The sequence below is a fragment of the Somniosus microcephalus genome, unplaced genomic scaffold (genome assembly GCF_052327205.1).
Source record: "Somniosus microcephalus isolate GS21.2 unplaced genomic scaffold, FLI_Smic_1.0 unresolved_chr3, whole genome shotgun sequence".
Lineage (NCBI taxonomy): Eukaryota > Metazoa > Chordata > Chondrichthyes > Squaliformes > Somniosidae > Somniosus > Somniosus microcephalus.
The window spans coordinates 73,163,940-73,307,417 of NW_028225181.1; the positions used below are offsets into that span (position 1 = coordinate 73,163,940).

The 143,478-nt window shown below is 48.7% G+C and overlaps 6 protein-coding genes and 2 pseudogenes across 8 annotated transcripts; 4 read left to right on the top strand and 4 right to left on the bottom strand.

Moving 5' to 3' along the window:
* Window positions 1-16,281: 16,281 nt before the first annotated feature.
* Window positions 16,282-20,570, bottom strand: LOC147092008 (uncharacterized). The gene is made up of 2 exons (XM_085976985.1): window positions 20,136-20,570; window positions 16,282-17,672 (listed from the first exon to the last, which is right to left on the bottom strand). The coding sequence occupies exons 1-2, from the start codon at window positions 20,141-20,143 to the stop codon at window positions 16,442-16,444; spliced, it is 1,239 nt and encodes a 412-aa protein (XP_085833111.1). The 5' UTR covers window positions 20,144-20,570; the 3' UTR covers window positions 16,282-16,441.
* Window positions 20,571-21,593: 1,023 nt separating this feature from the next.
* On the bottom strand, window positions 21,594-22,208 carry LOC147092009 (histone H2B 8-like; annotated as a pseudogene).
* A 74-nt stretch (window positions 22,209-22,282) lies between these two features.
* On the top strand, window positions 22,283-23,123 carry LOC147092010 (histone H2B-like). The gene has a single exon (XM_085976992.1). It carries the CDS (start codon window positions 22,298-22,300, stop codon window positions 22,670-22,672), a length of 375 nt encoding a protein of 124 aa, XP_085833118.1. The 5' UTR covers window positions 22,283-22,297; the 3' UTR covers window positions 22,673-23,123.
* A 473-nt stretch (window positions 23,124-23,596) lies between these two features.
* Window positions 23,597-24,712, top strand: LOC147092011 (histone H4-like; annotated as a pseudogene).
* A 3,372-nt stretch (window positions 24,713-28,084) lies between these two features.
* On the top strand, window positions 28,085-39,245 carry LOC147092012 (uncharacterized). The gene is made up of 3 exons (XM_085976986.1): window positions 28,085-28,275; window positions 28,534-28,699; window positions 37,614-39,245. Exon 3 carries the CDS (start codon window positions 37,722-37,724, stop codon window positions 38,949-38,951), a length of 1,230 nt encoding a protein of 409 aa, XP_085833112.1. The 5' UTR covers window positions 28,085-28,275; window positions 28,534-28,699; window positions 37,614-37,721; the 3' UTR covers window positions 38,952-39,245.
* Window positions 39,246-43,754: 4,509 nt separating this feature from the next.
* On the bottom strand, window positions 43,755-51,385 carry LOC147092013 (uncharacterized). Its single transcript, XM_085976660.1, has 2 exons — window positions 51,241-51,385; window positions 43,755-44,476 (listed from the first exon to the last, which is right to left on the bottom strand). The coding sequence occupies exons 1-2, from the start codon at window positions 51,383-51,385 to the stop codon at window positions 43,755-43,757; spliced, it is 867 nt and encodes a 288-aa protein (XP_085832786.1).
* A 3,777-nt stretch (window positions 51,386-55,162) lies between these two features.
* LOC147092014 (uncharacterized) lies at window positions 55,163-88,749 on the bottom strand. The gene is made up of 4 exons (XM_085976993.1): window positions 88,681-88,749; window positions 88,105-88,269; window positions 73,441-74,160; window positions 55,163-56,772 (listed from the first exon to the last, which is right to left on the bottom strand). The coding sequence occupies exons 3-4, from the start codon at window positions 74,154-74,156 to the stop codon at window positions 55,929-55,931; spliced, it is 1,560 nt and encodes a 519-aa protein (XP_085833119.1). The 5' UTR covers window positions 74,157-74,160; window positions 88,105-88,269; window positions 88,681-88,749; the 3' UTR covers window positions 55,163-55,928.
* A 546-nt stretch (window positions 88,750-89,295) lies between these two features.
* Window positions 89,296-102,580, top strand: LOC147092015 (uncharacterized). Of its 3 annotated transcripts, none has more exons than XM_085976982.1 (3): window positions 89,296-89,376; window positions 89,788-89,952; window positions 101,519-102,580. In XM_085976982.1, exon 3 carries the CDS (start codon window positions 101,627-101,629, stop codon window positions 102,314-102,316), a length of 690 nt encoding a protein of 229 aa, XP_085833108.1. In that variant the 5' UTR covers window positions 89,296-89,376; window positions 89,788-89,952; window positions 101,519-101,626; the 3' UTR covers window positions 102,317-102,580. The 3 variants fall into 3 exon arrangements, with proteins under 3 accessions (XP_085833108.1, XP_085833109.1, XP_085833110.1); XM_085976983.1 differs by lacking the exon at window positions 89,296-89,376 and adding an exon at window positions 89,387-89,529; XM_085976984.1 differs by lacking the exon at window positions 89,296-89,376 and adding an exon at window positions 89,544-89,710.
* Window positions 102,581-143,478: the final 40,898 nt, after the last annotated feature.

A 143,478-nucleotide genomic window follows, 5' to 3' on the forward strand; every position in this document is an offset into this window, starting at 1 on the left:
GGCAGGCAGTGACTAGTGGGGTACCACAGAGATCGGTCCTAGGACCCCAGCTATTCACAATATATATTAATGATCTAGACGAGGGGACTAGATGTAATATCTCCAAGTTTGCAGATGACACAAAGCTGGGTGGGCGTGTGTGCTGTGAGGAGGATGCTGAGAAACTCCAGTACAATGTGGACAGGTTGGGTGATTGGGCAGATGCATGGCAAATGCAGTATAATGTGGATAAATGCGAGGTTATCCACTTTGGTGGCAAAAACAGGAAGGCAGATTATTATCTGAACGGCAATAGATTGGGAGATAGGGAAGTTCAACGAGACCTGGGTGTCCTTGTGCACCAGTCGCTGAAGGTAAGCATGCAGGTGCAGCAGGCAGTTAAGAAGGCAAATGGTACGTTGGCCTTTGTAGCGAGAGGTTTCGAGAACAAGGATGTCTTGCTGCAGTTGTACAGGGCCTTGGTGAGACCACACCTTGAGTATTGTGTGCAGTTTTGGTCGCCTTATCTGGGGAAAGATGTTCTTGCCATGGAGGGAGTACAGCGAAGATTCACCAGACTGATACCTGGGATGGCAGGAATGACGTATGAGGAGAGATTGGGTCAATTGGGCTTAGACTCGCTGGAGTTTAGAAGAATGAGAGGGGATCTCATTGAAACTTATGAAATTCTAACAGGACTAGACAGACTAGATGCAGGAAGGATGTTCCCGATGGCTGGGGAGTCCAGAACCAGGGATCACAGTCTAATGATAAGGGGTAAGCTATTTAAGACAGAGATGAGGAGGAATTTCTTCACCCAGAGCGTGGTGAACCTGTGGAATTCTCTACCACAGAAGGCAGTGGAGGACATTTCAGTAAATATATTCAAGAAGGAGTTAAATATATTTCTTAAGGCTAAAGGGATCAAGGGATATGGGGAGAAGGCAGGGACAGGGTACTGAATTTGGATTGTTGCACTTCCCCTTCTCCCAATCTATTGCTGTTCAGATAATAATCTGCCTTCCTATTTTTGCCACCAAAGTGGATAACCTCGCATTTATCCACATTATACTGCATCTGACATGCTTCTGCCCAATCACCCAACCTGTCCAAATCATTAAAACATAGAAGATAGGAGCAGGAGTAGGCCATTCGGCCCCTCGAGCCTGCTCCACCATTCAATGAGATCATGGCTGATCATCCAAATTCAGTACCCTGTCCCTGCCTTCTCCCCATATCCCTTGATCCCTTTAGCCTTAAGAAATATATCCAACTCCTTCTTGAATATATTTAATGAACTGTCCTCCACCGCCCTCTGTGGCAGAGAATTCCACAGGTTCACAATAATTTGGGTGAGGAAATTCCTCCTCATTTCAGTCCTAAATGGCTTACCCCTTATCCTTAGACTATGACCCCTGGTTCTGGACTCCCCGGCCATCGGAAACATCCTTCCTGCATCTAGTCTGTCCAGGCCTGACAGAATTTTATAGGTTTCGATGAGATCCCCCCTCAATCTTTTAAACTCCAGTGAGTATAAGCCCAATCGACACAATCTCTCCTCATACGTCATTCCTGCCATCCCAGGTATCAGTCTGGTGAATCTTGGCTGCACTCCCTCCATGGCAAGAATGTCCTTCCTCAGATAAGACGACCAAAACTGCACACAATACTGAAGGTGCGGTCTCACCAAGGCCCTGTACAACTGCAGCAAGACATCCTTGTTACTGTACTTGAACCCTCCCGCTACGAATGCCAACCTACCATTTGCCTTCTTAACCACCTGCTGCACCTGCATGCTTACCTTCAGCGACTGTTGCACAAGAACACCCAGGTCTCTTTGCACTTCCCCTTCTCCCAATCTATTGCCATTCAAATAATAGTCTGCCTTCCTGTTTTTACCACCAAAGTGGATAACCTCATATTTACCCACATTATAGTGCATTTGCCATGTTTCTGCCCAATCACCCAATCTGTCCAAATTGTAATGGAGTTTCACGACATCCTCCTCACAGCACACCCTCCCACCCAGCTTTGTGTCGTCTGCAAATTTGGAGATATTACATCCAATTCCCTCATCCAGATCATTAATATATATTGTGAACAGCTGGGGTCCTAGGACCGATCCTTGCGGTACCCCACTAGTCACTGCCTGCCACTCAGAAAACAACACGTTTATTCCAACTCTTTGCTTTCTATCCGCCAACCAGTTTTCTATCCAAGTCAATACCTTGCCCCCAATCGCATGTGCCTTAATTTTGCATGCCAATCTCTTATGCGGGACCTTACTGGAGTTTCTCGGCATCCTCCTCACAGCACACTCGCCCACCCAGCTTTGTGTCGTCTGCAAACTTGGAGATATTACATCTAGTTCCCAAGAATGTAGGTAGGAATAGACTGGACAAGGGGAGAAAAAATAGAGTTGAGATAGGAAGAGATTAGTTCCGTGGGGCAAAAACAGGCTGAATCGATGGGTCTACTAGGGCAGCCCTGTTTGTGGATCTTGGGAAGGAGGTAGAAGTGGGCTGTGCGGGGTTGGGGGTCTATGAGGTTGACAGCCATGGAGGGAAGATCTCCAGAGGAGACGAGGTCAGTGACAGTCCTGGAAACAATGGCTTGATGTGGTAGTGCGGTCATGGTCCAGGGGGATGTAGGAGGAGGTGTCAGAGAGTTGGTGTTCAGCCTCCACACAGTAGAGGTTGGTTCGCCAAACAACAACAGCACCACCCTTGTCAGCAGGTTTAATGACAATGTTAGGGTTGGATCAGAGCGAACGGGATCCTGCGAGCTCAGAGGGAGGGAGGTTGGAGTGAGTGAGGGGACCAGAGAAATTGAGACACAATGTGGACACTCTGGTGTGTCAGCGGGTGGGATACACCAGGGAATCCCTTTCCACACACTGAGGTTGACTCTAATGATCGAGTATGTTCCAACTGACAACGGCTTAAGTCTCCTGAATTCATTACTGAATTTATTAGTGACTTATATTTATGGCCCCTTAAATATGATGAGATTCTGTTAAGCTGACCAGTATGTTGTTGTACTTTGTCTTTTTCTGATGAATGAAACATTACTGAGCCCCTGTACCCATGTTATGGGATGAAGTGCCAGACAAGTAAAGACACAATGTCTGGGTGTGAATCTAATAATAACCTCACGGACCGTATAGGTGTGATAACCAGACGGGCTTGTGGTTATAGTCTGGTCACAGATGGACTAAATTCCCTGAATTAGCAGGAGTTCAGGAGGCGGTCAACCGACGGGTCCAAACAATCCCATTTCCTGAGCAGTAACCAAGCTTGTGTATAAGAACAGGCCACTTAAGCCATTGTCAGTTGGAACAGACTCGAGAAGATCGCGCGTGAATCCACTGCACTTCTATTCTCCAGATTGAGGGAATTATCACCCGATCTGTGTTATGCAGCGCTCTTAATAAAGCCTGGAGAGACAATTTGTGTTCCTGTGACCTTGACTGTCTCGTATCTGAAACCCTGGGACTCCTGATCATTAGAGTCAACCTCAGTGTGTGGAAAGGGATTCCCTGGTGTATCCCACCCGCTGACACACCAGAGTGTCCACATTGTGACTGTGGTGGGTCGATTCCACTCATTTCCTGTAAACCTGTTTTTTAAAATCTGAGCCAGTGTGTTGTGAGCCAAAGAGCCTTGTGTCCAATGAGGGAAATAAAGGCCCACAGCCTCCCCTGGCCCCGGGCCCTGAACAAGGGACTGGAGAAACTCGCTGTCCTGTGGATCAGACAAACAGCCGGCGCTAGTCCTGCCCCTCGGGCTCCCTGATAGGTTGGCGGACCTGCCGCCAGCTCGCTCCCCCAGCCCCACCCCACTCGCTCCCTATTGGTCAGAAGCTCCCGTCAGTCAGGCCGCTGGTCCGGGTCACGTGTCCCTCACCGACTTTACAGAGAAAGCTCTGCGTGGTCACCGGGCGGAGCTGCAGGTCGGTGGGAGCGGGGTCGGGAGATTAATAATCTGCGGGTAGGCCGCACTGCAGGGTTTATAAAGTTGGAAAATGGTCTCAGGCCCGAATGAGATCCAGCGGCTGAATGTGTTCCACCGGACGGCAGCGGTGAGGCTTTTTCTCGGTGATAGGCCTGGCTTAGGCGCTGCCATCTTGGTGGAGGTAAGACAGACCGGTTCCTGCTGCAACAAGGTGCATGCGCAGCCATCTTTCTACAGGTACAAAGAGTGGGCGGGGTTTCAGGGTCCCAGTGACCAGGAGAGACAATCATTGACTCATTGATTTTATTCTCACTCTGCACACAGCAGGTGGAGAACTGAAGGTTTCAGGGTCCCCGTGACCAGGAGAGACAATCATTGACTCATTGATTTTATTCTCTGCACACAGCGGGTGGAGAACTGAACCCAACCAGAGTAGAGAGAGGGGGAAAATTGGGAGTGGAGATAATAAATGTTGGAGATGGTGCGATGGGTTTGGATTTCAGCACAGGGAGCAGGGAGAGTGTGTGAGACGGGGATTTACAGCTTTGGGGTTAAATGTGTTATTTTGGTCATATTTCTAGATTTGCCATTTTCTGCCCACAGGGCAATCACAGTGAACTGACCAACACCTCAGCTTGTCAGAATAGGGCAGGTGGAACCGAGCCAGAGGCAGCTCTGGGACTTCATCTTCTGAGCATTGGGTTGGGAAAGAAGAATTCCATTGTTTATTGGGCCCTGGCGAGCACTGACCTCCCTCCCACAATTTTAATATTTTGATGCATCTGTCTATTTATATACTAGGAATGTTTTAATTACTTTCACAGCAAAATGCATTTATTATTAAACTTCCACAGAAACAACTGTGGTAACAATTGAATAAAACTCAGAGAGTTGTCGGGATCTGGAACGCTCGACCTGAAAAGGTCATGAGCTGATTCCATCAATGATTTTAAAAGGGAGTGGGGCGGGTACTTGAGGATGAGGATCTTACAGGGTTACGGACAACAAGCAGGGATGTGGGACTAAGCACGAGTGCTCTTTCTAAGAGACAGCACAGGCACGATGGGCCGAATGGCCTCCTTCGTGCTGTACTTTTCAATGATTCTATGAAAGCTAACAGAACAAAACAAAGAAATGATCTTCCTTGGTTATTGATCATTTCACTAAATTTCAACAGAGTTCTCTATACACCAACAACAACTTTTTTAAAAATTCATTGATGGGATGTGGGCGTCGCTGGCTGGCTAGGCCTGCCTTTAGTGCCCATCCCTAATTGCCCTTGAGAAGATGGTGGTGAGCCGCCGCCTTGAACCACTGCAGTCCATATGGTGTAGGTACACCCACAATGCTGTTAGGAAGGGAGTTCCAGGATTTTGGCCCAGCAACAGTGAAGGAACGGCGATACTGGTCCAAGTCAGGATGGTGTGTGGCTTGGAGGGGAACTTGTAGGTGGTGATGTTCCCATGCGTCTGCTGCCCTTGTCCTTCTAAGTGGTAGAGGTTGCGGGTTTGGAAGGTGCTGTTGAAGGAGCTTTGGCGAGTTGCCGCAGTGCATCTTGTAGATGGTACACACTGCAGCCACGGTGCGCCGGTGGTGGAGGGAGTGAATGTTTAAGGTGGTGGATGGAGTGCCAATCAAGCGGGCTGCTTTATCCTGAACAGTGTCGAGCTTCTTGAGTGTTGTTGGAGCTGCACTCATCCAGGCAAGTGGAGAGTATTCCATCACACTCCTGACTTGTGCCTTGTAGATGGTGGAAAGGCTTTGGAGAGTCAGGAGGTGAGACACTCGCCGCAGAATTCCCAGCCTCTGGCCTGCTCTTGTAGCCACAGTATTTATATGGCTGGTCCAGTTCAGTTTCTGATCAATGGTAACCCCCAGGATGTAGATAGTGGGGGATTCAGTGATGGTAATGCCATTGAATGTCAAGGGGAGATGGTTAGAGTCTCGCTTGTTGGAGATGGTCATTGCCTGGTACTTGTGTGGTGCGAATGTTACTTGCCACTTGTCAGCCCAAGTCTGAATGTTGTCCAGGTCTTGCTGCATATGGACACGGACTGCGTCAGTATCTGATGAATCTCGAATGGTGCTGAACAGTGTGCAATCATCAGCGAACATCCCCACTTCTGACCTTATGATGGAGGGAAGGTCATTTATGAAACAGCTGAAGATGGTTGGGCCTAGGACACTGCCCTGAGGAACTCCTGCAATGATGTCATGTGATTGAGATGAATGACCTCCAACAACCACAGCCAACTTTTTTTGTGCTAGGTATGATTCCAACCAATGGAGAGTTTTCCCCTTGATTCCCATTGACTTCAGTTTTGCTAGGGCTCCTTGATGCCACACTCGATCAAATGCTGCCTTGATGTCAAGGGCAGTCACTCTCACCTCATGAGTTCAGCTCTTTTGTCCATGTTTGGACCAAGGCTGTAATGAGGTCAGGAGCTGAGTGGCCCTGGCGGAACCCAAACTGGGCGTCAGTTAGCAGGTTATTGCTGAGTAAGTGCCGCTTGATGGCACTGTCGACGACACCTTTATATAGAGCTTTTAAAACATCTCAAGGCACTTTACAGTAGGGTAATAAGACAACAATCGACACACATATTTTGTTTGTGGTCCAGTGCACTGACACAAAGTTCCTTCACAACTGTAACAATTTTATTGCTGTTGCTGTGAAGGCTGTGCTCGCTCTGCTCGTACAACTGGTCTCCAAAGGAGGCAAAACAGGACTAATGCTGCCGAGCTCAGCTCTTTTTGATCAGAAAAAATCAACTGTTTCGCCTTGCCAGGAAATGCACAACAGAGGCAGCAGTGCTCATTGGCTGCCCAGGAAAGTCCTATTTAGATTAAACTCCTTCACCCAGAGGATGCTGAGATTGTGGAACTTGCTGCCACAGGGAGTAGTTGAGGCGAAGAGCATGGATGTATTTAAGGGGAAGCTGGATAAACACATGGGAGAAAGGAATAGGAGGAGATGCTGATAGGGTGAGATGAAGAGAGATGGGAGGAGGCTCGTGTGGAGCATAAACACCACATGGACCAGTTGGGCCGATTGGCCTGTTTCTGTGCTGTACAATCTGTGTAATTCTATGTAATAAGAGAGGAGAGAATGTTCCATAGAAACTAGAATTATCTGTTCTGCACTTTAATCCTGAACTTACAGTGATGTCTTTTGTAAACAACTTTTACAGGGAATATCATCGCCTTTGAATGTGGAAGGAGAAATGTTTGCCTGTTCTGTCTGTGGGAAAAGATTTCAAAGATCGGTGTGACTGGAAAAGCACCGAGACACACACACCCGAGTGAGAGTGTTCCAGTGCACTGACTGTGGAAAGAGCTTTAACCAGTTACACAGTCTGAAAAAACATCACACCGTTCACAGCGGGGAGGAACCGTGCACGTGTTGTGTGTGTGGATGAGGCTTTAACCGATTGTCCAACCTGGAGAGACACAAGGACACCCACACCACGGAGAAACTGTGGGAATGTGGGGACTGTGGGAAGGGATTTAGCTCCCCGTCCCGGCTGGAAACTCATCGATGCTGTCACACCGGGGAGAGACTGTTCACCTGCTCCAAGTGTGGGAAGGGATTTAGTCAGTCATCCCACCTTCTGACACACCAGAGACTTCACACTGAGGAGAGACCATTCAGTTGCTCTCACTGTGGGAAGAGGTTCAGGCAGTCATCTCACCTCATTGAGCACCAGTGCATTCACACTGGGGAGAGACCGTTCACCTGCCCTGTGTGTGAGAAGGGATTCACTAATTCATCCACCCTGCTGATACACCAGCACATTCACACTGCAGAGAGGCCATTCACATGCCCCGTGTGTGAGAAGGGATTCACTAATTCCTCTGACCTTCTGAGACACCAGCGCATTCACACTGGGGAGAGGCCATTCACCTGCTCCGTGTGTGGGAAGGGATTCAATCAGTCATCCAAACTGCTGACACACCAACAAGCTCACACTGGGGCGAGGCCATTCACCTGCTCCGTGTGTGGGAAGAGATTCACTAATCATCCAACCTGCTGACACACCAGCGAGTTCACACCGGGGAGAGACCGTTCACCTGCTCAGTGTGTGAGAAGGGATTCAATCAGTCATCTAACCTGCTGAGACACCAGCAAGTTCACAAGTGACTGCAGAGGTTCGATTCTGCTGTTATTGCTGCTGTTAATCACATCCAGGACTGAACCATGTTCATTCTGACAGTTGGGGTTTGTTTCTGCTGATGTTAATAACCCCTATAACTGGGCTGGATTTTAATATTCTGGATATATAGCTGATTGAGTTGTCGGGGCTGCAGAGTCCCTTTAAGTACTGCTGTCTGATCTTTCCCCTTAATTTCTGATGAGTGTTCCTGAAATATTTTACAATAAAATTATGAACTTTTATTCAATCGTATATTAATCTTTGCTATAAAATCGACAATTCATTGTCTGAAAGATTCCATTATCATCTCCAATTAGGAAGTGCTGATTAATCCTCGCTGACAACTCTTACTCACTTGCACATTACACAAAGTGGCACCTCCAATATCCACCAGAAAGAAGGGGAATGGGAATTGGTGGAGAATCGAGAGTCCCCAAATGTTGCCCCTCCCGTCTGGTACAGCAATCCCCTCGGCACGGGAATGGAGGCAAGTCCAGTTATAGTGTGTGGTAAACCACTGTTATTGTTGTTCACCGTTGTTGTTGTTGTTGCACACTGTTGTATCTATGCATGCCTCAGCTGGCTCTGCCCCTGGCTCCACCCACATGCCCAGGTATAAAGGTGACTGCTCTGCAGCCCCCTGCCTTCTTGGAAACCAGTCAACCACGAGAGGCATGCTCTGTTCTTTGTTAATACATGCTCTGTTCTTTGTTAATAAAAGCCTTTTAGTTACTCTCCTAACTCTCCGTCTTTTATCAGTAATTGACAGCGCATCAATTTTATTAACAAAGACAAAATGTCGGCACCAAACGCTGAGCAGCAGGCGCTGCTGCATGCCCTCAGACCAACATGCCTGGACCTAGACCCTCAAGAGGCGGGTTCGTCTACCAAGTTCGCACAATGGCTGCGTTGCTTCAAAGCTTACCTGGAAGCCTCAGCCGTGACACTAGATGGAAACAAACTAAAAATCCTGGCCTCCAAGGTGGGCCACCAAGTCTACACGCTCATCCAGGACGCGACTACCTACGTGGCGGCTATCGATCTGCTAAAAGGACAATACACACGCCCGGTAAATACGGTTTATGCCAGACACCTCCTGAGATCCCCCAAACAGCAGTCCGGGGAATCGGTGGAGGCATTCCTACGGGCACTACAGATACTCGGCCGAGCCTGCGATTGTAAAGAGGTATCGGCCGCGACACACATGGAGGGACTTATCCGAGATGCTTTAGTTGCGGGCCTCAAGTCCGACTACTCCCGGCAGAGACTGTTGGAGAAGGGCGAAATCGACCTGAAGAAGGCAGTGTCCCTCGCGCTCTCGCTAGACGCGGCCCACCGGAATATGGACGCATTCTCCCCTAACCGCTCCACACTGTGGACGCCGCAACCTTGGGTCATGGGACCGCCACCCCCGGCACCAACTGCTGCAGCGATGTCCAAGGGCCCAAAATGTTACTTTAGTGGCCAGGCAAAACACCCCAGAGCACGCTGCCCGGCGAAAAACGCTACCTGCTCTGGCTGCGAGAAGGACACTACGTCAGCGCCTGCAAAGGTAAAACCGCTAACGCCAGCAGCGCCGCGTGTGAACCGTGGGGGCAGCCATCTTGTCCGCCATCTTGGACGCCTCCAACTCCAATCACGGATGACCCGGACTCAACCACCGCCTTGCCTGACAACCACAGTGACTCGCTCGACCATACGCTGGCCTCCGTGACGCTGGACCAATCTCTCCCTCACCAACTGTCCAGGTCCATGATGGACATTACGGTAAACGGCCACGCCACTACCTGCCTTTTCGACAGCGGGAGCACGGAGAGCTTTATCCACCCCAACATGGTGCACAGTTACTCTCTCCCGGTCCTGCCAACGTGCCATCAGATCTCCATGGCTTCCAAATCCCATTCAGCAGACGTCGGTGGCTACTGTGTAGTGACCCTTTCAGTAAGAGGCACAGAATACAAAAATTTTAAACTGCTTGTCCTGCCCCATCTCTGCGCTGCCGTTCTACTGGGGTTGGATTTTCAGTGCCACCTTAAAAGTGTCACATTAGCGTACGGCGGACCCCTCCCCCCACTCAGTCTGCAGCCAGCAGCTTTTAAATCGCCCGCCGCGCACCATTTGCAGCCTCTCCATGCTTAAAGTCTCCCTCCCACCTTGTTCGCTAACCTCACCCGCGACTGTAAGCCCATCGCTACCAAAAGCAGGCGGTACAGTGCCAGGGATAGGAGCTTCATTAAATCCGAAGTAGCAAGACTCCTGAAGGAAGGGATTATTGAGGGTAGCACTAGCCCATGGCGACCACAAGTGGTGGTAGTAAAGACTGGCGAAAAACAGCGCCTAGTTATTGACTGCAGCCAGACGATCAATCACTACACCCAGTTAGATGCATACCCACTCCCCTGCATATCTGACATGGTCAATCAGATAGCACAATACCGGGTGTTCTCGACGATTGATCTGAAGTCGGCATACCACCAGCTCCCCATCAGGGCTGAGGACCGCCAGTACACAGCTTTTGAAGCTGACGGTCATCTCTACCACTTCCTCCGAGTCCCCTTCGGTGTCACCAGCGGGGTTTCGGTCTTCCAAAGGGAGATGGACCGAATGGTTGACCAGAACGCGCTGCAGGCCACCTTCCCCTATCTAGACAACGTCACCATCTGCGGCCACGACCAGCAGGACCATGACGTTAACCTAGAGAAATTCCTCCGTACGGCCCAGCGGCTGAATCTAACATACAACAAGGACAAATGTATGTTTCGCACCACGCGCCTCGCCATTCTTGGCTGCGTAGTGGAGAACGGAGTCATCGGCCCCGACAGAATGCGCCCCCTTAAGGAGCTCCCCCTCCCCCACTGCCAAAAAGCACTGAAGAGATGCCTAGGGTTTTTCTCTTACTATGCTCAGTGGGTGCCCAACTATGCGGACAAAGCCAGACCCCTCATCAAGTCCACCTCCTTCCCCCTGACAGCAGAGGCATATGCAGCCTTCACTCTCATAAAAAGAGATATTGCGAAGGCCACAATGCACGCAGTGGATGAGTCCATCCCTTTCCAAGTGGAGAGCGACGCATCCGACTTCGCCCTAGCTGCAACTCTTAACCAGGCGGGGAGACCCGTGGCCTTTTTCTCAAGGACCCTCCAGGGCCCCGAGATTCAACACTTCTCTGTCGAAAAGGAGGCCCAGGCCATTGTGGAAGCGGTGCGACATTGGAGGCATTACCTGGCCGGAAAACGATTTACCCTGCTCACTGACCAGCGTTCAGTAGCTTTTATGTTTAATAATAAGCAGAGGGGCAAAATCAAGAACGACAAGATCTTGAGGTGGAGAATTGAACTCTCCACCTACAATTACGATATCTTGTACCGGCCCGGGAAACTCAATGAGCCCCCAGATGCCCTATCACGTGGTACATGCGCCAACGCGCAGGTTGATAGACTGCAGACCCTCCACAATGACCTCTGCCACCCGGGGGTCACCAGCTTCTTCCATTTCATCAAATCCCGTAACCTGCCCTACTCCATCGAGGAGGTCAGGACCATGACCAGGAACTGCCAAATCTGTGCCGAGTGCAAACCGCATTTTTATAGGCCAGAGCAAGCCTGATCAAGGCCACTCGCCCCTTAGCGTCGATTTTAAAGGGCCCCTCCCCTCCTCTGACCGAAACGTGTACTTCCTCAACATAATTGATGAGTACTCCCGTTTCCCATCCCTTGCCCAGACATGACCAGTACCACGGTCATTAAATGTCTGAATGACCTTTTCGCCTTGTTCGGCTTCCCTAGCTATATCCATAGCGACCGGGGCTCATCCTTTATGAGCGACGAACTCCGTCAGCACCTGCTCACGAGAGGTATTGCTACAAGCAGAACCACCAGCTACAACCCCCGGGGGAACGGCCAGGTGGAAAGAGAGAACGCGACGGTTTGGAAGGCCGTCCTCTTAAACTTAAAATCTAAGGGCCTTCCGACCTCTCGCTGGCAGGAGGTCCTCCCTGCAGCGCTCCACTCCATTCGGTCACTGCTTTGTACAGCCACCAATGCCACCCCCCATGAAAAAATGTTCACTTTCCCCAGGAAATCCACATCGGGGACCTCGCTACCGACATGGCTGACGTCTCCAGGACCCGTCCTACTGCGGAAGCACGTGAGGTCCCATAAAATGGACCCCCTGGTCGAGAGGGTGAGCCTCCTCCACGCCAACCCCCAGTATGCTTACGTGGCGTACCCGGACGGGCGGGAGGACACAGTCTCCATATGAGACCTCGCACCTTCGGGTGCCCCTGAAACACTACCATTGCCATCCACCACTACCCACAACCCAACCCCTGTAGACGGCATGCCGCAGCCCCAGGACCCATCCTTGACCACCCAACCACTCAATGAGACGCCAGATTCAACGTTGGATGCTGCACCATCACCGCCGCCACCACGATGATCAGGACGGCATACAAGGCCACCTGATAGACTTACTTACACGAACCTTTAGTACACTTCACCCCGCCGGACTCAATTTTAAACAAGGGGTGAATGTGGTAAACCACTGTTATTGTTGTTCACCGTTGTTGTTGTTGTTGCACACTGTAGTGTCTATGCATGCCTCAGCTGGCTCCGCCCCTGGCTCCACCCACATGCCCAGGTATAAAGGTGACTGCTCTGCAGCCCCCTGCCTTCTTGGAAACCAGTCAACCACGAGAGGCATGCTCTGTTCTTTGTTAATAAAAGCCTTTTAGTTACTCTCCTAACTCTCCGTCTTTTATGAGTAATTGATAGCGCATCATAGTGATGGGATGAGTTAAAGGTATTTACTCAGATGGGCGGAAGGTGGGAAGTGGTGTTCCACGGGGATTGGTGCTGGGACCACTGTTGTTCACCATTTACATGAATGATTTGGACTTGGTAATCAGAAGTACAATTTCAAAATTTGCTGATGACCCTAAATTGGGGATGTAGTTAATACCGAGGAAGACTGCGATAGCATCCTTGTAGAATTATTCAGTTGTGTTCAGTAAATAGCAGCATCTTTTAAATTGCTTTTACTGATCACATCACTATATAGTTATGTGAAAAACAGAAATCATTAAAAGCTCCTAATTTCAGAATTGTTAGATTCAAACTCAACTTCTTCCAAGTACAATCTAACATTTCAAACATTGTAATGGATGTAGGCGAGATATTAGGACTGCTGTCTAACACAATCCAAACACAGTGACACACAGACAGATGGGCAGGTGTAGCTTCACAGCGAATCCTTTCAAGCCTCACTAAAAAGTGGCAGACTGGCAATCCATTGTTCACTAATGGAGTTGTGATCTTTGTAAATTAAGAAATGGAAATGTGTCAAAGAGTTGATTAACAGAGTGGGGCATCACCTTCCTTTGATTTCTATTTCTGACACCAGGCAACAGGAAAAGGTCATTACAACACGACATAAACAGACTCTTCAGGTGCGAGACATCAGACTTCAGAACAACACATCTGCCAGCTCTGGCCACAAACCCCAGTACAGTCAACCTTTCAGCAGCTGCAGCCCTGATTAAATAACTAGTAGTTTAACATGTCTAGTAGAACTTTTGTATCAAAATAGAAGAAATGTATTTGACACACACACAATTAATAATTAAATCACAATGTGATTGTGAGGATCGATTATCGACTCTTGATGCCTTCCGTGTCCACCGGTCGAGGAAGGTATCAAGTGAACCAGTGGACACCGCCTGCTCCCTCTCCAGGGCCACCCGGGCAGGGACAAGACCATGGGAGAGAGGCAGGCAGCCAGAGTGACCCCGCCCCCCATGGGCCCCGCCCATCCTGGGCCTACAAATTGCTGTTTTCGCCAGGCCCAAGAGCAGGTCAGGAGAAGATCCTCCCACTTACCCACCCCCTCTCCGCACCGGGCGGCCTAAGATTAGGAGCATGGGGCTAAAGTGTAACCAAGAGTTGAGGAGCAGCCCCTTCAGGTAACTATCCAGGGGCTGCAACCTCTCACACTGAATATATACACGGCCCGTGGACTCCTCTAGGTCACAGAAACCACATCTGGCCTTGGAGTCCAGAAAGGAGCTTAAAAACTGTTGCACACGACAGCTCCCTGCAACAGTCTCCACCCCAGATCCCCAATGGTGCTGGGAAGGACTCCCGCATAGAGAGCCCTCCACTGGGGACCCTCGCCTCCGTCAGACAGCAAGATGACCCGCCAGTCTGATTGAGATTGGGCAATAAACAAAATTATTCAATAAATGACACAGAAACCCGAGTCCCCGGATCCTCAGCCCTGGTGTGAAGTACGCTGGCCACCAATTTTCCGTTACTAACGCGCACCTCAGGCCCCACCCAGTCTGGTTTAATTGCTAAATGTTTTCTAACTCTGTTCAGGCCTGTCATTCTACGGGAAACTTACAAGGCCTCATTTATTGATGTGTCCCACCTGAGCGGCTGTTAATGGCTTTAATAAACTGGCAGCAAGGTTTTTTTAAAAAGGTGGAAAGAGGTGAAAAACGCCACTAGTGATGCCTCAAAACTCACGGACAGAGAAATCCACTTCATCAGTGCCCCTGCCACAGGACTCAATATCCACCCCCTCCACCACTGGTGCACTGTGTCTGCAGTATGTACGGTCTACAAGATGACCACGGTCAGGTCGTGTGGAGTCAAGGGCCAGGCAGAATGGATGGAAAGATCACAACAAACTTCCCTTTACTCCAACCCACTGATTCCTGTTTTGTAGTCAGCTTTCCATCCATTCTGCAGCCTGACCTGGGTCATCGTGTCGATCTTACACACCGTTTATGGATAGCAAGCTGGTCACAAAACAGAAAACAGAGAGTAGGGGTTAAAAGTAGCTACTCAGACTGGCAAAAGGTGGGAAGTGGTGTTCCACAGGGATCGGTGCTGGGACCAGTTTTGTTCACCATTTACATAAACAATTTGGACTCGGGAATCAGAACAATTTCAAAATTTGTCGATGACACCAAATTGGGAGGTAGAGTTAATACTGAGGAAGACAAAATGCAAGAAGATATTAATAAATTTCTGAATGGGCGTGTAATTGGCAAATGAATTTCACTATAGATCAGCGTGAGGTGGTGTGTTAATGAATTTCACTGTAGATCAGTGTGAGGCGGTGTGTTTTGGTAGGAAGCAATAATGAGGCCACACACTACTTGGACAAGGGGGTGAAATTGGGTTGCTTTGTGCCTCCTGTGATATTCAGCGGGAGGTTAGCGGTGGCAGTAGATGGTAGCGCCCCGTGGCACTGCACCGCTGGCAATGACGTCATCGCTATGCTCAGCACCCCGGCTGCAACCTTGGGTTGCGATCCCTGACCTATAGCCGGACGATATGTCTGACAGGGTCAGGGGTCATTCCTGCAGCCGTGGCGACGCCACTTAAAGGGCAGGTGTTGGGCGGCAACTTTTTATTTTGGCCGACTGCCAGCACCTGCCCCCTTCCCCTCTCTTCTTTGGGGTGCCAGCCGCGATCGCTCAGCCCGGCGTTCCTCTTGATCCGACACCCTGCTCCCCGGTGGTCCAGCAGGGCCCCGGTGTGCGCAGTCCTAGGCTCCTCCCCGTTAATCAGGGAGGGAGGTCTGCTATGACGCGGTGCTATGTGCCGACGGGCATGGCGCTGTTACACGAAGTTCCAGGAAATTCACTGGTAGCTCCCCAAAAGGGAGGGGAGCGCTTCCAATAGCACCCCGCCTCCTGCTTGGGGCGCTACCACTGAATTTAATGCGCATGGGCGCTAACTTTTTCAGGGGGCTAAAATTAGCCCCGGTGACGTTAGCGACCCAAAGGGGGCGCCACCGAATTTCCCCCCAAGTGTCTAAATGGGCTGGAGGAGCAGAGGGATCCAGGGATACAGATACACAAATCACTAAAAAGTAGCAACACAGGTTAATAAGGCCATTAAAAAAAAAAAAGCACTGGGGTACATTCCTAAAGGAGCCTTCTGTTCCATGTCTAGGAGCTCTGAACCATGGCAGAGAGCGGCTGGGGCACGTTTCTCACATGCCTCGAGATTAACCCGCACGGCAACTTTGCCGTCAGTGAAGAGAGGCAAGAAAGTGTGGCCCTGAAGGACTGTGTCCAGGCTGGAGTTCTGTTCCCACTATACGCTCCTCCCCCAGATAGTCCTTTCTGAGCTCCAGCTAGGTGATGCTAAACACTCAGGTGGGAAAGAAAATCTACAATAATGTATTTAAAACAAAGCTGGTTTATTTGACATCTATCCAGAATATTAATAACTCCAGGAACTGGGCTGGAGTTTATCAGCAGAAACAATCCCCACCTGTCAGAATGAACATGGTTCAGTCCTGGATGTGATTAACAGCAGCAACAGAATCCACCCCCTGCAGTCACTTGTGAACTCGCTGGTGTGTCAGCAGGGTAGATGACTGAGTGAATCCCTTCCCACACACGGAGCAGGTGAACGGTCTCTCCCCAGTGTGAACTCGCTGGTGTCTCAGCAGGTGGGATGACTCAGTGAATCCCTTCCCACACTCAGAGCAGGTGAATGGCCTCTCCCCAGTGTGAACTCGCCGGTGTCTCAGCAGGGTGGATGAACGAGTGAATCCCTTCCCACACACGGAGCAGGTGAATGGCCTCTCCCCAGTGTGAGTGCGCTGGTGCACAGTGAGCTCAGTTGATCGACTGAACCCAGTCCCACAGTGAGAGCACCTGAACGGTCTCTCCCCAGTGTGAGTGCGCTGGTGCACAGTGAGCTCAAATGATCGACTAAACCCAGTCCCACAGTGAGAGCACCTGAATGGTCTCTCCCCAGTGTGAGTGCGCTGGTGTACAATGAGCTCAGATGATCGCCTGAACCCAGTCCCACATTGAGAGCACCTGAACGGTCTCTCCCCAGTGTGAGTGCGCTGGTGTATAGTGAGCTGAGATGACTGCTTAAACCCAGTCCCGCAGTGCGAGCACCTGAACGGTCTCTCCCCAGTGTGAACACGTTGATGGCGTTTCAGTTCCCCGGAACCTTTGAAGCACTTCCCACAATCCAGGCATTTAAAAGGTCTCTCCCCAGTGTGAACTCGCTGGTGTGTCACCAGGTTGGATGAATTAGTGAATCCCTTCCCACACTCGGAGCAGGTGAACGGCCTCTCCCCAGTGTGAACTCGCTGGTGTGTCAGCAGGTGGGATGACTGAGTGAATCCCTTCCCACACTCGGAGCAGGTGAACAGCCTCTCCCTAGTGTGAACTCGCTGATGTGTCTGAAGGTCAGATGACTGAGTGAATCCCTTCCCACAGTCAGAGCAGGTGAACGACCTCTCTCCAGTGTGAACTCGCTGATGTGTCTGAAGGTTGGGTGAATTAGTGAATCCTTTCCCACACTCAGAGCAGGTGAATGGCCTCTCCCCAGTGTGACTGTGCTTGTGCCTCGATAGGCCAGATGATTGGCTGAAGCCTCGTCCACACACAGAACACGTGTACGGTTTCTCCCCGCTGTGAACAGTGCTTCTTCCTTCCATATTCAAAGGCCGATGATATTCAGTTCCTGATGAATCGAATGACTCTGTCAGCTCTTGACGTGATGTGTGGTTTGAGTTTCCCGTCTGCAAATCCTCCCCTTCTAATACCCTGTAAAATGAATTTAAAACAGGGAGCGTGAGAGAGAACCCACTAAAGAGGCAGGTTGTGAAATTGAGCTCAATGAATCTGGTCATTTGCGGGGCCAGCACTAGAAAAAAGTGACCATGAAAGCTGCCATAAAATCCCACTGGTTCACTAATGTCCCTCAGTGAAGGGAATCTGCCACCTGGTCTGGGCCTCTGGCCTCTATGGGAGGAGAGAGAGAGAGAGAGGTGAGAGTGGGAGGGGGCGAAGGAGTCGGACTTTATACATCTGCAACTCGACCAGAACATTGACAGAACCTCCAAAACCCGCAACCTCCAGCACCTAGAAGGACAAAGGCAGAAGGTGCATGGGAGCACCATCACCTCCAAGTTCTCCAAGTCACACACCATCCTGACTTGGACATATATCGCTGTTGCTACATCATCACTGGGTGAAAATCCTGGAACTCCTTACACAACAGCATTGTGGGAGTACCTTCACCACACAGACTGCAGCGGATCAAGAAGGCGGCCCACCATCACCTTCTCAACGGGAAGATGGGGATTGGCAACATATTCTGGTCTTGCGAGCGACACCCACATCCCAAGAATGAATTAAAACAAATCTGTATATGTAAAATGGATTAAAAACCTCTACAGAAATATTGTTCCTAAAACAATACTCTTTTACATTGTAGGGACAGTGTCTGTTTAACAACCTAATCTCCACCAGAATCCACCTCCCTTGACAGTCTCACATTGGAAATTGTTGGGTCCTCCTGGGCTCACAAGTACTGGGGGTTAAACCCAGCAGCTTCTCCTCCATCTCCACTCCAGCTCAAACTGAAGCAACAAAAAGACCGACACAGGCGGCCAGGGGCCTACCTTCCGTCAGCCTGCAATAAAACTCTTCCCCACAGCTGCTGACTAATGGCGGCTGCAGCACCCACAATCCCCCGTCCCCCAGAAACCGCTCTATCCAACGCGCTGATTTCCCCGCTGAGAGTGCGTATGCTCCCCGGGCCATTCTGGGAGCCTGGCTCCTGTCATTTGTCCCGAGTCGGACTTGGTGGAACCGGCTGAAGAAACTGGGAAGCGGCGGCTCGGATGGGGGAGGCGCTGCACCATGGGTTTCCTGGTGCCGGAGCCCTGGCCGCACGTCTGCCAGGCCGCTCTGATTCTGATTGAGTTTTTTGAGGAGGTAACAGAGGGGGTTGATGAGGGCAATGCGGTTAACGTGGTGTACATGGATTTCCAAAAGGCGTTCGACAAAGAGCCACATACTAGGCTTACCAGCAAAGTTGATGCCCATGGAATAATAGGGACAGTGGCAGCATGGATACGAAATTGGCAAAGTGACAGGAAACAGAGAGTAGTGGTGAACGGTTGTTTTTCAGACTGGACGAAGGTATACAGTGGTGTTCCCCAGGGGTCGGTACTAGGACCACTGCTTTTCTTGATTAATATAATTATATATATATATATCTATCGTTCTATATCTATATATATAAATCAGTACATCTGTCTGTCTGTCATCGCCTGTGCGTCTGTCGGGCTATGCGCTCGAAAGTTACAGGGCGTACCTACGCGCGCGTTACCTCCAAAGAAAGCTTACGCTTCCGAGACGGTTTTAAGCGTATTTACGTTTCGGCTGGGCTAAAATCGCGCCCGCGGTATCCCAAAAACCTTCAACGTTCCGCTCATTAGCATCTCATTATCCGCTCATTAGCGACAGAGTGACCTTGAGGTCGACCAATCGTATGGCGGCTTGCTGCCGCGTGCGGCCGGGTCAATCGGTGCATGTGTGGGCGGGCCTTATCGTTCTGAACCGAGGTGAGTCGCCGCCATCTTGATTCCAAACTTTTCCTTTCTTTTTCCCGCTTTCTGCGTCTTAAAAAAAAACGTTGCTTTTGAAACACATATTGTTTTAAAAAAAAATGATTTAGAAAGTAATTAACTTATCTAATCTCATTAATTTTCCTACCTTTCCCCGTTTTTCCAGGTAGGCCTAGAAGCCTCGGCGTCTCCTCCGCACCCACGCCCGAGCTAGGCACCTCCCGGCCCCACTCGAAGGCTGGAGGGCCGAGCCTCAGCCCAGCGCCGCTAGGGTGCGCGCGCAGCAGGAGCTGAGACGCGGCATCTCTCTCTGGCTCGGCCGGGGGGCGGTGCTTGCTGAGCGTCACCCTGGCAACCGGCCCCACCCCCCCGGCCCTCTCGCACAGCCGCAATCGGCGGTTTTCACCTCGGGGGGGGGGGGGGGGCCGCGACCCTCGTGGGGGGGCACGCGCAGCAGGAGCAGCTGAGACGCGGCGTCTCTCTGGCTCGGCCGGGGGGCGGGGCTTGGTCAGCGTCACGGTTACCCTGGCAACCAGGCCCGCCGGCCGAGCCAGAGAGAGACGCCGCGTCTCAGCTCCTGCTGCGCGCGCAATCGCCCCCCCCCCCGCCCCCCTTTGCTTTAAATATCGGAGATTCTCTGATCAACACTCACCGCACCATCCGCCGCTCCTCAGTCCCGCCGCCATTTTATCTCCTTCCTCAAACCGGAGCCTCATCCGGGAACTGCGAGCAGCACCGAGCATGCGCACTGTGGCCACGCAGCCCGCGCTTAAAGTCCCTCACTGAGTCCGTTTAGTCTATTGGCTGCGACTCGTAGATTGACAGCTGCGCTCCTCAATCGCAGCCCGCAACGCCTCGGGGCCCCGCCCACTGTGTTAAAAGGCCGCCGCCAGCGCCGGGGTCACGTGGCTCCTGATCGGCTGTTCAACCGCCTCAGCGCGCGGGTGAGGTCATAGCCCCGCCCACCCGCGAGCCCTTGTTGCCCAAGGTGCCGGCCGACTGCTGTCCCTTCTCCCCGGGCGGGCGGCGGCTGTCCTTCCCCCGGGGCGGGGGCGGGGGTGAGGGTGAGTGTAAGGGCCGGACTCCTCTCTAACTCTGTTCTCCAACTGCTCCTCCCCGCTCCGGGCCGCGGCTTTTATAGCAGCCGCCGGCCCCGCCCAGCCCAGCCGCGCCTTCTGAATGGCTGAAAACCCGGCAAATCTCCGCCTCTGATTGGCGCGTTTTTCAATCCGCTCCAACCTCGGACACCAACGAAAAAGGCAGCTTATAGAATAAGAGCTCGTCTGTGAATCAGACTCGTTATTGTTAAACTGATGGCCCTCTGTGGGACTGAATATTAACCAGTTATTAAAATCATTGCATCTGTGGGACTGAATAATAATCATTATTGTTAAAATCATTGCATCTGTGGGATTGAATAATAATCGTTATTGTTTAAATTATTGCATCTGTGGATTTGAATAATAATCATTATTGTTTAAATTATTGCATCTGTGGGATTGAATAACAATCATTATTGTTAAAATTATTGCATCTGTGGGATTGAATAATAATCATTATTGTTTAAATTATTGCATCTGTGGGGTTGAATAATAATCGTTAAAATTATGGTATCTGGGACTGAATAATAATTAAAACTATGGCATTTGTGAGACTAAATAATAATCATTACTGCTAAAGATTGTCATCTGTGGGACTGAATAATCATTTTAATTAAAATTATAGCGTCTGTGGGACTGAATAATCATTAAAATGGCATCTGTGAGACTGAATAATTCATTATTAAATTGTGAATTATGGCAAATTGATCCTTTAAAATTACTGGTTCCTGAATTGACAGATTTAATTTCACTTTAGCTTTTCAGCGACCCGCTTATAAATGAGTGCTTTGTACAAAACAGGGCAGTGACAATGCATCATTTTGTTATATATTTGTTAAATTTCAATCTATTTTAAATTAACGATATACTGTATTACAAAAACACACCAGCAAAATCTGAACATACGACAAAAAAATGAAAGTGAGGGTTAAATAAAGAAAGGATGATAAAACATTTTTTAAAATAGTTTCATTCTTTATGCTGTCCATATTTCAAATGTCATTAGTCAAATGAAAATAAATAGTCCCTTCTGGATCTGGTGAGTGGCTCTGAAAAGAGCCTTTGGGTTGAGTTTTTAAGGTGGGAGGAACGAGAGGCTTTATTTGCAGCTGATGTATTTGGTGACTGCTTTCGTCCCCTCCGAGACGGCGTGCTTGGCCAGTTCCCCGGGCAGCAGGAGGCGGACGGCGGTCTGGATCTCCCGGGAGGAGATGGTCTGGCGTTTGGTGTAACGGATCAGGCGGGAGGCCTCGCAGGCGATGCACTCGAAGAGGTCGGTGACGAACGAGTTCATGACACTCATGGCCTTGGAGGAGATGCCGGTGTCGGGTCGGGGTGGACCTGCTTCAGCACCTTGTAGATGTAGATGCTGCAACTCTGCTTCCTGGTCTTCCTGCGCTTCTTGTCGCCTTTGGCCCGCTTCTTGGTGGCCGCTTTCTTCGGCCCCTTTTTCGGGGCGATGCCCCTGGACGCCGCTTCAGGCCTGGTGAATGGACGCGATGGTTTGTGATGGAGAAAGTCTTCCGGACGCGCTATTTAATAGCTAGCCGTATGCAAATGAGGAATCAGAGAGTGAAGGATTCCTATTGGTGAACCAGCCAATCACAATCATTGCCTTCACCCATCCCTCATTAGCATAGGGCTGTGGGGCAGTCCATTTATTCTGAGCGTGGAGCGGGATTTGCGTCATTTTGTGTTGAAATCGAGTTTGAGAATGGTTGAGGAAAAGAAAACAGTGGCCAAGAAGGGCGCCGAGAAAACCGTCACTAAACCGGCAGTGAAGGGCGGCAAGAAGCGCAGAAGGTCGAGGAAGGAGAGTTACTCCATCTACATCTACAAAGTGATGAAGCAGGTTCACCCCAACACCGGCATCTCCTCCAATGCCATGAGCATCATGAACTCGTTTGTGAACGATATTTTCGAGCGCATCGCGGGTGAGGCTTCCCGCCTGGCCCATTACAACAAGCGGCTCACCATCAGCTCCCGGGAGCTCCAGACCGCCGTGCGCCTGCTGCTGCCCGGGGAGCTGGCCAAGCACGCCGTGTCGGAAGGGACAAAGGCGGTGACCAAATACACCAGCTCCAAGTAAAACTCCACGCTGTCCTGAAAGAACAAACCCAAAACACAACGGCTCTTTGAAGAGCTACCCACAATCTCTCTGAAAGAGCTGCACAATCACATCTCCCTTTAGACTCAATTTACTGTAATTATTTACTGAACAAGTGTGTTTGAGAACTTTTGAAGTTCCAGCTGTAGATTTAGGTTTGAATTCTCAGATAAGCAGGTTCACTGACCCGATCGACCTTAGCGCCGCTGTTGAATTTCCTGTCCAGTAAACTACAAACACGGTCTGTGGTCTTTATTTCCCTTTGCACTCAGACTCTGCGTCTATTTCCAGCACCTGCCGAGGAATTAAAAGCTTGTTTCCGGGATGAGACTCGGATATGAGACGGGCCGAATGGCCGCCAATGTGCTGTAATGAATCTGTAATAGATTTGAAGTGCAGAGTGCCTCTTTTAAAGAATTTTAATTATATTGTCCGCCTGTTGCTTTTCTGGGAAGCGAGTGGTCAGGGTCTGGAATGAACTGACTGAGAGGGAGGTGGAGGCGGACTCAATCGTAGCGTTCAACAGAGAATTGGATAAGTACCTGTAGGGGAAAAATGCAGGGCTACGGAGAAAGGGCAGGTGTGTGGGATTAGCTGAAGTGTTCTTACAGAGAGCCGACATGGGCTCGATGGGCCGAATTGCCTCCTACTGTGCTGTAACGATTCTGCAATCGATTTGAAGGGCAGCATGCCCCATTTGTTGAATTTTAATTATATACAGCGTTTATTGTTTTTATAGAAATCCTTGATTATCAGGATTTCTCTGAATGTGTATTTAGCGTTTGTGAAGATTTTTACAGAGGATTGTAACGTCAATGTGGAGAGGTTGCTGGTAGCTCAGAGCCCTTTCTCTCTCACTCTGAATCTGTCTTCTACCTTCCTGCTCTCTCTGCTCCCTCTCTTTCAATCCCCTCACTTCCGCCTCACGTACAGTCTGCCTTTCTCAGCCAGGTCCGCTCAAGCTGCATAAGTAATGTTGTAAGGCGAGGGAATCTCATTCAGCGATGATTTCAGTGAAGAATCATCATGACTGGACGAGGTAAATGAGGCAAAGGACTGGGCAAAGGCGGAGCCAAGCGGCACCGTAAAGTGCTCCGTGACAACATCCAGGGCATCACCAAACCAGCCATCCGCCGCCTGGCTCGCCATGGCGGTGTCAAGCGGATCTTGGGGCTGATCTACGAGGAGACCCGCGGGGTGCTGAAGGTTTTCCTGGAGAATGTGATCAGGGATGCGGTCACCTACACTGAGTACGCCAAGCGCAAGACGGTCACTGCCATGGATGTGGTGTACGCTCTGAAACGGCAGGGCCGCACTCTCTATGGATTCGGCGGCTGAACAACTCGACCCTTTCAACCAAATACAACACAAAGGCTCTTTTAAGAGCCAACCAACACCTCACAGAGGGAGCAGTGACCTGGGAGCGGGGATAGATTGATGATTTACATTGTGATCGGTGAAGATCTATATTTAATTCCAAGATCAAATTTAGGTGTGGAGGTGTTTTAAATCAGCATACGCACGATGGGTCGAATGGCCTTCAGTTGTTGAATCGTAGACATTTACGGCAGTGAAGGAGGCTATTCGACCCTTCGTCTCTGCCGGCCATAGCCTTGTCGGTAGCGGCATTTCAGTACCTGTCAGTTTCTGCTCTGGGATTTATGTGGTTGTTGATTTTACTCTATATCTGTCACTTTCTGGGACCTGACTGAGAGTTACTGTGTATTTGTTAGGGTCTAGTATGTGAGTGTGTCTTTCTAGCTCTCTGTCTCTGCGATGTATAGTATAGCAGGAGGCCATTCGGCCCATCGTGTCTGTGTCGGCCATAAACAATCTATAAAGCCAAATCCCACTTTACAGCTCTTAGTCCGCAGCCTTGCAGTTTACGGCACTGCTTGGATATGACCATGAACTTTTTAAAAAGCGATGAGGGTTTCTGCCTCTACAACCCATTCAGGCAAATAGTTCCTGACCCCCACCACCCTCTGGGTGAAAATAAAATCTCAACTGACGATGTGTGAACCTGTTCAGGAACTCCCACTCCAGCCTGCGGGTCACACACTCGGTTTATCAGTAATTCGGATGATAATTAACATCATCTCCATGAGGCCCATTGAATGAATGATAAAAGTGATTTGTGAAACGATCACATTTTGGCTGATTTAAGTGTGCTAAAAAGAAGACTGATCTTGCGCTAAAATACAACCCTCGCCTCGGCCTCCCCCACACTTTTTAAACCCATGGGAAGGGCCCATGCGAGCACCGCTCCCCCAGCGGATGCCGTTTCCTCTGGGCTCGACTGATAAGAACTACAAACACGGTCGTGGTCGCTCTTTCCCTTTGCTCTCAGTCCCGTTCGTCTACAGCGCCTGCCGACGAATTAAAAGCTTGTTTAAGGGACGAGACACTGATTTCAATCATCTTGTACTCTTGTCAAGGCCTTTCCAATTTTTTAAATTCCATTTGGGAGTCAATCCGTTTATTAATTGAGATTTTCTGCAGTGTAACAACCCAGAATGGGAGTTCTTATAGAGACCAGAACGGGGTCAGTTTGAACACTCTCTCTCTCTCTTTTCACAGATGGACTCCCAGTTCTAGCTTCACTGCCGCAGCAGTGGAGTACATCTAAGTTGTTGTCCCGTCTGAGAAGGTGTGCTTGGGGCATTGCATATAATGGTCTGGGAATCGATGAATGGGCAGATGATTCTCCCTCTGCTCTTGGGATGACCTTACTGACTGCAGAGGACGTGCTGGTGGCAAACACACAATCTGATTGGATAGATGAAAAAGCCAATCAGAAAGATGCAGAATAATGAAAATTGACATAATTCCTAACCAGCCATTCACAATCATTGCCTTCACCAATCCGTCATTAGCATAGGGCTTTGGGGTTGCCTATATATTCCGAGCGCGGAGCGGCTTTGCATCACTTTGTGTTTGAAATCGAGTTTGAAAATGGTTGAGGAAAAGAAGATTCAATCTAATAACCCAAAGGCGCTTTTCAGAGCCACCCACACTTTCTAGGAAAGGGCTGGTTCCTGTTCTGTCCTATGGAGCACAGATAGCCCAGAATTAATTTAATATGTTAAATCTCTGCAATTAAGCAGGGAGTTTCCTGATCAGAAATGATCCTCAGCCATTTTTGGTTATAAACAAGACACTTTGTCGATCATGTAGAGATCTAGATCCACAAACACTGCAGGGAGATTGCAATAAGCAGAAAATCAGATCAGTTATTCAATATAGAGAGAGACTGGCTTCAGAGAAAAGCAAAACTAACAGAATCGTAACCTGAGAGCAGCCATCTTTGAACACGCTGTTGGGAGAGCCGAAAATAAACGAATGTTAAAAACCGAGAATGAGCGTTTGATGGGATCACCATTTCTTATCGGGGCAATAATTCCATAGGGAGAATTAAACACATTGATCCAGACATATTTTTCCCTGCTAATTAAAAAAAAATGTTTATTCATTGATGGGATGTGGGCGTCGCTGGCTGGCTAGGCCTGCATTTAGTGCCCATCCCTAATTGCCCTTGAGAAGATGGTGGTGAGCCGCCTTCTTGAACCGCTGCAGTCCATATGGTGTAGGTACACCCACAATGCTGTTAGGAAGGGAGTTCCAGGATTTTGGCCCAGCGACAGTGAAGGACCGGCGATGCAGGTCCAAGTCAGGATGGTGTGTGGCTTGGAGGGGAACTTGTAGGTGGTGATATTCCCATGCGTCTGCTGCCCTTGTCCTTCTAAGTGGTGGAGGTCGCGGGTTTGGAAGGTGCTGTTGAAGGAGCTTTGGCGCGTTGCTGCAGTGCATCTTGTAGATGGTACACACTGCAGCCACGGTGCGCCGGTGGTGGAAGGAGTGAATGTTGAAGGTGCTGGATGGAGTGCCAATCAAGCGGGCTGCTTTATCCTGAATGGTGTTGAGCTTCTTCAGTGTTGTTGGAGCTGCACTCATCCAGGCAAGTGGAGAGTATTCCATCACACTCCTGACTTGTGCCTTGTAGATGGTGGAAAGGCTTTGGGGAGTCAGGAGGTGAGACACTCGCTGCAGAATTCCCAGCCTCTGGCCTGCTCTTGTAGCCACAGTCTTTATATGGCTGGTCCAGTTCAGTTTCTGATCAATGGTAACCCCCAGGATGTTGATAGTGGGGGATTCAGTGATGGTAATGCCATTGAATGTCAAGGGGAGATGGTTAGAGTCTCGCTTGTTGGAGATGGTCATTGCCTGGCACTTGTGTGGTGCAAATGTTACTTGCCACTTGTCAGCCGAAGTCTGAATGTTGTCCAAGTCTTGCTGCATATGGACATGGACTGCATCAGTATCTGACGAGTCTCGAATGGTGCTGAACAGTGTGCAATCATCAGCAAACATCCCCATTTCTGACCTTATGATGGAGGGAAGGTCATTGATGAAACAGCTGAAGATGGTTGGGCCTAGGACACTGCCCTGAGGAACTCCTGCAGTGATGTCATGTGATTGAGATGAATTACGTCCAACAACCACAGCCAACTTCCTTTGTGCTAGGTATGATGCCAACCAATGGAGAGTTTTCCCCTTGATTCCCATTGACTTCAGTTTTGCTAGGGCTCCTTGATGCCACACTTGGTCAAATGCTGCCTTGATGTCAAGGGCAGTCACTCTCACCTCACCTCTTGAGTTCAACTCTTTTGTCCATGTTTGGACCAAGGCTGTAATGAGGTCAGGAGCTGAGTGGCCCTGGCGGAACCCAAACTGGGCATCAGTTAGCAGGTTATTGCTGAGTAAGTGCCGCTTGATAGCACTGTCGACGACACCTTCGATCACTTTGCTGATGATTGAGAGTAGACTGATGGGACGGTAATTGGCCGGGTCGGATTTGTCCTGCTTTTTGTGGACAGGACATACCTGGGCAGTTTTCCACATTGTCGGATAGATGCCAGTGTTGTAGCTGTACTGGAACAGCTTGGCTAGAGGCGCGGCTAGTTCGGGGTGTTGTCAGGTGTTTGCTGTATCGAGTATGCTCAACCCTTTCTTGAAATCAGGTGGAGTGAATGGAATTGGCTGGTGGAACAGGCTGGAGGGGCTGAATAGCCGCCTCCTGACAATATGCTCCGATGTAGTCCTCCCACCACTGGGAGCGATAGTGATGCGTTCGTGTGACATCGCTCTCCCGCGCATGCGCAGTGCCGCTCCTTGCACTACGGCGCAGGCGCAGTGCCGCTCCCGTTCTCCCTCCCGCGCAGGCGCAGTGCCGCTCCCGTTCTCTCTCCCGCACAGGCGCAGTGCCGCTCCCTCGCCCCCCGCGCAGGCGCAGTGCCGCTTCCTTTCTCTCACTCCGGCGCAGGCGCAGTGCCGCTCACTTTCTCTCTCCCGCGCAGGCGCAGTGCCGCTCCCCTGCCCTCCCGCGCAGGCGCAGTGCCGCTCCCCTGCTGATCATGGGTTTGCTGTGTGCTGGGCCGGGCGGTCAGTAACAGGGTGGTTGCCCGGGTTACAGGGTCCGCTCTGTGCCTGTGGGAATTCGGCTCCATTCAGCACCCGGCCCGACAGCGGCTGCTCAGCCCCGAGTTTAGATCACAGCGAGGGAAGGTCACAGGGTCACCGCTCCGGTTAGTAACTCCGCACAGAAAATGGCGCATTTCCGCCCAGAGCAGTGAAAATGGGGGAGTCTCAGGAGGCCGGAAATTTACAGTGAGGAAAATCTCCAAACTAAGCACACAGCCCTCGAACTGGGGATCTGAGGAAAGGGACAAAATCAAACAAATACTCGGCCTTGAAATTGAATTATTAGTAAGCAGATTAAAAGTCTACATTACATTATTTCACGCTTTCAATATTGTTCTTATTTTCTGCTTTGCCACAATTAGATCTCCCGGTGAATGATGGTGTGATTGAGGAAGGTGCTCAGCTCGAAGTAAACAGGGATTGTAGACTGAGGAACACCAGCAGGTGAACCAGCACAGGATTGTGAGCACCAACCAGAGAGAACCCTTCCGATTCAAAGAGCTTCCAGAGATCGACTGGGGGAAAAAGGTAAGAGAGGGTCTCATTGACTCAGGTACACACTGGTCCTGGGGATGGACTGGGGAGAAAGGTCAGAGAGAGTCCCATTGACTCAGATACACACTGGTCCTGGAGATGGACTGGGGAGAAAGGTCAGCGAGAGTCTCATTGACTCCGATACACACTGGTCCTGGAGATGGACTGGGGAGAAAGGTCAGAGAGAGTCTCATTGACTCCGATACACACTGGTCATAGAGTTATACAGCACAGAAAGAGGCCCTTCGGCCCATCGCGTCCGCGCCGGCCATCATGCCCTGTCTAATCTAATCCCATTTTCCAGCATTTGGTCCGTAGCCTTGTATGCTATGGCATTTCAAGTGCTCATCCAAATGCTTCTTGAATGTTGTGAGAGTTCCTGCCTCTACCACCCTTTCAGGCAGTGAGTTCCAGATTCCAACCACCCTCTGGGTGAAAAGTTCTTCCTCAAATCCCCTATAAACCTCCTGCCCCTTACCTTGAATCTATTCCCCCTTGTTATTGACCCCTCTACTAAGGGAAAAAGTTCCTTTCTATCTACCCTATCTATGCCCCTTATAATTTTGTGCACCTCAATCAGGTCCCCTCTCAGCCTTCTCTGCTCCAAGGAAAACAACCCCAGCCTGTCCAGTCTTTCTTCATAGCTGAAGCATTCCAGCCCAGGTAACATCCTGGTGAATCTCCTCTGCACCCTCTCCAAAGCAATCACACCCTTCCTATAGTGTGGCGATCAGAACTGTACACCGTATTCCAGCTGTGGCTTAACCAGTGTTTTGTACAGCTCCGTCATAACCTCCCTGCTCTTATATTCTATGCCTCGGCTAATGAAGGCAAGTATCCCATACGCCTTTTTAACCACCTGTTCTGCTGCCTTCAGGGATCTATGTACATGCACACCAAGGTCCCTCTGATCCTCTGTCTTTCCTAGGGTCTTACCATTCATTGTGTATTCCCTTGCCTTGTTTCTCCCTCCAAAATGCATCACCTCACACATTTCAGGGTTAAATTCCATTTCCCACTGTTCCGCCCATCTGACCAACCCATCTATATCATCCTGCAGACTGAGTCTACTCTCCTCGCTATTTACCACCCCACCAATTTTCCTGGAGATGGACTGGGGAAAAAGTTCAGAGAGTGTCTCATTGACTCAGATACACACTGGTCCTGGAGATGGACTGGGGAGAAAGGTCAGAGAGTCCCATTGACTCAGATACACACTGGTCCTGGAGATGGACTGGGGAGAAAGGTCAGAGAGAGTCCCATTGACTCAGATACACACTGGTCCTGGAGATGGATTGGGGAGAAAGGTCAGAGAGTCCCATTGACTCAGGTACTCACCCCCCCGACCCTCCCGCACTCACCCCCCCGACCCTCCCGCACTCACCCCCCCGACCCTCCCGCGCTCGCCCCCGGACCCTCCCGCGCTCGCCCCCGGACCCTCCCGCGCTCGCCCCCGGACCCTCCCGCGCTCGCCCCCGGACCCTCCCGCGCTCGCCCCCGGACCCTCCCGCGCTCGCCCCCGGACCCTCCCGCGCTCGCCCCCGGACCCTCCCGCGCTCGCCCCCGGGCCCTCGCCCCCGGACCCTCCCGCCCTCGCCCCCGGACCCTCCCGCCCTCGCCCCCGGACCCTCCCGCCCTCGTCCTGATGGGGCTCTTCTCAAGTAAACCAAGCGGTGCAATAAAACACCCGCAGAATCAAGGCCCTGCTCCTGGGGAAGGTGATCAGGCCCCAGGAACCAGTACAAATGAATAAAGTCAGGGTCAAGGCCCTGCTCCTGGGGAAGTTGATCAGGCCCCAAGAACCAGTACAAGTGAAGTGACTCCTTCTCCCGGAGATTTATTAAAGGTGAATTCTCCAAGAGTTGACCAAAAATCAGGTTAGCAATATTAATCAAGGAGTCAATTTCTGCTGTAAGGAGGGATGATACCTTAGCAGGTTCCTCTAATGAGGTCATATGGGTAGAACTTAAAGACAAAACGGGGGCAAGCACTTTGCTGGGAGTGTACTATAGGCCCCCAAACAGTAAGGGGGAGATAGAGGAACAGATATGTAGGCAAATCTCAGAGAAGTGTAGAAATAATAGGGTCATAATTGTTGGGGATTTCAACTTCTCCAATATTAACTGGGATAGTCAGAGTGTGAAAGGCTTAGGGGGTGTGGAATTCTCACAGTGCATCCAGGAGAGCTTTTTCAGCCAACATGTAGAAAGTCCTACAAGAGAGGGGGCGGTACTGGACTTAATTAGAGAGAATGTAGCAGGGCATGTGGTAGAAGCATTAGTAGGAAAGCATTTTGGTGACAGTGACCATAATTCGGTGAGATTTAAAGTAGTTATGGAAAAGGACAAAGATGGACCAGAAATAAAGGTTCTAAATTGGGGGAAGGTCGATTTTAATATGATAAGGCAGGATCTGGCCCAAGTGGACTGGGATCAGTTACTTGTAGGAAAATCCACATCAGAGCAGTGGGAGTCTTTCAGAAAGGAAATAGAGAGAGTACAACGCCAACATGTTCCCGTAAAGGTCAAGGGTGGGACCAACAAGCCCAGGGAACCCTGGATGTCAAGGGACATACAAGAATGGTTTAGGAAACAAAGGGAGGCTTTTGGCAGATACAAAGGACTATAAACAGAGGAAGCCCTAGAGGAGTATAGAAAGTGCAGGGGGGTGCTTAAAAAAGAAATTAGGAGAACGAAGAGGGGTCATGAAAAAACACTGGCAGGCAAAATAAAGGAAAATCCCATGGTGTTTTATTAGTATATTAAGGGCAAGAGGATAACCAGGGAAAGAGTAGAGCCCATTAGGGACCAAAGTGGCAATCTGTGTGTAGAGCCAGAAGATGTAGGTGAGGTTTTAAATTAATATTTTGCATCTGTGTTCACTATGGAGAAGGACGATGCAGGCATAGAAATCAGGCAGGGAGATTGTGATATACTTGAACAAATTAGTATTGAGAGGGAGGAGGTACTAGTGGTTTTAGCGGGCTTAAAAGTGGATAAACCCCCAGGCCCAGACGAGATGTATCCCAGGCTGCTGTGTGAGGCAAGGGAGGAGATTGCAGGGGCTCTGACACAAATTTTCAGAACCTCTCTGGCCACAGGGGAGGTGCCAGAGGACTGGAGAACAGCTAACGTAGTACAATTATTCAAGAAGGGTAGTAGTAGGGATAAACCAGGGAATTACAGGCCAGTGAGACGAACATCAGTGGTAAGGAAATTATTGGAAAAACTTCTGAGGGACAGAATTAGTCTCCACTTGGAGAGGCAAGGATTAATCAAGGATAGTCAGCATGGTTTTGTCAGGGGGAGATCATGTCTAACCAATTTGATTGAATTTTTCGATGGGGATGACTAGGTGTGTGGATGAGGGCAGTCCAGTTGATGTAGTCTACATGGACTTCAGTAAGGCTTTTGACAAAGTCCCACATGGGAGACTGGTCAAGAAGGTAAGAGCCCATGGGATCCAGGGCAATTTGGCACATTGGATCCAAAATTGGCTTAGTGGCAGGAGGCAGAGGGTGATGGTCGAAGGTTGTTTTTGTGACTGGAAGCCTGTGTCCAGTGGTGTACCACAGGGTCTGGGTCCTTTGCTGTTTGTAGTGTACATCAATGATTTAGATATGAATGTAGAAGGTATGATCAGTAAGTTCACAGATGACATGAAAATTGGTGGAGTGGCAAGGAGGGAAGCCTCAGGCTACAGGAGAATATAGCCGGGTTGGTTAGATGGGCACAACAGTGGCAAATGGAATTTAACCCTGAAAAGTGTGAGGTGATGCATTTTGGGAGGACTAACAAGGGAATACACAATGAATGGCAGAACCCTAGGAAGGACAGAGGACCAGAGGGACCTTGGTGTGCATGTACATAGATCCCTGAGGGCAGCAGGACAGCTAGATAAGGTGGTTAAAAGGGCATATGGGGTACTTGCCTTCATTAGCTGAGGCATAGAATATCAGAGCAGGGAGGTTATGATGGAGCTGTACAAAATGCTAGTTAGGCCACAGCTGGAATACTGTGTGCAGTTCTGGTTGCCACACTATAGGAAGGAAGTGATTGCATTGGAGAAGGTGCAGAGGAGATTCACCAGGGTGTTACCTGGGATGGAGCGCTTCAGCTATGAAGAGAGACTGGACAGGCTGGGGTTGTTTTCCTTAGAGCAGAGAAGGCTGAGGGGGGACCAGGTTGAGGTGTACAAAATTATAAGGGGCATAGATAGGGTAGATAGAAAGGAACTTTTCCTCTTAGTAGAGGGGTCAATAACCAGGGGTCATAGTTTCAAGTTAAGGGGCAGGAGGTTTAGAGGGTATTTGAGGAAAAGCTTTTTCACCCAGAGGGTGGTTGGAATCTGGAACTCACTGCCTGAAAGGGTGGTAGAGGCAGGAACCCTCAACATTCAAGAAGCATTTAGATGAGCACTTGAAACGCCACAGCATACAAGGCTATGGACCAAGTGCTGGAAAATGGGATTAGAATAGACAGGGCTTGATGGCCGGCGCGGACATGATGGGCCGAAGGGCCCCTTTCTGTGCTGTATAAATCTATGACTCTATGGTAGCACTCTTGCCTCTGAGGCATAAGGTTGTGGGTTCAAGTCCCACTCCAGAGACTTGAGCACAAAAATTCAGGCTGACACTCCAGTGCAGTACTGAGGCACTGTCAGAGGTGGCGTCTTTCGGATGAGACATTAAACTGAGGCCCTGTCTGCTCTCTCAGGTGGATGTAAAAGATCCCATGACACTATTTTGAGAAAGAAAGACTTGCATTTATATCGTGCTTTCATGACCAGCAGACGTCTTGAAGTGCTTTACAGCCAATGAAGTACTTTTGAGGTGTAGTCACTGTTGTAATGTGGGAAAGAGCAGGGGAAATATCCCAGGTGTCCTCGTCAATGTTTATCCCTCAATCAATGTAACAAAAGGATAATAGCAAAATACTGCGGAAGCTGGAAATCTGAAATAACAACAGGAAATGCTGGAAACACTCAGCAGGCCAGGCAACATCCGTAGAGAGAGAAACAGATTTAACAAAAAGATAGATTATCTGGTCATTATCACATTGCTGTTTGTGGAAGCTTGCTGTGCGCTATTTGACTGCCGCATTTCCTACATTACAACAGTGACTACACTTCAAAAGTACTTCATTGGCTGTAAAGCACTTTGGGACGTCCGGTGGTGGTGAAAGGCGCTATAGAAATGCAAGTCTTTCTTTCTTCACTGGTCTCACCAGGGACCTATTCTGGCTGATGGTTGATTGACAGACGATAGTCCGCGCATGCGCACAGGGAGCGGCAGTTTGGACCGAGTCCGGCACAGCGACCTCTCCCGGTCACCAAGGGCAACAACCGCGCATGCCCAGAGGACACCAACCCCCTCCCCCACTCGGAGCTGCGTCTGCACACTCAGATCCTGCCGGATGGAGTCGGCGCGGGCCATTCCGGGGAAAGGCCTTGGTGTCGGGTCCAGAGTCGCGATCGGTGGCGCAAAGTGAGTTTTCTCCGCTCCGATTGGGTGGAGAATCACGCGGGGTGGTGGGGGAGGGGTGGAGCGGCAGAGAATAAAGCGAAACAGAAAAACCTGAGAGTCCGCGAGGCCCCGGACCGAGCGGCGTCAGTTGGACGGAGCACGTGAGCTCCTCGGGGACACGTGACCTGGGCCCAGGGCCTGATTGATGGGAGCTTCTGACCAATAGGGAGCGGGCGGGGCTGGAGGAGCGAGCCGGCGGCGGGTCCTCCAACCAATCGGGGAGCCCAAGGGGCGGGGCTAGCGCCGTCTGATTGTCTGATCCGCAGGGCAGCGAGTTTCTCCAGTCCCTTGTTCAGGGCCCGGGGCCAGGGGAGGCTGTGGGCCTTTATTCCCCTCATTGGACACAAGGCTCTTTGGCTCACAATACACTGGCTCAGGTTTTAATAGAGACTTTTTAAATTCATCAATAAAAGCAGATAAACTTCGTGCTTCTGTGGAACAAACTCTAATATTTTATAGAATCCTAGAATGGTTACAGCACAGAAGGAGGCCATTCAGCCCGTCGAGCCCGTGCCGGCTCTCTGCAAGACCACTTCAGCTAGTCCCACTCCCCGCCCTTTCCCCGTAACCCTGCAAATTTCTTTACTTCAGGTACTTATCCAATTCTCTTTTGAAAGCCATGATTGAATCTGCCTCCACCAGCCTTTCAGGCAGTGCATTCCACATCCTAACCACTCGCTGCGTAAAAAGTTTTTCCTCATGTCGCCTTTGGTTCTTCTGCCAATCACCTTAAATCTGTGTCCTCTGGTTCTCAACCCTTCCGCCAATGGGAACAGTTTCTCTCTCTCTACTCTGTCCTGACCCCTCGTGATTTTGAACACCTCTATCAAATCTCCTCTCAACTTCTCTGCTCTAAGGAGAACAACCCCAGCTTCTCCAGTCTATCCACCCAACTGAAGTCCCTCATACCTGGAACCATTCTTGTAAATCTTTTCTGCACCCTTTCTGAGGCCTTCACATCCTTCATAAAGTGCGGTGCGGACGTGCGGCCAGGGCCCCGGCACCAGGGAACCCAGGGTGCAGCGCCTCTCCGATCCGAGCCGCCGCTTCCCGGTTTCTTCAGCTGGTACCACTGAGTCTGACTCGGGACAAAGGATGACAGCCAGGCTCCCAGAATGGCCCACGGCCCTGGGGAGCATGCGCACTCTCAGCGGGGAAATCGGCGCGTTGCATAGAGCGGTTTCTCGGGCGCGGGAATTGTGGGTGCTGCGGCCGCCATTAGTCAGCGGCTGTGGGGAAGAGTTTTATTGCAGGCTGACGGAAGGTAGGTCCCTGGCCGCCTGTGTAGGTCTTTTTGTTGCTTCATTGTTGAGGATGTAACTAGTAAAATAGATAAGGGAGAACCAGTGGATGTTGTGTATTTGGACTTTCAGAAGGCTTTCGATAAGGTCCCGCATAAGAGATTAGTGTGTAAAGTTAAGGCACCTGGGATTGGGGGCAAGGTATTGACTTGGATAGAGAACTGGTTGGCAGAGAGACAGCAAAGAGTTGGAATAAACGGGTCTTTTTCCGAGTGGCAGGCAGTGACTAGTGGGGTACCGCAGGGATTGGTCCTTGGACCCCAGCTATTCACAATATATATTAATGATCTAGGCAAGGGAACTAGATGTAATATCTCCAAATTTGCAGACGACACAAAGCTGGGTGGGCGTGTGTGCTGTGAGGAGGATGCCGAGAAACTACAGGATGATTTGGACAGGTTGGGTGATTGGGCAGAAGCATGGCAGATGCAATATAACGTGGATAAATGTGAGGTTATCCACTTTGGTGGCAAAAACAGGAAGGCAGATTATTATCTGAATGGCAATAGATTGGGAGAAGAGGAAGTGCAATGAGACCTGGGTGTCCTTGTGCACCAGTCGCTGAAGGTAAGCATGCAGGTGCAGCAGGCGGTTAAGAAGGCAAATGGTATGTTGGCCTTCGTAGCGAGAGGGTTTGAGTACAGGAACAAGGATGTCTTGCTGCAGTTGTACAGGACCTTGGTGAGACCACATCTTGAGTATTGTGTGCAGTTTTGGTCGCCTTATCTGAGGAAGGATGTTCTTGCCGTGGAAAGAGTTCAACGAAGATTCACCAGGCTGATACCTGGGATGGCAGGAATGACGTATGAGGAGAGATTGGGACAATTGGGCTTGTACTCGCTGGAGTTTACAAGAATGAGAGGGGATCTCATTGAAACTTATAAAATTCTGACAGGACTGGACAGACTAGATGCAGGAAGGATGTTCCTGATGGTCGGGGAGTCCAGAACCAGGGGTCACAGTCTAAGGATACGGGGTAAGCCATTTAGGACAGAAATTAGGAGGAATTTCTTCACCCAGAGAGTGGTGAACCTGTGGAAGGCAGTAGAGGCCAATACATTAAATATATTCAAGAAGGAATTGGATATATTTCTTAAAGCTAAAGGGATCAAGGGATATGGAGAGAAAGCAGGGACCGAGTACTGAATTTGGATGATCAGCCATGATCGCATTGAATGGCGGAGCAGGCTTGAGGGGCCGAATAGCCTACTCCTGCTTCTATCTTCTGTGTTTCTATGTTTCTATGTTTCAGTTTGAGCTGGAGTGGAGATGGAGGAGAAGCTGCTGCGTTTAACCCCCAGTACTTCTGAGCCCAGGAGGACCCAACAATTTCCAATGTGAGACTGTAAAGGGAGGTGGATTCTAGGGGAGATTAGGTTGTTAAACAGACACTGTCCGTACAATGTAAAAGAGTATTGTTTTAGGAACAAGTATTTCTGTACAGGCTTTTAATCCAGTTTGCATCTACAGATTTGTTTTAATTCATTCTTGGGATGTGGGCGTAGCTCGCAAGAGCAGCAAATATTGCCAATCCCCAGTTTCCCGTTGAGAAGGGGGTGGTGAGTCGCCTTCTTGAACTACTGCAGTCCGTGTGGTGAAGGTATTCCCACAATGTTGTTCGGTAAGGAGTTCCAGGATTATGACCCAGCAACGATGAATATATCTGAGTCAGGATGATGTGTGACTTGGAGGGGAACTTGGAGGTGATGGTGCTCCCATACAACAGCTGCCCTTGTCCTTCTAGGTGGTGGAGGTTGCGGGTTTTGGAGGTTCTATCAAAGTTCTGGGCGAGTTGCAGATGTATAAAGTTCCTTTCCTTCGCCCCCTCCCCCTCCCACTCCCACCTCTCTCTCCTCCCATAGAGGCCAGAGTTGTGTGTAGGCCCAGACCAGGTGGCGGATTCCCTTCCCGAAGGACATCAGTGAACCAGTTGGGTTTTTATGACAATCCAGCAGCTTTCATGGTCACTTTTTTCTGGTGCCGGCCCCACAATTGACCAGGTTCATTGAGCTCAATTTCACAACCTGCCTTTGTTTTCCTGTGGGTTGTCTCTCACGCTCCCTGTTTTAAATTAATTTTACAGGGCACTGGAAGGGGAGGATTTACAGACAGTAAGCTCAAACCAAACATCACTTCAAGATCTGACAGAGTCACTCGACTCGCCGGATCTGAATCTCACCGGCCTCTGAACATGGAAGCAAAAAGCACCATTCACAGCGGGGAGAAACCGTACACGTGTTCTGTGTGTGGACGAGGCTTCAGCAAACCCTCTGGCCTATCGAGACACAAGCGCATTCACACCGGGGAGAGGCCATTCACCTGCTCTGAGTGTGGGAAGGGATTCACTCAGTCATCCAGCCTGCTGAGACACCAGCGAGTTCACACTGGGGAGAGGCCATTCACCTGCTCTGAGTGTGGGAAGGGATTCACTCAGTCATCCAACCTGCTGACACACCAGCGAGTTCACACTGGGGAGAGGCCATTCACCTGTGAGTGTGGGAAGGGATTCACTCAGTCATCTGACCTTCAGACACACCAGCGTGTTCACACCGGGGAGAGACCGTTCACCTGCTTTGAGTGTGGGAAGGGATTCACTAATTCATCCAGCCTGCTGAATCACCAGCGAGTTCACATTGGAGAGAGACCGTTCACCTGCTCTAAGTGTGGGAAGGGATTCACTCAGTCATCCCACCTACTGAGACACCAGCGTATTCACACCGGTGAGAGGCCGTTCACCTGCTCTGAGTGTGGGAAGGGATTCACTCGGTTATCCCACCTACTGACACACCAGCGAGTTCACACTGGGGAGAGGCCATTCACCTGCTCTGAGTGTGGGAAGGGATTCACTCAGTCATCTGAACTACTGAGACACCAGCGTATTCACACCGGGGAGAGGCCGTTCACCTGCTCTGAGTGTGGGAAGGGATTCACTCAGTCATCCAACCTGCTGAATCATCAGCATGTTCACACTGGGGAGAGGCCATTCACCTGCTCTGAGTGTGGGAAGGGATTCACTAATTCATCCAAACTGCTGAATCACCAGCGAGTTCACACTGGGGAGAGGCAGTTCACCTGCTCCGAGTGTGGGAAAGGATTCACTAATTCATCCAACCTGCTGAATCACCAGCGAGTTCACACTGATGAGAGACCTTTTAATTGCCCGGACTGTGGGAAGTGCTTTAAAAGTTCCAGGGAACTGACATACCATCAACGTGTTCACACTGACGAGAGACCGTTCAGGTGCTCTCACTGCGGGACTGGGTTCAGGCGATCATCTGAGCTCACTGTACACCAGCGCAGTCACACTGGGGAGAGGGCGTTCACCTGCTCCGTTTGTGGGAAGGGATTCACTGAGTCATCCAACCTGCTGAAACACCAGCGCAGTCACACTGGGGAGAGGCCGTTCACCTGCTCCGTGTGAGGAAAGGGATTCACTCTGGCATCCAAACTGCTGACACGCCAACAAGTTCACACTGTAGAGAGGTCGTTCACCTGCTCTGAGTGTGGGAATGGATTCACTCAGTCATCCAACCTGCTGACACACCAGCGAGTTCACAAGTGACTGCAGGGGTTGGATTCTGCTATTATTGCTGCTGTTAATCACATCCAGGACTGAACCATGTTCATTCTGACAGTTGGGGTTTGTTTCTGCTGATGTTAATAACCCCTATAACTGGGCTGGAGTTTAATATTCTGGATAGATGTCAAATAAACCAGCTTTGTTTTAAACACATTATTGTAGATTTTCTTCTTTCCCACCTGAGTGTTTAGCATCACCTGGCTGGAGCTCAAAGGACAATCTGGGGGAGGGTCGTACGGTGGGAACAGAACTCCAGCCTGGACACAGTCCTTCAGGGCCACACTGAGAGGGGCAAACGGCACTTTGGTTTTTCTTGTCTCTCTTCACTGACAGCAAAGTTGCCGTGCGGGTTAATCTCGAGGCATGTGAGAAACGTGTCCCAGCTACTCTCTGCCATGGTTCAGAGCTCCTAGGCATGGAACAGAATGCTCCTTTAGGAATCTACCCCAGTGCTTTTATTTTAATGGCCTTATTAACCTGTGTTGCTACTTTTAGTGATTTGTGTATCTGGATCCCTCTGCTCCTCCAGCCCATTTAGACTCTTAGGGGGAAATTCGGTGATGCCCACTTTGGGTCGCTAACGTCACTGGAGCTAATTTTAGCGCCCTGAAAAAGTTATCGCCCCTGTGCATTAAATTCAGTGGTAGCGCCCCAGGCAGGAGGCAGGGTGCTACTGGAAGCACTCCCCTCCCTCTTGAGGCGCTACCAGTGAATTTCACGGCGCTTCATGTCACAGCACCGTGCCCGTCAGCACGTAGCACCATGCCATAGCAGACCTCCCTCCCTGATTAAAGGGGAGGGGCGCAGCACTGCGCACACCTGGGCCCTGCTGGACCACCGGGGAGTGGGGTGTCGGATCAAGAGGAGCGCCGGGCTGTGCGATTGCGGCCGACACCCCGAAGAAGAAAGGGGAAGGGGGCAGGTGCTGGCAGTCGGCCAAAATAAAAAGTTGCCGCCCGACACCTGCCCTTTAAGTGGCATCGCCGCGGCTGCAGATACGACCCCTGACCCTGTCGGACATATCGTCCGGTGATAGGTCAGTGGTCGTAACCCATGGTTGCAGCCGGGGTGCTGCGCTTGGCAATGATGTCATTGCCGGTGGTGCAGTGCCGCGGGGAGCTACTGACTACCTACGCTGCTTAACTCCCACTGAATATTGCGGGAGGCACAAAGCAACCCAATTTCACCCCCTTGTCCAAGTACTGAGTGGCCTCCTTATTCTTCCCACCAAAACACACCACCTCCTACTGCCCTACAGTGAAATTCATTAACACACCCGCTCACACTGATCTGCAATGAAATTCATTAACACACAACCTCACACTGATCTATCGTGAAATTCATTAACACACCACCTCACACTGATCTACAGTGAAATTCATTAACACACCACCTCACACTGATCTATAGTGAAATTCATTAACACACCACCTCACACTGATCTATAGTGGAATTCATTAACACACCACCTCACACTGATCTATAGTGAAATTCATTAACACACCACCTCACACTGATCTATAGTGCATTCATTAACACACCACCTCACACCGATCTACAGTGACATTCATTAATACACCACCTCACACTGATCTATCATGACATTCATTAACACACCACCTCACACTGATCTACAGTGAAATTCATTAACACACCACCTCACACTGATCTATAGTGAAATTCATTAACACATCACCGCAAACTGAACTATAGTGAAATTCATTAACACACCACCTCTCACTGATCTATAGTGAAATTCACTAACACACCACCTCACACTGATCTATAGTGAAATTCATTAACACAGCACCTCACACTGATCTACAGTGAAATTCATTTGCCAATTACACGCCCATTCTGAAATTTATTAATGTCTTCTTGCATTTTGTCTTCCTCAGTATTAACTCTACCTCCCAATTTGGTGTTATCGACAAACTTTGAAATTGTTCTTCTGATTCATCGTCCAAATCGTTTATGTAAATTGTGAACAATAGTGATCCCAGCGCCGATCCCTGTGGAACACCACTTCCCACCTTTCGTCAGTCTGAGTAGCTATTCTTAACCCCTACTCTCTCTTTTCTGTTTTGTGACCAGCTTGCTATCCATAACAGTATGTAAGATCGACAAGATGACCAAGGTCAGGCTGTGTGGAGGGAAGGGCCAGGCAGCAGAATGGATGGAAAGCTGGCTACAAAACAGAAATCAGAGGTTTGGAGTTAAGGGAAGTTTGTAGCGATCTTTCCATCCATTCTGCTGCCTGGCCCTTGACTCCACACGGCCTGACTGTGGTCATCTTTTAGACCGTACATACTGCAGACACAGTGCACCAGTGGTGGAGGGGGTGAATATTGAGTCCTGTGGCAGGGGCGATGATGAAGTGGATTTCTCTGTCCGTGAGTTTTGAGGCATCGCTAGTTGCGTTATTCACCTCTTTTCACCTTTTTAAAAAACCTTGCTACCAGTTTATTAAAGCCATTAACAGCCGCTCGGGTGGGACACACCAATATATGAGGCCTTGTTTCCCTCAGAATGACAGGCCTGAACCCGAGTTAGAAAACATTTAGTAATTAAACCAGACTGGGCGGGGCCTGAGGTGCGAGATAGTAATGGAAAATTGGTGGCCAGCGTACTTCACACCAGGGCTGAGGACCTGGGGACTTGGGTTTCTGTGTCATTTATTGATTAATTTTGTTTATTGCCCAATCTCAATCAGACTGGCGGGTCACCTTGCTATCTGACGGAGGCGAGGGTCCCCAATGGAGGGCTCTCTATGCGGGAGTCCTTCCCAGCACCATTGGGGATCTGGGGTGGAGACTGTTGCAGGGAGCTGTCGTGTGCAACAGTTTTTAAGCTCCTTTCTGGACTCCAAGGCCAGATGTGGTTTCTGTGGCCTAGAGGAGCCCATGGGCCGTGTATATATTCAGTGTGAGAGGTTACAGCCCCTGGATAGTTAAGTGAAGGGGCTGCTCCTCAACTCTTGGTTACACTTTAGCCCCACGCTCCTAATCTTTGGCCGCCCGGTGCGGAGTGGGGGTGGGTCAGTGGGAGGATCTTCTCCTGGACCTGCTCTTGGGCCTGGCGAAAACAGCAATTTGTAGGCCCAGAATGGGCGGGGCCCATGGGGTCACTCTGGCTGCCTGCCTCTCTCCCATGGTCTTGTCCCTGCCCGGGTGGCCCTGGAGAGGGAGCAGGCGGTGTCCACCGGTTCACTTGATACCTTCCTCGACCGCTGGACACGGAAGGTATCGAGGCGAAAATCGATCCTCACAATCACATTGTGATTTAATTATTAATTGTGTGTGTGTCACAAATACATTTCTTCTATTTTGATACAAAAGCTCTACTAGACATGTTAAACGACTTGTTATTTAATCAGGGCTGCAGCTGCTGAAAGGTTGACTGTACTGAGGTTTGTGGCCGAGCTGGCAGACATGTTGTTCTGAAGTCTGATGTCTCACACCTGAAGAGTCTGTTTATGTCGTGTTGTAATGACATTTTTCTGTTGCCTGGTGTCAGAAATAGAAATCAAAGGAAGATGATGCCCTACTCTGTTAATCAACTCTTTGACACATTTCCATTTCTTAATTTACAAAGATCACAACTCCATTAGTGAACAATGGATTGCCAGTCTGCCACTTTTTACTGAGGCTTGAAAGGATTCGCTGTGAAGCTACACCTGCCCATCTGTCTGTGTGTCACTCTGTTTGGATTGTGTTAGACAACAGTCCTAATATCTCGCCTACATCCATTACAATTTTTGAATGTTAGATTGTACTTGGAAGAAGTTGAGTTTGAATCTAACAATTCTGAAATTGGGAGCTGTTAATGATTTCTGTTTTTCACATAACTGTATAGTGATGTGATCAGTAAAAGCAAATTAAAAGATGGTGTTATTTACTGAACACAACTGAATAATTCTACAAGGATGCTATCACAGTCTTACTTAGTATTAACTACACCTCCCAATTTAGTGTCATCAGCAAATTTTGAAATTGTACTTCTGATTCCCAAGTGCAAATCATTCATGTAAATGGTGAACAACAGTGGTACCAGCACCAATCCCCGTGGAACACCACTTCCCACCTTCCGCCCGTCTGAGTAAATACCTTTAACTCATCCCTTCACTATAACTGGACTTGTCACTATTCCCGTGCCGAGGGGATTGCTGTACCAGACGGGAGGGGCAACATTTGGGGACTCTCGATTCTCCACCGATTCCCATTCCCCTTCTTTCTGGTGGATAATGGAGGTCCAATGTGTGTAACGTGCAAGTCAGTAAGAGTTATCAGCGAGGATTAATCAGCACTTTCTAATTGGAGATGATAATCAATGGAATCTTTCAGACCATGAATTGTAGATTTTATAGCAAAGATTAATATACGATTGCAGTAAAAGTTCATAATTTTATTGTAAAATATTTCAGGAACACTCATCAGAAATTAAGGGGAAAGTTCAGACAGCAGTACTTAAATGGACACTGCAGCCCCGACAACTCAATCAGCTATATATCCAGAATATTAAAATCCAGCCCAGATATAGAGGTTATTAACATCAGCAGAAACAAACCCCAACTGTCAGAATGAACATGGTTCAGTCCTGGATGTGATTAACAGCAGCAATAACAGCAGAATCGAACCTCTGCAGTCACTTGTGAACTTGCTGGTGTCTCAGCAGGTTGGATGACTGATTGAATCCCTTCTCACACACTGAGCAGGTGAACGGCCTCTCCACGGTGTGAACTCGCTGGTGTGTCAGCAGGTTGGATGACTGAGTGAATCCCTTCCCACACATGGAGCAGGTGAATGGCCTCACCCCAGTTTGAGCTCGCTGGTGTGTCAGCAGGTTGGACGACTGATTGAATCCCTTCCCACACAAGGAGCAGGTGAATGGCCTCTCCCCAGTGTGAATGCGCTGGTGTCTCAGAAGGTCAGAGGATTTAGTGAATCCCTTCTCACACACGGGGCAGGTGAATGGCCTCTCTGCAGTGTGAATGTGCTGGTATATCAGCAGGGTGGATGAATTAGAGAATCCCTTCTCACACACAGGTCGGGTGAATGGCCTCTCCCCAGTGTGAATGCACTGGTGCTCAATGAGATGAGATGACTGCCTGAACCTCTTCCCACAGTGAGGGCAACTGAATGGTCTCTCCTCAGTGTGAAGTCGCTGGTGTGTCAGAAGGTGGGATGACTGACTAAATCCCTTCCCACACTTGGAGCAGGTGAACGGCCTCTCCCCGGTGTGACAGCATCGATGAGTTTCCAGCCAGGACGGGGAGCTAAATCCCTTCCCACAGTCCCCACATTCCCACAGTTTCTCCGTGGTGTGGGTGTCCTTGTGTCTCTCCAGGTTGGACAATCGGTTGAAGCCTCATCCACACACACAACACATGTACGGTTTCTCCCCGCTGTGAACGGTGCGATGTTTTTTCAGACTGTGTAACTGGTTAAAGCTCTTTCCACAGTCAGTGCACTGGAACACTCTCACTCGGGTGTGTGTGTCTCGGTGCTTTTCCAGTCACACCGATCTTTGAAATCTTTTCCCACAGACAGAACAGGCAAACATTTCTCCTTCCACATTCAAAGGCCGATGATATTCCCTGTAAAAGCAGTTTACAAAAGACATCACTGTAAGTTCAGGATTAAAATTCGGAACAGATAATTCTAGTTTCGATGGAACATTCTCTCCTCTCTTAGTACATAGAATTACACAGATTGTACAGCACAGAAACAGGCCAATCGGCCCAACTGGTCCATGTGGTGTTTATGCTCCACACGAGCCTCCTCCCATCTCTCTTCATCTCACCCTATCAGCATCTCCTTCTATTCCTTTCTGCCATGTGTTTATCCAGCTTCCCCTTAAATACATCCATGCTCTTCGCCTCAACCACTCCCTGTGGCAGCAAGTTCCACATTCTCAGCACCCTCTGGGTGAAGGAGCTTAATCTAAATAGGACTTCCCTGGGCAACCAATGAGCACTGCTGCCTCTTTTGTGCATTTCCTGGTGAGGCGAAACAGTTGATATTTTCTCATCAAAAAGAGCTGAGCTCGGCAGCATTAGTCCTGTTTTGCCTCCTTTGGAGACCAGGTGTATGAGCAGAGCGAGCGCAGCCTTCACAGCAACTGCAATAAAATTGTTACAGTTGTGAAGGAACTTTGTGTCAGTGCACTGGACCACAAAGTATGTGTGTCGATTATTGTCTTATTACCCTACTGTAAAGTGCCTTGAGATGTTTTAAAAGCTCTATATAAAGGTAAGTTGTTGTTTGTGTATAGAGAACTCTGTTGAAATTTAGTGAAATGATCAATAACCAAGGAAGATCATTTCTTTGTTTGGTTCTGTTTTCATAGAATCATTGAAAAGTACAGCACGAAGGAGGCCATTCGGCCCATCGTGCCTGTGCTGGCTCTTAGAAAGAGCACTCGTGCTTTGTCCCACATCCCTGCTTGTTGTCCGTAACCCTGTAAGATCCTCATCCTCAAGTACCCGCCCAACTCCCTTTTAAAATCATTGATGGAATCAGCTCATGACCTTTTCAGGTCGAGCGTTCCAGATCCCGACAACTCTCTGAGTTTTATTCAATTGTTACCACAGTTGCTTCTGTGGAGCTTTAATAATAAATGCATTTTGCTGTGAAAGCAATTAAAACATTCCTAGTATATAAATAGACAGATGCATCAAAATATTAAAATTGTGGGAGGGAGGGCAGTGCTCGCCAGGGACCAATAAACAATGGAATTCTTCTTTCCCAACCCAATGCTCAGAAGATGAAGTCCCAGAGCTGCCTCTGGCTTGGTTCCACCTGCCCTATTCTGACAAGCTGAGGTGTTGGTCAGTTCACTGTGATTGCCCGGTGGGCAGAAAATGGCAAATCTAGAAATATGACCAAAATAACACATTTTAACCCCAAAGCTGTAAATCCCCGTCCCACACACTCTCCCTCCTCCCTGTGCTGAAATCCAAACCCATCGCACCATCTCCAACATTTCTTTCCTCCACTCCCAGTTTTCCCCCTCCCTCTACTCTGGTTGGGTTCAGTTCTACACCCGCTGTGTGCAGAGTGAGAATCAATGATTCAATGATTGTCCCTCTTGGTCACTGGGACCCTGAAGCCCTGCCCACTCTCTGTTCCTGTATAAAGATGGCCACGCATGCGCCCTGCTGCAGGTTGAACCGGTCTGTCTTTCCTTCACCAAGATGGCGGCACGTAACCCGGGCCTGTCACCGAGAAAAAGCCTCACCGCTGCCGTCTGGTGGAACACATTCAGCCGCTGGATCTCAATCGGGCCTGAGACCATTCTCCAACTTTATAAACCCTGCGGTGCGGCCTACCCGCAATTTATTTATTATTATTTTTTTTTTAATGACATTCACAGAGCTCAAGTGTCGGCTCTTTGTACAAAGTCACAAGCCCTCATGCCTGCAAGGCAGGGGTCCCAGCCTCTTCAAGTTAATGATGTGATCTCCAAGCTTCTTGATCATCTTCACTTGTTCATCCAGATAGTGGGTCTCCAGGAATTCACACAGTTGAGGGTTGGCGCTCCCAGTGGAGAGTTTGTGTAGATCCAGCAGACTCTGGTCAACATTCTTCTCCATCTGCAGGGCTCTCTGCATCGCTGAGCGGAGCCTCCCCCTCTCCCAGCTGAACAAATGGACTGTAAAGAAGCTGAAAAACACTAGATTAATTAAAAAATCTTATCAAATTAAATTTAAATCACATTGGCCGGGGTGATGATGCAATCCAGTCCCCGCGGCACCCACCGGTCTCGGAAGGCCTCAAGCATGCCGGCAGACACCGCGTGCTCCATCTCCAGGGCCACCCGGGCATGAACATAGCCGTGGAAGAGAGGCAGGCAATTGGGCCAAACGACCCCCCCCCCGACCGCCCACTGCCTGCACCTGTTTATGGCCACTTTGGCCAGGCCCAGGAGGAGTCCCACAAGGAGGTCCCCCGAGCTGCCCTCTCCCCTCCGCACCGGGTGGCCGTAGATCAGGAGTGTGGGACTGAAGTGCAGCCAAAAATCGAGGAGCAGCCCCTTCAAATAATGGAACGGGCTGCAACCTCTCACATTCCACATAAACATGGAACACAGACTCCTCTAGGCTGCAAAAATAGCAAGAGGCCTGGGAGTCCGTGAACTTATCTAAAATCTTATTGCACAGGACTGCTCCATGCAACACCCTCCAGGCCAAGTCCCGAACAGATAAAGGGAGGACTCCCGCGTAGAGAGCCCCCCATTGGGGACCTCCGCCTCCACCGGACGGCAAGATGGCACGCCAAGGTGAGTCCGGACGGCAGGCGAAGATGACAAAGTGGAGATTGTGCAGGAGCAGCCCGTACAGGAAACCCCTCTGCGCAGAACTAAAAGACATGGAGGGCATTTCTCCGAGATGGCTCAAGCTGTGAGGCGCCGGTTCCTGAGAGGGGTTTTGGGGCTGCGCGCCGATGAGGAATTCCATCCAAACAGGGGTCAGTTTGGACGGGATCGCCCCACGTGCCTGAGCCTCCTCGATACACCTATTGGAGTCGGGGCCCAGTGCCGCTTTCAGTGTCTCGATGGCTTTGGCCGCGAGCCGGACTTTGGCCCAGGACAGGCGCTGTGCCAGCTCCTCCGGCACCATCCAACCCACTCCTTCGCCATCGAGCAGGTCCCCGACCCTGGTCACCTTACCAGGCACAGCCCTGCCCTCCGCCAGCCGCCCGGTCCAGCGGTCACGGAGGTGCGGATTCCTGAGCAGCGGCTCCTGAAGGAGAGCCGCCACTCCTGACGGGGGAGAACTCCGCCTGGAGGCGATGCTGTTCCAGACCCATAGCAGTTCCTGGTAGAAGACAGGCAACTCCCGCAGGTAGGCATGCGTACGGCCCAATTCCACAAACAGGAGCTGCGTGTCATAGTTGAGGCCGTGCAGCTGGCGGAAGAAATACGTCACCAGCACACACCAGCGAGGAGGATTCTCGACGTACAGGTATCTCTGCAGTGTCCGAAGACGGAAAGTCGCCGCCCGGGTGCAAAGGCACACCAGCGCCTGACTGCCCTCCCTAAGCGGGAGACTCAGAACTGCGGCAGAGACCCAGTGCTTCCCTTTGTCCCAGAAGAAGTTGATGAGCTTCTTCTGCATCTTGGCGACAAACGCAGGGGGCGGGATCAAAGTGACCAACCGGTACCACAACATGGTGGCCACCAGCTGGTTTATGAGCAGCACTCGACCCCTGTAGGACAACACTTGGAGCAGTCCTGTCCAGCGTCCTAGGCGAGCGCTGACTTTGGCCTCCAGCTCTTGCCAGTTCACAGGACAGGCGTCCTCGGCGGGGCTGAGGTAGACTCCCAAGTAGAGGAGGTGCGTGGTGCTCCAGGCGAAGGGCCTGAACTCCTCCGGCAGGGAGTCCACCCGCCACTGGCCCACCAGGAGTCCAGAATATTTCTCCCAGTTGATCCTGGCGGAGAATGCATCCGAGTAAATCTGCTGGCATTCTCGCATCCTCCGCAAGTCAGCGGGATCCGTGACCATGAGGAGCACGTCATCAACGTAAGCCGAGAGGACGACTTCCACGCCCGGCCCTTGCAGAGCCAATTCCGTCAACCTCTTCCGCAAGAGGTGCAGGAAAGGCTCCACGCAGACGGCGTATAACTGACCGGACATGGGGCATCCCTGACGCACCCCCCTCCCGAAGCGAAGGGGCGCCGTCAAAGACCCGTTAACTTTTATCAGACACTCCGTGGCGGCATACAGAAGTCGGATCTGGGTGACGAAATGCGTCGAAGAGATACTCGTGATCCACCCTGTCGAACGCCTTCTCCTGATCCAGGGAAAGGAAGGCGACCGACAGACCAGCCCTCTGGGAATGGTGGACCAGGTCCCGGACCAGATGGATGTTATCGTGGATAGTTTGGCCCGGGACCGTGTAGAACTGGTCGGGGTGGATCATGTCGGCCAGCACAGTGCCAAGGCGGCCAAACATGGCCCTGGCAAAAATTTTATAATCCATGCTGAGGAGGGAGACCGGGCACCAGTTTTTTTTTAAATTTTTTATAAAAGGCGGAGATCGCCCCTCTTAGGCAGCAGGACAATGAGAGGGGCATCTCCCCGGTTGCCAGACTTTCCCCCAGGACCCGCACGTATTCTCCCCCCAGGACGTCCCAGAATGCCCTGTGGAACTCCACGGTCAGCTCGTCCAGCCCCGGGGACTTTCCCCTCGAGAGCTGGCCGAGGGCGCCAGTCAGCTCCGCCAAGCTTAGCGGAGCATCCAATTTTTCAGCGCCCTCCGGGCCGAGCTTCGGCAGATCCTCCCACAAAACTCTGCGCGCATCCTCGCTGGACAGATCCGGAGAGAAGAGAGCCCCATAATAGGCGCAGGTCTCTGCGCTGATCCCCTCCGGAACCGAGACCAGAGATCCGTCGTCGGCCAGCAGCCCCAAGAGCTGCTTATGGACCCCCCATCTTTTTTCCAGCAAGTAGAAGAAGGGGGAGCCGTGGTCCAGGTCCCGGAGGATCTGGATCCGCGACCTCACATACGCGCCTCGGGACCCGATGAGCTGCAGGTCCTTCAGCGCGCCCTTCTTCTCTTCGTACACCTTCCGCAGGGCCTGGTCATCGACGACTTGACTGAGACGGGACTCCAGGTCGAGGAGCTCCCTCTCCAACCGCCCGACCTGGGCCTCCTGCCTCTTGGTCGACCCCCTCGCGTACTCCTGACATAAGAGACGAACGTGAGCCTTGCCCACGTCCCACCATAGCCTCAAGGAGGGGAAGCCCCCCCGCTTCCTTCTCCAGTCGGCCCAGAACCGACGCAACAAATCCCGGATCCGCTCGTCCTCCAGCAGCAGGTTGTTAAAATGCCAGTACGCGGACCCCACCCCGTGCGCGTAACAGAATGAGCTCTGCCCACACCAGGTGGTGGTCCGTGCATGGCACCGGCTGCATGGAAGCTGCTGGAATGCAGGAGAAATGTAAAGGCGGTCGATTCTGGACCTTCCTCCTCCAGACCTCACGTCCACCAAGTCGAAGGACCCGACCAGGTCCCTCAACTCCTCCATCGCCGCCAGGCCGTACGGGGGACCCGAACGGTCCCTCGCCTCAAGGGTGCAATTAAAATCCACCCCGAAGATGACGCACTCGCTGACGTCGATGGAGCCCAGAAGAGCGGACACTTTTTCAAAGAAGCGCACTTGCTGCGCACCGGCCACGGGGGCGTACACGTTCACTAGATAGAGCAGCATGCCCCCCAGGTGAACAGTGACCTGGAGCAAACGGCCCGGCATATGCTCCTTGACCCCCAAGATCTCCGGCTGAAAATGCAGGGCCAGCAAGATAGCCACCCCGCTGGAATAGTTGGAGAGGTGACTTATGCTAACCCCTCCTTGCCACTCCAGGAGCCACGTGGCCTTGTCCTCCGGAATGGTGTGGGTTTCTTGCAGGAAGCACACCGCATACCTCCCGTCCCGGAGGACCGAGAGGTTATTAAATCTACGGCGCGCATCTCGCTGCTATTGATGTTGAGGCTGGCTATGGTTATCTTCATGACAAGAGCATAGTGCAACCTCTACTTAACCTAATGGGAGGAGGGAGAGCGGCCGCTTGTCGACCATCACTCCCTCAGCAGCCCAGCGAGGAACTTGTTGATCCGATGCTGCTCGCGCGACCCCGCGCCCTCATCCGCACCCATGGATTTGACAGCGGCATGGACGGAGCCGACGAGCAGCGCCAGATCTGACCATCTGTCTAGGGCCAGCCGGATTTTGCCAGGGCGACCCCGGCACGCAGCCAGAAAGTCCCGGAGTTCCACAACGGGGATGAGGGGGGACTCGGAGAGGGGCACGAGGGTATCCGCCACCTCACTGGTGACGGAGTCTGACTTGTCCTCGGTGCTCTCCGCTTGGTCCCCGTCCTCCTCCGGGAGGTCGTCATCAGCCAGCCCCGCCTCTGTCTCAATCCCACCCCCAGGATCGGCGGCAGAGGATTCCTCCCTGGGCTCCTCCGGAGGTGCCGGTTCAGGAGGCGGCGGCGGTTTGGGGCCCCCCTCCGCTCCAGGCACTGGGGTGCATGGGGAAACCTGGGAGTACACTATCCCCATTTCCCCCAACACCCCCGGTGAAAGCATCGGAGACGGAGTCAGGGGGTCTTCCCCCTCACCGCCATCAGGCACCGACCCAGCGGACTGTGGAGCTTGAATACATTCCTCGGCCATGTCGAGCAATGCCTGGGAATGGTCCGGACTGTCCTGGGTGAGCCCAGCCTCACTGGCCTTGCCCACCCCAGTCTCCAGGGCGCCCGACATGGCGAGATGTAACAATTCTTGTGTTATTTCCTCTGCGGGTAGATCCGTGGCCCCCCCCCTCACGCGCAGGGTCTCTTCCCCGTCCCCGGGAGGCGCAGGCGGGACAGACTCATCTGTCATACCCTCCCGAGGAACAGGTAACTCCTGCCGAATACAGATGACGGTAATAGTGGGGGGGCACAGCACCCACGGCGGGCGACGATTCCCTCCGCGAGGAGGGACATCGTCTCTCGTGGTCCTCTCCCAGGGACTCGCACCTCCTTTCTGATATGGAGAGACACGAAGGCTGGAGACCTCCATACCTACCGAGGCCTCCTCCTCCGCTCCCTCCCATCGAGCGGGTTGCTCGGATCCCTCGAGCCCGAGCCCGGTCGCAGGTCTTAATTCTTCCACCTCAGCTGTCCCGGGCATGAGGCCCCCCAAACTCCGCCGCCACCTGCGCAAGGTATGCGGGCGTAAGTTCCAGCAGATCGTCCGTATCCGCTTGCTCACCGAGGAGACCTGCCCTAAGGTGCTTCATCTTCTTCTGCAACTTCCCTCCACGCGGACGGTCTCCCTCCCCCCCGCCAGAGGCCGTGATGGCGTTGGCCTCTGACATCAACCGCGCATCAGGTGTTGAGGACGCGCGGACAGAATCGGGGGGGGTTTGCGGTGGCTGCGCCAGCCTTGGCCACCTCAGATGTTCTGGTGGCCTTGGAGGCAGGGCTGTTCTTTCGTACGTGCCCCACCTCCTTACAGGCATGGCACCGCACACCGTCCGACGTCCAAAAGACGCGGAGGGCAGCCCCCTCGTGGCACACAATAAAAGTGCCCTCGGTGTCCTCCTCCCGCGCCAGCTGAATAAAAAGCTGGCACCGGAAGGAGAAGACGTGCCGGAGGCTGGCCTCCCTGCATCCGAGCGGGATCGGTGTGATCCCCGACCTCACCTCCCCCAGTTGACGTAGGTGGGGGAGGAGGAGCTGCTCAGCCGAAACAAAGGGCGGGACATTTGATAAGAGGATCCTCTGCATGGTGGCCTTGAGAGGATCCACCGGCAGGATGGTCCCGCCCATGGTGAGCCCCTTGGTTACGGCCAGGGACACCGCCCGCTCCGACCCCAGGAAGAACACAGCCTTGCCGTACATTTTCGAGGCGACGATGATGGCTGAAGGGCTGACAACCTCAGCCATGGCCTTCACGCATGCTTCGATAGTCATGTTGGGGTGAGTGTAGCTCTTCGCCCTGTGTTTTTTAGTGAGAAGGCGGAAAGTTGACGGGGCAGCAGAAGCAGCAGGAGCAGCCTTGGCCATGGCTGCCACACTTGCATATGACCTTGCTGGCCCCATCACTGGTGATGATGTGGTCGCCATCGTGGGGTGCTTATTATAAAGGGCTACACCCACCCCAAGTCACAGGCCTGGTGATGTTAATGGCCTCAGTGGTTGTTTTCCCTGAGCAGAGGGAGCTTTAAAAGTGAAGGCACACCTCTCCCCTTGTTGATTAAATTGGGAGAGGGGCCTTCTCCCCTCTGCTCAATGGGCAATTAATGGATATGAGGTGCCTCTTTAGAGAGAGGCAAAGAGAGAGAGAAAGGGGGGTGGGAAGGAGGGAGACCGCAGGGGCTGGGTCTCCACTCAGGATGGTGGGTGGGTGCTCGCAGGGGTGCACTCTCTGAAAAATAATCTCTATTGATGGTCTTCTTGTGGGGGGAGAAGATGTCTTCACCTGGGAAAATAAAGCTGGAGATGCCCAGGCTCTGTCCACCACCAGGTCTTAACGACGTGATAATTAAATGATGACTTCGCCTGGGCAGCTCCAGCTGTCCCAGGTCAAGCAATAGGGAGGGGTGTTTGCTAGTGGTGTGTGTGGCCTAGTTTTTACAAGACACTCACACACACCCCTAGATGTTTTCTTCTCCTCCTTCTTTCCTTCCCCCCCACTTAAATACAAAGTCTTTATGAGAGCGCCCCATGAGACACCCACCTGTAGAAGTTTTCCAATGGCTGTCCCTCCTTCTGAACAGATGTAGGATGTTTGTTTATCTCCCCTCTCTCCCTCTCCTGTAATGGAGACCAGTTGGGGAAACAATGATGGGATGGCTTCCCTTTGTTGTTAGCTCTGGTCTGGTCTCCTGGTCTCTCCTCTCCTCTCCCCTGGCACCCCAATAGTAGCTGCAGCAGCAACAGATGTGCTCTCTCCTCCTGGGCACAGAGAGAGAGAGACCTCACCTGTCCTCTCCTCTCTTCTGGCACAGCAGCAGCACAAGATCCTGGCTGGCTATCAGGGATCCCGGGGTTCATTAACCCACTCCCTGAGCGTTCCAGATCCCAACAACTCTCTGAGTGAAAACATTTCTCCTCATCTTTGTCATCCGATTGAGATTGGGCCATTTTTCACCACCTGTAGGGGTGACCCTGAGTTGCCCCAGTGACACCAGACAGGAGCAAAACCCATGATGGCAAGTGCCCCACAGATATTAAACAACCAATAACCGGTTACTTGGCTTTATAAACAGAGGAATAGTAGAATATAAAAGCAAAGAGATGATGCTGGAACTTCATAAATCACAGGTTAGGCCTCAGCTGGAGTGTTGTGGACAAGTCTGGGCCCCACACTTGAGGAAAGGGGTAAAGGCCTTAGAAAGGGCCCAGAGGAGGTTTACCAGGATGTTACCCGGGATGAGGGGCTTCAGTTATGAGGAGAGGTTGGAAAAGTAATAAAATTAATTGAAATTAATAATCCGGTAGGGTTGTCCTGGTACATTCTACTGCCTTATGATTTGGGCTTTAAGCAGAAGTCCAAATTGCTCAGGCAGTATTGTGTAAGCCACAAAGAATATACTCCATCCATTATTCTATAATAAGGGCTGAGACTGAAGGTTTTTATGGCCACAGATCAAGAGATCATAATAGAAGCATATTGGCAGACTGGAATACTGCGTACAGTTTTGGTTTCCATATTTAAGAAAAGATATACTTGCTCTCGAGGCAGTTCAGAGAAGGTTCACTTGGTTGATTCCGAAGATGAGGGGGTTGACGTATGAGGAAAGGTTGAGTAGGTTGGGCCTCTACTCATTGGATTTCAGAAGAATGAGAGGCGATCTTATCAAAACATATAAGATTGTGAGGGGGCTTGATCGGGTGGATGCGGGGAGGATGTTTCCACTGATGGGTGAGACTAGAACTAGGGGGCATAATCTTAGAATAAGGGGCTGCCCTTTCAAAACTGAGATGAGGAGAAACTTCTTCACTCAGAGGGTAGTAAATCTATGGAATTTGCTACCTCAGAGAGTTGTGGAAGCTGCGACATTAAATAAATTTAAAACGGAGATAGACAGTTTCCTAGCTGATAAGGGAATAAGGGGTTACGGGGAGTGGGCAGGGATGTGGACGTGAGTCTAGGTTCGGATCAGTCATGATCCTATTGAATGGCGGAGCAGGCCCGAGGGGCCGTTTGGCCGACTCCTGCTCCTACTTCTTATGTTCTAAGTTCGGACTGTCCTCCTTGGAACAGAGAAGGTTCAGAGGCGATTTATTAGAGGTTTTCAAGATGGTGAGCGATTTTGACAGAATAAATTGGGAAAGAAACATTCGCTCTGGTGAGTGGGTCAATAACTAGAGGTCAAAGATTCAAAAATATTGGCAAAAGATCTAGAGGAGAGATGAGGAGAAATGTTTCCACTCAGAGTTGGGGGGATCTGGAACACTCGACCTGAAAAGATGGTGGAAGCTGATTACGTTAATAATTGTAAAGCAGAGTTGGACGGTGATGTGCCTTCAATAACCACAAAACTAGAAGTTATAGACTTTAACAAGTTGGCTTTTAATCACTAAGATCAGAGCTACATCTCAACACACCGACTGGCTCACAGGAATGAGTCAGGAAAAAGGAAGTGAAACTATACACCGTGTGGGGGAGGGTAATATACATGAGTACAGGAAATACAGGATAAAGACAAACAGATTTCATTACAGACGGGAACTTGAGCAACTGACAGGGTTACGGACAAAAAGTGAGGATGTGGGACTAAACACGACGACTCTTTCAAAGAGCCGGCACAGGCACGATGGGCCGAATGGCCTCCTTCTGTGCTGTAAGTCTCTGTGAATCTATTCTATGAATAATAACTGTACAATACAGCGACACTCACAAATAATAATTCAATCATAATGTGACTGTGAGGATCGATTATTGCCACTTAGAATCATAGAAAGTTACAGCACGGAAGGAGGCCATTTCAGCCCATCGTGTCCGCGCCAGCCAACAAAGAGCGATCCAGCCTAATCTCACTTCCCAGCTCTTGGTCCGTAGCCCTGCAGGGTAAAGCATCCCAAGTGCACATCCAAGTACTTTTTAAATGTGGTTAGGGTTCCTGCCTCTATCACCCTTTCAGGCAGTGAGTTCCAGACCCCCACCACCCTCTGGGTGAAGACATTTCCCCTCAAATCTCCTCTAAACCTTCCCCCAATTACTTTAAATCTGTGCCCCCTGGTTTTTGACCCCTCATGGTTCAGTCCTGGTTGTGATTAACAGCAGCAACAATAGCAGAATCCAACCGCTGCAGTCACTTGTGAACTCGCTGGTGTTTCAGCAGGTGGGATGACTGAGTGAATCCCTTCCCACACTCAGAGCAAGTGAACGGCCTCTCCCCAGTGTGAACTCGTTGGTGTCTCCGCAGGGTGGATGAACAAGTGAACCCAGTCTCGCAGTGAGAGCAGGTGAACGGCCTCTCCCCAGTGTGAGTGCGCTGGTGTACAGTGAGCTCAGATGACTGCCTGAACCCAGTCCCACAGCGAGAGCACCTGAACGGTCTCTCGTCAGTGTGAACACGTTGATGGAACATCAGTTCCCCGGAACTTTTAAAGCACTTCCCACAGTCCGAGCATTTAAAAGGTCTCTCGTCAGAGTGAACTCGCTGGTGATTCAGCAGGGTGGATGAGCGAGTGAATCCCTTCCCACACTCAGAGCAGGTGAATGGCCTCTCCCCAGTGTGAGTGCGCTGGTGTATAGTGAGCTCAGATGACTGCCTGAACCCAGTCCCACAGTGAGAGCACTTGAATGGTCTCTCGTCAGTGTGAACACTTTGATGGCGTATCAGGGTCTCGGGACTTTTATAGCACTTCCCACAGTCCGAGCAGTTAAAAGGTCTCTCATCAGTGTGAACTCGCTGGTGTCTCAGCAGGCGGGCTGTCTCAGTGAATCCCTTCCCACACTCAGAGCAGGTGAACGGCCTCTCCCCGCTGTGAACACGCTGGTGTATCAGCAGTTTGGATGAATTAGTGAATCCCTTCCCACACTCAGAGCAGGTGAACGGCCTCTCCCCGGTGTGAATGCACTTGTGTCTCGAGAGGCCAGAGGGTTGGCTGAAGCCTCGTCCACACACAGAACATGTGTACGGTTTCTCCCCGCTGTGAACGGTGCTTTTTGCTTCCATGTTCAGAGGCCGGTGATATTCAGATCCGATGAGTTGACTGACTCTGTCAGATCTTGAAGTGATGTTTGGTTTGAGCTTCCTGTCTGTAAGTCCTCGCCTTCCAGTGCCCTGTAAAATTAATTTAAAACATGGAGCGTGAGAGACAACCCACAAAGGCAGGTTGTGAAATTGAGCTCAGTGAATCTGGACATTTGTGGGGCCGGCATTAGAAAAAAGTGACCATGAAAGCTGCCGGATTGTCATAAAAACCCAACTGGTTCACTAATGTCCTTCAGGGAAGGGAATCCACCACCTGGTCTGGGCCTACACAAGACTCTGGCCTCTATGGGAGGAGAGAGTGAGAGAGAGAGGGAGAGGGAGGGCGAGGGGGCGAAGGAAAGGAACTTTATACATCTGCAACTCGACCAGAATTTTGATAGAACCTCCAAAACCCGCAACTTCCACCACCTAGAAGGACAAGGGCAGCTGTTGTATGGGAGCACCATCACATCCAAGTTCCCCTCCAAGTCACACATCATCCTGACTCAGATATATTCATCGTTGCTGAGTCATAATCCTGGAACTCCTTACCGAACAACATTGTGGGAATACCTTCACCACACGGACTGCAGTAGTTCAAGAAGGCGACTCACCACCCCCTTCTCAACGGGAAACTGGGGATTGGCAATATTTGCTGCTCTTGCGAGCTACGCCCACATCCCAAGAATGAATTCAAACAAATCTGTAGATGTAAACTGGATTAAAAGCCTGTACAGAAATACTTGTTCCTAAAACAATACTCTTTTACATTGTACGGACAGTGTCTGTGTAACAATCTAATCTCCCCTAGAATCCACCTCCCTTGACAGTCTCACATTGGAGATTGTTGGATCCTCCTGGGCTCAGAAGTACTGGGGGTTAAACCCAACAGATTCACCTCCATCTCCACTCCAGCTCCAACTGAAACATAGAAACATACAAACATAGAAACATAGAAGATAGGAGCAGGAGTAGGCTATTCGGCCCCTCAAGCCTGCTCCACCATTCAACGCGATCATGGCTGATCATCCAAATTCAGTACCCGATCCCTGCTTTCTCCCCATATCCCTTGATCCCTTTAGCTTTAAGAAATATATCCAACTCCTTCTTGAATATATTTAATGATTTGGCCTCTGCTGCCTTCTGTGGTAGAGAATTCCACAGGTTCACCACTCTCTGGGTGAAGAAATTACTCCTCATTTCTGTCCTAAATGGCTTACCCTGTATCCTTAGACTGTGACCCCTGGTTCTGGACTCCCCTACCATCAGGAACATCCTTCCTGCATCTAGTCTGTCCAGTCCTGTCAGAATTTTATAAGTTTCGATGAGATCCCCTCTCATTCTTCTAAACTCCAGCGAGTACAAGCCCAATCATCCCAATCTCTCCTCATACGTCATTCCTGCCATCCCAGGTATCAGCCTGGTGAATCTTCGTTGAACTCCTTCCACGGCAAGAACATCCTTCCTCAGATAAGGCGATCAAAACTGCACACAATACTCACGATGTGGTCTCACCAAGGCCCTGTACAACTGCAGCAAGCCATCCTTGTTCCTGTACTCAAACCGTCTCGCTACGAAGGCCAACATACCATTTGCCTTCTTAACCGCCTGCTGCACCTGCATGCTTAGCTTCAGCGACTGGTGCACAAGGACACCCAGGTCTCGGTGCACTTCCCCTTCTCCCAATCTATTGCTATTCAGATAATAATCTGCCTTCCCGTTTTTGCCACCAAAGTGGATAACCTCGCATTTATCCACATTATACTGCATCTGCCATGCTTCTGCCTAATCACCCAACCTGTCCAAATCATACTGGAGTTTTTCGGCATCCTCCTCACACACGCCCACCCTGCTTTGTGTCGTCTGCAAACTTGGAGATGTTACATCTAGTTCCCTCGTCTAGATCATTTATATATATTGTGAATAGCTGGGGTCCTAGGACCCATCCCTGCGGTACCCCACTAGTCACTGCCTGCCACTCGGAAAAAGACCCGTTTATTCCAACTCTTTACTTCCTGTCTGCCAACCAGTTCTCTATCCAAGTCAGTACCTTGCCCCCAATCCCATGTGCCTTAAATTTACACGCTAATCTCTTATACGGTACCTAATCGAAAGCCTTCTGAAAGTCCAAATACACCACATCCACTGGTTCGCCCTTATCTATTCTACCAGTTACATCCTCAAAAAATTCCAGTAGATTAGTCAAGCACGATTTACCTTTTGTAAATCCATGTTGACTTTGTCCTATCCTGTCACTGTTTTCCAAGTGCTCTGCTATTACATCTTTTATAATGGACTCTAGCATTTTTCCCACTACCGATATAATTCCCCGTTTTCTCTCTACCACCTTTTTTGAATAGTGGGGTAATATTAGCTACCCTCCAATCCATGGGAACTGTTCCAGAGTCTATCGAATTTTGGAAGATGGCCAGCAACACATCTACTATTTCTAGGGCTACTTCCTTAAGTACCCTAGGATGTCGATTATCAGGCCCTGGGGATTTATCGGCCTTCAATCCCGTCAAATTTCCCTAACACCATTTCCCTACAAATACTGATTTCTTTCAGTTCCTCCCTCTCATTAGACCCTATGTTTCCCGACATCTCTGGGAGGTTATTTGTGTCTTCCTTTGTGAAGACAGAACCAAAGTATGTATTTAATTGGCCTGCCATTTCTTTGTTCCCCATTATAAATCCCCCTGATTCTGACTGCAAGGGACCTATGCTTGACTTCACCAATCTTTTTCTCTTCACATATCTACAGTTAGTTTTTATGTTCCCTGAAAGCTTACTCTCATACTCTATTTTCCCCCTCTTAATTAATCCCTTTGTCCTCCTTTGCTGAATCCTAAACTGCTCCCAATCCTCAGGTTTACTGCTTTTTCTGGCCAATTTATATGTCCTCTCCTTGGATCTTATGCTATCTCTAATTTCTCGTTAGCCACGGTTGAGTCACCTTTTTTGTTTTATTTTTATGCTAAACAGGGATGAACTAATTCTGTAGTTCATCCATGCGATCTTTGAATGTTTGCAATTGCCTATCCACCGTCAACCCTTTGAGTAACATTCCCCAATCAATCTTACCTAACTCGCGCCTCATACCATCGTAGTTTCCTTTATTTAAATTCAGGACCCTAGTCTCGGAGTCAACTACTTCACTCTCCATCTTAATGAAGAATTCTATCATATTATGATCGCTCTGAACCAAGGAGCCTCACACAACAAGATTGCTAATTAATCCTTTCTCATTACATAATACCCAGTCTAAGACGGCCTGATCTCGAGTTGGTTCCTCGACATATTGATCCAGAAAACCATCCCGTATACACTCCAGGAGTTCCTCCTCCACAGTATGTTTACTAATTTGGTTAGCCCAATTTATATGTAGATTAAAGTCACCCATGATAACTGCTGTGCCCTTATTGCATGCGTCTCTAATTTCCCGTTTAATGCCATCCCCAACCTCCGCATTACTGTTTAGTGGTCCGTATAACACTCCCACTAACGTTTTCTGCCCCTTGGTATTTCTCAGCTCTACCCATACAGATTCCACATCATTAGAGCTAATATCCTTCCTTTCAAGTGTGTTAATCTCCTGTTTAAAAAGCAATGCAACCCCACCTCCCTTTCCTTTTTGCCTATCTTTCCTGAATATTGAATAACCCTGGATGTTGTGTTCCCAGCCTTGGTCACCCTGGAGCCATGTTTCCAGAATCCCAATCATATCATATCCATTTACCTCTATTTGCGCAACTATTTCATCCACCTTATTACGAATGCTCTTCGCATTAAGACACAAGGCCTTCAGGCTTGTTTTTTTAACACTCTTACACCTTTTAGAATTATTATTTATTGTGGCTATGTTTGATTTAAACGCACGATTTCTCTGACCGCCACCTTTGTTTTTCTCCTTCCTGTCTTTTGCTTCTATCCTTGTTTCCCTTTCCTCTGTCTCCCTGCTCAGGTTCCCAACCCCCTGCCATTTTAGTTTAAACCCTCCCCCAGAGCACTAGCAAACACTCCCCCTAGGACATCGGTCCCGGTCCTGCCCAGGTGCAAACCGTCCGGTTTGTACTAGCCCCACCTCCCCCAGAACCGGTTCCAATGTCCCAGGAATTTGAATCCCTCCCCCTTGCACCATTCCTCTAGCCATGTAGTCATCTGAAATATCCTTCTATTTCTACTCTGACTAGCACGTGGCACTGGTAGCAATCTTGAGATTACTATCTTGGAGGTCCTATTTTTAAATTTACCTCCTAACCTATATTCAGCTTTTCGGACCTCATCCCGTTTTTTACCTATATCGTTGGTACCTATATGCACCACGACAATTGGTTGTTCACCCTCCCCTTCCAAAATGTTCTGCCTGGTGGTCAACCATTCTCTTCCTGCCTGTGCAGCCTTTACCTGCGGTGTGACCAACTCCCTAAACGTGCTATCCACGATGTCCTCAGCATCGCGAATGCTCCAGTATGCATCCACTCACAGCTCCAGCGCCGCAATGTGGTCTGTCAGTAGCTGCAGCTGGATACACTTCCCGCACACATGGTTATCAGGGACACAGGAAGTGTCACAAGAATTACAGACACCCTATAAACTCCGCCGCCTCGCTCTTTATATCACCGCCGCCGCTCCTCACAGGGGAGAAACCGGGTAAAGGTGGGGACAGTGGGAAGGGAGTCAGTTCCCTGTCTGCATTGGAAGTTCAACGGCGCAGCCGCACCTGCTCCGTGTGTGGAAAGGGATTTGTTTGTTCATCCCACCTGCAAACACACCAGCGAGTTCACACTGGGGAGAGACCATTTCAATTTCCTGACGTTGGGAAGAGCTTTAAAAGCCCCGGACATCTGAAGGGACATCAGTGCCTCCACACTGGGGAGAGGCCATTCACCTGCTCCTTGTGTGGGAAGGGATTCTTGCAGTCCTCCAACCTGCTGACACACCAGCTTGTTCACACTGACGAGAGACCCTTTAAATGTTCTGACTTGTGGGAAAAGCTTTAAAAGCCCTGGGGAGCTGAAGAGACACCGGCTTCCACACGCTGGGGAGAGGCCGTTCACCTGATCCGTGTGTGGGAAGGGATTCGCTCGGTCCTCCAACCTGCTGGCCCATCAGCGAGTTCACACTGGAGAGAACCCCTTTAAATGTTCTGGCTGTGGGAAAAGCTTTAAAAGCTCCAGGGAGCTAAAGAGACACCGGCTCCTACACACTGGTGAGAGTCCATTCACCTGCTCCGTGTGGGGGAAGGGATTCACTCAGTCAACCCATCTGCTGATACACCAGCGAGTTCACACTGACGAGAGACCCTTTAAATGTTCTGACTGTGGGAAGAGCTTTAAAATCTCGAAGAGCCTTAAGGGACACCAGCGTGTTCACACTGATCATCAAATCTAACAGCACAGAAGGAGGTGATTCGGCCCATCGAGTCTATGCCGGCTCTTTGAAAGAGCTGGTCAATTTAGTCCCAAACCCCAGCTTTATCCCCAGAACTCTGCAAACTAGTCCTCTTCAAGGACATGTCCAATTACTGTTTGAAAGTTCCTGTGGAAGCTGATTCCAGCATCCTTTCAGATGGTGCGTTCCAGATCTTAACAACCCTCTGCGTGAAAACAATTCTCCTCATTTCCCTCTAGTTCTTTTAGCAACTATTTTAAATCTGTGACCTTTGGTTACCGACCCACTTGCCAGAGTGAACAGTTTCTCCCTACTTGCTCAATCAAAACCCCTCATCATTTTGAACACCTCCATTAGGTCTCCTCTTAACCTTCTCTTCTCTAAGGGGAACAATCCCAGCTTCTCCAATCTCACCACATAACTGAAGTCCCTCATCCCTGGTACCATCCTGGTCAACCTCCTCTGTATCCTCTCCAAGGCCTTGACATCCTTCCTAAAGTGTGGTGCCCAGAACTGTACACAATACTACAATACTCCAGCTGAGGCCAAAACCCTGCAGCTGTACAACACCCTGGTTAGACCACACCTGGAGTACTGTGAGCAGTTCTGGGCATCACAGGTTAGGAAAGATATATTGGCCTTGGAGGGAGTGCAGCGTAGGTTTACCAGAATGATACCCAGACTTCAAGGGTTAAGTTACGAGGAGGGATTACACAAATTAGGGTTGTATTCCCTTGAATTTAGAAGGTTAAGGTGTGATCTGATTGAAGTTTTCAGGATATTAAGGGGAACAGAGGGTAGATAGAGAGAAACTATTTCCATTGGTTGGGGATTCTCGGACTGGGGGCATCGTCTAAAAATTAGAGCCAGACCTTTCAGGAGTGAAATTAGGAAACACTTCTACACACAAAGGGTGGTAGCAGTTTGGAACTCTCTTCTGCAAATGGCAATTGATGCGAGATCAATTGTTAATTTTCAATCTGAGATTGATAGGTTTTTGTTACCCAAAGGTATTAAGAGATATGGGCCAAATACGGGTGTATGGAGTTAGATCGCAGATCAGCCATGATCACATTGAATGGCAGAACAGGCTCGAGGGGCTGAAAGGCCTCCTCCTGTCCTATGTTCCTAACTGGTGATTTGTAAAGGTTTAGTGTAACTTCCTTGTTTTTGTATTCAATGGGCCTATTTACAAAGCCAAGTATCCCATACGATTTCTGAACCGCCTCACCAACTTGCCGTGGCACTTTCAAAGATTTGTGAATATGGACCCCCAGGTCCCTCTGCTCTTGCACCCCCTCAAAATAGTCCCATTTAGATTATACGGCCTCTCCCTGTTGTTTCTCCCAAAGTGCATGACTTCACACTTATCCTCATTTAATTTCATCTGCCTTGTGTCTGCTCATTTCACAGCCTGTCTCTGTCCTTCTGAAGTCTGCTACTACTATGCTCACTATTTACTATGTTGCCAAGTTTTGTATCATCCGTAAACTTCAAAATTGTACACCTATACCCAAGTCCAGGTCAGTTATATATAACAAGAAAAGCAATGGTCCTAATCCCGACCTCTGGGGGAACCCACTGCATATTTCCCTCCAGTCAGAAAAACATCCCTCAGCACTGCTCACTGTCTCCTATCCCTCAGCCAATTATATACCCAAATTACCATCATCCCTTTAATTTCCTGTGCTTCTATTTTCCAAATAAGTCTCTTATGTGGTACTTTGTCAAATGCCTTTAGAAAGTCCATGTATACAACATCTGCTGCACTACCTTCATCAACCCTCTGTTACTTCATCAAAGAACTCAATCAGGTTAGTCAGACACGATTTACCTTTAACAAATCCATACTGGCTGCCCCTTATTAACCCATGCTTCTCCAAGTGAGAATTAATTTTGACCTTGACAATGGTCTCTAGTCGTTCACCCACCACTGACATTAGACTGATTGGCCTGTAGTTACCAGGTTTATCCCTCTCCCCTTTTTTAAACAGGGTGTAACATTTGCAATCCTCCAGTCCTCTGGCACCCCTCCCATATATCTGAGGGAGATTGAAAGATTGTGGTCGGAGCTTCTGCTATCTCCACCCTAGCTTCCCTCAACAACCTAGAATGCATCCCATCCGGACCGGGTGACTTGTTAACTTTGAGTGATGACAACCTATTTAGCACCTCCTTTCTATCCATTTTTATCCAATTTCTCTACTCCCCCCTCCTCTACTGCGACATGAACTTCATCCTCTTCTTTTGTGGAGACAGATGCTAAGTGCTCATTCAGCACCTCAGCCATGCCCTCTGCCTCCGCATGATGAGCTCCTATTTGGTCCCTAATCGGCCCCACCATTCATTTAACTATCCTTTTACTTTTCATATGTTTATAGAAGATTTTTGGGTTCTCTTTTATGTTACCCGCTAATCTATTCTCATATTCTCTTTGCCCTTATATCCTGTTTCAATTTCCCCCGCACTCTCTGTATTGTCCTGGTTTTTGACTGTATTCTGTACCTGACATTTGTCGTAAACCTCCTTTCTCTGTTTTATTCTAACCTCGATATCCTTTGTCATCGGGAGCTCTAGCTTTGGATGCCCATCTTTCCTCCTTATGGGAATATGCTTGGTTTGTACCCGAACTATCTCAGCCTTGAAGGCCTGCCATTGGTCATTCACTGTTTTCCTGGACAATCTTTGTTTCCAGTTCACCTGTGCTCGATCCCTTCTCAAATCACTGAAATTGGCTCTCTTCCAGCTGGGTATTTTCACCATTGATTCTTCTTTGTCCCTTTCCATAACTACTTTAAACCCAATGATTTTGTGATCACTGTTAACCAGATCCCTCCTGTCCCAGAACCGATGAGAGACCCTTTAAATGTTCTGACTGTGCAAAGAGGTTTCAGAGTTCATCCAACCTGCTGAGTCACCAGCAAGTTCACACAGATCTTCAAAAAAAGGAAGATGTTTTAGAAAGGCTGGCGGCACTAAAAGTTCACAGCCATCTCAGAATAGTGTCCCTTTAATTACAATCTCGCGGAACAAGAAGAATCGCTGTCCCTTTAACTACCACAAACCCCTGTGTGGAGGCGAGGGGGAGATACAGTCTGTCCCAGTAACTGTCGCAGAACAGAATTAGCGACCCTGTCCCATAAGGGCTTGACTCACCCCCACTCCCTGCTTTTCCTCAAGTGTCTCATCCTTAAAATTCTCAGCCTTGTTTTCAAATCGCTCCGTGGCCTCGCCCCTCCCTATCTCTGTAATCTCTTCCAGCCTCTACAAACTGCCCCCACCCCGAGATATTTGCGCTTCTCTAATTCTGCCCTCTTGAGCATCCCCGATTTTAATCGCTCCACCATTGGTGGCCATGCCTTCAGCTGCCTGGGCCCTAAGCTCTGTAATTCCTTCCCTAAACCTCTCCATCTCTCTACCTCTCTCTCCTTCTTTAAGATGCTCTTTGACCAAGCTTTTGGTCATCTGCCCTAATATCTCCTTATGTGGCTCGGTGTCAAATTTTGTTTTATAACGATCCTGTGAAGAGCCTTGGGATGTTTTACTACATTAAAAGGGCTTTATAAATACAAGTGGTTGCTGTTTCCTGAAACTAATAATAAATTCCCCAGAGGGAAAAAAACTTGTACTTTTACTCCCAAATATTAGAAAGTTTGTTCCACAGAAGCACGGGGTTTATCTGCTTTTATGGATGAAATTAAAAGGTCTCTATTAGAACCTGAGCCAGTGTGTTGTGAGCCAAAGAGCCTTGTGTCCAATGAAGGGAATAAAGGCCCACAGCCTCCCCTGGCCCCGGGCCCTGAACAAGGGACTGGAGAAACTCGCTGCCCTGTGGATCAGACAATCAGCCGACGCTAGTCCTGCCCCTCGGGCTCCCCGATTGGTTGGAGGACCCGCCGCCGGCTCGCTCCTCCAGCCCCACCCCGCTCGCTCCCTATTGGTCGGAAGCTCACGTCAATCAGGCAGTGGGCCCGGGTCACGTGTCCCTCACTGACTTTACAAAGAAAGCCCCGCGCAATCGCCGGGCAAAGCTGCAGGTCGGCAGGAGCGGGTTCGGGAGGTTAATAAACTGCGGGTAGGCCACACCTCAGGGTTTATAAAGTTGGAGAATGGTCTCAGGCCCGAATGAGATCCAGAGGCCGAATGTGTTCCGCCGGAGGGCAGCTGTGAGGCTTTTTCTCGGTGACAGGCCCGGGTTACGCGCCGCCATCTTGGTGAAGGAAAGACAGACCGCTTCTACCTGCAGCAGGGCGCATGCGTGGCCATCTTTGTACAGGAACAGAGAGTGGGCAGGGCTTCAGGGTCCCAGTGACCAAGAGGGACAATCATTGACTCATTGATTCTCACTCTGCACACAGCAGGTGGAGAACTGAAGATTTCAGAGTCCCAGTGACCAGGACAGACAATCATTGACTCATTGATTTTATTCTCACTCTGCACACAGCGGGTGTAGAACTGAACCCAACCAGAGTAGAGGGAGGGGGAAAACTGGGAGTGGAGAAAAGAAATGTTGGAGATGGTGCGATGGGTTTGGATTTCAGCACAGGGAGGAGGGAGAGTGTGTGGGACGGGGATTTACAGCTTTGCGGTTAAAATGTGTTATTTTGGTCATATTTCTAGATTTGCCATTTTCTGCCCACAGGGCAATCACAGTGCACTGACCAACACCTCAGCTTGTCAGGCTAGGGCAGGTGGAACTGAGCCAGAGGCAGCTCTGGGACTTCATCTTCTGAGCATTGGGTTGGGAAAGAAGAATTCCATTGGTTATTGGGCCTTGGCGAGCACTGACCCCCCTCCCACAATTTTAATATGTTGATGCATCTGTTTATTTATATACTAGGAATGTTTTAATTGCTTTCACAGCAAAATGCATTTATTATTAAAGCTCCACAGAAACAATTGTGGTAACAATTGAATAAAACTCAGAGAGTTGTCGGGAGCTGGAACGCTCGACCTGAGAAGGTCATGAGCTGATTCCATCAATGATTTTAAAAGGGAGTTGGGCGGGTACTTGAGGATGAGGATCTTACAGGGTTACGGACAACAAGCAGGGATGTGGGACTAAGCACAAGTGCTCTTTCTAAGAGACAGCACAGGCACGATGGGCCGAATGACCTCCTTTGTGCTGTACTTTTCAATGATTCTGTGAAAACTAACAGAACCAAACAAAGAAATGATCTTCCTTGGTTATTAATCATTTCAATAAATTTCAACAGAGTTCTCTATACACCAACAACAACCTACCTTTATATTAGAGCTTTTAAAACATCTCAAGGCACTTTACAGTAGGGTAATAAGACAATAATCGACACACATACTTTGTTTGTGGTCCAGTGCACTGACACAAAGTTCCTTCACAACTGTAACAATTTTATTGCAGTTGCTGTGAAGGCTGCGCTCACTCTGCTCGTACACCTGGTCTCCAAAGGAGGCAAAACAGGACTAATGCTGCCGAGCTCAGCTCTTTTTGATCAGAAAATATCAACTGTTTTGCCTCGCCAGGAAATGCACAAAAGAGGCAGCAGTGCTGATTGGCTGCCCAGGAAAGTCCTTTTGAGATTAAACTCCTTCACCCAGAGGGTGCTGAGAATGTGGAACTTGCTGCCACAGGGAGTAGTTGAGGCAAAGAGCATGGATGTATTTAAGGGGAAGCTGGATAAACACATGGGAGAAAGGAATAGAAGGAGATGCTGATAGGGTGAGATGAAGAGAGATGGGAGGAGGCTCGTGTGGAGCATAAACACCACATGGACCAGTTGGGCCGATTGGCCTGTTTCTGTGCTGTACAATCTGTGTAATTCTATGTAATAAGAGAGGAGAGAATGTTCCATAGAAACTAGAATTATCTGTTCCGAATTTTAATCCTGAACTTACAGTGATGTCTTTTGTAAACTACTTTTACAGGGAATATCATCGGCCTTTGAATGTGGAAGGAGAAACGTTTGCCTGTTCTGTCTGTGGGAAAAGATTTCAAAGATCGGTGTGACTGGAAAAGCACCGAGACACACACACCCGAGTGAGAGTGTTCCAGTGCACTGACTGTGGAAAGAGCTTTAACCAGTTATACAGTCTGAAAAAACATCGCACCATTCACAGCGGGGAGAAACCGTACACGTGTTGTGTGTGTGGATGAGGCTTCAACCGATTGTCCAACCTGGAGAGACACAAGGACACCCACACCACGGAGAAACTGTGGGAATGTGCGGACTGTGGGAAGGGATTTAGCTCCCCGTCCCGCCTGGAAACTCATCGATGCTTTCACACCGGGGAGAGGCCATTCACCTACTCCAAGTGTGGGAAGGGATTTAGTCAAGTCATCCCACCTTCTGACACACCAGCGACTTCACACTGAGGAGAGACCATTCAGTTGCTCTCACTGTGGGAAGAGGTTCAGGCAGTCATCTCACCTCATTGAGCACCAGTGCATTCACACTGGGGAGAGACCGTTCACCTGCCCTGTGTGTGAGAAGGGATTCATTAATTCATCCACCCTGCTGATACACCAGCACATTCACGCTGCAGCGAGGCCGTTCACCTGCCCTGTGTGTGAGAAGGGATTCACTAATTCATCCACCCTGCTGATACTCCATCACATTCACACTGCATAGAGGCCATTCACCTGCCCCATGTGTGAGAAGGGATACACTAATTCCTCTGACCTTCTGAGACACCAGCGCATTCACACTGGGGAGAGGCCATTCACCTGCTCCGTGTGTGGGAAGGGATTCAATCAGTCATCCAACCTGCTGACACACCAGCGAGCTCACACTGGGGTGAGGCCGTTCACCTGCTCCGTGTGTCGGAAGAGATTTACTCAGTCATCCAACCTGCTGACACACCAGCAAGTTCACACCGGGGAGAGGCCGTTCACCTGCTCAGTGTGTGAGAAGGGATTCAGTCAGTCATCCAACCTGCTGAGACACCAGCAAGTTCACAAGTGACTGCAGAGGTTCAATTCTGCTGTTATTGCTGTTGTTAAATCACATCCAGGACTGAACCATATTCATTCTGACAGTTGGGGTTTGTTTCTGCTGATGATAATAACCCCTATATCTGGGCTGGATTTTAATATTCTGGATATATAGCTGATTGAGTTGTCGGGGCTGCAGTGTCCCTTTAAGTACTGCTGTCTGATCTTTCCCCTTAATTTCTGATGAGTGTTGCTGAAATATTTTACAATAAAATTATGAACTTTTACTTCAATCATATATTAATCTTTGCTATAAAATCTACAATTCATTGTCTGAAAGATTCCATTGATTATCATCTCCAATTAGAAAGTGCTGATTAATCCTCGCTGACAACTCTTACTCACTTGCACATTACACACAGTGGCACCTCCATTATCCACCAGAAAGAAGGGGAATGGGAATTGGTGGAGAATCGAGAGTCCCCAAATGTTGCCCCTCCCGTCTGGTACAGCAATCCCCTCGGCACGGGAATGGAGACAAGTCCAGTTATAGTGACGGGATGAGTTAAAGGTATTTACTCAGATGGGCGGAAGGTGGGAAGTGGTGTTCCACGGGGATTGGTGCTGGGACCACGGTTGTTCACCATTTACATAAATGATTTGGACTTGGGAATCAGAAGTACAATTTCAAAATTTGCTGATGACACTAAATTGGGGGGTGTAGTTAATACTGAGGAAGACTGCGATAGCATCCTTGTAGAATTATTCAGTTGTGTTCAGTAAATAACACCATTTTTTAATTTGCTTTGACTGATCACATCACTATATAGTTAGGTGAAAAACATAAATCATTAAAAGCTCCCAATTTCAGAATTGTTAGATTCAAACTCAACTTCTTCCAAGTACAATCTAACATTTCAAACATTGTAATGGATGTAGGCGAGATATTAGGACTGTTGTCTAACACAATCCAAACACAGTGACACACAGACAGATGGGCAGGTGTAGCTTCACAGCGAATCCTTTCAAGCCTCACTAAAAAGTGGCAGACTGGCAATCCACTGTTCACTAATGGAGTTGTGATCTTTGTAAATTAAGAAATGGAAATGTGTCAAAGAGTTGATTAACAGAGTGAGGCATCATCTTCCTTTGATTTCTATTTCTGACACCAGGCAACAGAAAAAGGTCATTACAACACGACAGAAACAGACTCTTCAGGTGTGAGACATCAGACTTCAGAACAACACGTCTGCCAGCTCTGGCCACTAACCCCAGTACAGTCAACCTTTCAGCAGCTGCAGCCCTAGTAGTTTAACATGTCTAGTAGAGCTTTTGTATCAAAATAGAAGAAATGTATTTGTGACACACACACAATTAATAATTAAATCACAATGTGATTGTGAGGATCGATTATCGCCTCTTCATACCTTCCGTGTCCACCGGTCGAGGAAGGTATCAAGTGAACCGGTGGACACCGCCTGCCCCCTCTCCAGGGCCACCCAGGCAGGGGCAAGACCATGGGAGAGAGGCAGGCAGCCAGAGTGACCCCCCATGGGACCCGCCCATCCTGAGTCTACAAATTGCTGTTTTCGCCAGGCCCAAGAGCAGGTCCAGGAGAAGATCCTCCCACTTACCCACCCCCCTCCGCACCGGGCGGCCAAAGATTAGGAGCATGGGGCTAAAGTGTAACCAAGAGTTGAGGAGCAGCCCCTTCAGGGAACTACATAGGGGCTGCAACCTCTCACACTGAATATATACACAGCCCGTGGACTCCTCTAGGCCGCAAAAAACACATCTGGCCTTGGAGTCCGGAAAGGAGCTTAAAATCTGTTGCACACGACAGCTCCCTGCAACAGTCTCCACCCCAGATCCCCAATGGTGCTGGGAAGGACTCCCGCATAGAGAGTCCTCCATTGGGGACCCTCGGCTCCGTCAGACTGCAAGATGACCTGCCAGTCTGATTGAGATTGGGCAATAAACAAAATTAATCAATAAATGACACAGAAACCCCAGTCCCCGGATCCTCAGCCCTGGTGTGAAGTACGCTGGCCACCAATTTTCGGTTACTAGCTCGCACCTCAGGCCCCACCCAGTCTGATTTAATTACTAAATGTTTTCTAACTCGGGTTCAGGCCTGTCATTCTGAGGGAAACAAGGCCTCATTTATTGGTGTGTCCCACCTGAGCGGCTGTTAATGGCTTTAATAAACTGGCAGCAAGGTTTTTTTTAAAGGTGGAAAGAGGTGAAAAACGTCACTAGTGATGCCTCAAAACTCACGGACTGAGAAATTCACTTCATCGGCGCCCCTGCCACAGGGCTCAATATTCATCCCCTCCACCACTGGTGCACTGTGTCTGCAGTATGTACGGTCTACAAGAGGACCACGGTCAGGCCGTGTGGAGTCAAGGGCCAGGCAGCAGAATGGATGGAAAGATCGCTACAAACTTCCCTTAACTCCAACCCTCTGATTTCTGCTTCATAGCCAGCTTTCCATCCATTCTGCTGCCTGGCCCTTCCCTCCACACAGCCTGACCTTGGTCATCTTGTCGATCTTACATACTGTTATGGAGCAAGCTGGTCACAAAACAGAAAAGAGAAAGTAGGGGTTAAGAATCGCTACTCAGACTGGCAAAAGGTGGGAAGTGGTGTTCCACAGGGATCGGCGCTGGGATCACTATTGTTCACCATTTACATAAACGATTTGGACGTGTGAATCAGAAGAACAATTTCAAAGTTTGTCGATAACACCAAATTGGGAGGTAGAGTTAATACTGAGGAAGGCAAAATGCAAGAAGACATTAATAAATTTCAGAATGGGTGTGTAATTGGCAAATGAATTTCACTGTAGATCAGTGTGAGGGGCTGTGTTAATGAATTTCACTATAGATCAGTGTGAGGTGGTGTGTTAATGAATTTCACTATAGATCAGTGTGAGGTGGTGTGTTAATGAATGTCACAATAGATCAGTGTGAGGTGGTGTGTTAATGAATGTCACTGTAGATCAGTGTGAGGTGGTGTTAATGAATTTCACTATAGGTCAGTGTGAGGTTGTGTGTTTTGGTGGGAAGAATAAGGAGGCCACTCACTACTTGGACAAGGGGGTGAAATTGGGTTGCTTTGTGCCTCCCGCGATATTCAGCAGGAGGTTAGCGACGTAGGTAGTCGGTAGCTCCCCGCGGCACTGCACCGCCGGCAATGACATCATCGCCAAGCGCAGCACCCCGGCTGCAACCTTGGGCTACGACCCCTGACCTATCACCGGGCGATATGTCCGACAGGGTCAGGGGTCGTTTCTGCAGCCGCGGCGATGCCACTTAAAGGGCAGGTGTCGTGCGGCAACTTTTTATTTTGGCTGAATGCCAGCACCTGCCCCCTTCCCCTTTCTTCTTCGAGGTGTCGGCCACAATCGCACAGCCCGGCGCTCCTCTTGATCCGACACCCCACTCCCCGGTGGTCCAGCAGGGCCCAGGTGTGCGCAGTGCTGCGCCCCTCCCCTTTAATCAGGGAGGGAGGTCTGCTATGGCATGGTGCTATGTGCTGACGGGCATGGCGCTGTGACATGAAGCGCCGTGAAATTCACTGTCAGCGCCTCAAGAGGGAGGGGAGCGCTTCCAGTAGCACCTTGCCTCCTGCCTGGGGCGCTGCCACTGAATTTAATGCACAGGGGCGCTAACCTTTTCAGGGCGCTAAAATTAGCCCCAGTGACGTTAGCGACCCAAAGAGGGCATCACCGAATTTCCCCCTAAGAGTCTAAATGGGCTGGAGGAACAGAGGGATCCAGGGATACAGATACACAAATCACTAAAAGTAGCAACACAGATTAATAAGGCCATTAAAATAAAAGCACTGGGGTACATTCCTAAAGGAGCATTCTGTTCCATGCCTAGGAGCTCTGAACCATGGCTGAGAGTAGCTGGGACACGTTTCTCACACGCCTCGAGATTAACCCGCACGGCAACTTTGCTGTCAGTGAAGAGAGACAAGAAAAACCAAAATGCCGTTTGCCCCTCTCAGTGTGGCCCTGAAGGACTGTGTCCAGGCTGGAGTTCTGTTCCCGCCGTACCATCCTCCCCCAGATTGTCCTTTCTGAGCTCCAGCCAGGTGATGCTAAACACTCAGGTGGGAAAGAAGAAAATCTACAATAATGTGTTTCAAACAAAACTGGTTTATTTGACATCTATCCAGAATATTAAACTCCAGCCCAGTTATAGGGGTTAATAACATCAGCAGAAACAAACCCCAACTGTCAGAATGAACATGATTCAGTCCTGGATGTGATTAACAGCAGCAATAACAGCAGAATCCAACCCCTGCAGTCACTTGTGAACTCGCTGGTGTGTCAGCAGGTTGGATGACTGAGTGAATCCATTCCCACACTCAAAGCAGGTGAACGGCCTCTCCCCGGTGTGAATACGCTGGTGTCTCAGTAGGTGGGATGACTGAGTGAATCCCTTCCCACACTCGGAGCAGGTGAACGGCCTCTCTCCAGTGTGAACTCGTTGGTGATTCAGCAGGCTGGATGAATTAGTGAATCCCTTCCCACACTCAAAGCAGGTGAACGGTCTCTCCCGTGTGTGAACACGCTGGTGTGTCAGAAGGTCAGATGACTGAGTGAATCCCTTCCCACACTCAGAGCAGGTGAATGGCCTCTCCCCAGTGTGAACTCGCTGGTGTGTCAGCAGGCTGGATGACTGAGTGAATCCCTTCCCACACTCAGAGCAGGTGAATGGCCTCTCCCCAGTGTGAACTCGCTGGTGTCTCAGCAGGCTGAATGACTGAGTGAATCCCTTCCCACACTCAGAGCAGGTGAATGGCCTCTCCCCAGTGTGAATACGCTTGTGTCTCGCTAGGCCAAAGGGTTGGCTGAAGCCTTGTCCACACACAGAACACGTGTACGGTTTCTCCCCGCTGTGAATGGTGCTTTTTGCTTCCATGTTCAGAGGCCGGTGAGATTCAGATCCGGCGAGTCGAGTGACTGTCAGATCTTGAAGTGATGTTTGGTTTGAGCTTACCGTCTGTAAATCCTCCCCTTCCATTGCCCTGTAAAATTAACATAAAACAGGGAGCGTGAGAGACAACCCACAGGAAAACAAAGGGAGGTTGTGAAATTCAGCTGAATGAATCTGGTCAATTGTGGGGCCGGCACTAGAAAAAAGTGACCATGAAAGCTGCCGGATTGTCATAAAAACCCAACTGGTTCACTGATGTCCTTCGGGAAGGGAATCCGCCACCTGGTCTGGGCCTACACACAACTCTGGCCTCTATGGGAGGAGAGAGAGAGAGAGAGAGAGAGAGAGGGAGAGGGAGAGGTGGGAGTGGGAAGGGGAGGGGGTGAAGGAAAGGAACTTTATACATCTGCAACTCGACCAGAACTTTGATAGAACCTCCAAAACCCGCAACCTCCACCACCTAGAAGGACAAGGGCAGCTGTTGCATGGGAGCACCATCACATCCAAGTTCCCCTCCAAGTCACACATCATCCTGACTCACATATATTCATCATTGCTGGGTCATAATCCTGGAACTCCTTACCGAACAACATTGTGGGAATACCTTCACCACACGGACTGCAGTAGTTCAAGAAGGCGACTCACCACCCCCTTCTCAACGGGAAACTGGGGATTGGCAATATTTGCTGCTCTTGGAAATGACGCCCACATCCAAAGAATGAATTAAAACAAATCTATAGATGTAAACTGGATTAAAAGCCTGTACAGAAATACTTGTTCCTAAAATAATACTCTTTTACATTGTACGGACAGTGTCTGTGTAACAACCTAATCTCCCCTAGAATCCACCTCCCTTGACAGTCTCACATTGGAAATTGTTGGGTCCTCCTGGGCTCAGAAGTACTGGGGGATAAACCCAGCAGCTTCTCCTCCATCTCCACTCCAGCTCAAACTGAAACATAGAAACATATAAACATAGAAACACAGAAGATAGGAGCAGGAGTAGGCTATTCGGCCCCTCAAGCCTGCTCCGCCATTCAATGCGATCATGGCTGATCATCCAAATTCAGTACCCGGTCCCTGCTTTCTCCCCATATCCCTTGATCCCTTTAGATTTAAGAAATATATCCAATTCCTTCTTGAATATATATTTAATGTATTGGCCTCTACTGCCTTCTGTGGTAGAGAATTCCACAAGTTCACCACTCTCTGGGTGAAGAAATTCCTCCTAATTTCTGTCCTAAATGGCTTACCCCGTATCCTTAGACTGCGACCCCTGGTTCTGGACTCCCCGACCATCAGGAACATCCTTCCTGCATCTAGTCTGTCCAGTCCTGTCAGAATTTTATCAGTTTCAATGAGATCCCCTCTCATTCTTGTAAACTCCAGTGAGTACAAGCCCAATCGTCCCAATCTCTCCTCATACGTCATTCCTGCCATCCCAGGTATCAGCCTGGTGAATCTTCGTTGAACTCTTTCCACGGCAAGAACATCCTTCCTCAGATAAGGCGACCAAAACTGCACACAATACTCAAGATGTGGTCTCACCAAGGCCCTGTACAACTGCAGCAAGCCATCCTTGTTCCTGTACTCAAACCCTCTCGCTACGAAGGCCAACATACCATTTGCCTTCTTAACCGCCTGCTGCACCTGCATGCTTACCTTCAGCGACTGGTGCACAAGGACACCCAGGTCTCATTGCACTTCCCCTTCTCCCAATCTATTGCCATTCAGATAATAATCTGCGTTCCTGTGTTTGCCACCAACGTGGATAACCTCACATTTATCCACGTTATACTGCATCTGCCATGCTTCTGCCCAATCACCCAACCTGTCCAAATCATCCTGTAGTTTCTCGGCATCCTCCTCACAGCACACACGCCCACCCAGCTTTGTGTCGTCTGCAAATTTGTAGATATTACATCTAGTTCCCTTGTCTAGATCATTAATACAGGTAGACTATCCTTTATCCGAACTTCCGAAAACCGAAAACCTCTAAAAACCGAAAGTTTTTTCGTTCAGCGTAAGTCGTGCGCACGACCCCGACCCCCGCCGCCGACCCCCACCCCCGACCCCCCCGCCAACCCCGACCCCCGCTGACCACCCCGCCGACCCCCACCCCCCACCCCCCCGCTGACACCGACCCCCGCCGACCCCCGACCCGACAAATTTCCCAGTCTTATAAAATACCTTCTGAAATCCAAAATTTTCCGAAAACCGAAACACGGCTGGTCCCGAGGTTTTCGGATAAAGGATAGTCTACCTGTATATATTGTGAATAGCTGGGGTCCAAGGACCAATCCCTGCGGTACCCCACTCGTCACTGCCTGCCACTCGGAAAAAGACCCATTTATTCCAACTCTTTGCTTTCTGTCTGCCAACCAGTTCTCTATCCAAGTCAATACCTTGCCCCCAATCCCAGGTGCCTTAACTTTACACACTAATCTCTTATGCGGGACCTTATCGAAAGCCTTCTGAAAGTCCAAATACACAACATCCACTGGTTCTCCCTTATCTATTTTATATACTCGTTACATCCTCAACAATGAAGCAACAAAAAGACCTACACAGGCAGCCAGGGACCTACCTTCCGTCAGCCTGTAATAAAACTCTTCCCCACAGCCGCTGACTAATGGCGGCCGCAGCACCCACAATTCCCCGCGCCCCAGAAACCGCTCTATGCAACACGCCGATTTCCCCGCTGAGAGTGCGCATGCTCCCCAGGGCCGCGGGCCATTCTGGGAGCCTGGCTCCTGTCCTTTGTCCAGAGTTGGACTCGGTGGAAACAGCTGAAGAAACCGGGAAGCGGCGGCTCGGATGGGAGAGGCGCTGCACCCTGGGTTTCCTGGTGCCGGGGCCCTGGCCGCACGTCCACCAGGCCCAGCCGCCCTGATTCTGATTGAGTTTTTGATGAGGTAACAGAGAGGGTTGATGAGGGCAATGTGGTTAACGTGGTGTACATGGATTTCCAAAAGGCGTTCGACAAGTGCCACATTATAGACTTGCCAGCAAAGTTGAAGCCCATGGAATAAAAGGGACAGTGGCAGCATGGATACGAAATTGGCAAAGTGACAGAAAACAGAGAGCAGTGGTGAACGGTTGTTTTTCGGACTGGAAGAAGGTATACAGTGGTATTCCCCAGGGGTCAGCACTAGGACCACTGCTTTACTTGATGTATATTAATGACTTAGACTTGGATGTACAGGGCACAATTTCAAAATTTGCAGATGACACAAAACTTGGAAGTAAAGTGACCAGTGAGGAGGATAGTGATAGACTTCAGGAAGACATAGACAGGCTGGTGGAATGGGCGGACACGTGGCAGATGAAATTTAACGCAGAAAAGTGCGAAGTGACACATTTTGGTAGGAAGAACCAAGTGAGGCAATATAAACTAAAGGGTACAATTCTAAAATGTGTGCATGAACAGAGAGACCTGGGGGTATGTGTGCACAAATCGTTGAAGGTGGCAGGGCAGGTTGAGAAAGTGGCAAAAAAAGCATATGGGATCCTGGGCTTAATAAATAGAGGCATAGAGTCCAAAAGCAAGGAGGTTATGATGAACCTTTATAAAACACTGGTTCGGCCTCAACTGGAGTATTGTGTCGAATTCTGGGCCCCATACTTTATGAAGGTTGTGAAGGCCTCAGAGAGGGTGCAGAAAAGATTTACAAGAATGGTTCCAGGGATGAGGGACTTCAGTTACGTGGATAGACTGGAGAAGCTGGGGTTGTTCTCCTTAGAGCAGAGAGGTTGAGAGGAGGTTTGATAGAGGTGTTCAAAATCACGAGGGGTCAGGACAGAGTAGAGAGAGAGAAACTGTTCCCATTGGCGGAAGGGTCGAGAACCAGAGGACACAGATTTAAGGTGATTGGCAGAAGAACCAAAGGCGACATGAGGAAAAACTTTACTCATTGAGTGGTTAGGATCTGGAATGCACTGCCTGAAAGGGTGGTGGAGGCAGATTCAATCACAGCTTTCAAAAGGGAATTGGATAAGTACCTGAAGTAAAGAAATTTGCAGGGTTACGGGGAAAGGGCGGGGAGTGGGACTAGCTGAAGTGGTCTTGCAGAGAGCTGGCATGGGCTCGACGGGCTGAATGGCCTCCTTCTGTGCTGTAACCATTCTCTGATTCTATAAAATATTAGAAAGTTTGTTCCACAGAAGCACAGGGTTTATCTGCTTTTATTGATGAATTTAAAAAGTCTCTATTAAAACCTGAGCCAGTGTGTTGTGAGCCAAAGAGCCTTGTGTCCAATGAGGGGAATAAAGGCCCAGCGCCTCCCCTGGCCCCGGGCCCTGAACAAGTGACTGGAGAAACTCGCTGCCCTGTGGATCAGACAATCAGCCGGCGCTAGTCCCGCCCCTCGGGCTCCCCGATTGGTTGGAGGATCTGCCCCGCTCGCTCCCTATTGGTCGGAAGCTCCCGTCAATCAGGCCCTGGGCCCAGGTCACGTGTCCCCGAAGAGCGCACGTGCTCCGTCCAACTGACGCCGCTCGGTCCGGGGCCTCGCGGACTCTCAGGTTTTTCTGTTTCTCTTTATTCTCTCCCGATCCACCCCTCCCCCACCACCCCGCGCGATTCTCCACCCAATCGGAGCGGAGAAAACTCACTTTGCGCCACCGATCGCGACTCTGGACCCGACACCAAGGCCTTTCCCCGGAATGGCCCGCGCCGACTCTGGCCGGCAGGATCTGAGTGCGCAGGCGCAGCTCTGAGTGGGGGAGGGGGGTTGGTCTTCTCTGGGCATGCGCGGTTGTTGCCCTTGGTGATCGGGAGAGGTCGCTGTGCCGGACTCGGTCCAAACCGCCGCTCCCTCTGCGCATGCGCGGACTATCGTCTGTCAATCAACCATCAGCCAGAAGAGGTCGCTGGTGAGACCAGTGAAGAAAGAAAGACTTGCATTTCTATAGCGCCTTTCACCACCACCGGACGTCCCAAAGCGCTTTACAGCCAATGAAGTACTTTTGAAGTGTAGTCACTGTTGTCATGTAGGAAATGTGGCAGTCAAACAGCGCACAGCAAGCTCCCACAAACAGCAATGTGATGATGACCAGATAATCTATCTTTTTGTTAACTCTGTTTCTCCCTCTATGGATGTTGCCTGGCCTGCTGAGTGTTTCCAGCATTTCCTGTTGTTATTTCAGATTTCCAGCTTCCGCAGTATTGTGCTATTATCCTTTTGTTACATTGATTGAGGGATAAACATTGGCTAGGACACCTGGGATATTTCCCCTGCTCTTTCCCACATTACAACAGTGACTACACCTCAAAAGTACTTCATTGGCTGTAAAGCACTTCAAGACGTCTGCTGGTCATGAAAGCACTATATAAATGCAAGTCTTTCTTTCTCAAAATAGTGTCATGGGATCTTTTACATCCACCTGAGAGAGCAGACAGGGCCTCAGTTTAATGTCTCATCCGAAAGACGCCACCTCTGACAGTGCCTCAGTACTGCACTGGAGTGTCAGCCTGAATTTTTGTGCTCAAGTCTCTGGAGTGGGACTTGAACCCAGAACCTTATGCCTCAGAGGCAAGAGTGCTACCATAGAGTCATAGATTTATACAGCACAGAAAGCGGCCCTTCGGCCCATCGTGTCTGCGCCAGCCATCAAGCCCTGTCTATTCTAATCCCATTTTCCAGCACTTGGTCCGTAGCCTTGTATGCTAGGGCATTTCAAGTGCTCATCTAAATGCTTCCTGAATGTTGGGAGGGTTCCTGCCTCTACCACCCTTTCAGGCAGTGAGTTCCAGATTCCAACCATCCTCTGGGTGAAAAAGCTTTTCCTCAAATCCCCTCTAAACCTCCTGCCCCTTACCTTGAAACTATGCCCCCTGGTTATTGACCCCTCTACTAAGGGGAAAAGTTCCTTTCTATCTATCCTATCTATGCCCCTCATAATTTTGTACACCTCAATCAGGTCCCCCTTCAGCCTTCTCTGCTCTAAGGAAAACAACCCCAGCCTGTCCAGTCTCTCTTCATAGCTGAAGCGCTCCAGCCCAGGTAACACCCTGGTGAATCTCCTCTGCACCCTCTCCAATGCAATCACATCCTTCCTATAGTGTGGCAACCAGAACTGCACACAGTATTCCAGCTGTGGCCTAACTAGCGTTTTGTACAGCTCCATCATAACCTCCCTGCTCTTATATTCTATGCCTCGGCTAATGAAGGCAAGTATCCCATATGCCTTCTTAACCACCTTATCTAGCTGTCCTGCTGCCCTTAGTGATCTATGTACATGCACACCAAAGTCCCTCTGATCCTCTGTCCTTCCTAGGGTTCTACCATTCATTGTGTATTCCCTTGTTAGTCCTCCCAAAATGCATCACCTCACACTTTTCAGGGTTAAATTCCATTTGCCACTGTGCTGCCCATCTAACCAACCCGTCTATATTCTCCTGCAGCCTGAGGCTTCCCTCCTCGCCACTCCACCAATTTTCGTGTCATCTGCAAACTTACTGATCATACCTCCTACATTCATATCTAAATCATTAATGTACACTACAAACAGCAAAGGACCCAGACCCTGTGGTACACCACTGGACACAGGCTTCCAGTCACAAAAACAACCTTTGACCATCACCCTCTACCTCCTGCCACTAAGCCAATTTTGGATCCAATGTGCCAAATTGCCCTGGATCCCATGGGCTCTTACCTTCTTGACCAGTCTCCCATGTGGGGCTTTGTCAAAAGCCTTACTGAAGTCCATGTAGACTGCATCAACTGGACTGCCCTCATCCACACACCTAGTCATCCCCATTGAAAAATTCAATCAAATTGGTTAGACATTGCGGTGTATGTAACCTGTTCCCCCTTAAGAGAACTTAAGCCTGTTCCACCTTAAGAGATGTACTACTTTCTCTGGCTGCTGTATACGTAGTACCGGTGGTGACCACCGGTATATAAGCACTGTGTAGTAAGATTGTATTTCAGATAGTCCTGACCTCCAACCAGTAAAGGCCTGTTGAACTTTAATCTTGTACCCTGTGTGTTATTAATTACAACTAGAACACACAGACTTTACAGTGGCGATGAGTCAGATTCTTACCCTGCGGCAGTTATATCCACGGCGGCTTCGTCCACAGAACGGACGTCGAAGAGAGGTTTCCACCCTCATCACCCTGCTGGAAGACACGTCGCGCGGCAGACATCGAGAAACCAGAGTGCAGAAGACATCCTGAACTCGAAGCCTCCATCAGCGGCTGTCAGCTATCTTCTTTCTACCTCGGTAGTGGGTAAGCCGGGCAGCGACGCGACCAGAAAATTGGCCGCGTTGGCTGTACAGATGGGGAGGGAAGACGGAGGAATAAGGGCGGTGAGATCGATCGCGACCGGAGATAAGGGCCGGGCCGCATTCGGGCCGAAAGGCGCAGCGCGGGGGCATCGATCGTGGCTGGTGATAAGGGCCGGGCCGCATTCGGGCTAAAAAGGCGCAGCGTCTGGGGGCAACTGAAGGTGCGAGAGCCGCGGTGAAGCGGAGACAGCGTCGGGGGAAGGGTGAAGACTGCCAAGCACGGGAAAACCACCATTTTGTAGGCGGAGGACGAAGACAAGAGCGCGGAAGCCGCCATCTTGGATAAAAATAAAAATAAATTAAATTGCAACGATGCCTAAACATGGGAACATTAACACCTTTCATAGCGACATCGAAGATTGGGCTATGTATGTAGAACGCATACAAAATTATTGTAAAGCAAATAAAATCCCAGATGCAGAGAAAGCACTAACATTATTAAACTTAATGGGTGCGAAGACATGCGGGCAATTGAAACACCTTGTTCACCAGATGAACCGGCGGATAAGACGTTCGAGGAGATTGTTACTGTCCTGAAAAATCACCTAAACCCCACGCCGCTGATGCTAGCGGAACGATTTAAATTTTACAGCAGAAGGCAGCTGAAGGATGAAAGCAATGCTGAATATTTAATGGAATTGCGTAAGCTAGCAAAGTACTGTCAATTCGGAATGAGATTGACAGAGGCGCTACGAGATAAATTTGTGTGTGGTTTATTAAAAGAAGATACACAAAAGCGATTGCTCGAGGAGAATGAGCTGACGCTTGAGAAAGCGGTCACTATGGCAGCAGCACACGAAGCCGCAGCGAGAGGCACGGCAGTAATGCAGCTATGGTCACCGGAACTCAGTACAAATAAATTGGGTTTGAGTACTGTAAAATGTTATCGTTGCGGAAAGACAACGCATGATCAGAACCAGTGTTGGTTTAAAAACCAAGAATGCAGAACATGTGGCAGGCTTGGCCACATAGCTAAAGTATGCCGGTCAGGAAAGAAGACCAGCAACAAAAAGTCATCGCAAGGAAAATACATAAAGGTACACAAGGTGACAAAGAACAGTTCGACCGAACAGAAGTCAGATTCAGACGCTAGCAGTAATGAACTGGGTAGCTTAAGAGTACACAACGTTGGTAAGGATGCAGCTCTCCAGACAATTTGGGTCACCCTTCAGATAGCAGGAGTCCAAGTAAAGATGGAATTGGACACTGGATCGGCATTGACGGTCATGAATAAGAAAGATTACAAAAGGTTATTCCAACATATTCCCCTACGGGATACGGAGATTATATTGAAAACATACACGGGGCAAAGAGTGTACCCCGTCGGAAAGATAGAGGTAAAAGTGGTCCACAAGGGCGAAGAAAGCCAAGTAATGGACTTATATGTGCTACCTGAAGGAGGTCCACCACTACTGGGACGGGAGTGGATTAGGAAAATGTATATGGACTGGCACTCCTTGAAGGCACTAACGGTAGATTCCGGGGAAACAGATGTCAAACCTAAAAGATTGTCCAGAATATTGGATGATGCTAAAGAGGTGTTCCAGCAGGGACTGGGAACACTGAGAGGAATTACGGCAAACATCAAGATTGATGAACATGCACAACCAAAATGTTTTAAATCCAGACCGGTACCCTATGCAATACGACCTACTGTAGAAGCGGAACTGGAAGCGCTAGAACATTCAGGTGTACTGTCTAAGGTAGATTGGAGTGAGTGGGCTATGCTCATTGTTCCCGTTATGAAACGTCCTTCGAGCAACAAGCCAGGAGAACCAGGGAAGGTTCGCATCTGTGGAGATTTCAAAATCACCATTAATCCGGTGCTTCACACGGTGCAGTATCCGCTTCCGCGGATTGAGGATATTTTTGCTGGCGGGAAACACTTCACCAAGATAGACCTGGCGCAGGCGTACTTGCAGATGGAGGTTGAAGAAGAGTCACGCCAATACCTCACGATCAACACGCATCGAGGTTTGTACCGGTACAATAGACTGGTTTTTGGAGTGGCATCGGCTCCAGCAATTTGGCAGAGGGCCATGGAGCAGGTATTACAGGGAATTCCAGGCACACAATGTTACCTGGACGATACTCTGATTACAGGTGATTGTGATGAAGAACACCTCGCAAACTTGGAACTGGTGCTCAACAGGCTGAAAGAGTGTGGACTTAGAGTTAATCGGCAGAAATGTGAGTTCTTCCAGAAGCGGATGTCGTACTGTGGTCATGTCATTGACCGGGAGGGGCTTCATAAGTCTCCTGACAAGATAGAGGCAGTTGTAAAGGCTCCCGCTCCGGATAATGTCTCTCAGTTGAGGTCGTTTCTAGGATTGATTAACTATTACCATAAATTTCTACCAAATCTATCCACGGTACTGCACCCGCTAAACGCTCTTTTACAGAAGGGGGTACCATGGGAATGGAGCGAAAACTGTAAGAAGGCATTTCGCAAAAGCAAAGAATTGATCACCTCAGAGGAAGTGTTGGCTCACTTCAACCCGACACTGCCTATTCGGTTGGCTTGTGATGCTTCTCCATATGGTATTGGGGCAGTACTCTCACACAAGTTGCCAAATGGCACGGAAAGGCCAGTCGCGTTTGCATCCAGATCATTGACCTCCGCTGAGCGCAACTATGTGCAGATCGATAGGGAGGCTCTCAGCCTTGTATGGGGAGTGAAGAAGTTTAATCATTACCTGCAGGGCCAAAAATTCACACTTCTGACAGACCATCAGCCGTTGGTATCCATTTTTAACCCTAAGAAGGGTGTTTCAGTGATGACAGCACAGCGTCTCCAGAGATGGTCCCTTTTCCTAGGGGCACATCAATACCAAATAGAATTCAAAGGTACGAAGCAGCATGGCAATGCTGATGGGCTGTCGTGCCTGCCACTACCTGAAGAAGAAGAAACGACGAAAGTTGACCCTGTTGAGTTATTTCATTCGACCATCATCGAGTGTTTACCAGTCACCAATGCAAGTATTGAAAGAGAAACCAGGAATGACCCGACACTGTCCAGAGTCTACGAGGTGACAGTGAAAGGATGGCCAACACGTGGTGATCCTCTGTTACCGGCATTCTCGGCAAGGCGAGACCAGCTGTCCGTCTGCCATGGTACTTTGATGTATGGGACAAGAGTGATTATTCTTCCCAAGATAAGGGAAAGAGTTCTAAAAGAACTGCATGAAGGTCATCTGGGGGGAGTTAAGATGAAAAGTCTTGCTAGGGCTTATGTATGGTGGCTGGGTATTGACCAACAGATAGAGGAGTTGACGAAAAGCTGCGCTGGGTGCCAAAAAGTGCAAAATGCACCTCCGATCGCACCACTACACCCATGGGAATGGCCTTCAGCCCCATGACAACGCGTACATATTGACTTTGCTGGTCCATTCATGGACTCCATGTTCCTAATTGCGGTGGACGCACATTCCAAATGGCCAGAAGTGATCAAGATGAATACCACTACTTCAGAAAAGACAATTGCGGTGTTAAGAACAATATTCGCAAGGAGCGGATTGCCAGAACAGATCTGTTTGGGCAACGGACCACAGTTCGTGTCGGAAGAATTCCAAAAATTCTTAAAGAAGAATGGGGTGAAACATTATACCTCTGCCCCATATCATCCGGCGACAAACGGGTTGGCCGAGAGATTTGTCCAAACATTCAAAAAGGCAATAAAGGCCATGAACGATGACCAGATTCCGCTACAGCACAAGGTGGACAATTTCCTAATGGCGTATCGAAACGCCGCTCATGCAGTGACTAACCAAAGTCCTGCCATGATGTTTTATAACAGGAGGTTGCGGTCCAGGTTGGACTTGTTAAAACCAAATGTGCGGAGGGAAGTGGAAAACAAACAGTTCCGGTATATTAATAACAAGTCCACTCGAAGTTTCGAAGTAGGACAACCAGTGTTGGCAAGGGGCTATGGAAACGAAAAATGGCAGCCCGGAACAATTCGGGCCAGACAAGGACCTCTGATGTACACAGTAGATATTGGTAACAATGTGATAAGGCGTCATGCGGATCAACTGGTAGAATCAAGAGCAAGGGTCGAACCCATGGTTGCGACAGAGACAACTGTGGAAGATGTTAATGAACCTGAAGCATCTACCTCGGCAAGGACTGTACCTGATGATGACGTCCAATACATAGGAAACCAACAAGCAGAGTCACCTCAGCAACAAGAATCAGAGACCACTGAAAGGCGTTATCTAGACCGAATCTGAAGGCCTCCTGAGAGACTGAACCTTTGAACTGTTTATACCTGAAGTTATATATATGTATATATGTTATGATGTTATGTTAAATGGGGATATGACTATTAAGCTACAAAGGGAGGATTGTGGTGTATGTAACCTGTTCCCCCTTAAGAGATGTACTACTTTCTCTGGCTGCTGTATACGTAGTACCGGTGGTGACCACCGGTATATAAGCACTGTGTAGTAAGATTGTATTTCAGATAGTCCTGAACTCCAACCAGTAAAGACCTGTTCAACTTTAATCTTGTACCCTGTGTGTTATTAATTACAACTAGAACACACAGACTTTACAGACATGATCTCCCCGCTGACAAAGCCATGCTGACTATCCTTGATTAATCCTTGCCTCTCCAAGTGGAGACTAATTCTGTCCCTCAGAATTTTTTCCAATAATTTCCCTACCACTGATGTTCGGCTCACTGGCCTGTAATTCCCTGGTTTATCCCTACTACTACACTTCTTGAATAATGGTACTACGTTAGCTGTTCTCCAGTCCTCTGCCACCTCCCCTGTGGCCAGAGAGGTTCTGAAAATTTGTGTCAGAGCCCCTGCAATCTCCTCCCTTGCCTCACAGAGCAGGCTGGGATACATCTCGTCTGGGCCTGGGGGTTTATCCACTTTTAAGCCCGCTAAAACCACTAGTACATCCTCCCTCTCAATGCTAATTTGTTCAAGTATATCACAATCCCCCTGCCTGATTTCTATGCCTGCATCGTCCTTCTCCATAGTGAACACAGATGCAAAATATTAATTTAAAACCTCACCTACATCTTCTGGCTCGACACACAGATTGCCACTTTGGTCCCTAATGGGCTCTACTCTTTCCCTGGTTATCCTCTTGCCCTTAATATACTAATAAAACACCTTGGGATTTTCCTTTATTTTGCCTGCCAGTGTTTTTTCATGACCCCTCTTCGTTCTCCTAATTACTTTTTTAAGTACACCCCTGCACTTTCTATGCTCCTCTAGGGCTTCCACTGTTTTTAGTCCTTTGTATCTGCCAAAAGCCTCCCTTTTTTTCCTAAACCATTCTTGTATGTCCCTTGACATCCAGGGTTCCCTGGGCTTGTTGGTCCCACCCTTTACCTTTACGGGAACATGTTGGCATTGTACTCTCTCTATTTCCTTTCTGAAAGACTCTCACTGCTCTGATGTGGATTTTCCTACAAGTAGCTGATCCCAGTCCACTTTGGCCAGATCCTGCCTTATATTATAATCGGCCTTCCCCCAATTTAGAACCTTTATTTCCAGTCCATCTTTGTCCTTTTCCATAACTACTTTAAATCTCACTGAATTATGGTCACTGTCACCAAAATGCTCTCCTACTAACCCTTCGACCACTTGCCCTGCTACATTCCCTCGAATTAGGTCCAGAACCGCCCCCTCTCTTGTAGGACTTTCTACATGTTGGCTAAAAAAGCTCTCCTGGATGCACTTTAAGAATTCCACACCCTCTAAGCCTTTCACACTCTGACTATCCCAGTTAATATTGCGGAAGTTGAAATCCCCAACAATTATTACCCTCTTATTTCTACACTTCTCTGAGATTTGCCTACATATCTGTTCCTCTATCTCCCCCTTACTGTTTGGGGGCCTATAGTACACTCCCAGCAAAGTGCTTGCCCCATTTTTGTCTTTAAGTTCTACCCATATGGCCTCATTAGAGGAACCTGCTAAGGAATCATCTCTCCTTACAGCAGAAATTGATTCCTTGATTAATATTACTAACCTGATTTTTGGTCAACACTTGAGTATTCACGTTTGCTAAATCTCCGGGAGAAGGAGTCGCTTCACTTGTACTGGTTCCTGGGGCCTGATCACCTTCCCCAGGAGCAGGGCCTTGACCCTGACTTTGCTCACTTGTACTGGTTCCTGGGGCCTGAACACCTTCGTCAGGAGCAGGGCCTTGATTCTGGGGGTGTTTTATTGCACTGTTTGGTTTACTTGAGAAGAGCCCCATCAGGGTGAGTGCGGGAGGGTCAGGGGGCTAGTGCGGGAGGGTCAGGGGGTGAGTGCGGGAGGGTCAGGGGTGAGTGCGGGAGGGTCAGGGGGCGAGTGTGGGAGGTTCAATCTCCAGGATCAGTGTGTATCTGAGTCAATGGGACTCTCTGACCTTTCTCCCCAGTCCATCTCCAGGACCAGTGTGTATCTGAGTCAATGGGACTCTCTCTGACCTTTCTCCCCAGTCCATCTCCAGGACCGGTGTGTATCTGAGTCAATGGGACTCTCTCTGACCTTTCTCCCCAGTCCATCTCCAGGTGCAGTGTGTATCCGAGTCAATTGGACTCTCTGAGCTTTCTCCCCGGTCCATCTCCAGGACCAGTGTGTATCTGAGTCAATGGGACTCTCTCTGCCCTTTCTCCCCAGTCCATCTCCTGGACCAGTGTGTATCTGAGTCAATGGGACTCTCTCTGACCTTTCTCCCCGGTCCATCTCCAGGACCAGTGTGTATCTGAGTCAATGGGACTTTCTCTTACCTTGCTCCCCAGTCGATCTCTGGAAGCTCTTTGAATCGGAAGGGTTCTCTCCGGTTGGTGCTCACAATCCTGTGCTGGTTCACCTGCTGTTGTTCCTCAGTCTACAATCCCTGTTTACTTCGAGCTGAGCACCTTCCTCAATCACACCATCATTCACCGGGAGATCTATTTGTGGCAGATCAGAAAATAAGAACAATATTGAAAGCGTGAAATAATGTAATGTAGACTTTTAATCTGCTTACTAATAATTGAATTTCAATGCCGAGTATTTGTTTGATTTTGTCCCTTTCCTCAGATCCCCAGTTCGATGGCTGTCTGCTTAGTTTGGAGATTTTCCTCACTGTAAATTTCCGGCCTCCTGAGACTCCCCCATTTTCACTGCTCTGGGCGGAAATGCGCCATTTTCTGTGCGGATTTACTAACCGGAGCGGTGACCCTGTGACCCTCCCTCGCTGTGATCTAAACTCGGGGCTGAGCAGCCGCTGTCGGGCCGGGTGCTCAATGGAGCCGAGTTCCCTCAGTCACAGAGCGGGCCCTGTAACCCGGGCAACCAGCCCGTTTCTGACCCTCACTCACCGATCAACCGGCGCCGCCCGGCACTGCGCGGGACGGCAGCGGAGCGGCACTGCGCCTGCGTGGGAGAGAGAACGGGAGTAGCACTGCGCCTGCGCGGGAGAGAAAACTGGAGCTGCACTGCGCCTGCGCAGCAGAGGGAGAAAGGGAGCGGCACTGCGCCTGCGCGGGAGGGAGTAAGTGAGCGGTAGTGCGCCTGCGCGGAAGTGCAAGGAGCGGCACTGCGCCTGCGCGGGAGAGGGAGCCAAAGGATGCGGCACCACGCCTGCGCGGTAGAGAAAGGGAGCGGCACTGCGCCTGCGCGGAAGAGCGATGTCGCAGGAAGGCATCAATATCGCTCCCAGTGCTGGGAGGACTACATAGGAACATATTAACACTGATATGTTCCGATGTAGTTCTCCCACCAGTGGGAGCGATAGTGATGCGTTCGTGCGACATCGCTGTTCCGCGCAGGCGCAGTGCCGCTCTCTTTCTTTCTCCCGCGCAGGCGCAGTGCCGCTCCCTTTTTCGCACTCCCGCGCAGCCGCAGTGCTGCTCCCTTTCTCTCTCGCTCTCTCTCTTTCTCTCTCTCTCTTTCCCTCTCTCTCTCTCTCTCTCTCCCCCGCGCAGGCGCAGTGACGCGCCGCTGCCGTGCCGCGCAGGCGCAGTGCCGCTCCCTTGTTCCGCGCAGGCGCAGTGCCGGGTGGCGCGGGTTGATCGGTGAGTGAGGGTCAGAAACAGGCTGGTTGCCCGGGTTACAGGGCCCGCTCTCTGACTGAGGGAACTCGGCTCCATTCAGCACCCGGCCCTACAGCGGCTGCTCAGCCCCGAGTTTAGATCACAGCGAGGGAGGGTCACAGGGTCACTGCTCCGGTTAGTAACTCCGTACAGAAAATGGCGCATTTCCGCCCAGAGCAGTGAAAATGGGGGAGTCTCAGCAGGCCGGAAATTTACAGTGAGGAAAATCTCCAAACTAAGCACACAGCCCTCGAACTGGGGATCTGAGGAAAGGGACAAAATCAAACTAATACTCGGCCTTGAAATTCAATTATTAGTAAGCAGATTAAAAGTCTACATTACATTATTTCACGCTTTCAATATTGTTCTTATTTTCTGATCTGCCACAAATAGATCTCCCGGTGAATGATGCTGTGATTGAGGAAGGTGCTCAGCTCGAAGTAAACAGGGATTGTAGACTGAGGAACACCAGTAGGTGAACCACCACCGGATTGTGAGCACCAACCGGAGAGAACCCTTCCGATTCAAAGAGCTTCCAGAGATCGACTGGGGAGCAAGGTAAGAGAAAGTCCCATTGACACAGATACACACTGGTCCTGGACATGGACTGGGGAGAAAGGTCAGAGAGAGTCCCATTGATTAATACAATTGTAATGAAGGATATTAGCTCTGATGATGTGGAATCTGTATGGGTAGAATTGAGAAATACTAAGGGGAAAAAAACATTAGTGGGAGTGGTTTATAGACCTCCAAACAGTAAGGTGGAGGTTGGGGGTGGCATTAAAAGGGAAATTAGAGAAGCGTGCAATAAGGGCACAGCAGTCATCATGGGTGACTTTAATCTACATATAAATTGGGCCAACCAAATTAGTAACAATACTGTGGAGGAGGAATTCCTGGAGTGTTTACGGGATGGTTTCCTGGAACAATATGTCGAGGAACCAACCAGAGATCGGGCAATCTTAGACTGGGTATTATGTAACGAGAAGGGATTAATTAGCAATCTTGTTGTACGAGGCCCCTTGGGTCAGAGCGATCATAATATGATCGAATTCTTCATTAGGATGGAGAATGAAGTAGTTGACTCAGAGACTAGGGTCCTCAATTTAAATAAAGGAAACTACGATGGCCTGAGGAGTGAGTTGGGTAGGATTGATTGGGGGATGGCACTCAGAGGGTTGACGGTGGATAGGCAATGGTAAACATTCAAAGACCGAATGGATGAGATACAGAATTTGTTCATCCCAGTTTGGCATAAAAATAAAACAAAAAAGGTGACTCAACCATGGCTAACAAGGGAAATTAGGGATAGCATAAGATCCAAGGAGAGGACATATAAATTGGCCAGAAAAAGCAACAATCCTGAGGATTGGGAGCAGTTTAGGATTCAACAAAGGAGGACAAAGAGATTAATTAAGAAAGGGAAAATAGAATATGCGAGTAAGCTAGCACGGAACATAAAAACTGACTGTAAAAGCTTTTATAGATATGTGAAGAGAAAAAGATTGGTGAAGTCAAGCGTAGGTCCCTTGCAGTCAGAATCAGGGGAATTTATAATGGGAAACAAAGAAATGGCAGACCAACTAAATACATACTTTGGTTCTGTCTTCACAAAGGAGGACACAAATAACCTCCCAGAGCTGCCGGGGAACATAGGGTCTGATGAAAGGGAGGAACTGAAAGAGATCAGTATTTGTAGGGAAATTGTAGTGTATGTAACCTGTACCACCTTAAGAGGATACCTTAAGGTGATGGACTACTTTTTGATGGCTCCTGTACATTGTAGTACCAGTGGTCACCACACCGGTATATAAATCCTGCGGAGCAAAGTGTATCCCAATTCAGCCCTGACCCTCAATCACTAAAGACCTGTTTAATTATTTCTGTAGTCTGTGTCCTGTTATTCAGCAGAACTACATTTGAAAACACAGACTCAACAGAAATGGTGTTAGGAAAATTGATGGGACTGAAGGTCGATAAATCCCCAGGGCCTGATAATCTACATCTTAAGGAAGTGGCCCTAGAAATAGTCGATGCATTGCTGGTCATCTTCCAGAACTCGATAGACTCTGGAACAGTACCCATGGATTGGAGGGTAGCTGATGTTACCCCACTATTCAAAAAAGGTGGTAGAGAAAAAGCGGGAAATTATAGACCGGTAAGCCTGACATCGGCAGTGGGGAAAATGCTAGAGTCTATTATAAAAGATGTAATAGATGCACTTGAAAAGCAGTGACAGGATCGGACAAAGTCAACATGGATTTACTAAAGGTAAATCATGCTTGACTAATCTACTGGAATTTTTTCAGGATGTAACTGGTAAAATAGGTAAGGGAGAACCAGTGGATGTGGTGTATTTGGACTTTCAAAAGGCTTTCGATAAGGTCCCACATAAGAGATTAGCGTGCAAAATTAAGGCACATGGGATTGGGGGCAAGGTATTGACTTGGATAGAGAACTGGTTGGCGGACAGAAGGCGAAGAGTTGGAATAAATGGGTCGTTTTCCGAGTGGCAGGCAGTGACTAGTGGGGTACCGCAAGGATCGGTCCTAGGACCCCAGCTGTTCACAATATATATTAATGATCTGGATGAGGGAATTGGATGTAATATCTCCAAATTTGCAGACGACACAAAGCTGGGTGGGAGGGTAAGCTGTGAGGAGGATGTCGTGAAACTCCAGTACGATTTGGACAGGTTGGCTGATTGGGCAGAAACATGGCAAATGCACTATAATGTGGACAAATGTGAGGTTATCCACTTTGGTGGCAAAAACAGGAAGGCAGATTATTATTTGAATGGCAATAGATTGGGAGAAGGGGAAGTGCAAAGAGACCTGGGTGTTCTTGTGCACCACTCGCTGAAGGTAAGCATGCAGGTGCAGCAGGCGGTTAAGAAGGCAAATGGTATGTTGGCCTTCGTAGCCAGAGGGTTCGCGTACAGGAACAAGGATGTCTTGCTACAGTTGTACAGGGCCTTGGTGAGACCGCACCTTGAGTATTGTGTGCAGTTTTGGTCGCCTTACCTGAGGAAGGACGTTATTGCCATGGAAGGAGTGCAGCGAAGATTCACCAGGCTGATACCTGGCATGGCAGGAATGACGTATGAGGAGAGATTGTGTCGATTGGGCTTATACTCACTGGAGTTTAGAAGATTGAGAGGGGATCTCATTGAAACCTATAAAATTCTGTCAGGCCTGGACAGACTAGATGCAGGAAGGATGTTTCTGATGGCCGGGGAGTCCAGAACCAGGGGTCATAGTCTAAGGATAAGGGGTAAGCCATTTAGGACTGAAATGAGGAGGAATTTCTTCACCCAGAGAGTGGTGAACCTGTGGAATTCTCTGCCGCAGTGGGCGGTGGAGGCCAGTTCATTAAATATATTCAAGAAATAGTTGGATATATTTCTTATGGCTAAAGGGATCAAGGGATATGGGGAGAAGGCAGGGACAGGGTACTGAATTTGGATGATCAGCCATGATCTCATTGAATGGCGGAGCAGGCTCGAAGGGCGGAATGGCCCACTCCTGCTCCTATCTTCTATGTTTCTATGACTCAGATGCACACTGGTCCTGGAGATGGACTAGGGAGAAAGGTCAGAGAGAGTCCCATTGACTCAGATACACACTGGTCCTGAAGATGGACTGGGGAGAAAGGTCAGAGAGAGTCCCATTGACTCAGATACACACTGGTCCTGGAGATGGACCGGGGAGAAAGGTCAGAGAGAGTCCCATTGACTCAGATACACACTGGTCCTGGAGATGGACTGGGGAGAAAGGTCAGAGAGAGTCCCATTGACTCAGATACACACTGGTCCTGGAGATGGACGCACCCGCGCTCGCCCCCTGACCCTCCCGCGCTCGCCCCCTGGCCCTCCCGCGCTCACCCCCTGACCCTCCCACACTCGCCCCCTGACCCTCCCGCACTCGCCCCCTGACCCTCCCGCACTCGCCCCCTGACCCTCCCGCACTCGCCCCCTGACCCTCCCGCACTCGCCCCCTGACCCTCCCGCACTCGCCCTGATGGGGCTCTTCTCAAGTAAACCAAGCGGTGCAATAAAGCACCCCCAGAATCAAGGCCCTGCTCCTGGGGAAGGTGATCATGCCCCAGGAACCAGTGCAAGTGAACAATGTCAGGGTCAAGACCCTGCTCCTGGGGAAGGTGATCAGGCCCCTGGAACCAGTACTAGTGAACAAAGTCAGGGTCAAGGCCCTGCTCCTGGGGAAGGTGATCAGGCCCCAGGAACAAGTACAAGTGAAGCGACTCCTTCTCCCAGAGATTTATTAAATGTGAATACTCCAAGAGTTGACCAAAAATCAGGTTAGTAATATTAATCAAGGAGTCAATTTCTGCTGTAAGGAGGGATGATACCTTAGCAGGTTCCGCTATTGAGGTCATATGCGTAGAACTTAAAAACAAAAAGGGGGCAAGCACTTTGCTGGGAGTGTACTATAGGCCCCCAAACAGTAAGGGGGCGATAGAGGAACAGATATGTAGGCAAATCTCAGGGAAGTGTAGAAATGAGAGGGTAATAATTGTTGGGGATTTCAACTTCCCCAATATTAACTGGGATAGTCAGAGTGTGAAAGGCTTAGAGGGTGTGGAATTCTTAAAGTGCATCCAGGAGAGCTTTTTCAGCCAACATGTAGAAAGTCCTACAAGAGAGGGGGCGGTACTGGACCTAATTCGAGGGAATGTAGCAGGGCAAGAGATAGAAGGGTTAGTAGGAGAACATTTTGGTGACAGTGACCATAATTCGGTGAGATTTAAAGTAGTTATGGAAAAGGACAAAGATGGACCGGAAATAAAGGGTCTAAATTGGGGGAAGGCCGATTTTAATATGATAAGGCAGGATCTGGCCAAAGTGGACTGGGATCAGCTACTTGTAGGAAAATCCACATCAGAGCAGTGGGAATCTTTCAGAAAGGAAATAGAGAGAGTACAAAGCTAACGTGTTCCCGTAAAGGTCAAGGGTGGGACCAACAAGCCCAGGGAACCCTGGATGCCAAGGGACATACAAGAATGGTTTAGGAAAAAAAGGGAGGTTTTTGGCAGATACAAAGGACTAAAAACAGTGGAAGCCCTAGAGGAGCATAGAAAGTGCAGGGGGGTTCTTAAAAAAAGAAATTAGGAGAACGAAGAGGGGTCATGAAAAAACACTGGCAGGCAAAATAAAGGAAAGTCCCAAGGTGTTTTATTAGTATATTAAGGGCAAGAGGATAACCAGGGAAAGAGTAGAGCCCATTAGGGACGAAAGTGGCAATCTGTGTGTAGAGCCAGAAGATGTAGGTGAGGTTTTAAATTAATATTTTGCATCTGTGTTCACGATGGAGAAGGACGATGCAGGCATAGAAATCAGGCAGGGGGATTCTGATATACTTGAACAAATTAGTATTGAGAGGGAGGAGGTACTAGTGGTTTTAGTGGGCTTAAAAGTGGATAAACTCCCAGGCCCAGACGAGATGTATCCCAGCCTGCTGTGTGAGGCAAGGGAGGAGATTGCAGGGGCTCGGACACAAATTTTCAGAACCTCTCTGGCCACAGGGGAGGTGCCAGAGGACTGGAGAACAGCTACCGTAGTACCATTATTCAAGAAGGGTAGCAGTAGGGATAAACCAGGGAATTACAGGCCAGTGAGCCGAACATCAGTAGTAGGGAAATTTTTGGAAAAAATTCTGAGGGACAGAATTAGTCTCCACTTGGAGAGGCAAGGATTAATGAAGGATAGTCAGCATGGCTTTGTCAGGGGGAGATCATGTCTAACCGATTTGATTGAATTTTTCGATGGGGGTGACTAGGTGTGTGGATGAGGGCAGTCCAGTTGATGTAGTCTACATGGACTTCAGTAAGGCTTTTGACAAAGTCCCACATGGGAGACTGGTCAAGAAGGTAAGAGCCCATGGGATCCAGGGCAATTTTGCACATTGGATCCAAAATTGGCTTAGTGGCAGGAGGCAAAGGGTGATGGGCGAAGGTTGTTTTTGTGACTGGAAGCATATGTCCATTGGTGTACCACAGGGTCTGGGTCCTTTGCTGTTTGTAGTGTACATTAATGATTTAGATATGAATGTAGGAGGTATGATCAGTAAGTTCGCAGATGACACGAAAATGGGTGGAGTGGTAAATAGCGAGGAGGGATGCCTCAGGCTACAGGAGAATATAGACGGTTTGGTTAGATGGGCAGCACAGTGGCAAATGGATTTTAACCCTGAAAAGTGTGAGGTGATGCATTTTGGGAGGACTAACAAGGGAATACACAATGAATGGTAGAACCCTAGGAAGGACAGAGGATCAGAGGGACCTTGGTGTGCATGTACATAGATCCCTGAGGGCAGCAGGACAGCTGGATAAGGTGGTTAAGAAGGCATATGGGATACTTATATTCTATGCCTCGGCTAATGAAGGCAAGAGCAGGGAGGTTATGATGGAGCTGTACCAAACGCTAGTTAGGCCACAGCTGGAATACTGTGTGCAGTTCTGGTTGCCCCACTATAGGAAAGATGTGATTGCATTGGAGAGGGTGCAGAGGAGATTCACCAGGGTGTTACCTGGGCTGGAGCGCTTCAGCTATGAAGAGAGACTGGACAGGCTGGGGTTGTTTTCCTTAGAGCAGAGAAGGCTGAGGGGGGACCTGATTGAGGTGTACAAAATTATGAGGGGCATAGATAGGGTAGATAGAAAGGAACTTTTCCCCTTAGTAGCGGGGTCAGTAAGCAGGGGGCATAGTTTCAAGGTAAGGGGCAGAAGGTTTAGAGGGGATTTGAGGAAAAGCTTTTTCACCCAGAGGGTGGGTGGAATCTGGAACTAACTGCCTGAAAGGGTGGTAGAGGCATTAAATCCTCACAACATTCAAGAAGCATTTAGATGAGCACTTGAAACGCCATAGCATACAAGGCTACGGACCAAGTGCTGGAAAATGGGATTAGAATAGACAGGGCTTGATGGCCGGCGTGGACACGATGGGCCGAAGGGCCCCTTTCTGTGCTGTATAAATCTATGACTCTATGGTAGCACTCTTGCCTCAGGCATAAGGTTGTGGGTTCAAGTCCCACTCCAGAGACTTGAGCACAAAAATTCAGGCTGACACTCCAGTGCAGTACTGAGGCACTGTCAGAGGTGGCGTCTTTCGGATGAGACATTAAACTGAGGCCCTGTCTGCTCTCTCAGGTGGATGTAAAAGATCCCATGACACTATTTTGAGAAAGAAAGACTTGCATTTATATAGTGCTTTCATGACCAGCAGACGTCTTGAAGTGCTTTACAGCCAATGAAGTACTTTTGAGGTGTGGTCACTGTTGTAATGTGGGAAAGAGCAGTGGAAATATCCCCGGTGTCCTAGCCAATGTTTATCCCTCAATCAATGTAACAAAAGGATAATAGCAAAATACTGTGGATGCTGGAAATCTGAAATAACAACAGGAAATGCCGGAAACACTCAGCAGGCCAGGCAACATCGGTAGAGAGAGAAACAGAGTTAACAAAAAGATAGATTATCTGGTCATTATCACATTGCTGTTTGTGGGAGCTTGCTGTGCGTTATTTGACTGCCGCATTTCCTACATTACAAAAGTGACTACACTTCAAAAGTACTTCATTGGCTGTAAAGCACTTTGGGACGTCCAGTGGTGGTGAAAGGCGCTATAGAATTGCAAGTGTTTCTTTCTTCACTGGTCTCACCAGCGACCTCTTCTGGCTGATGGTTGATTGACAGACGATAGTCCGCGCATGCCACAGGGAGCGACAGTTTGGACCGAGTCCAGCACAGAGACCCCTCCCGGTCACCAAGGGGAATAACTGCGCATGCCCAGAGGACACCAACCCCCTCCCCCACTCGGAGCTGCGCCTGCGCACTCGGATCCTGCCGGACGGAGTCGGCGCGGGGCATTCCGGGGAAAGGCCTTGGTGTCGGTTCCAGAGTCGCGATCGGTGATGCAAAGTGAGTTTCCTCCGCTCCGATTAGGTGCAGAATCACGCGGGGTGGGGGGGGGGGAGGGGTGGGTCGGGAGAGAATAAAGAGAAATAGAAAAACCTGAGAGTCCGCAAGGCCCCGGACTGAGCGGCGTCAATTTGATGGAGCACGTGATCTCCTTGGGGACACGTGACCTGGGACCACGGCGTGATTGACGGGAGCGTCCGACCAATAGGGAGCGAGTGGGGTGGGGCTGGAGGAGCGAGCCGGTGGCGGGTCCTCCAACCAATCGGGGAGCCCGAGGGGCGGGACTAGCGCCGGCTGATTGATCCGCAGGGCAGCGAGTTTCTCCAGTCCCTTGTTCAGGGCCCGGGGCCAGGGGAGGCTGTGGGCCTTTATTCCCCTCATTGGACACAAGGCTCTTTGGCTCACAACACACTGGCTCAGGTTTTAATAGAGACTTTTTAAATTCATCAATAAAAGCAGATAAACCCCGTGCTTCTGTAGAACAAACTTTGTAATATTTTATAGAATCATAGAATGGTTACAGCACAGAAGGAGGCCATTCAGCCCGTCGAGCCCGTGCCGGCTCCCTGCAAGACCACTTCAGCTAGTCCCACTCCACGCCCTTTCCCCGTAACCCTACAAATTTCTTTACTTCAGGCACTTAATCCAATTCCCATTGGAAAGCCGTGATTGAATCTGCCTCCACCTCCCTCTCAGGCAGTGCATTCCACATCCTAACCACTCGCTGCGTAAAAAAGTTTTTCCTCATGTCGCCTTTGGTTCTTCTGCCAATCACCTTAAATCTGTGTCCTCTGCTTGTTGACCCTTCCGCCAGTGGGAACAGTTTCTCGCTATCTACTCTCTCCAGACCCCTCATGATTTTGAACTCCTCTATCAAATCTCCTCCCAAACTTCTCTGCTCTAAGGAGAACCACCCCAGCTTCTCGAGTCTATCCACATAACTGAAGTCCCTCATCCCTTATCCCTGGAACCATTCTTGTAAATCTTTTCTGTATCATCTGTAAGGCCTTCACATCCTTCCTAAAGTGCGGTGCCCAGAATTGGACACAATACTCCAGTTGAGGCCGAACCAGTGTTTTATAAAGGTTCATCATAACCTCCTTGCTTTTGGACTCTGTGCCTCTATTTATTAAACCCAGGATCCCGTATGCTTTTTTTGCCACTTTCTCAACCTGCCCTGCCACCTTCAACGATTTGTGCACACATACCCCCAGGTCTCTCTGTTCATGCACACATTTAAAATTGTACCCTTTAGTTTATATTGCCTCACTTGGTTCTTCCTACCAAAATGTATCACTTCGCACTTTTCTGCGTTAAATTTCATCTGCCACATGTCCGCCCATTCCACCAGCCTGTCTATGTCTTCTTGAAATCTATCACTATCCTCCTCACTGTTAACTTTACTTCCAAGTTTTCTGTCATTGCAAATTTTGAAATTGTGCCCTGTACACCCAAGTCTAAGTCATTAATATATATCAAGTAAAGCAGTGGTCCTAGTACCGACCCCTGGGGAACACCACTGTATAACTTCCTCCAGTCCGAAAAACAACCGTTCACCACGACTCTCTGTTTCCTGTCACTTTGCCAATTTCGTATCCATTCTGCCACTGTCCCTTTTATTCCATGGACTTCAACTTTGCTGGCAAGCCTATTATGTGGCACTTGTCGAACGCCTTTTGGAAATAAATGTACACCACGTTAACCGCATTGCCCTCATCAACCCCCTCTGTTACCTCATCAAAAAACTCAATCAGAATCAGAGCATCTGGGCCCGGCGGACGTGCGGCCAGAGCCCCGGCACCAGGAAACCCAGGGTGCAGCGCCTCTCCCATCCGAGCCGCCGCTTCCCGGTTTCTTCAGCCGGTTCCGCCGAGTCCGAATCAGGAAAAGGACAGGAGCCAGGCTCCCAGAATGGCCCGCGGCCCTGGGGAGCATGCGCACTCTCAGCGGGGAAATCAGCGTATTGGATAGAGCGGTTTCTGGGGCGCGGGGAATTGTGGGTGCTGGGGCCGCCATTAGTCAGCGGCTGTCGGGAAGAGTTTTATTGCAGGCTGACGGAAGGTAGGTCCCTGGCCGCCAGTGTAGGTCTTTTTGTTGCTTCATTGTTGAGGATGTAACTTGTAAAATAGATAAGGGAGAACCAGTGGATGTTGTGCATTTGGACTTTCAGAAGGCTTTCGATAAGGTCACGCATAAGAGATTAGCGTGTAAAGTTAAGGCACATGGGATTGGGGGCAAGGTATTGACATGGATAGAGAACTGGTTGGCAGACAGAAAGCAAACAGTTGGAATAAACGGGTCTTATTCTGAGTGGCAGGCAGTGACCAGTGGGGTACCACAGGGATCGGTCCTTGGACCCCAGCTATTCACAATATATATTAATGATCTAGACAAGGGAACTAGATGTAATATCTCCAAATTTGCAGACGACACATAGCTGGGTGGGCGTGTGTGCTGTGAGGAGGATGCTGAGAAACTACAGGATGATTTGGACAGGTTGGGTGATTGGGCAGAAGCATAGCAGATGCAATATAACGTGGATAAATGTGAGGTTATCCACTTTGGTGGCCAAAACATGAAGGCAGATTATTATCTGAATGGCAATAGATTGGGAGAAGGAGAAGTGCAACGAGACCTGGGTGTCCTTGTGCACCAGTCGCTGAAGGTAAGCATGCAGGTGCAGCAGGCGGTTAAGAAGGCAAATGGTATGTTGGCCTTCGTAGCGAGAGGGTTCGAGTACAGGAACAAGGATGTCTTGCTGCAGTTGTACAGGGCCTTGGTGAGACCACATCGTGAGTATTGTGTGCAGTTTTGGTCGCCTTATCGGAGGAAGGATGTTCTTGCCGTGGAAGGAGTTCAGCGAAGATTCACTAGGCTGATACCTGGGCTGGCAGGAATGACGTATGAGAAGAGGTTGGGATGATTGGGCTTGTACTCGCTGGAGTTTAGAAGAATGAGAGGGGATCTCATTGAAACTGATAAAATTCTGACAGGACTGGACAGACTAGATGCAGGAAGGATGTTCCCGATGGTCAGGGAGTCCAGAACCAGGGGTCACAGTCTAAGGATAAGGGGTAGGCCATTTAGGACAGAAATGAGGAGGAATTTCTTCACCCAGAGAGTGGTGAACCTGTGGAATTCTCTACCACAGAAGGCAGTGGAGGCCAATACATTAAATATATTCAAGAAGGAGTTGGATATATTTCTTAAGGCTAAAGGGATCAAGGGGTATGGGGAGAAAGCAGGTACCGGGTACTGAACTTGGATGATCAGCCATGATCGCATTGAATGGCGGAGCAGGCTCTAGGGGCCGAATGGCCTACTCCTGCTCCTATCTTCTATGTTTCAGTTTGAGCTGGAGTGGAGATGGAGGAGAAGCTGCTGGGTTTAACCCCCAGTACTTCTGAGCCCAGGAGGACCCAACAATTTCCAATGTGAGACTGTCAAGGGAGGTGGATTCTAGGGGAGATTAGGTTGTTACACAGACACTGTCAGCACAATGTAAAATAGTATTGTTTTAGGAACAAGTATTTCTGTGCAGGCTTTTAATCCAGTTTACATATTCAGATTTGTTTGAATTCATTCTTGGGATGTGGGCGTAGCTCGCAAGAGCAGCAAATATTGCCAAACCCCAGTTTCCCGTTGAGAAGGGGGTGGTGAGTCGCCTTCTTGAACTACTGCAGTCCGTGTGGTGAAGGTATTCCCACAATGTTGTTCGGTAAGGAGTTCCAGGATTTTGACCCACCAACGATGAATATATCTGAGTCAGGATGATGTGTGACTTGGAGGGGAACTTGGAGATGATGGTGCTCCCATACAACAGCTGCCCTTGTCCTTCTAGGTGCTTGAGGTTGCGGGTTTTGGAGGTTCTATCAAAGTTCTGGTCGAGTTGCAGATGTATAAAGTTCCTTTCCTTCGCCCCCCTCCCCCTACCACACCCACCTCTCTCTCTCTCTCTCCTCCCATAGAGGCCAGAGTCTTGTGTAGGCCCAGACCAGGTGGCGGATTCCCTTCCCTGAAGGACATCAGTGAACCAGTGGGGTTTTTATGACAATCCGGCAGCTTTCATGGTCACTTTTTTTCTGGTGCCGGCCCCACAAATGACCAGATTCATTAAGCTCAATTTCACAACCTGCCTTTGTTTTCTTGTGGGTTGTCTCTTACGCTCCCTGTTTTAAATTAATTTTACAGGGCACTGGAAGGGGAGGATTTGCAGACAGGAAACTCAAACCAAACACCACGTCAAGATCTGACAGAGTCACCCGACTCATCGGATCTGAATATCACCGGCCTCTGAACATGGAAGCAAAAAGCACCGTTCACAGCGGGGAGAAACCGTACACGTGTTCTGTGTGTGGACGAGGCTTCAGCCAATCATCTAGCCTATCGAGACACAAGCGCATTCACACCGGGGAGAGGCCGTTCACCTGTTCCGAGTGTAGGAAGGGATTCACTGATTCATTCACCCTGCTGAGACACCAGCGATTTCACACTGGGGAGAGGCCGTTCACCTGCTCCGTGTGGGGGAAGGGATTCACAGAGTCATCCAACCTGCTGAATCACCAGCGAGTTCACACTGACGAGAGACCATTTAAATGCTCGGACTGTGGGAAGTGCTATAAAACTTCCTGGGTTCTGACGTACCATCAACGTGTTCACACTGGGGAGAGACCGTTCAGGTGCTCTAACTGCGGGACTGGGTTCATGCGATCATCTGAGCTCACTGTACACCAGCGCACTCACACTGGGGAGACGCCGTTCACCTGCTCCGTGTGTGGGAAGGGATTGACTCAGTCATCCGACCTGCTGAGACACCAGCATGTTCACACTGACAAGAGGCCGTTCAGGTGCTCGCACTGCGGGACTGGGTTCAGGCGATCATCTCAGCTCACTGTACACCAGTGCACTCACACTGGCGAGAGACCGTTCACCTGCCCTGAGTGTGGGAAGAGATTCACTGAATCATCCAAACTGCTGAGGCACCAGTGAGTTCACACTGGGGAGAGGCCGTTCACCTGCTCCGTGTGTGGGAAGGGATTCAATCAGTCATCCATCCTGCTGAGACACCAGCGAGTTCACAAGTGACTGCAGGGGTTGGATTCTGTTGTTGCTGCTGTTAATCACATCCAGGACTGAACCATGTTCATTCTGACAGTTGGGGTTTGTTTCTGCTGATGTAAATAACCCCAATAACTGGGCTGGAGTTTAATATTCTGGATAGCTGTCAAATAAACCAGCTTTGTTTTAAACACATTATTGTAGATTTTTGTCTTTCCCACCTGAGTGCTTATCCTCACCTGGCTGGAGCTCAGAAAGGACAAACTGGGGGAGGATCGTACGGCGGGAACAGAACTCCAGCCTGGACACAGTCCTTCAGGGCCACACTGAGAGGGGCAAACGGCACTTTGGTCCTTCTCATCTCTCTTCACTGACAGCAAAGTTGCCGTGCGGGTTAATCTCGAGGCGTGTGAGAAACGTCTCTGCCATGGTTCAGAGCTCCTAGGCACGGAACAGAAGGCTCCTTTAGGAATGTACCCCAGTGCTTTTTTTTAATGGCCTTATTAACCTGTGTCACTACTTTTAGTGATTTGTGTATCTGTAGCCCTGGATCCCTCTGCTCCATCAGCCCATTTAGACTCTTGGGGGAAAAATTCAGTGGCGCCCCCTTTGGGTCGCTAAATTCACCAGGGCTAATTTTAGCCCCCCGAAAAAGTTAGAGCCCCTGTGCATTAAATTCAGCAGTAGTGCCCCAAGCAGGAGGCGGGGTGCTCCTGGAAGCGCTCCCCTCCCTTGAGGTGCCACCAGTGAATTTCAGGGCGCTTCGTGCAACAGCGCCACGCCCGTTGGCACATAGCTTCGCGCCATAGCAGACCTCCCTCCCTGATTAAAGGGGAGGAGCCTAGCACTGCTCACATCGGGGCCCTGCTGGACCAACGGGGAGCGGGGTGTCGGATCAAGAGGAGCGCCGGGCTGAGCGATCGCGGCCGACACCCCGAAGAAGAAAGGGGAAGGGGGCGGGAGCTGGCAGTCGGCCAAAATAAAAAGTTGCCGCCCGACACCTGCCCTTTAAGTGGCGCCGCTGCGGCTGCAGGAACGACCCCTGCCTGACCTTGTCGAGCATATCGTCCGCCAATAGGTATGGGGTCGCAACCCAAGGTTGCAGCCGGGGTGCTGCGCATGGCGATGGCGTCATTGCCGGGAGTGCAGTGCCGCGGGGCGCTACCGCCGCCACTAACCTCCCGCTAAATATCGCGGAAGGCACAAAGCAACCCAATTTCACCCCCTTGTCCAAGTAGTGTGTGGCCTCCTTATTATTCCCACCAAAACACACCACCTCACACTGACCTACAGTGAAATTTATTAACACACCACCTCACACTGATCTACAGTGAAATTCATTAACACACCACCTCACACTGATCTACAGTGAAATTCATTAACACACCACCTCACACTGATCTACAGTGAAATTCATTAACACACCACCTCACACTTCATCTATAGTGAAATTAATTAATACACCACCTCACACTGATCTATAGAGAATTTCATTAACACACCACCTCACGTTGATCTATAGTGAAATTCATTAACACAGCACCTCACACTGATCTACAGTGAAATTCATTAACACACCGCCTCACACTGAACTATAGTGAAATTCATTAACACACCGCCTCACTCTGATCTATAATGATATTCATTAACACACCACCTCACACTGATCTATAGTGAAATTCATTAACACACCACCTCACACTGATCGTGGAAGGACAGCCAGGGAGAAGCAGGCCCCGGGATGTCGATACCACGGCGGCTGAAGATTGTTGGGCAGGAGTGCGGGAAAAGCGGAGTGAGGCGAGAGCGGACTCTATTGTGATGGCGCCGATGAAGATGGCTGCCGTCCTTGCGGGCTACTTGCGTACCAGGCAGCTAAGTGTCATTTGCTGCTTGGTGCGCTCGGCTCATTAAGAAAAAAGCATTTCACTGACTGGATTTCACTTGTTGTATTTGGTTATGTGACAAATAAAAAATAAAATTGAAATTGAATCTATCGTGAAATTCATTAACACACCACCTCACACTGATCTGCAGTGAAATTCATTAACACACCACCTCACACTGATCTGCAGTGAAATTCATTAACACATGTAGAAGTGCCTTTTTTCTTAGCTCTGGGTAATGACTCAATACACTCTTGGATTCGTCAGACGGACAGGCCTTTTATTTCGCTTGCAAGGGGAATCAGCACCTCTACTCAAGGGGTGAGGCTACTATTCCAATGATACAGCGTAAGTGTTCCATATTTATACAGTGTAACAAACAAGTTTGATTGACATTCCTTTGTTCCTCTATCAGGATACATTTTAGATTAATCATCAGGTCTTATGACATATTGACAGAAGGATCCTGGACACATAAGTCAACCGTTAATCTATAACAGGGCATGAATCGTGTAACCGGAGGTCCTCTTTAATCTTAATCATGTATTGGGAGGCTAGGTTTGCTTACGGTCGCAAGTTACCAGGTCACTGGGTAAATCAAACAGAACCCATTGTTTCACTTCTACATTCTTATTAGGTGTGCAGACATCTGTTCTTGGCTGTAATCCAGGTTCGTGCAATAGCTCTAGTTACACATCGACTCTTTACCTGTGTCAAGTCTGAAAACTTTTACCCAGCAAGCACTTGAAATTAACCCCTTATATCATGTAGATTTCCTCATTCCCCCCTTTTGTCCTTTCTAAGGACAATCTATTTCGCTAAGTTTAAGAAATTCCACATCAAAGGTTTCACCCTTAATATCCTCATATTCAGACATCATGGGTACTGGGGGAGTTGATGTTAATGAGGAAAGGACTTTTGTACACAATAATTTTAAACAACCAATCAATAAACTAATTAAAATTATAATCATCACAATTGCAATTAAGACTTCCAAAATTTGCTTTCCTAATGCTCCTCCCCATCCTGAAATCCAATCCCACATGGACCACTGTTCAGGTTGACGTAGTTTCTTTACGGCCTCCTTTTATGTGGTTTACCAGGTTGGTGATATTTTCTGAACTATCTGGAATATAGGTGCAACATTCGGTTTTTATGATTGCACATGTGCCCCCTTCTTTTGCCAACAAATAGTCCAGAGCCATGCGGTTTTGTAAAGCAACAATGCGCAAAGCCACCATTTCTGCGTTTACATCACTAAGAGCATCAGCAGTATCATTGGCTATTTGTTCCAACACTGCTGCCATGTTTATAGATTCTCTTGCTAGCTTCTCTGTTCCATACCAGGGAAATGCTATAGCAAAGAACCTTTCAGTTTCTGTAATGGCTCGTTTTGCTCGTGTCCCAGGGTGGCTATCCAAAGATGAAATATGATGTATATAGGGCACTACATATCCCAAGTAACATGACCCAGTCAAATTTTGTGGTAACCAAGGGTATGCTCTATGCCCACAGATGAAATAGGTGTTATTATAGGCTTCAAATTTGTTCCATAGCTGGTGCATCATTCCTATTCCTTGTTCTCCTTTCCAGATTTTTTTACTAGTCAAATTTTGTACTGTGGACAGGTTCCACCATCCCCAATAGGGCCATTCGGCTGCACCCGGTGGTTTAGTAGTAGTTTTAGTCAAAGTGTAGTTACATTTGCACTCACTCCATCCAACCATCAATCCTTCTCCATTGTCGTTTACCAGACACACTTCTCCTTTTGTTTTATTTACAGTTCCCATTGATGTCACTAATAGACTCTCTGGATTCCTTCGATTATCATATTGGGGATGAAACCATCCTTCAAATTTCGTTAGGTTATATCCTGCTCCCTTCCACTCATCTTCTAGTTGTTCTGGATCTGTCTTATTAAGTTTTCTTTTCTGAGTGGCTAATGTTGAAATAAAGGGCTCTGTAACTGGATTGTTACAAAACATTGGCCTGGCCATCAGGGCCAGTCCTCCCTTTGGATTACCACTACAGATAACTCCTTCATTCGCAATTCTTTCACTTGGTGACACAGTATCGGGGCATATAACCCATAGCTTATCAAGCTTCTGTCCACTATCTTCTTCTACTATCTTATTCTGCCTAATCCTAAGACTCAGGGGTTGATATGGGGGTACCTGCATAGTGTGATCCTGAAGCTGAACCTTCATAGTCTCGTTATAGCATATAATATAAAAGAAATCACTGTTTAAAAGTACACATTCTTCTATGCATGGTTTGCCCTTCAGGGGATCTGGGTAAATCAATATGGCAGTTTCAATTATCGTTAACAAAGGGAACAGTCTTATTAGAGTCCAAATCCAGTTCATCTTGGCAGTGTATCATCTTCAACTGATGCCTTCTTACAATGGGACGCATGTATCCATGTTGGTCGCTCCTTTACTTTTACAGCGGTGTTTGTGGTCAGGAGCACTTGGAAGGGTCCCTCAAATCTGGGTTGAAGGCCATTCTTTCACTTGAAGATTTTTATGTAGATGCTATCTCCTGGCTCGAAAGTATGGCACTTTCCTTCAGCGGGATCGACCTGGGCTTCCTTCACCTGTTGATGGAAACTAGAAATGCATTTGGTTAGTGCAATGCAATAACTCAACATATCTTCTTCCATTTTATGACTGTCCATTTGTTTAGCTGTTAAAGGTGCCGAAAAGGGCAATCTTTGTGGTCTTCCCATGACGATCTCGTGTGGCGACAATCCTGTAGTTCTGTTGGTAGCAGACTGCATTGTCATTAAAGCTATGGGTAACAAATCAACCCATTTAAGTGCAGTTTCTTTACACAGTTTTGCAAGCTTGTTTTTCAGCATCCCGTTATTATCTTTCCACTAGTCCAGCCGACTGTGGATGATAACTGCAATGGAGGTGCTGGTTAACCTGTAAGGCTTTGCATAGTTCCTTAATCAATGTTCCCGTAAAATGGGACCCATTGTCACTTGACAGTTTTGCTGGTATCCCAAAGCGAGGTACAGTGTCCTTCAATAAACATTTAGCAACAGTAGTGGCGTCAGTCTTTCTACAAGGAAATGCTTCAATCCATCTTGAAAACATATCAACAATAACTAATACATATTTAAAGCTCATACACACAGGTAGTTCAATAAAATCCATTTGCAAGTGTACAAAAGGGCCCATGGGGTTTGGGTGGGATGCAGGCTGTACCTTCTTTATTTTCCCTGCATTCATGGTCTGGCAGATAGTACAATTTTCACATATTTGTTTTGCCAACTTTGAGATTCCTGGTGCATACCAGGTCTTGAGGATATAGTCCGCCATCCCCCCTTTGCCCGCATGGGTGAATTTATGAACACATCGGGCAATTGGTGATAGTAATGATTTGGGTGCCACCATGCGGCCGTCATGATGAACCCATAAGCCATCAGTGTTTTTTAAAACAATGATTAACAACCCATTCCTTTACTTCATCAGAACTGGCCCTATCTTGATGGGTCAGCACATCATCTAAGGATGGGGGCTGCGGTATCTCTGGCTTTTCCCTAACAGGGAAGGCTGAAACTTGTCGTTCAGTACTTGATATAGCTACTGACTTAGCAGCGCTATCTGCAGCAGCGTTTCCAAGCGCAACCTTGTCCAAATGCCCCGTGTGCGCTTGGCACTTAATAATTGCAATCTGTTTACGTCTCTGAATAGCTAGTAAAAGATTTTGCACTTCTTGTGCATTTTTAATCTGGGTTCCCGAGGAAGTCAGGTAACCGCAAATTTTCCAAATTTGTCATGCTCATGTCCAATAGTGGTCTGGTTATTTCTGAATAGTTCAATATCCATTGTCTACAATAGCCAGTCATTCCTAGAAAATGCTTCATTTCTCTTTTAGTTTTTGGCAATGATGTGTTGCAAACGACCTTTATTCTATCCGGCGTTAACTCCCTGTTTTAACAATGATTCCATCACTGGCTCAATTCCTTTTTCTGCTTTCTCTGACAATGGATACTGTGACCTTTTGGGTAATGGTGCAGCTGGATTAATTGTAACTTTATAGGGCTGTGCAGTCTAATAGTTAGGAGGTATTTTAAATTTAAAAACGGCTGCTAATCTTATCCTGTTATGTCATAGCAGGCCGTGCAGTGCAATTTTGAATGCCATTTCCCTAATTTCAGGGATTCCTGGTATTGTTTTATGGAGCTTGTAACGAATCCCCATGCTCCTAACAGACTGACAAGTTTGGGACTCAAACTTGGGTCGGCAATTTCCCATGTGTAAAGAACAGGGTGTTTTATTTCTGTTACTGGGTACGCATATGCCTTATCTACTTGGATTTCTACCGTTACTCCTGATGGGGAGCAAATGATTGTAGCATTCATTTTGCACAGCAAGTCTCTTCCACATAAATTCATAGAGACATCTCCTGATAACAGAAAGGAGTGTTCTTCCTCAAATTCTTCTACTTTTACTGTGAGGGGAGTCGATTGATTCAAGCGTTGTAGTATTCCAGCCAATCCAGCTATCGGGGTCTTTTTCCCATTAATAGGCATTCCTTCAGAATATCCTTTCCCTAACACCGAAAAGGTTGCTCCTGTATCTACTAAAATGACATAGGTCTCCCAGCTATTTGCATTTTAATTTCAGGTTCGCTGCGTGAATTTAAAGAAACAACGGGCATTTGGTGGTCTGTGGCGCCTGGGGCTGCTGGTGTCAGTCAGTAATTCTGATCTCTATTTCTCCTAAATCCCTGTCCGTTTGTAGGGTAACCTCCTGACTGGTCCGAAAAAGGGTTATGGACAGTGAAATTAGGACCTTTATTGTCTAACGGAGGTCCATTATTGGAGGTTTGGTTCTGACGATTTTTCGCAGGGCATTGGTTTGCCCAATGTCCGGGTTGTCCGCAATTGTAACAATTACCAGATCGTCCATACCCTCTTACTCTACTACGTCTTCCTCTATATTCCCCTCTATTCATCCTTCTATAGTTACCTTGTTATCATACCATAATAGAGGAGAAAGGTATTTCTTCGGGGTAATCTTTTTTTTTTCTGACTCAACAAACATAGAGGCAGTCTTTTTATCTGGCTGTTCTCTATTTCTCTCTTGTTCGTTAAACATTCCTCAAGGCAAGTAATTCTTTCTATGTTAAATGAATCATCTGAGGGAAAGGGTCTAGTCTTATTTACAGTCCATTTGCACCAATTTGGTAGGTGATCAATGGATGATTGACCACAGTTCTTTAACATAAAGGCGGCTGGCGTGCCTTTCCCGGGTGGCTTACTGGTGCTAGCACCCATTTTAGCAGCTTAAATGGTTCACTTAAAACAATCTAAACTCCCGTGACAATCCGTGATCTGCGTTGTACGCCCCTACAGATCAGATTAATAAACTATACATACGTATCAAAATTACAGTCACATCCAATCTTCTTGGTCTTTACTTCAAATCAGTGTCACAAAGTCCTTGACCATTTGTCACTCCGAGTGCCTTTAGAGTTTCGGCGCCTACTTTATGGTCTCGGCCTTCACGTGGGGCATTTGCCCTCTTAATAACCGGCCTGAGGCTAGGCGACTGAAACTCAGCACTTCCCGACTGAATTTAGTCAACTGACTGCAGCAAGGTTTTTAAAAAAAATATTTACAACACATTAAGACATATCCTTATGCTTTAAAACTCGAGTGTTCTCAACCCTCGTGGAAGGTATTTCTAACTGGGGAAAATACTGAATCCACAATAGCTTAGTGGATCATGTAAAAGACATCACTATTTTCTCAACAATACATTCCGCCGCGGGACTCACTTCCCCGGCTTGGGTCTTTTCCAACCCCTTCTGCAGTTTTTTTTTCAGCTTAAATATTTTAGTTAAAACATACAACAATTCCGTAACACTCTATGATCTGCGTGGGACGCCTCTACAGATCAGACATGACTAAACATTAATACATATGACAATAAACAATAAACAATACACTTGTTAAACAACAACCAAAGTGTTACTAAATCCCCAACCTATGCAGCCTTACTGGACAAAGTTGATTGATAATAACAAGTAGTTAAATACTCACTCTCATAAACATTAAACATTGACACTGTGTTTCAGACAATCGTCCACTCTTCTTCCCTCTACCTTACTCCCTTTAGCCAAATTTTTTAGCAAAAAGGGCCTTCAATTTGTCCCAACTAACTTCACCCACTCTCTCTCCTTCTACCCTACTCCCTTTATGGAACCTTGCTAGTTCAATTTCCAGTAAATCGCTAGCTCCTTAGTTAATCAAATTCCTGACTTAACCTTCTCTCTCTGGTACCTTTATACAGTCCTTTTCTGCATGATCCTGTTCGCGGGGCGTCAGCGCCTCATGGCTGATCCTCTGTTCCATTTCTGAAAGGGAAGCAGTCACAACGGCAGTTTAACCTCCGAACCTTGTGAGTCAATTACCCGATGGCAGTACTGTCCAATGGAATAAACAGACTATGCGCAGCTATGCTTCTGGCAGGAAAAGTCCCAAAAATGTGGCAAAACACCACCTTCGGCCGATGGGATTTTTCCTAACCGAGCAACGTACTCGGCGTCTGTTAACTCACCAATTGGTACAGCAAGCCATCTCGGTGGAACCTCCAAATTGTAGAAGTGCCTTTTTTCTTAGCTCTGGGTAATGACTCAATACACTCTTGGATTCGTCAGACGGACAGGCCTTTTATTTCTCTTGCAAGGGGAATCAGCAGCTCTACTCAAGGGGTGAGGCTACTATTCCAATGATACAGCATAAGCGTTCCATATTTATACAGTGTAACAAACAAGTTTGATTGACATTCCTTTGTTCCTCTATCAGGATACATTTTAGATGAATCATCAGGTCTTATGACATATTGACAGAAGGATTCTGGACACAAGTCAACCGTTAATCTATAACAGGGCATGAATCGTGTAACCGGAGGTCCTCTTTAATCTTAATCATGTATTGGGAGGCTAGGTTTGCTTACGGTCGCAAGTTATCAGGTCACTGGGTAAATCAAACGGAACCCATTGTTTCACTTCTACATTCTTATTAGGTGGGCAGACATCTGTTCTTGGCTGTAATCCAGGTTCATGCAATAGCTCTAGTTACACATCGACTCTTTACCTGTGTCAAGTCTGAAAACTTTTACCCAGCAAGCACTTGAAATTAACCCCTTATATCATGTAGATTTCCTCACACACCACCTCACACTGATCTGCAGTGAAATTCATTAACACACCACCTCACACTGATCTATAGTGAAATTCATTAAAACACCACCTCACACTGATCTATAGTGAAATTCATTAACACACCACCTCACACTGATCTATAGTGAAATTCATTAACACACCACCTCACACTGATCTGCAGTGAAATTCATTAACACACCACCTCACACTGATCTATAGTGAAATTCATTAACACACCACCTCACACTGATCTATCGTGAAATTCATTTGCCAATTACACCCCCATGCTGAAATTTATTAATGGCTTCTTGCATTTTGTCTTCCTCAGTATTAACTCTACCTTTTTTGGTGTTATCGACAATCTTTGAAATTGTTCTTCTGATTCCCGAGTCCAAATCGTTTATGAACAACAGCGATCCCAACACTGATCCCTGTGGAACACCACTTCCAACCTTTTGCCAGTCTGAGTAGCTACTCCCAACCCCTACTCTCTGTTTTCTGTTTTGTAACCAGCTTGCGATCCATAAACAGTTTGTAAGATCGACAAGATGACCAAGGTCAGGCTGTGTGGAGTGAAAGGTCAGGCAGCAGAATGGATGGAAAGCTGGCTAGAAAACAGAAATCAGAGGGTTGGAGTTAAAGGAAGTTTGTTGCGATCTTTCCGGAGGCTCTTGTTCGGGGCCTGAGGCCCACCCCGGGTGTGTGTGAAGCGGATAATGTTGAGTGTTTTAATAATGGGGCCGGAGGCCCACCCCGGGTGTGTGCAGCCCGTGTCCCCCCGGGGTTCATCTTTTCTTTAATCAAACATATTTATTTAAATATGGTAGTACTTGTTACAACTCATCAATTACATAATAAATCCATTGCATTCATTAGCCGCAATAAAACAAAGCCTTAAAAACAGCTTTAGGGTTAACAGTATAAATGCAGTGGTAAATTTTACAGATAAACCAATAATATTAACAGTACAGGTACCCATAGTGAAAAACAATTTTATGCCAGTCCTATTGGCAATCTAGTAACTCTTCGTTTTTGCTTGGTATTACCTGTTGTCCTTTTTTTTACATTCAAGTACAACAGTACTTATATAACTCATCAATTACATAGTAAATCCGTTACATTCATTGACCACAATAAAAAGGATAAAGCCTCAAAAATCAGCTTGATGGTCAATAATATAAATACAATAATACATTTTTACAGGTACATCAATAATATTTACAGTACAAACTGCCACTATTTAATAAACCAAGAAAAGAAAGTCCTACTGGCATCGTTCAATCATTCGGTCATTCATTCCTCCGTTCGTTCGTTCGCTCAAGCGTAAATTCCATTGTGCAGGTCTGCGTGTCATTTGTCTACCTGTGTGCATGCGTGCGTTCGTTCATCCATCCAGACAGGCCTCACGCTCACCCAATAGGATGCCCACTTTCATCCTGGGGAGCGAGGACCCCTCATTCGGTTGAACGTAAGTTCCATTGTGTGTGCGTACGTGCGTATTATTTGTGTCCGCATGCATGCGTTCACTTGAGCCTTCGTTTGTTCGATTAAGGAAGGCTTTAACACTAAATAACACCACGATATACAAAGTCCCATAACCATATCAGAAATCAATTAAAACTTCAAGTAAACTACTTTTAACCAGAACCCGAAACTTCTTCAACAAAACAAGTAAATATCAGTTCTACGCCAGTCCTATTGGCACTCTAATAACTCCTCGTTTTCACTTGATGTTATTTAACCATATAATATCATGATCCTTGTCCACAATCTTCAATTTTTCAACAGAAAAGAAGCCGACCACTTTCTCAAATCCCGTAAAAGAAGAAAACGACTACTCAAATTCCCTTCTTCTTGCTGTTATCACTCACAGGACCCAGCCATCAAGACATTCATTATTCCTTGCCGATATTACTTTGTTTTGCCTTTTATCTTCCTTTTATTTTCCTTTTTCACTTTTATTCCGTTCTCTTTTCCCATCTTATGGCCGCTCAAGCTCCATACTACAGATGGAAACAGTCTGTCTTTCCTCCACCAAAATGGTGACACAAACCCGATCCCATCACCGAAATAAAGCCTCACAGCTGCCACCAAACGGAGCACAGGCGGGGCCGCTGGAACTCATTCAGGCCGGAGACCGTTCTTCAACTTTGGAAACCGTGCAGCATGCTCACCCACAGCATCTCCCGACTCCGCTTCTGTCAACCAGCCGTTCTGCCCTTGGTCCCCCGCCTGGGGTCCTCCGGGCTGGGCCTCCCACCTGGGGTCCTCCGTGCTGGGCCTCCCGCCTAGGACACTCTCCTCTGGGTCTTCCACCCTGAGCCCCCCGCCTGGGGTCCTCCGTGATGGGCCTCCCGCCTAGGACACTCTCCTCTGGGTCTTCAACCCTGGGCTTTCTGCACTGAGCCCTCTGCACTGGCATTCTCCGCAAGCAGCCAGGGTGTGGAGCAGCCTGTTCACACAGCATGGAGCAGAGCTGAGCTGAGAATCTCGCAGCCTCCCCCGGGGTTCATTAACCCGCTCCCTGAGCTCAGGGTGTGGAGCAGCCCGTCCATACAGCACCGAGCAGAGCTGAGCTGAGAATCTCGCAGTCTCCCCCGGGGTCCATTAACCCGCTCCCTGAGCTCGGGGTGTGGAGCAGTCCATTCACACTGCACCGAGCAGAGCTGAGCTGAGAATCTCGCAGCCTCCCCCGGGGTTCATTAACCTGCTCCCTGAGCTCGGGGTGTGGAGCAGCCCGTTCACACAGCACCAAGCAGAGCTGAGCTGAGCTGAGAATCTCGCAGCCTCCCCCGGGGTCCATTAACCCGCTCCCTGAGCTCGGGGTGTGGAGCAGCCCGTTCACACAGCACCGAGCAGAGCTGAGCTGAGAATCTCGCAGCCTCCCCCGGGGTTCATTAACCTGCTCCCTGAGCTCGGGGTGTGGAGCAGCCCGTTCACACAGCACCAAGCAGAGCTGAGCTGAGCTGAGAATCTCGCAGCCTCCCCCGGGGTCCATTAACCCGCTCCCTGAGCTCGGGGTGTGGAGCAGCCCGTTCACACAGCACCGAGCAGAGCTGAGCTGAGAATCTCGCAGCCTACCCCGGGGTTCATTAACCCGCTCCCTGAGCTCGGGGTGTGGAGCAGCCCATTCACACAGCACCAAGCAGAGCTGAGCTGAGAATCTCGCAGCCTCCCCTGGGGTCCGTTAACCCGCTCCCTGAGCTCGGGGTGTGGAGCAGCCCATTCACACTGCACCGAGCTGAGCTGAGAATCTCGCAGCCTCCCCCAGGGTCCATTAACCCGCTCCCTGAGCTATCTCACTGATGTGTCAGCGGCTCAGCTCACACTGCCCGGGTGATTGACGGGAGCTCCGGACCAATAGGAAGAGAGGGGCGGGGCTGGAGGACCGAGCGGGCGGCAGGTCCTGCAACCAATTGGAGTGTGTGAGGGGCGGGGCTTGAGGCACCCAGTGGGCGGGGCTCAGCCCAGAGCTCCCTCATTGGCTGAAACTCTGCATCATTTTCAAAGCTGATTTCTCTCAAACTCCAGGAGAAAACTGGCCCTTTCTGTTGTGGCTTTAAACAGATGAAACCCTGTGGTGTGGAGCAAACATCGCAACATTTGGTAGTGAAACGGATTCATTCAGGACAGACAGCAGGGATTATTTCAGGAAATAACACAGTGTAGTGAGGGAGGAAATGCAGTGGATGTTGTGTTGATGGATTGTCAAAAGGTGTTTGATAAGGTGCCGGACAGGAGGCTTGTTGATCTAATTAAGGATTGCGGTATTAAAGGGAGGGGGCAGCGTGGATAGGAAGTTGACTCCATTCTTCATCTCCCAGCCTCACCGTACAACCTCGCCATTTCTCTGTCTTTCATTATTTTACATGGGCCCAGTAATTCCTGTCACAACACGTGAGTACGGACAGGGTACTCACGCGTGTGCCAGGAGGAATTGCCGGTTTTCAGCATGCACAGCGCATGCGCTGAAAACCGGCATTTCCTGTCCTCTGACCCAAGGGGTTAAGAGGCTGAACGCATGCGCGGTATTGGGCAGCGCGTGCGACTTGGATTTCCTGTATTTTTACAGATTTGCGCATGTGTAAAGGGCTCCGGTTTTTACGCATTGAAAAACCACACATAATTACTTAGTTTTACAGGTAAGTGGTCTTTTAGTGCAATTTAGAATTTTTTTTCCACAGGTTTATTATTTTTAAAGAATCTACAGTAAGGTAAGTTTAGTTTTAGACCCTATTTTTAAAAAATTTATTTTTTTCAAAAATTTGATTAATTGTTTAAAATAGTTTTTTAAAGTTATTCATAGTTAATTTAATTATTGGGATGCTTTTTAACATTTTATTTAAAGTTTAAGTAGTGTTTTGGGCTGCCGTACTTTTCATGAGTTTGACAGTCTTTACTATCAAACTTATGAATGAAGTTTCCCCTCCCCTGATTGGCTGAACAGTGCTCACCTGATCCCAGCCGGCACATCGCACTAACTACGCCGCTGGGTCAGGTTAGCACAGCGCGCCGAGATCAGAACCTGGCCACTGACAGGAAATTCACTGCGGGCCAGGTTTCAGATGTCGGCGCGCAGGGTGAGCGCACATCGGGGGCTTGCACGCGTGGCAAGCCCCCGGCAGGAATTACTGGGCCATGGTCTTGTTGAACTTTGCAACAGTTTCCACCTCCCATTATCAAGAAGTTCGAAACATTTATCTCTTATCTGATGTCCGCAGTCCCGAGACCAACAGGTTGGTGTTGAGGGTTCGCAAGGCTCAGAATGTATTATTCTGGTAAGTTACAGACAACTGAAGCTCGACATGTAAACAACGTGTAGCCTGGCTGCTCATGGCCTCTGGACAGAAATTGTACCGTTAACCATCTGCAGAGTTCCAGGTTTAGGGTTTCAACGATGGAGGTTACTGTAAAAATAGGAGCTTAATACAAAGAGATACTTTTACTATCTCTCAATTCTGATCGCTCGAACACGGAAGCTCATCCATCATCTTTCTCCTACAATCATGGAATTTGACAGGACAGCAGGAGGCCATTCAGCCCATCTCGCCTGTACTGGATCTCTGAAAGATGAAGAGCACAGACCCTAAACATCAGAGCCTGTCTGTTCTCCTCACAGACACTGACTGACCTGCTGGGTATTTCCAGCATTTCTGGTTTGATCCCTGAAAGAGCTATCCCCTTAATCCCATTCCCAGCCCTTTGAGATGTTTCTCTTCCCTCTCCCCCCACTGTTTCTGGTCAGACATTCCACGTCCGAATCCTCTGCTGAAACAAATCCTCCAAACCCCCTTCATTCTTCCGGTGATAATCTGAAATTAATTCCCTCTAGTTACTGACTCACCGACCAGTGAAATACTTTTTCCTGATCTTCCTGATCAGATTTTAAACACCTCCCTCAGATCTCTTCTCACCCTTCTTTGTTCTAATGAAAAGAGCCCAGTTTCTCGAATCTCTCCTGATAACTAAAGCCTCTCTTCCCTGGTATCCTCTCAGTGAATCTCTCTGCACCCTCTCCACGGCCTTGACATCCTTCTTCGAGTAAGATGCCCCAGAACCTGACACAATATTCTAACTGCAGCCTCACCAATGATTTTGTACAGGTTTACATGACCTCTGCCCTTTTGTACTCTACACCCCTATTTATTGAAGCCCACTGTACAATTTCTAAAACAGCTTCATCAACTTGTCCGCTCACTGTTAAAGATTTCTGTACCTGAACTCGTAAATCACTCTGCCCCTCTACTCCTTTTAAAGTTTTACATAAGAACATAAGAATTAGGAGCAGGAGTGGGTCACACGGCCCCTCGAGCCTGCTCTGCCATTCAATAAGATCATGACTGATCATCGACCTCAACTCCACTTTCCCACCCGATCCCCATATCCCTTGATTCCCCTAGAGTCCAAAGGCTGGATTTTGTCTTTGGGGCGGGCTGGGGTCGTGTCATCCACTTTTCGTGTTATCCACCCGATTTCAAATTGATGTGGGAGATTGATGCGATTTTCTCATAATTGGGCAATTGAGTTCCAGCATGTGGGAACCCATGGCCCAATTAGATTTTTCAGTCTGAAACTCGCCTCCGATGACGTCATCATTGCTGCTGCATTTAAGGTCTGCAAGAAGCCTTGCTTCTTCTGCAGACTGCCAACCTTTTGGCCTTTGTAGTGAGATGGACCTGGAGGCAGAATGAGCAGCGGGAGACCTAAGTCTGCTCCCAGATTTGATGACATCGCCCTGCAAGCTTTGGTGGAGGGAGCAAGAGCTAGTAAGGAGGTGCTCTTCCCTTCTTCAGGGAGGAAGAAGCCTCCCCAGCAGACGAAGGCTGTGCAGATCCAGGTGGCCCAGGAGGTCAACTCGTTGTCCCTCATCCGCAGAACCTGGCTTCAGTGCAGGAAGAGGTTTCATGACCTTCTGCGCACTGGAAAAGTGAGTATGCCTTTGCCATCACCCTCAATCTGATCCCCATTGCCTCTCCTCACCAGCACTCAGCTTTAGCAACCTCTTCCTCCACATCCCACTTGACACTGACATCCCTGAACCCTTACCCATTCCCTCTCTCTCTATGGTTACATTCACCTAACTATTCGACTATGCAGCCCTCACACTCCCTATTGCTGTGATGCTATGAAAACAACTTACAACACACAGGGAGGGCCCTTGGTCTTGCCATCTCACTCCATCTTTGTCTCCTTCTAACCACCAATGATATGGATTCTCTACACTCACTCCTTCATTCTCACTCAAACTCCACTTGTCTCCCTCATTGCAGGAAAAGAGCGCTCATAATAAGAGGGAAAGAGTGAGGACAGGAGGAAGGCTACCTTCAGTAGCCCAGCTCACCCCCTGGGAGGAGCCGGCCCTGGAGATCGTGGGAGTGGAGGAGGATGCGCAAGTGGGGGACGGATAGATGGGTGCATCAGAGCAAGCTGGTGACAGAATAGTTTATCATCTCTCTCATTGACATTGCATGAGTCACTGATAATGATTCTGATGCTCTAACAGATTGACTTTTGATCATCTGCAATATTCAATGTAACCTTGGCCTCACATCTCTGACTCTTTCCTTTACTCCCCCACAGGACCATCGAAAGCCCCCATCCCCACTGTCCAGGAGGAACAGCCTGAGCCTCCCGACTCCTCAGAGGAAGCTGCAACCTCTGAGGGTGCAGCATCAGCAGAATTCAGCACACCCAGCACCAGTGCAGACACTCACACTTCGGTGGTACCTTCGTGAGATAGTGCAGTGTTGTTACCTGGTGTATCACAGCGCACAAGTGAGCATCAGCAGATGGTGGAGACAGGGACAGCTGTGGAGAGTCCTAGTCGGAGGGTGCAGGACTCTGCCAGCTCGGCTCAGCAGCATGTCGACCCTCTGCCTCCGGGTCCATCCAGAAGAAGAGTGGTGCTGGAACTCCAGGAACAGGTGCAGGAGTCCCTGGCAGGTTTTGTCTCCAGGGTCACTGCGAGTGTGGAGTGAATGGAGGAGTCCTTGGCTAACATGAGCAGAGCCTTTGTGGCTGCATTGCGGCATGAATGCATCACCACAGAAAGGATGGCAACCTCCGTTGAAAGGATGGCTACCTCCATGGTAAGGCTGGCTATGGTAGAGGAGAGGATGGCAATGGTAGAGGAGAGGATGGCTACGTCCATGGAGGAGCTTAGTCACCAGGGTATGGAAAACATGGTATTTGTTCAGAATAGACTGACATCTCTTGAGGAGCGATGGTCAGCTCTAAGGTGCTGTCAAGCTACTTGCTAGCTCTGAAGTGGGGCTGACCCATGAGAGGGATGTTGGTGGCATACAACAAGGAAGTGGGGGCTCCACTCCAAGCACTCACACGACCATGCCACTGCAGAGCCCTTGGTCAGAGCCCCACCAGAGTCCCCACCCAACTGAAATCGGCATCTCAACACCTGCACAGTCGCAGGAGCAGCAGACTGTTGCCGAGCCCTCACAGGTTCGCAACCCCAGAGGACACCCGTCAAAGATGTCGAGACAGGAGCAGCAAAAAAGTGAGCAAGGGGCCTCCACATCCGCTGAAGCCACAGGGGAAGCACCACGTAGGAGCACGCGTAAGAGGAAGATAATGCACAAGTAGTCACAAGGGTAGTCACTTGGGTGAAATGTTATGTTTAATGTTAAAAAGCCATCAGTTGGTTATTGTCATTAAAAATTCTGATGTCAACTGTTGCAGTTGTGGCGTGTGTAATATTGCTAATGGGACTTCCACATTGAGGGCTTAGCATGACTTGCAATTGTCAGTATGGTGGTCAGAGTGGTAGGAACTGCAGGTTCTTGGCCATTCTCGATGCTCTGGTAAGAAGCTGCGAGGCAAAAGTGCTTGATTGGCTAGGTTAAGCAAATCTGGCCAAGATGAGTGCATGCCTTGCATCCCGGCCAGCAATGTGCTCGCATGCTGCTGCCGCTGGTTCATGCGCCTCTGCAAGCTGGTCGTTGTCGATCTCCTCCTCCTCCTCATCTGAGGAGGCTATGTGATGAGCCACTTGTTCCTCAGGCATCTGCAAGCCACGATGCTGTGCCATGTTGTGAAGTGCACAGCAAACCATGATGAATCTGGAAACATAGAAACATAGAAGATAGGAGCAGGAGTAGGCCATTCAGCCCCTCGAGCCTGCTCCGCCATTCAGTGCGATCATGGCTGATCATCCAAATTCAGTACCCTGTCCCTGCTTTCTCCCCATATTCCTTGAACCCTTTAGCCTTAAGAAATATATCCAACTCCTTCTTGAATATATTTAATGAATTGGCCTCAACTGCCTTCTGTGGTAGAGAATTCCACAGGTTCATCACTCTCTGGGTGAAGAAATTCCTCCTCATCTCAGTCCTAAATGGCTTACCCCTTATCCTTAGACTGTGACCCCTGGTTCTGGACTCCCCGCCATCGCGAACAGCCTTCCTGCATCTAGCCTGTCTAGTCCTGTTAGAATTTTATAAGTTTCAATAAGATCCCCTCTCATTCTTCTAAACTCCAGCGAGTATAAGCCCAATCGACCCAATCTCTCCTCATACATCATTCCTGCCATCCCAGGTATCAGTCTGGTGAATCTTCGCTGCACTCCCTCCATGGCAAGAGCATCCTTCCTCAGATAAGGCGAACAAAATTGCACACAATACTAAAGGTGTGGTTTCACCAAGGCCCTGTACAACTGCAGCATGACATCATTGCTCCTGTACTCGAACCCTCTTGCTATGAAGGCCAGCATATCATTTGCCTTCTTAACCGTCTGCTGCACCTGCATGCTTACCTTCAACGACTGGTGCACAAGGACACCCAGGTCTCGTTGCACTTCCCCTTTTCCCAATCTATTGCCATTCAGATAATAATCTGCCTTCCTGTTTTTGCCACCAAAGTGGATAACCTCGCATTTATCCACATTATACTGCATCTGCCATGCATCTGCCCAATCGCCCAACCTGTCCAAATCATCCTGGAGTTTCTCGGCATCCTCCTCACAGCACACACGCCCACCTAGCTTTGTGTGTGTGTGGGGAGGAGGGGGGGGGGTGTGAGTCCATGGAGGAATTTGAAAACAAGGATGAGATTTTTTTCATCGAGGCGTTGCTTAACCGGGAGCCTCTGTAGGTCAGCGAGCACAAGGGGTAATGGTTGAACGGGACTTGGTGCACGTGCGGACACGGGCAGCAGAGTTTTGGATGACCTCAAGTTTACGTAGGGTGGAATGTGGGAGGCCGGCCAGGAGTGCATTGGAATAGTCAAGTCTAGAGGTAACAAAGGCATGGATGAGGGTTTCAGCAGCAGATGAGCTGAGGCAGAGGCGGAGTCGGGTGATATACCGGTGGCGGAAATAGGCGGGCTTAGTGCTGGCGTGGATATGTGGTCGGAAGCTCATCTGAGGGGGGTGGGGGTTCAAATATGACATCACGGTTGTGAACAGTCTGGCTCAGCCAGCTGCCCAGGGAGAGGGAGAGAGTCGGTGACGTGGGGACGCAGTTAGTGGCGGGGACCGGTCTTCCCAACATTCAGCTGGATCAATGTCGGGCAAGCAGTCTGCAATTTAACAGGGCAACTTATGGTACCAAAAATATATTTTTCAACAGAAAATGCTGGAAATACTCAGCTGGCCAGGCAGCATCCGTGGAGAGAGAAGCAGAGTTAACGTTTCAGGTTGGGACCCTTCATCAAGTATTTCCAGCATTTTCTGTTGTTATTTCAGATTCCACAGTATTTTCCTATTGTAATATATTTTTCAAGCTGCAGCCATGTGGAGACTCTCCCCCACGTGCCTGAAACCAGCTGCAACACCATGAGCGTTTCTGATTGGCCAGGTGGCACCCCTTGTTCCTAACTCACAATAGATACTTATGCGCTGGTTCACCAATAGGAATCCTTCACTTTCTGATTCCTCATTTGCATACGGCTAGCTATTAAATAGCGCGTCCGGGAGACTTTCTCCATCACAAACCCTCGCGTCCACTCACCAGGCCTGAAGCATCGCCCCGAAAAAGGGGCCGAAGAAAGCGGCCACCAAGAAGCGGGCCAAAGGCGACAAGAAGCGCAGGAAGACCAGGAAGCAGAGTTACAGCATCGACATCTACAAGGTGCTGAAGCAGGTCCATCCCGACACCGGCATCTCATTTACAAGCGGGTCGCTGAAAAGCTAAAATGAAATTAAATCTGTCAATTCAGGAACCAGTAATTTTAAAGGATCAATTTGCCATAATTCACAATTTAATAATGAATTATTCAGCCTCACAGATGCCATTTTAATGATTATTCAGTCCCACAGATGCTATAATTTTAATTAAAATGATTATTCAGTCCCACAGATGACAATCTTTAGCAGTAATGATTATTATTTAGTCTCACAAATGCCACAGTTTTAATTATTATTCAGTCCTAGATACCATAATTTTAACGATTATTATTCAATCCCACAGATGCAATAATTTGAACAATAATGATTATTATTCAATCCCACAGATGCAATAATTTGAACAATAATGATTATTATTCAATCCACAGATGCAATGATTTTAACAATAATGATTATTATTCAGTCCCACAGATGCAATGATTTTAATAACTGGTTAATATTCAGTCCCACAGAGGGCCATCACTTTAACAATAACGAGTCTGATTCACAGACGAGCTCTTATTCTATAAGCCGCCTTTTTCGTTGGTGTCCGAGGTTGGAGCGGATTGAAAAACGCGCCAATCAGAGGTTGAGATTTTCCGGGTTTTCAGCCAATCAGAAGGCGCGGCTGGGCTGCGCTGGGCGGGGCCGGCGGCTGCTATAAAAGCCGGAGCGGGGAGGAGCAGTTGGAGAACAGAGTTAGAGAGGAGTCCGCTCCTTTCCCCGGGGGAAGGACAGCCGCCGCCGCGCCCGCCCGGGGAGAAGGGACAGCAGTCGGCCGGCACCTTGGGCAACAAGGGCTCGCTGGTGGGCGGGGCTATGACCTCACCCGCGCGCTGAGGCGGTTGAACGGCCGATCAGGAGCCACGTGACCCCGGAGCTGGCGGCGGCCCTTTAACACAGTGGGTGGGGCCCGGAGGCGTTGGGGGCTGCGATTGGTGAGCGCAGCTGTCAATCTACGAGTCGCAGCCAATAGAAGAGACGGGCTCCGTGAGGGACTTTAAGCGCGGGCTGCGTGGCCGCAGTGCGCATGCTCGGTGCTGCTCGCAGTCCCCGGATGAGGCTCCGGTTTGAGGAAGGAGATAAAATGGCGGCGAGACTGAGGAGCGGCGGATGGTGCGGTGAGTGTGGATCAGAGAATCTCCGACATTTACAGCAGCGTCGGCCTCTTAGGCAATCTCTGGGAACATTGGGTCGAAGCGGCCGCGGGGGAGAAAGGTCAGAGAGAGTCCCATTGACTGAGATACACACTGGTCCTGGAGATGGACTGGGGAGAAAGGTCAGAGAGAGTCCCATTGACTCAGATACACACTGGTCCTGGAGATGGACTGGGGAGAAAGGTCAGAGAGGGTCCCATTGACTCAGATACACACTGGTTCCTCCCTCCCTTCCTTCCATTTCCTGATTTACAGCTATTTCTGGGATGTTACTTGTATCCTCTATGGTGAAGACCGATACAAAATACCTGTACAATTCAACTGCCGTCTCTTTATTTTCCATTATTAATTCCCTGACTTTTTTTATCGGACCAACACTCACTTTGTTATATCTTTTCTTTATTAAATATCTATAGAAACTCTTACTATCTGTTTTTATATTTCTAGCTAGCTTTCTCTCGTACTCTAATTTTTCTCACTAATCTTTTAGTCACTCTTTGCTGTTTTTTATATTCTGTCCTATCTTCTGACCTGCCCGCCATCTTTGCGCAATTATATGCTTTTTAAGTTGGATACTATCGTTAATTTTTTTAGTTAATCATGGATGGTGGGTCCTCCCCTTGGAATTTTTCTTTCTTGTTGAAATGTATCTATTCTGTGTATTCTGAAATATCCCCTTAAATGTCTGCCACTGCATCTCTATTGACCTATCCCTTAACATAATTTGCCAGTTCACTTTAACTAGCTCTGCTTTCATACCCTTGTAATTGCCCTGATTTAATTTTAAAATACTAGTCTTGGACCCACTCTTCTCTCCCTCAAACTGAATGTAAAATTCAATCATATTATGATCGCTGCTACCTAGGGGCTCCTTCACTATGAGGTCTTTAATTAATCCTATCTCATTGCACAATACCAGGTCTAGTATGGCCTGCTCTCTGGTTGGCTCCAGAACGTCCTGTTGTAAGAAACTATCCTGAAAACATTCTATGAACTCCTCGCTTAGGCTTCCTTTGCCCATCTGATTTTTCCGGTCTCTATGTAGATTAAATCCCCCATGATTATTGCCGTACCTTTCTGACAAGCTCCTATTATTTCTTCCTTTATACTCCATCCTACCGTGTGGTTACTGTTAGGGGGCCTGTACACCACTCCCACAAGTGACTTCTTGCCTTTATCATTTCTCATCTCTACCCAAACCGCTTCTGCATCCTGGTTTCTTGAACTTAGGTCATCCCTCTATTGTGCTAATACCATAATTAATTAACAGAGCCACCCCTCCACCTTTTCCTAGCTTTCTGTCCTTCCTAAATGTCACGTACTCTTCAATATTCAGGTCCCAATCTATGTCATCCTGCAGCCATGTTTCTGTAATGGCTATCAGATCACATTTATTCCTATTTGCACCATCAGTTCATCTGTTTTGTTTTGAATGCTACGTGCATTCAGATGCAGAGCCTTTAGTTTTGTCCTTTTATTTTTGTAACCTCTAGCCTTAACTGCTGATTTAATCTTAGATTTGTCCTCTCTATCCCTTCCTGTCACGGTCTGTTTATCATTTCCCATATTAATACCTTTCTCCATTGCCTTGTCTCTACTCTTTGATTTACCACATCTTCCCAAATTTGATCCCTTGCCCCCACTATTTAGTTTAAAACCCTCTCTACCGCTCTAGTTATATGACTCGCCAGAACACTGGTCCCAGCTCAGATCCCACTTTCCCCAGTGTGGTGCCAGTGCCCCAGGAATCGAAACCCATTTCTCCCACACCAGTCTTTGAGCCACGCATTCATCTCTCTAATTTGATTTACCCTATGCCAATTTGCTCGTGGCTCAGGTAATAATGCAGACATTATTACCCTTGAGGCTCTGCTTTTTAATTTAGCCCCTAGCTGCTCGCAGTCTCTCAGCAGAACCGCTTTCCTAGTTCTAACTGTGTCGTTGGTACCAACATGGACCACGACCATTGGCTCCTCCCCCTCCCACTGCAAGTTCCTCTCTAGCCCAGAGCAGATATCCTGAACCCTGGCACCAGGCAGGCAACACAGCCATCTGGACTCTCGCTCTTGGCCGCAGAGAACTGTATCGCCCTTACTATGCTATCCCTTATTACCACTATATATTCCTATTAACTCCCCCTGCTTGAATCACTTCCTGTACCTCGGTGCCACGGTCAGTTTGCTCATCCACCCTGCAGCCACCGCTTTCATCCATACAGGCCGCAAGAACCTCAAACCTGTTGGACAATTGCAAAGGCTGAGGCTCCCCCACCTCCTGGGTCACCATACCTGCCTCACTTTTAATTTAATTTGAATGAATTAAAGGGTAAGGCATGGCAGGAGAGCTCTGTGCCGTGGTATGCTCTTCCTGCACTATGTGGGAAATCGGACACTTCCTGTGTCCCCGACGACCATGTGTGCGGGAAGTGTATCCAGCTGCAGCTACTGACAGACCGCATTGTGGCGCTGGAGCTGCGAGTGGATACATACTGGAGCATTCGCGATGCTGAGGACTTCGTGGATAGCATGTTTAGAGAGTTGGTCACCGCAGGGAAAGGCTGCACAGGCAGGAAGAGAATGGGTGACCACCAGGCAGAGTAGTAGGTGCAGGCAGGTAGTGCAGGGGTCCCCTGTGACCATCCCCCTCTCAAACAGATATACCGCTTTGGATATTGTTGGGGAGGAAAGCTTATCAGGGGAAGGCAGCAGCAGCCAACTTCCTGGCACCATGGGTAGTGCTGCTGCACAGGACGGGAGGAAATAGTGTGGGAGAGCTATAGTAATAGGGGATCCTATTGTAAGGGGAACCGATAGGCCTTTCTGCGGCCACAAACATGACTCCAGGATGGTATGTTGCCTCCTGGTGCAAGGGTCAAGGATGTCTCCAGAGCGGCTGCAGAACATTTTGGAAGGGGAGGGTGAACAGCCAGTTGCCGTGGTGCATATAGGTACCAACGATATAGGTAAAAAATGGGATGAGGTCCTAAAAGCTGAATATAGGGAGTTCGGAGGTAAATTTAAAAATAGGACCTCAAAGGTAGTAATCTCAGGATTGCTACCAGTGCCACGTGCTAGTCAGAGTAGCAATAGAATGATATTTCAGATGAATACGTGGCTAGAGGAATGGTGCAAGGGGGAGGGATTCAAATTCCTGGGACATTGGAACTGGTTCTGGGGGAGGTGGGACCAGTACAAAACTGACAGTTTGCACCTGGGCAGGACCGGGACCGCTGTCCTGGGGGGAGTGTTTGCTAGTGCTCTGGGGGAGGGTTTAAACTAAAATGGCAGGGGGTTGGGAACCTGAGCAGGGAGACAGAGGAAAGGGAAACAAGGATAGAAGCAAAAGACAGGAAGGAGAAAAACAGGTGGCAGTCAGAGAAATCAAGGGTTTAAATCAAATATGGCCACAGTAAATAGTAATTCTAAAAGGTCTAAGAGCATTAAAAAGCAAGCCTGAAGGGTTTGTGTCTTAATGCAAGGAGCATTCGTAATAAAGTGGATGAATTAGTTGCGCAAATAGAGGTAAACAGGTATGATATGATTGGGATTACGGAAACATGGCTCCAGGGTGACCAAGGCTGGGAACTCAACATCCACGGGTATTCAATATTCAGGAAAGAAAGGCAAAAAGGAAAAGGAGGTGGGGTAGCATTGCTGGTTAAAGAGGGATTAACACAATTGTAAGGAAGGATATTAGCTCTGATGTTGTGGCATCTGTATGGGTAGAATTCAGAAATACCAAGGGGCAGAAAACGTTAGTGGGAGTGGTATACAGAACCCCAAACAGTAATGCGGAGGTTGGAGATGGCATTAAACGCTAAATTAGAGATGCGTGCAATAAGGGCACAGCAGTTATCATGGGTGACTTTAATCTACATATAGATTGGGCTAACCAAATTAGTAACAATACTGTGGAGGAGGAATTCCTGGAGTATATACGGGATGGTTTCCTGGACCAATATGTCGAGGAACCAACTAGAGATTAGGCCATGTTAGACTGGGTATTATGTAATGAGAGGATTAATTAGCAATCTTGTTGTGCGAGGACCCTTGGGTCGGAGCGATCATAATATGATAGAATTCTTCATTAAGATGGAGAGTGAAGTAGTTGACTCAGACTAGGGTCCTGAATTTAAATAAAGGAAACTACGATGGTATGAGGCGTGAGTTGGGTAGGATTGATTGGGGAATGTCACTCAAAGGGTTGACGGTGGATAGGCAATTGCAAACATTCAAAGACCGCATGGATGAACTACAGAATTTTTTCATGCCTGTTTGGCATGAAAATAAAACAAAAAAGGTGACTCAACCGTGGCTAACAAGGGAAATTAGGGATAGCATAAGATCCAAGGAGAGGACATATAAATTGGCCGGTAAAAGCAGTAAACCTGAGGATTGGGAGCAGTTTAGGATTCAGCAAAGGAGGACAAAGGGATTAATTAAGAGGCGGAAAATAGAGTATGAGAGTAAGCTTTCAGGGAACATAAAAACTGACTGCAAAAGCTTCTATAGATATTTGAAGAGAAAAAGTTTGGTGAAGTCGAGCGTAGGTTCCTTGCAGTCAGAATCAGGGGAATTTATAATGGGGAACAAAGAAATGGCAGACCAATTAAATACATACAGGAAACTTTGGTTTATCTGGAGGTTGTATGTCCGTAAACCTCGATCTAACAGCAGAAATCAGCAGCCGCTTTGGTTAGGGTTTTTTTTTTCTTCTAGCATTCTTTTAACAGGCAGGCTCTGGAAAGCATCTCTGTAGCTTAGCAACAGCTTCAGAGATGCTTCCAAGGTACGGGCCGAGTGTTTACAAGCTGTTGCTAAGCAACAGTGTTTGCTGTCAGATACGGAGATGAAAACCTCTGCATCCTACAACATTAGCGCTGGTCTATCCGGAAGTTTGGATAGATCGGCAGCAGCTCGGTGCCGGATATCGCGAAGTTTCCTGTACATTGGTTCTGTCTTCACAAAGGAGGACACAAATAACCTCCCAGAGATGTCAGGGAACATAGGGTCTAATGAGAGGGAGGAACTGAAAGAAATCAGTATTTGTAGGGAAATGGTGTTAGGGAAATTGACGGGATTGAAGTCCAATAAATCCCCAGGGCCTGATAATCTACATCCTAGGGTACTTAAGGAAGTGGCCCTAGAAATAGTCTATCTTCCAAAATTCGATAGACTCGAACTGTTCCCATGGATTGGAGGGTAGAGAATATTACCCCACTATTCAAAAAAGGTGGTAGAGAAAACGGGGAATTATAGACCGGTAAGCCTGATATCGGTGGTGTGGAAAATGCTAGAGTCCATTATAAAAGATGTAATAGCACTTGGAAAACAGTGATAGGATCGGACAAATTCAACCTGGATTTACAAAAGGTAAATCGTGCTTGACTACTGGAATTTTTTGAGGATGTAACTGGTAAAATAGATAAGGGAGAACCAGTGGATGTGGTGTATTTGGACTTTCAGAAGGCTTTCGATAAGGTCTCGCATAAGAGATTAGCATGTAAAGTTAAGGCACATGGGATTGGGGGCAAGGTACTGACTTGGATAGAGAACTGGTTGGCAGACAGGAAGCAAAGAGTTGGAATAAACGGGTCTTTTTCCGAGTGGCAGGCAGTGACTAGTGGGGTACCCCAGGGATCGGTCCTCGGATCCCAGCTATTCACAATATATATAAATGATCTAGACGAGGGGACTAGATGTAATATCTCCAAGTTTGTAGACGACACAAAGCTGGGTGGGCGTGTGTGCTGTGAGGAGGATGCTGAGAAACTCCAGTATGATTTGGACAGGTTGGGTGATTGGGCAGAAGCATGGCAGATGCAGTATAATGTGGATAAATGCGAGGTTATCCACTTTGGTGGCAAAAACAGAAGGCAGATTATTATCTGAACAGCAATAGATTGGGAGAAGGGGAAGTGCAATGAGACCTGGGTGTTCTTGTGCACCAGTCGCTGGAGGTAAGCATGCAGGTGCAGCAGGCGGTTAAGAAGGCAAATGGTATGTTGGCCTTCGTATCGAGAGGGTTTGAGTACAGGAACAAGGATGTTTGCTGCAGTTGTACAGGGCCTTGGTGAGACCACAGCTTGAGTATTGTGTGCAGTTTTGGTTGCCTTATCTGAGGAAGGATGTTCTTGCCATGGAGGGATTGCAGCGAAGATTCACCAGACTGATACCTGGGATGACAGGAATGACGTATGAGGAGAGATTGGGTCGATTGGGCTTATACTCGCTGGAGTTCAGAAGAATGAGGGGATCTCATTGAAACTCATAAAATTCTAACAGGACTAGCAGACTAGATACAGGAAGGATGTTCCCGATGGCGGGGGAGTCCAGAACCAGGGGTCACAGTCTAAGGATAAGGGGTAAGCCATTTAGGACAGATGAGGAGGAATTTCTTCACCCAGAGAGTGGTGAACCTATGGAATTCTCTACCACAGAAGGCAGTAGAGGCCAATTCATTAAATATATTCAAGAAGGAGTTGGATGTATTTCTTAAGGCTAAAAGGATCAAGGGATATGGGGAGAAAGCAGGGACAGGGTACTGAATTTGGATGATCAGCCTTGATCTCATTAAATGGTGGAACAGGCTCGAGGGGCCGAATGGCCTACTCCTGCTCCTATCTTCTGTTTCTATTTCACTCGCAGTCACATCCTCCTGTCCCTGACCACTGACCAAATCCGAAGACCCTAACCTAAGGTGTGTGACTGCCTCCTGGAATAACGTTTCCAGGTAACTTTCCCCCTCCCTGATGCATCGCAGTGTCCACAACTCGGCCTCCAGCTCCTCAACTCTGAGCCGAAGCTCCTCGAGCCGCAGACACTTATCACAGACGTGTTCGTCCTGGATCAGACTGGCGTCCATGAGCTCCCACATACTGCAGTCGCAACACATCACCTGCCCTGCCATCTTTATTGAGTCTTAATTAATTTATTTTATAACTCTACTACACCCAATAAAATTTATTACTGCTAGTAAACTTTACTAATAATGAAACCGTACAATTACTAATAAACTTCCTGGGCTTTAAAAGATAAGAGAAGTGAGCAAAATACTCACCAACCAATCACTTACCCTTTTCCCTGTGATGTCACCTTTTATTTTTCTCCGAATGCGGTTGGGGGGTTTCACAGAGCCGAACTCCCACTGGTTCTCTGTCCCCTCTCGTGCAGCTTTTTAACTCCTGCTGTCCTGAAGGCTGAGAAAGATAGATAAAGGAGCACCTCCCTCCACTCCTCGCCCAACTCCCTTTCTCATCAAACACGCAGGTTTACACTCTGTGTAAAGTTAAGGCACATGGGATTGGGGGCAAGGCATTGACTTGGATAGAGAGCTGGTTGGCAGACAGGAAGCAAAGAGTTGGAATAAACGGGTCTTTTTCTGAGTGGCAGGCAGTGACTAGTGGGGTATCGCAGAGATCGGTCCTTGGACCCCAGCTATTCACAATATATATTAATGATCTGGACGAGGGAACCAGGTGTAATATCTCCAAGTTTGCAGACGACACAAAGCTGGGTGGGCATTTGTGCTGTGAGGAGGATGCCGAGAAACTCCAGTATGATTTGGGCAGAAGTATGGCAGATGCAATATAATGTGGATAAATGCGAGGTTATCCACTTTGATGTCAAAAACAAGAAGGCAGATTATTATCTGAATGGCAATAGATTGGGAGAAGGGGAAGTGCAACGAGACCTGGGTGTCCTTGTGCACCAGTCGCTGAAGGTAAGCATGCAGGTGGTTCAGAAGGCAAATGGTATGTTGGCCTTCGGAGCGAGAGGGTTTGAGTACAGGAACAAGGATGTCTTGCTGCAGTTGTACAGGGCCTTGGTGAGACCACACCTTGAGTATTGTGTGCAGTTTTGGTCGCCTTATCTGAGGAAGGATGTTCTTGCCATGGAGGGAGTGCAGCGAAGATTCACCAGGATCGAGGTGCCGAATGGCCTACTCCTATCTTCTATGTTTCTGTTCCAAGCTGCACTCCGTGACAAACGGCACTCCGTTGTGAATTATAATTCAAACTGGACGCTGGATTTACTGAGTAATTTTCTATCAGTAAATCTATTTCTGAATTTTGCGATGGCAGTTGAATTAAATGATTATCGTTTAAGTATAAACTGATAAAATGATACGTAAATCTTATATTTTAATGATTATTAGTAAAATTATTTTGTGTTGTCAGAAAAAAGTTTCTTGTTGGCCCCATGATCCAGGTGTCTGGAGACATACAATTCGAGAACTAACAGATTTAGCTGGTTTAAGACAATCTGCTTTTCAGCGGTCACAGGGTGAATCTCCAACAATGTGACTATTGTATTGATGTGTTTCTGTAGATGTGGCGCTGCTTAATGTTCTGTACAGCTGGAACTGACGGTGGATTCAGTAAACCCGCAGTGTCAGGTCTGGTGGTGTAAAAATCCGTTATTGGAATCGCAGCTTCATGGTTAGAAACACTGGCTGAATGTTCAGGATTAATGTTCTTCACTAAACTCCAAACATGTGATGTTGGTTTTGTTATTTCTGTTTTCAGTTATTGTCGGTGAGTGATTTCCTCTGTTGTCAGGGTAACAATCTGTCGGATCTCAGTGCCAGAGGCCTTGGCTCCAATTTATATCTGAATGTTTCACAGACTTTCAGTGTAAACTCCTGTCTATGTACTCGGCAGTCCAGGAGTAGGAACCTGTTGGTTCTCAGCAGTAGGGTATGTGGATACATATCATTGGTAAGACTTCCTCTTGCTATGGTTTAGTAACTTTCTTTTTTAAATTTGATAAACTCTGTCTCATTATATTTTTGAGCAGTGAATATTGTTCCACATGTTGTTCAGTTCTGGGCCCCGTCCCTCAGGAGAGAGAGGTTGGCCTTGGAGGGGATGCAGAGGGGATTCATCGGATGATACCTGAGCTAAAATGGTTCAATGATCAGGACAGGTTGCAAAGACGAGCCTTCTATTCCCGTGAATATAGAAGATCAAGGGGTGATCTAATGGAGGGGTTTAAGATGATTAAAGGAGTTGACAGGATCGAGAGAGAAACTATTTCCTCTGGTGGGGGAGTCCTGAACAATGAGGCTTAAACTTCAACTTGGAGCTAGGCTGTCGCTCTGTGACTGAGGGAACTCCGCTCCATTCAGCACCCGGCCCGACAGCGGCTGCTCAGCCCCGAGTTTAGATCACAGCGAGGGAGGGAGGGTCACAGCGCTGGTTCTAGGCTGGCGCTCTGTGACTGAGGGAACTCAGCTCCATTCAGCACCCGGCCCGACAGCGGCTGCTCAGCCCCGAGTTTAGATCATAGCGAGGGAGGGAGGGTCACAGCGCTGGTTAGTAACTCAGCAGAGGAAATGGCGCATTTCCCTCTACAGGAGTGAGAAAGTGGAAGTCTCCGTTCTAATGATTTATATCACAGGGAGGGATGTTAAAGTGCAACAGAACAGGTTTGTAATGGAGGGGAGCTTCCTGTCAGCATCAGGGCCCGGGGAATGAGCTGAACTGGCTCACAATACAGGGGCTGGTCCGAGGGTGTGGTGGGTTCATCAGGTCCCGGGGAATGAGCAGAACCGGCTCACAATACAGGGGCTGGTCTGGGGGTGGAGGGCACGGTGGGTTCATCAGGTCCTGGGGATTGAGCTGGACCGGCTCACAATACAGGGGGTGGAGGGCACGGTCTTTTTATCAGGTCCTGGGGAATGAGCTGACCCGGCTCACAATACAGGGGCTGGTCCGGGGGTGGAGGGCGCGGTGGGTTTATCAGGTCCCGGGGAATGAGCTGAACCAGCTCACAATACAGGGGCTGGTCCGGGGGTGGAGGGCGCGGTGGGTTCATGAGCAGTTTTGACAGAAAATGGCGCATTTCCACCCAGAGCAGTGAAAATGGGGGAGTCTCAGGAGGCCGGAAATTTACAGTGAGGAAAATCTCCAAACTAAGCACACAGCCCTCGAACTGGGGATCTGAGGAAAGGGACAAAATCAAACAAATACTCGGCCTTGAAATTGAATTATTAGTAAGCAGATTAAAAGTCTACATTACATTATTTCACGCTTTCAATATTGTTCTTATTTTCTGCTCTGCCACAATTAGATCTCCCGGTGAATGATGGTGTGATTGAGGAAGGTGCTCAGCTCGAAGTAAACACGGATTGTAGACTGAGGAACAACAGCAGGTGAACCAGCACAGGATTGTGAGCACCAACCGGAGAGAACCCTTCCGATTCAAAGAGCTTCCAGAGATCGACTGGGGAGCAAGGTAAGAGAAAGTCCCATTGATTCAGATACACACTGGTCCTGGAGATGGACTGGGGAGGAAGGTCAGAGAGAGTCCCATTGACTCCGATACACACTGGTCCTGGAGATGGACTGGGGAGTGTAGGGGTGTCGCAAAATCCCCTATTTTCCCTGAAGATTGAAAAATATTGTTCCACATCGTGGACGAAGAATTGGGTGATGTGACTTGCCTACAATGTTTTAAAAATGTGCCTAGAACCGCAAAAGACTGCTCTGAGATGGAAAGAATGTGGACAACAATGGAATCGAGGAATTTGTGGAAATATTCACACACATTGAGACAGTACATCTTAATAAAATCATTCCCTGGAGTTTGGGCAATCACAAAATGTTTTAAAATGGCCACAGAAAGCATTGGCCAAGATACTGGGGCTTAAAAAACCAGCCCGTGAGGTCTGTGTGTGTATAAAGTGGGAGGATCTAGCAGTGGCTGAGTCATACCTGTCAATCAAACCAGGGAGTTTCCCTCTCCGCACTTGAAGTTGCTTATATTGACATAAGCAATTACCCACTTGAGACCCACTGCAGGACAATCGATTTGAAACTGCTTCTGTTTACACAGCCATTCAGAGCTCTCTCACAGACAATGAGAGACTGAAACCCTGGAATGGATTTTGATCTGCCACAGTTTAAGAACTGTGGGTTTAAATCACCCATCATTCTGGACAATAGAGCAGTTGTATTCCCTTTTGTTTTAGCCCAGGTGAGCGGATGTGGGTGGGAACATTTCGGCCCCACAGTGCAGACACACTAACCCAGTCCAACCACTTTGAGTTAGCCAATCACAGCTTTTCTCTTGTGTGTTGGAACTTTTTGGGCGCGAATGTTCCAGACAGGCGAGCAGCAGGGGGTGGGGGGGGTTCTCACCAGGTATATATGATAGCTCCTGAGAAGCTATCGCTCTCTCTTTACTTCCTGGGACCACAGGTGAGTCTCTCTCTCTCTCTCTCTCTCTCTCTCTCTCACTTCGCTGGACCACATGTGAGCAGAGTTTCTGACTCCTCAGCAAAGCAACCTAGTAAGGAGTTAGGGGATGGTAATTAAGGGGATATTGCTAAGATTGTTTTAGTAACATTGGAGCCATCTAATCCCTCGTTTTTACCGTCTGCATTCCCCCATTTAAGCAATTTTACTGTTATTACTGTGTTCGTGTGGTATAGTTTACAATTTGATTGTAGTTTATTTAGTTAATAAAACTTGATTTTTCTCATCCAGACCATTTGTCTGTTTTAATATCATTAATTATAAGTCCTTCAGTCAGAACTGGAAGGTGGGGTAGCGATTCGAAACCGCTGTTTGAAAATTGGTTTATTGGAAATTGGTTTACAGTGTAGCAGCAGGCTGCCTGACCAGGTGAATTACTGTAAACCAGGTAAAAGATTGGAATTGGTCAGAGTGCAGGCAAAGGCTGCAGACCAGGTGAATTACCTTAAACCTGTTAAAAGATGCCCCCCTACAGGAGAAAGGTCCAAGAGAGTCCCATTGACCCAGATACACACTGGTCCTGGAGATGGACTGGGGAGAAAGGTCAGAGTCCCATTGACTCAGATACACACTGGTCCTGGAGATGGGCCCTCCCGCACTCGCCCCCCCCCTGACCCTCCCGCACTCGCCCTGATGGGGCTCTTCTCAAGTAAACCAAGCGGTGCAATAATACACCCCCAGAATCAAGGCCCTGCTCCTGGGGAAGGTGATCAGGCCCCAGGAACCAGTACAAGTGAAGCGACTCCTTCTCCCGGAGATTTATTAAACGCGAATACTCCAAGAGTTGACCAAAAATCAGGTTAGTAATATTAATCAAGTAGTCAATTTCTGCTGCAAGGAGGGATGATACCTTAGCAGGTTCCTCTAATGAGGCCATATGGGTAGAACTAAAAAACAAAAAGGGGCCAAGCACTTTGCTGGGAGTGTACTATAGGCCCCCAAACAGTAAGGGGGAGATAGAGGAACAGATATGTAGGCAAATCTCAGGGAAGTGTAGAAATAATAGGGTAATAATTGTTGGGGATTTCAACTTCCCCAATATTAACTGGGATAGTCAGAGTGTGAAAGGCTTAGAGGGTGTGGAATTCTTAAAGTGCATCCAGGAGAGCTTTTTCAGCCAACATGTAGAAAGCCCTACAAGAGAGGGGGCGGTACTGGACCTAATTCGAGGGAATGTAGCAGGGCAAGTGGTAGAAGGGTTAGTAGGAGAGCATTTTGGTGACAGTGACCATAATTCGGTGAGATTTAAAGTAGTTATGGAAAAGGACAAAGATGGACCGGAAATAAAGGTTCTAAATTGGGGGAAGGCCGATTTTAATATGATAAGGCAGGATCTGGCCAAAGTGGACTGGGATACGCTACTTGTAGGAAAATCCACATCAGAGCAGTGGGAGCCTTTCAGAAAGGAAATAGAGAGTACAACGCCAACATGTTCCTGTAAAGGTCAAGGGAGGGACCAACACGCCCAGGGATCCCTGGATGTCAAGGGACATACAAGAATGGTTTAGGGGGGAAAAAAAGGGAGGCTTTTGGCAGATACAAAGGACTAAAAACAGTGGAAGCCCTAGAGGAGTATAGAAAGTGCAGGGGGGTACTTAAAAAAGAAATTAGGAGAACGCAGAGGGGCCATGAAAAAACACTGGCAGGCAAAATAAAGGAAAATCCCAAGGTGCTTTATTAGTATATTAAGGGCAAGAGGATAACCAGGGAAAGAGTAGAGCCCATTAGGGACCAAAGTGGCAATCTGTGTGTAGAGCCAGAAGATGTAGGTGAGGTTTTAAATTAATATTTTGCATCTGTTCACTATGGAGAAGGACGATGCAGGCATAGAAATCAGCCAGGGGAATTGTGATATACTTGAACAAATTAGTATTGAGAGGGAGGAGGTACTAGTGGTTTTAGCGTGCTTAAAAGTGGATATACCCCCAGGCCCAGATGAGATGTATCCCAGCCTGCTGTGAGGCAAGGGAGGAGATTGCAGGGGCTCTGACACAAATTTTAAGAACCTCTCTGGCCACAGGGGAGGTGCCAGAGGACTGGAGAACAGCTAATGTAGTACCATTATTCAAGAAGGGTAGTAGTAGGGATAAACCAGGGAATTACAGGCCAGTGAGCCGAACATCAGTGGTAGGGAAATTATTGGAAAAAATTCTGAGGGACAGAATTAGTCTCCACTTGGAGAGGCAAAGATTAATCAAGGATAGTCAGCATAGCTTTGTCAGGGGGAGATAATGTCTAACCAATTTGATTGAATTTTTCAATGGTGGTGACTAGGTGTGTGGATGAGGACAGTCCTGTTGATGTAGTCTACATGGACTTCAGTAAGGCTTTTGACAAAGTCCCACATGGGAGACTGGTCAAGAAGGTAAGAGCCCATGGGATCCAGGGCAATTTGGCACATTGGATCCAAAATTGGCTTAGTGGCAGGAGGCAGAGGGTGATGGTCGAAGGTTGTTTTTGTGACTGGAAGCCTGTGTCCAGTGGTGTACCGCAGGGTCTGGGTCCTTTGCTGTTTGTAGTGTACATTAATAATTTAGATATGAATGTAGGAGGTATGATCAGTAAGTTCGCAGATGACACGAAAATTGGTGGAGTGGTAAATAGCGAGGAGGGAAGCCTCAGGCGACAGGAGAATATAGACTGGTTGGTTAGATGGGCAGACGTCTTGAAGTGCTTTACAGCCAATGAAGTACTTTTGAGGTGTAGTCACTGTTGTAATGTGGGAAAGAGCAGGGGAAATATCCCTGGTGTCCTAGCCAATGTTTATCCCTCAATCAATGTAACAAAAGGATAATAGCAAAATACTGCGGATGCTGGAAATCTGAAATAACAACAGGAAATGCTGGAAACACTCAGCAGGCCAGGCAACATTCGTAGAGAGAGAAACAGAGTTAACAAAAAGATAGATTATCTGGTCATTATCACATTGCTGTTTGTGGGAGCTTGCTGTGCACTATTTGACTGCCGCATTTCCTACATTACAACAGTGACTACACTTCAAAAGTACTTCATTGGCTGTAAAGCACTTTAGGGTGGCCGGTGGTGGTGAAAGGCGCTATAGAAATGCAAGTGTTTCTTTCTTCACTGGTCTCACCAGCGACCTCTTCTGGCTGATGGTTGATTGACAGACGATAATCCACGCATGCGCACAGGGAGTGGCGGTTTGGGCCGAGTCTGGCACAGCGACCCCTCCCGGTCACCAAGGGCAATAACTGCGCATGCCCAGAGGGGGCCAACCCCCCTCCCCAACTCGGAGCTGCACCTGCGCGGTCGGATCTTGCCGGACGGAGTTGGCACGGGCCATTCCGGGGAAAGGCCTTGGTGTCGGCTCCAGAGTCGCGATCGGTGACGCAAAGTGAGTTTTCTCCGCTCCGATTGGGTGGAGAATTGCGCGGGGTGGGGGAGGAGGGGTGGATCGGGAGAGAATATAGAGAAATAGAAAAACCTGAGAGTCCACAAGGCCTCGTGTGGTGTACGTGCCTTTAAGAGCCCCTGTGTACTGTAATGCCGGTAGTGGCCACTCGGGCTATATAAGCCTGTATAGTGTCTTGTATCTTTTAGTTCACCTCCAGACTTTGTTCAGTAAACACCTGTTAAACCAACTCCTGCATTCCGTGTCTCCATTAACACATGGACACAACAGGGGCGACGAATTGGAAATGGACTTACTTGCAATTCGGCAGCACCTCAAGGCGATCGATTCCTCAGACGAAGGTCGAAGAAAAAAAAAACTGGTTTCACCAGCTAGCCGGGCTGGTGGCAGGTACTGCAATAATCCTTCCTGGGCGGCGGGCTGGGGCTCGATCGGCTGGCTCTGCAGCGGGGCTGAGCAGCGAAGGCGGAGGCAAACAGAGACGGAGGGTGGAGCACTCTGGAGACGGCCAGCGCTGCAAAGCAGGTCGGCGTTTGGACCAAGCAGAGGGAGGGAAAAGTCCCAGAGAGTCCGGCAGGAACGAGTCTCCAACTATTAAAAATATCTGTATAAATAAAAACCGCAGAGAACAGCGTTGGCAGCAGCGGGAAAGCGCGGGAGGCGCCATTTTTTTTCTCGGCAGGGAAGAAAGGAAAGCGCGGGAGGCGCCATTTTTTTTTCAGGATGCCTAAGACTGGCAATATTACTGCTTTCGATAGTGATGTAGAGGATTGGACCACATGTGGAAAGAGTGGAGGTATATTGCACAGCGAATGAAATAGAGGATGATAAAAAGGCATCGGTACTTCTAAATCTAATGGGCGCAAGGACATACAGGCTGTTACGAAACTTAATCACTCCAGCCAAACCGATGGACAAGAATTTTAAGGAGATTGTTGATACCCTACACTGCCAATTTGGGGCAGGACTGGCAGATTCTCTACGAGACAAATTCGTCTGCGGTCTCTGAAGTGAAGGAACACAAAAAAGGCTACTTTCTGAGAAAGATTTGACACTGGACAAGGCTTTTAGTGTGGCTGTATCATACGAAGCAGCAGCAAGAGGAGCTGCAGAGATACAGCAAAAGCAACAGGACTTCAGCACCCTTGAAATGACATGGGGTTTCGAGAGATGTTATCGCTGCGGCAGATCCACCCATTACCAGAGGGACTGCTGGTTCAAGGACAAAGCATGCAGGCAATGCGGGAAAATGGGACACATTACACGTGTATGCCGATCTGGAATCAAAAAATCCACAGACAGAAAAAAAATCAATAAGGAAAAGTACCGAAAGGTACAAATGATGACGGACAGTAGCTCCGAAGACCAGAAGAGCGATAGCGACTCCGGAAACAAGAGACTAAGCTCTCTCAAATTACATAATGTAATTGCCAAAGAAGATTACCAGACCATTTGGGTTACCCTCACGATAGCGGGGTCCCCAGTTAAAATGGAGCTAGATACAGGATCAGCTCTGACCGTCATAAGTCGACGGGATTACGAGCGGCTATTTCCGCATATACCTTTGAAAGACACATCCATTATCTTGAAGACATATACGGGGCCGAAAGTATACCCCAGAGGGAAAATAAGGGTGCCTGTTGTATACAACGGCAAGGAAATACAGAAGTTGTATTTATACATTCTGCAAGATGGTGGTCCACCGCTGTTGGGACGTGAATGGATCAGGAAGATACGTTTAGACTGGCACTCCATTCAGGCACTGACGGTGACCAGTGATAAAAAAAAATGATGATGAAGACAAACCTGAACGATTAAAAGACATCTTGGCCAACGCCAAAGAAGTGTTTCAACAGGAACTAGGAACCTTAAAAGGCGTCACCGCCTCAATAAAAGTGGAAGATGCGGCAATTCCCAAGTTTTTTAAGGCCAGGCCGGTGCCATACGCAACTCGTCCAGCAGTCGAGGCAGAGCTGGAGAATTTGGAAAAGGCAGGCGTGTTATCCAAGATAGATTGGAGCGAGTGGGCAACACCCATTGTCCCGGTCATGAAGAAAACATTGAATAATGATAAACCTGAAGAACAGAGAAAAATTTGCATCTGTGGGGACTTCAAGGTGACTGTAAACCCGGTCCTTCACATGGTACAGTATCCTCTTCCGAGGATAGAAGATATTTTTGCCTCACTATCCGGAAGGAAACGTTTCACCAAAATTGACTTGGCACAGGCATATCTACAGATGGAGGTTGAGGAGGCCTCTTTAAAAAGTATCTCTCGATAAACACACACAAAGGCCTGTACCAGTACAATCGACTGGTTTTCGGAGTAGCATCAGCTCCAGCTATCTGGCAAAGAGCTATGGAGCAAGTCCTGCAAGGGATTCCGGGGACCCCATGCTACCTAGACGACATCCTTGTAACAGGAGAAAATGACAACGAGCACCTTGCCAATTTGGAGCAGGTCAAAAATCAAATCAAATCAACTTTTATTGTCATTGTTAGTGCACAAGTGCAGTACAACAAAATGTAGGCTTGCGGCTCCCGAGAGTGTACGTTTGGATTAAGACATTTAAACATTCAACATACATTTGGCTTGTAGTATATTAACATAAATATAACCTAATAAAGTGCATTGGCAGATGTGCTGGCTTTAGAGTTTATTTGTGAAGTTCAGTAGGATGACAGCCCTGGGAAAGAAGCTGTTCCTAAATCTGGTCGTACGCGTGCGAATGCATCTGTAGCATCTCCCAGATGGCAGGAGGGCGAACAAACTGTGGCTGGGGTGGGTAGGGTCTTTGATGATGGACCGTGACCTCCGTAGACAGCGTTTCTGGTATATGTGCTCTATGGTCGGTAGCCGGGTGCCGGTAATGCGTTGGGCAGTTTTGACTACCCACTGCAGGGCTTTCCGGTCATAGCTACAGCTGCCATACCATACGGTGATACAGTTTGTCAGGATGCTCACTAGGCTGAGAGACCTGGGCCTACGAGCAAATCGCCCTAAGTGCGAATTTTTCCAGAAACAAATATCATATTGTGGCCACATAATTAACGAAGAAGGGTTGCATAAGTCACCTGAAAAAATTGAAGCGGTCATAAAAGCCCCAGCACCTGAAAATGTCTCACAATTAAGGTCGTTCCTCGGATTGATAAATTACTATCATAAATTTTTACCGAACTTGTCAACTGTTCTGCACCCTCTTAACGAACTGCTACAAATGGGAGTAATTTGGAAATGGAACGAAGACTGTAAACGTGCCTTCCATAAATGTAAAGGCTTGATCACGTCCAAGGAAGTTTTGGCACATTACAACCCATCACTGCCAATCAGACTGGCGTGCGATGCATCCTCTTATGGCGTAGGAGCGGTATTATCGCATAGATTCCCTGATGGCTCGGAGCGGCCGATAGCTTTTGCGTCACGCTCATTAAACTCAGCTGAGCGTAACTATGCCCAGATCGACAGGGAAGCACTCAGCCTGGTATGGGGAGTAAAGAAATTCAACCATTACCTACACGGACAAAAATTTACCTTGTTGACTGATCATCAACCCCTTGTCTCCATATTCAACCCTAAAAAGGGCATTCCCATTATGACAGCGCAAAGGCTACAGAGGTGGTCCCTTTTTCCTAGGGGCACACCAATATGACATAGAATACAAAGGATCAAAACAGCATGGAAATGCTGACGGTTTATCGCGTCTACCGTTGCCCACAGTAGAAGAGGCACCTACAGTGGACCCAGTGGAAATGTTCCACTCAACCATAGTGGAATGTCTACCAGTAACAAATTCTACCATTGAAAAGGAAACGAGAAATGACCCGACTCTCTCATGAGTCTACGATTTAACGGTGAAGGGATGGCCAGCACATGGCGAACCACTGTTGCCAGCATTCTCGCAAAGAAGAGAACAGCTGTCAGTGTGCCGAGGAACCTTGATGTGTGGATCCAGAGTGGTGATTCCACCCAAACTCCAGGATAAAGTGCTAAAGGAGCTTCACGAGGGGCATCTGGGTGGAGTGAAAATGAAGAACCTAGCCAGAGCGTTTGTGTGGTGGCCAGGTATCGATGGAGACATCGAAGAAATGACCAAGGGCTGTCTAGGATGCCAGAAGGTCCAAAACGCTCCACCACAAGCCCCTCTACATCCATGGGAGTGGCCCTCATCTCCATGGCAAAGGGTGCACATCGACTTTGCTGGTCCATTTATGGACTCAATGTTCTTAATCGCGGTTGATGCACACTCCAAGTGGCCGGAGGTAATAAAGATGTCCTCCACCACCACGGGAAAAATCATCACAGTATTAAGGACCATATTTGCCAGGAATGGGCTGCCGGAACAGATCTGTTCTGATAATGGACCACAATTTGTGTCCAAAGAATTCAGGAAGTTCTTAAAAAACAATGGTGTTAGGCACTACACTTCCACCCCATACCATCCCGCCACCAATGGATTGGCTGAAAGGTTTGTCCAGACCTTCAAGAAGGCCATAAAGGCCATGGGTAATGAAGACATAAATCTACAACATAAGGTAGATAACTTCTTGTTTGCCTACAGGAATGCAACACGTGGTTACAAACCAAACTCCCGCCATGATGTTTTTCAATAGAAGACTAAGATGCGGGCTGGATTTGACCAAGCCAAACATCAGAAGGGACGTAGAGAACCGGCAATTTCAAGGCATGAATGAAAGGCCAACTAGAACCTTCCAGATAGGTCAACAAGTTTTGGCCCGGGACTACCGTACCGAGAAATGGCAGCCTGGAACTATTTGCACACGACTAGGACCGCTGATGTATACCGTGGACATTGGAGAAAGCATAATAAGGTGCCATGCTGACCAGATCATAGTCATCCAAAAAGGGACAACCAACACCACCACTCTATACGCCTAATGATGAAGCAGAGATACCCATAGTATCTACCGCCGATCCGGTGATACTAGAACCAGATGAACCCGACACTGGCATTCAAGCCGAATCGACCTTGCCAAAAGAACCTACTACACCGAAAACTACTACACCACCGAGGCGTTATCCGGACCGAGTCAGGAAGCCTCCAGAGAGACTGACTTATAATTGATTAACTGCAGCAAATGTGTAGATTATTGTTCTTGTACACATGTTAATAACAATTACTTAAAATGTTATGTACTGGTTGTCTAAAAGGGGAGGAATTGTGGTGTATGTGCCTTTAAGAGCCCCTGTGTACTGTAATGCCGGTAGTGGCCACTCGGGCTATATAAGCCTGTATAGTGTCTTGTATCTTTTAGTTCACCTCCAGCCTTTGTTCAGTAAACACCTGTTAAACCAACTCCTGCATTCCGTGTCTCCATTAACACACGGACACAACACCCCGGACCGAGCGGCGTCAGTTGGATGGAGCACGTGATGATCTCGGGGACACGTGACCCGGGCCTGATTGATGGGAGCTTCTGACCAATAGGGAGCGAGCCGGCGGCGGGTCCTCCAACCAATCGGGGAGCCCGAGGGGCGGGACTAGCGCCGGCTGATTGTCTGATCCGCAGGGCAGCGAGTTTCTCCAGTCCCTTGTTCAGGGCCTGGGGCCAGGGGAGGCTGTGGGCCTTTATTCCCCTCATTGGACACAAGGCTCTT

Excerpts from the sequence above, each read along its gene's own strand:
- LOC147092010 (XM_085976992.1), top strand. The coding sequence starts at position 22,298 with ATGGTTGAGGAAAAGAAAACAGTGGCCAAGAAGGGCGCCGAGAAAACC.
- LOC147092012 (XM_085976986.1), top strand. The coding sequence starts at position 37,722 with ATGGAAGCAAAAAGCACCATTCACAGCGGGGAGAAACCGTACACGTGT.
- LOC147092013 (XM_085976660.1), bottom strand. The coding sequence starts at position 51,385 with ATGTCGGGCGCCCTGGAGACTGGGGTGGGCAAGGCCAGTGAGGCTGGG. Across the intron at positions 44,477-51,240 it reads TGGGTCGGTGCCTGATGGCG|GCTTCAACCGATTGTCCAAC; the intron begins GTGAGGGGGAAG and ends TGTGTGGATGAG.
- LOC147092014 (XM_085976993.1), bottom strand. The coding sequence starts at position 74,156 with ATGGAAGGGGAGGATTTACAGACGGTAAGCTCAAACCAAACATCACTT. Across the intron at positions 56,773-73,440 it reads ACACACCAGCGAGTTCACAA|CGGGGAGAAACCGTACACAT; the intron begins GTGACTGCAGGG and ends CACCGTTCACAG.
- LOC147092015 (XM_085976982.1), top strand. The coding sequence starts at position 101,627 with ATGGAAGCAAAAAGCACCGTTCACAGCGGGGAGAAACCGTACACGTGT.